Below are 144,179 nucleotides of genomic sequence, written 5' to 3' on the forward strand. Positions count from 1 at the left end.
AGAATTTTCGTTGTTTTAAAATGAGAGGAAATCCCTCTATTTATAGACAACAAATGGTAGTGTGAATAAATGTTTATTCTGCCTTATAGGAAAGGTTACAACTATTTCATAGAAGTTGCAACTCTTCATTAAAGTTACACCTTTTTATAAAAGTCACAACTTTTTATAAAAGTCGCAACTTTTCATAAAAGTCGCAACTCTCCATTAAAGTCGCAGCTTTTCACAAAAGTCACAACCTTTCATAAAAGTCACAATTTTTCATAAAAGTCGTAACTCTTCATTAAAGTTACACCTTTTCATAAAAGTCACAACTTTTCATAAAAGTCGCAACTCTTCACAAAAGTCACAACTTTTCATAAAAGTCGCAACTCTTCACAAAAGTCACAACTTTTCATAAATGTCACAACTTTGCATGAAAGAGGAAAGCTAGCTTTGGAAATAAATAAATTAAAAAGAAATTCTAGTTTGTGGTGGCGCCACGTAGGCGGCTCTAAGGTTCTCTTTTATATATATACTAGGTAAATTACCCATGCTTTGCACGGGATTGAACTATTTTACTAAGCTTACATATGATCATTCAGTAATATTCGTATTTTCAATACATACAATACATAGTCAAGAACATTTTATCTGAAGGCAAAGCGTTCCACTGAAATTTTAAATTGTCATTTTTTTTATTTTCATTTTTGTTATACAAAACTTATGAGTCATAGAGAGATTTTAAGTATAAGAAAGAAGTCTAAGAAAATCTCCATCGAAAGAGTTGGTCAGAAATAATGAATTTTTCTAAATTCCAAGAAGTTATAAAAAAAATCAGACATTAAAAGTGTTACTATCCTCAAAAAAAACATCAGACATTAAGAAGAGACCAAAAAGCCTCAAACAACAACACTCCCAAGTAAAGTGGAACACCATGTCCATATAAGAACATAATTAACTAAATTCAAATGAAGGACCTTCGGCTCCTTTCTTATGAACCTCCATCAATCTCTTTTTTATTATAGTATGTCACATCATGTATATGTTAAAAATGACCATAAAATTGTTAGTATCATAAATGTTTTTCCTCATTGTCTCAGAATAGTCATTAATATTCCCAGGATTGAAGTGAAGAAATAGGGAAAAACTTTTACTTGGAGAGTCTTGGAAGGAACTGATAATAAACCAAGCTTTTTTTATGAGCTTTTTTTCTAGACTTTGTATCTGTGTTTTCTTCGATATCTACTGGAAAATAATTCACTAATATTCTCCAACAAAGACGATAATATGTATACCTCAATCCATACAAAATGTTTGTACCTAACAAAAAAACAATCAAAATAATATACTAATTGTGGCAAGCAAGAGAGCAATATATTTAGTTCTTTTAACAAACATCATCATTGGTTCCATATTAGTTATCACATAGTTATTGTTGTATGCTATCAAATATAGCACAATCCACAAGCAATTTTCCCAAAAAGTATATGGAGAAACTTGTAGAAAGGGACACAAGAGAAGATAAATTTTCAATCACCCTCAATGGATTTCTAATATAGTTCAAAAAAAGTCACCAAAATAGCAAAAAGGAATTGCAAGAGATACATGATTCACTATGACTTACGGTTAAAGATTAAGCTTCGTGAAATAGGAGGAATGAAACACACTTCATAAGAAGCTTAATTAATATATTTTAATTTGATTCTGTATAGCCAAAAAAACCGACAAATAATAGTGGCAGGAATAAAAGTTTTGTTTACTAAAGAACCAAATGTAATGAATTCAACCATTTCAGCAATGTTATGAGTTGTGGTCTGAGAGGTGCAAGAGTAGTAGTGTCGGATTGTAATTAAATTAAATTTTGTTTGTTTATATGAAGAAACATGTTGAAAGGGACAAAAGAGAAGATCAATTTTAAATCATCTCTGCTGAAATTTTTAACAGAGTTAAAAAAAAAAGTCACCAAAATAGCAAAAAGAAATTGTCATAGGTACATGAATCACTATGATTTATAGTAAAGATTAAGCTCAATGAAATAGGAGGAAAAAAACTTTGAGGAATGAAACAAACTTCATAAGAAGCTTAATTAATGAATTTGAATTTGACTACCCTATAGCGGGAAAAAAACCTACAAATAATAGTGGCAGAAAATCCCTCCATTTATAGACAACAAATGGTAGAGTGAACAAATGCTTATTGTGCCTTGTCGAAAAGCTCACAGCTCATTGAAAAATTTACTACCCTTCGAAAAGGTCACAATGTTTCATAAAAGACGCAACTCTTCATGTCTCAACTTTTCATACAAGTTACAACTTTTCAGAAGAGTCATAACTTTTCATAAAAGTTACTACTTTTCATAAGTCACAATTATATTTTTCATGAAAGATGAAGGCTAGTTTTGGAAATAAAAAAATTAAAAGAGAATTCTGATTTGTGGCGGCGCCACATAGGTGGCCTAGGATTCTCTTTTATATATATATATATATATATATATATATATATATATATATATATATATATATATTGTTGAGTCTTTAACTTATGCCTATGTTATTGCTTTTGAGTATTTTTCTTTTGGGAAACTTTCAAAAAACAATAAATATTAGGCCTTAAATAGTACTTCACACTTTCATTAATTACAATTCGCAGCTACACTTTGATTTGTTGCACATTTGTATTCTTGTTTATTTTTTTTGCGAATTTTGGAGAAAAATATAAAAATAAAAATACATATTAGGAGGAGAGCGGCGAACGAGATCGGGAGAGAGAGAGGAGAGAGGATTATATTTTATATTTATTTTACATTGTATTCTGTATTTATTTAATGCATAACTATTTTGTATCAATTGTATTAGAAATACAACGAATATAACTATATTCATCCTCTCTTTGATTGGATACAATTGATACATAATACAATTGACAGAGAGGATTAATGCATATAGTATTCGTATGATTAGAAATACAATTGATACAAAAATATAAATATAGTCTTTCAAATATAATCAATATAAAATACAAAACTCACACCTATATTTGATTGAATACAATTGATACATAATACATTTGAATGGATTTCATTTGATTGAATACAATTAATACATAATACATTTGAATAGATTTCTTCTTATTGGCAGGAAAGAGAGACAAAGAGAGGGGGGGGGCTAGAGAGAGAGGGGGGATGAGAGTGAGAGGGACGGAACGCAATGGTGAGAAGGAGAGTTTGTTTGCTATGCTATAGTTTGCCTCTCATTCTTTTAGGAAGTTGTTATGCAAGAGATTCTCATAAGTTGTTAAAAGGTATGATTTACTTTGTCATGTATCTAGCTACTGGCATATCTCAGAGTGGAAACTCGAAATTTAGTAAATTTCCTCCTCAAATTAAGCATTTTAGTTACAATCCTTATTTAAACATGCTTTGTCAATTCCTGAAATACATGTATTTATGGAGTTAAGATATATATATCCAACCAACGAAATATGGTATAAGAAGTAATATTCGAAACTCTTGTGAGTACTAGTAATTAGGACCTAAACTAGTGAGATTTGTGTTGTTTGCTCTTAAAAATTTACATCAACGCCAAGGTCCACTATACCAATGAAACAAGTGTCTTCACTACTGTTTGCTCAGGCAAAAAATATGTTTTTTTTCGTGGTAGAGGTGAACATCACCCACAAGAACAATCAACTCAGTGCAAGAGATGCCTAAATTTAGAACAGAACATATATTCACTGGAACTTGTGGATTTGCGTTGTTTGCTCTATAAAATTGACGATAACGCGAAGGTACACTGTACCAAAGAAACAAGTGCCTTCACACCTGTTTGCTCAGGCAAAACAATGTTCTTTTTTCGTGGCAGAGGTGCAATAGCACCAACTCCGTGCAAGGGATGCCTAAAGTTAGAACAGAACACATATTCACTGGAACTAAGTATTTGTGACAAAAGGCTACCAGCAGCACTAGTCGTAGTGTAAACAATGATAGTCTTAACAACTCATGCCTCAAGAGAAATCAAAGATGACTGTAGCACTTCCCGTTAATATAAAGCCTCTTTTAACAGAATCAAATTAAACTCCCTATTGCTCTACTGTTACGGGAATCAGTGGACACAGCAAATATGAGGAAATAGAAATTGCTATCAAAGTGATCTCTTTTCTCCGAAAAATCTAGGTGCTCAGTAGAATCTTATTGGCAGCTCTATTACGACCCTCATAAGCCCAAACATCCCAGTCCCTTCACATCTGCCACAATGCTCATCACTTATTACAAACAGAGTTCAGAAAAGTCAAGAACGTAATACCCTTTATTTACAGGTCATATACTCCAATTTCAACTACTAATATCAAGCTCCTTAGCTCCCCATCACAAGTAATAAAACCTAGAACCGATAAGCAGTACAAGTAATCTCTATTAATAGCTAAACAAAATGGATAAGCACTAAAGTAAGACTTCAAGCATTTCAGTGTGCCAGACTTCATAACATTAAACCCAGACATAACAATAGCAAAAGGAGGTTCAAGTCACTTAGTTAGGACAAAGCCAACAGCCCAAAAGCAGAAATAGCGTATTTACTCACACAAGATTGTTCATAAGATCTTATAGTAAATATAATCCAAATTTATCCCCCAACACAGATTCACTCGAATGCCCAAGCATTCTCCCTCCTAACCTCCTCTTCTTCCTCAGGAGTGAAGTCATTCTTGATGTTAAAGGTCTTCCTGATCTCCTCTGGTGTTTTCCCTTTAATCATGTCTGCCACGGTCTGACATGTGAGATCAAGCAGGCTCTTGATGTTCAAGTAGTTGGCAGCCTGGAAAATAACAAAATGACTCAGTTCACAGTAAGTAGAACATCAACATCCTAAAGCTCTAATCAGAAGGAAGAAATACCAAGTTCATCGACAGAATTTAAGAGAAGAAGCAGATATTTGACTCTGTCCTGTACACAAGATGCTGATAGAAGGGAAAACAATAAACACTAAAGATCAACTAGTAACAGAATATATTAGTAAATTCACAGTTAAAACACACAATAGGAAGAACTGGTAGCTATTAAATGGGAATAGAACTGACATGGCAGAACTTGGGTACAAAAAACCATTCTCTATTATTTTTAACAAGTTGCTGCTTCAGTTGATACACTATACATATGGAAGTCCAAAGGTCTCGAAGCAAAATAAAGCCCTAGCAATCATGTATATGGAACTAGTGAACAGAACTCCAACCGGATTCAAGTCCAACAAATACACTTAACCCTTCTCCATTATGTTCTCCAAATGCGACAGAATCAGAATAAAGGAACTGCCAACAACAATTTCCCCTGAGAATCATGTATGTACTATGTAGGATAGACTCTGCTAATTTAACAGGAATTCAATTGTATGTAAGAAATCTTAATGGTTAGACTCAGTTTCTACTTTCTAGATACTGCAAGGGTTTCTGGTTTTAGCAGTTGCCCATGTGGCTCCAAAATCAAAATATTCTTTTTATCAGGAAAATAACAAATATATTCAAATCAAAATATTTCTAAAGCTTCACTCCAATCATATCCCACAATCCCTAAATAAAATATCCTCATTACAATACTTGGGATTGCAAGAAGATACCAAATCTCCTCCTCACATGACTCCTAAGTCCTAAGGATGGTACACTAATCTATTGCAAGAAGATACCACCAATTCCTCACATATGACTAATAATAAAGGAGATCAACTCTAAAGAGACAATACCCAGTACTTGGAGCTTCACTCCCACTCAATAACACAACAAGATTCTTGAGTAGATACAATGACCTATTGCTTTGGGTTGAATGAGGGAAAGAGAGAGGGCTTCACTAAGGGGTTGAATGAGGGAAAAAGAGAGGGCTTCACTAAGGTCATGAGGGTGGAAAACCTAAGCTCCTTAATCAGACTTAGGCTGTTAGGATAGAGACCTCTAATAAAGATGCCCACATATCAAAAAGTATGATCAATCAACAAAACCTTATTTTAGTCATGGAACAGATATAAAATAAAGCAAACAAACTGATAGTTATAGGAATAAAGGAAAGGATTCAGACCAAGATGAGATCGAAGAGGGTGCCCTGATCAACTTTGACAAAATCAGAATCAAAGGTTTTAAGCTCATCTTCAGATGCCTTATCCTCAGTTTTAGAAGCATCAACATGGCGTTTGCAGTACTCGATGACCTTAGCCAAGATCTTGCTGGTAACATTAGGAAGAGGGATGCTGGTGTCGGCGCAATCATCTTCAATCATATGCTTAATCGTCTGAGATTCCAAAGCCACCGCTTCTTCTACCTCGAAAGTCTCGCCGTCGGAGCTCTTCAACACGATCATCTTTGAGGAAGACATGCTAGATCACGAAACCCTAAACCTAAATTTGATATATATCTTCAGAGAGAGAAAAAATTGAGGAATTACGTGTGGACCAGATTTTATATAAGGTTGGGGATTATGGTAAGTTTCTGAAGTTACCGTGAGGTAACAAATTCTTACCTTCACCGTTTCGCATTCATTAAAGCCCGTTTGGATAAAAAAAATTTAAAAAAATAAAATAAAATATATATATATATATTAAAAAAAAAAAAAATCAAATTTTAAATGATTTTTAAGTTAAAATATAAAAAGTAAAGAGTTCTATTTTAAATTTTTAACTTATTTAAAGTTATTTTTAATTTTGTCAAATATTCTCAAAAATTAAAAATGACTTAAAAGTAAATTTAATCAATTTTTAAACTCATCCAAACATGTTTATAGTCATTTCTTAGAGAGTTGGGAGCTAAAATGACAAAAAAAAAATTGAGCCAAAATTTCAAAATGGCCAAAGAGTTGAAGATAAAATCAAAGGGTTAAAAGTGCACCATGCCCTCGTGTCTTATCCCTTATATTATGTGGGCCATTTTCCTCATGTGAATTATCTTCGTACACTACAAACATAAAACGTTATTATGATTATTAAAAATTAAAAATTTTGTGTAGATTATATTATAGGAAAAAGGTTAGATATATTTTTTTAACTTTGTCATTTAGAGTTAATATATATCGTTCGTTATGAAAGTAAAATCATATATATTCCCACTATTATAAAAATAGTTTGTGCATATCCTTATCGCTACAAAAATAGCTCATATACTCTTTTATCCAACGAAAGTGGAAAAAAATAATTTTAAATTTATTTTCTTGATTTTTAATTTTTAGAAAATTGATCTAGGGGTATATGTGATCTTTTTCACACATAAGTTTTTTTTTGGACAAAAAACTTAAGTACCTTAATTACTATTATATAACAATACCTTTTTTCCACTTATATTGCAATAGTTTTTTACAAAATTAGAATTTATATTTTTTTTTAAAACGTTGAAACAGTCAGCCACACTTATCACATATCCCTTAATTTTCTCCAATTATTTTACCTTCCCTGATTTACTCAGATTTGTTATATATTCTCTCTCGTGAAGAGAGATTTCTAACAAAAATAAAACTCCCTGTCTACTCTGATCAACTATTGAAAATGGATACAAATATTTTTTCAATTCTAATACAATACAACATAACGGGTGATGGGACTCATCAGGTATTTAAATAAAAAACGATTGATTTGGTGTTTTTTTCGTGGTTAATATATTTGATTTTTCTCACCATCTGTGTTTAATGTTTTTGATAATTAGTCGTTGTTTTATATTGTACGTTGTTGTGGTGTAATATAAAATTTATATGATTTTGTTAATAATCTAGTGCATCGATTGGATGGATTTTATCGTTGAATAAACATTAAATATTAGTAGTCGTTTTTGGTATAATTTTAGGATTTTGATATATTATTAGGTTTAATTTATTTATTTATTCTGAAAGTGATATTTTTTGGTGGTATAGAAAAGCAATTTGGTGGTTATTAAACAGCCGATTCATTGAATATTTTTGGTATAACATTATGTTTAATTGATTACTGCATAAATTCAATAATTTGTTTTGGTGTGTGATTTAGTGTAATTGGTAATTTTTAGACCTTATACAAAGACCAACTTCAAGTTAAAATTCTGGTACGTGTATTGGTGTATCTAATTTGAAAAATAACCAATTTAGATCATGCAACAAAAATAAGACAATTCACCATTAAAGCTCACAACAGAGAAAAATGGAGAGGACTTACGAGTTAATGCGTGTGAAGAACGCCTAATCCTCTAATCAATTTCCTCAAGAACAAGCAATTCCCACCCAAAAACGACCAAGTCTCAAAAATCAATTACAACATATGCGAAAATAATCCCAAAAACGAGTTTAACTATTTGTAGACATCGCAAAAGCGGTCACTTTGGCCACTTAAGCTGCATCACAAAATTGATGGCCTAACCGCTAAAGCGGCCTAGCCACACAAGCAAACTACCTCTAAAGTAGGCCCTGACCACTTAAGCGGAGCTGGCGCTGCAAATGGGGTTGGCCTTGAGTTGGCAGACCTTGAGTTGGCAGACCTTGCTTAAGTGACACACTGGACGCTAAAGTGGCTTCCTCTTACGCAGTGATAGGGCTGCTTGAGCAGTTGCACTAACACAGTGCACTAGAAAATTTTGCTAAGTCCCAACGGACTCCGCTCGGATGCTCGAGGTTGGTTTGGAACCATGTGTCACAAACAAACTATGCTACTCCATCAAATTCGGTATTTCAGACTCAAATGAGATGTTGAAACTTCCAACTGTGGTCGTTCCTTATTTTATGCTTTGTTCTATTTGAGAAACAAATACATTGAGACTTGTAATTATTTTTTATTTCCGTACTTTATGTATTAGTGGCTTGTTCACGTGACAAACAGGTTTTGGGGTTATAATAGAATGAATAGCCTTTCCGTTTTTATCTTGTCTTTGCTTTACTTTCCGCATTTCTTTCGTTTCGTCGGGTTGAGGCTGACTTGTCTTTGTGGGAATAGACAAGTGTCATCATGTCCATTTTTGTGTCGTGACATTATCATAAGTTATTTTTATTTGTTTTCTCTCCTTTATTAACTTGCTATCCTTGTAATATTTTGATTCTCTTTTTTGAATTATTCATGGGTCAACTCAATTGTGGTTTCTACTTATTCATCCACTCACTATCCCGATCCAACGATATTAGAAGAAGGTACTAAAAGAAGTTTTTCTTCTTCCCAGATTCGTATTTCACCTCTAGAAAATACATTCTCACGTTCATACTCTGAAAATAATTTTTAGGCGTTAATGTTTTGCGATGACAATAAATATCAGTCCAATGTGCTAATCCTTCATTACTCCATACTTATATTTTCCTCCTATGATTTTCATCACATACATAATCCATATTATTTTAAAATATTAATACTAATTAGCATGAAATGGACGTGTTGAGGAACTAGTATAAAAGAAAAATATGATGTGATAAATATAACTTTTTTAAGGGATAATTTCAGAAACCTCCCTCCAGATTTCGCTTTGTAACACTCACCCCCTTGTGATTTACGGTATTACACCTACCTCCCTTATTTTGAATTTTTGTAACCATTCTTTAAATTTATTAAAAATAAATATAAATTAATTACGATTTGACAAATTTTTCCTTCTTCATATTAATTTCTTCATACTAATGCATATTGTTAAAAAATGACTTGTTTACTAATCTTTAGTAGATACTTTTTAAAAATAGACCAAAATACAAATAAATTAATACTACTCCATTATTTATTATGAGGGTGTTTGGATTGACTTAAAAGTTGGTCAAACGTATTTTTGAGTCAATTTTTGACTTCTCGAAGTATTTGGCAATTATAAAAAATAACTTAAAATAAGTAAAAAATGACTTAAAATAAGTTATGAAATGTTTGACAATGTCAAAAATGACTTGGAATAAGTTTAAAATGACTTAAAATAAGTCAAAAACAAAAAATAGGTCTCCACTTATTTTTTATTTTTTAATTTAAAAGTCATTTCAGTTTGACTTTTTATTTTTGACTTAGAAACTACTTTTTTAAAGCGAAAGCAAACGGATTCTATGTATAGACACAAAGTGTTCATTTTTTACCAAATAAAGATCAAAAGTCTATGCAAAGTAAAGTGAACTAATTCACTGCTAAAACCATTTTCACCAAACAATAGCTCTTTATTTTTAGTTTCACCTTAACCAATTCACCGGCAATTTCCCCATACTAATTGCTGCATTTTTTTTTTTTTGTTTTTCGATTCCATCAACTTAGCACATTTTGTCTTCTGGCTAGAAAAAGAATTCAACCAGAAAATTTATATTTAAGTTTGAAGTTAACTTGGAAGCTAAAGGTGCGTATTTCAATTTGATTTTGTCTGTATAATTTTCTTTCAAAAGAGTACCAAATTTGATTAATTTTGTTTCCCGAAAAGATGACTAATGACTCTTGCCAAGAAGAATGAAGACAATTTAAATGCGAACGTGAAGTTCGGAGAGAAGAGGACTTTCGATTCTTAAGAATGAAAATGATATTTATTTGTGTTGGTTTATTTTTATAGTATTTATTAAATAACTCACTTTTTTATGATCATTAGTTTGAAGATTTAATACAAAGAAAGATAAATTTATCAAATTATAATTAGTTTATAATTATTTTAAATAAATCTAAAGAATTATTTAAAAATATCAAATAAAAGATGTAAGCATAATATCCTAAACCACAACTCACAAGAGAGCAGAGCAAAACCCGAAGGGGTCTCTAAAAAGAAAATATGATTATTTCTTTGTTAAATATTTGCCCCAAAAAAAAGAAGGTGTGGGGGATATATTGCAATCATTTGTAAATTGAGACAAGGGAGAAAGAGATAAGGTGAAAGAATGGCTAACAGCATTTTGAGTAGTACATATTCATGTGTGGATTTTAGGAGTTGGAGAAAATTAAGATCAAGAATGTTAGAGTGTGGTGTATCTGGTAAAGGAAGAAGTGCCATTTTTACAAATGATATCGAAATTGGAAAGAAGCTTTATCTTGGTATGGATTTTGGAACATCTGGAGCTCGATATTCTCTTATTGATGGTGAAGGTACTATTCATGCTGAAGGAAAGAGAGAGTACCCCCTTTATATGGTAAGCTTATTCACAATAATTAAGCAAAGTAGTTGTAATTAATGGGTGCAAATTCTTGAGGTTTAAGTTACAACTTTGTACATTAAGTTCTATATGAAAGTAAATGAATGATTCTTTTGGTCTTTCTGGAGGAACTATTTTATACCATAAATCTATACCATGCTGGTAATGTGGTGCATATAAGTATATCTGGTGTGTGTAATGGTTATATCTATATCATGCTAGCCCATTAATTTAGTGAAACATGCCTTCAAAAGAGATGAAATTGTTTTATTTACTAGAAAGAAAGAGGAAAAAATGGACTGGATACAATCATGGAAAGACACACTCTTTTTACTCCTGGATGATGTCCCGATCAGTCTCCGCGAAGTTGTTGCGTCCATTGCCATTGATGGGACCTCTGCAACAACTATCATCATAGATAGGTTGGTAGTTGCTAATTTTTGTACTTCCCTTTTCTTCATCTAATTACCTGAAGAATATATTATTTCTCTCTACAGTAGGAGCGAAGAGCCATTGTCTAGAGCATTCCTGTATAATGAGAGCTGTCCTGATGCCTTGCCTTTGGTGAAGTCTATTGCTCCTGCAAAACATACAGTCTGCTCTGGATCCTCTACACTTTGCAAGCTTGTCTCATGGTGGAACTCTTATCCTTCAAGCAAGGAATCTGCGGTATTGCTACATCAAGCTGATTGGTTACTGTGGCTACTCCATGGAAAGCTGGGCGTGTCTGACTATAATAATGCTCTGAAGGTAACTGTTATAAACACACGCTTTCTGTCTTTTTACCCTATGTGTCTACCAGGGGAGTAGGCACATGTATGCCAGGGTGTCCAATTAAAAAAATGCCGCATATACAAGTATAATGACACACGAAGTGATTAAATAACATATTTTGGACACCCTTGACATAATAGGTTGTTATAGCCTAGTGATTTAAGATTTCTTGAATGTGTGTTTAGACATATTTAATGAGTAAGTGCTTGCGTGTTGAAATCTCACTTGCAACGATTTTTTCCCCTTTTAAAAAGAGCTTTTGTTGTTTAATTCGTGAAATTTTCTGGCTCCGCCACTGGACTGTCTACTAATGTACTGAAGCTTCCTTTTGTTGCAGGTTGGCTATGATCCGGAAATGGATTCGTATCCGCCTTGGCTTCTATCTCAGCCATATTCTCATCTTTTACCTTCTGTGCAAGATCCTGGTACTAAAATTGGGTGTATGAAGGAGGACATAAGAACTCAGTTTGGTATGTTCTTAACTTCTTTTCCTTAAGAAATGGATTAAAGCTAGCTGAATTATCATTGACTAAAACTGCTTCTTGTTTTCTACTTCCAGTTTTTAGCTGTATTATCATTTTCAATAAACAACTATTGGTGAGGTGTGGGAAATTGTATTTCCATTTGGCTTGTCCTCAAATAGATCTTCTCAATTGAAATTTATGAATATTAATGTTCCTAATTGGTGTTACATGGACCAATATTAGGACCATTATTTTTTATTTGGGTTGCTAGATATATACGTAGGCCAGTGAGGGTGGAGGAGATGTGAACATCAATTGATCTTCTTTACATGGGAGAAGAATTTTCCATACTTTTCATATCATAATGAGGGATGATGCATATCTTATTAACTCGAATTATTGTTGATTTTTAGTACTTTTTGCTTTTTTTCTGATGTTGTACCGCATTTTTCTAATTCATAGTCTGTTGAGAGTTACTTTTATTAATTTTGGAAATATTCCAAATTTGTCCTATGATATTTAGTTCTTTGCAGTTGCTGTGGGGATTCTGCATTACCTTTCTAGTTCAAAAACAAAGAAAGAGAGGAACTTTTTGCTAATATTTCCATTCCTGTTTTTTATTCGGATTAGATAACATGGATTTTGAAGCTCCAAGAACATGATGGTGGTTTTGGAAATTAGAGACTTGCTACTAATGTGTTCCTTCACTTTATCAGGTTATCCAAAGGATTGTCTTATTTGTACAGGAACCACAGACAGTATAGCAGCATTTCTAGCAGCACGCGCTACTCAACCTGGAAAAGCCGTATGTTTTGCATGCTTATTTCTTTTGATTTAGAATAGATATAATGAGAAAGGTGCTGTTGCTAGTTCCGGCAGATACTTTTCGGGATATAATCAGACAAAACTTGCAGAGCTGATATATTTAATGGTTTTATCATCTAGTCTACCAAGTACTCTTTTGGTGTGGGTTTCTTATAAGTTATAACTCCTTAGACCATATAGCGCAGGGAATCTCTATCACTTCATTATCTACTATATTTTTTATGCTAACAGCTTTTCACATAAAAAGAAATTCACTAGCTCTGCTCTCCAGTCTAGTAAGTTTTTTTGTTCTAGTTAATCACATGCTTGTTCTCGTACTAAGGTAACATCTTTGGGTTCAACACTTGCTATCAAACTACTAAGCTCCAGAAGAGTAGAAGATGCTCGATTTGGAGTATATAGCCACCGTCTTGACGATAAATGGCTTGTAGGAGGTGCTTCAAACACAGGGGGAGCAGTTCTTAGGCATCTCTTCACTGATGAGCAGTTGGAGAAACTAAGTGAACAGATAAATCCCTTTGAGACTTCCCCTCTTGATTATTACCCCCTTCAAGCAGTTGGTGAAAGATTCCCTGTGGCAGATCCAAAGATGGAGCCAAGGTATTTAACTATGCTTGTGCTTCTTGCTAAAAAGTGAATAACCAGCTAGTTGGAACAAACTTAAATTCTGAGGTAGTGATTTTGGTGAAAATTATAATGTTACACTTTGATTGCTTTGAATATCTTGATTCTACAAGTGTCACATTTACTCCACTATGGAGTTGTCTTACTGTTCATGGTCCAATAAACTTGGAAGTTTTCAGATAAAATCCTGCTTTTCCACAAGCCCATGGTGTCTAGGTGTTCCAAACTATTGATTCTTGTAATACAACAACAATAAAATACCCAAGGAAATCCCACAAGTGGGTTTGTGGAGGGTGATGTGTACGCTTTCTTACCCTTACATTGTGAAGGTCAAGAAAGGTTGTTTCTGCTAGACCCTTAGTTCAAGCAAAGCATATTAACATCAAGTATGGAACTACTGTGGAGAAGAGAACAGTAGCAACAAATAATATGAGAACCAAAGCAAAGAAAATAATAGGTAACAATAAAATCATATAATTAGATAGAAGGAGAGTAACAATAACAATTCAAGTTAAGGAAACAAGACAACGCTCAACTACTTACTAACCTTCTACCCTGAATTTTGACCTCCATATCCTCATATTTAGGGTCATATACTCGGTAAGTTGTAGGCATGTTATGTCATATCTAAGCACATTTCTCCAATACTTCTTTGGCCTACCTCTCTCTTCTCCTACCCACCATAGTCAACCTAATACCTCCTCACTAGGGCATGTATGCATCTCATCTTCACATGCCCAAAACATCTCAACCTCTCCTCCCTCATCTTGTCCACCATGGAGGCCACTCCCTACCTTGTCTCAAATATCTTCGTTCCTAACACATCAATCTTAATATTCTCATTTCCACCTAAGTTGCTCAAACTCCTTTCGGTGCCGCACCCGTGTCAACACGACATAGGTGTGGGTGTGGGATCTGTACCCGATTTGGTCAACCGATTTTTGGTACTTTGACCAAATTCAAGGGAGGAATTCTAGACAGATCCAATGGTTTCTGTAATCTAAACAAAAGCTAAGGTGAAATTGAAGAAAATGGAATTCCTTGTATATATAAATTTCTATTGATACTCCTTTTCTTTTATCTCCTTTCAAAATTTTCCTCTTGATCAATATTTCTTCTCAAGTTTTCCATAATATCTCATAATTTAGGTTTTATAACTCTATTGTTAGATATTTGGATTATTTTTAGCCGAATCCCCACACCCATATCCATATGCATGGATCTGTATTCCCGAATTTTAAATTTAGATCATTGAGGATCCGACCTTTAGATACGCACCCGTATCAGACACCCGCACCTGAGTCCAAGCAACTTAGATTTCCACAACTTTCATCTTTTAGACGTGCGAGCCCAGAGTCCTTGACAGGCCAACAGTTCGCCTCATACAACTTAGCTGGTCTGACAATCGCTTTATAATACTTACCTTTTAAGTCTTGCACATTCTTATCACACAAGACACTTTGCGAGCCTTTATTTCATCGACTTTGCTCCAATACGGTGTGTAACTTCATCATCAATCTCCCAATTTTCTTAGATTATTGATCCAAGATACTTTAAACTTCCTCTCTTGGAGTTGACCTGAGTAACAATCCTCACTTTCACATCTACCTCATGGGTAGCGTCGTTGAACTTTCAGTCTAAGTTCTATGTCTTAGTCCTTCTCACCCTAAACCCTTTAGACTCCAAATTCTGTCTCCAAACCTCCAACTTATCATCAATCCACGACGAGTCTCGTCAATCATGTCAGTCACTTTATCTTTTTCGCTCTTTCATCAACATCCATGGTTGGATTTACAAATGCCAACCAACCCTATTGATTTTTGTTATATGGAATGGTTTCTTCTTTGATTCTTAAGATCAAAGGCGGGAATTCTCTCTGGATTCCTATCGGGCTGCTGTTATGTGAACTGTTAGTGACAGGCTGGTTCATTTCACGTTATCTCAAAACAACAATAATCAGTATAAATTTCAAAGCTGTTTTTTTATCCATTAGTGAGTTATACAAAATTAATTCTGTGAGCCACACTTTTAGCTGATTTTAGAGGATGTAAATAAGTTGCTAACAATCTATAAACCTCACATTAACTTTAAAGGATTCTACTAAATACAAGTAGAATTAAAGTATTTGATGATATCATAGGTGCTATCTGGTGTTCTGTTTTCTGTTAATATAGTATAATCCAACTCTGTGAATAGTGGTCATGAGTCTTAAGAAGGTGCTCAACGTTCATTTACTTGATGACTGAAGTAATAGGGACGTTAATCGTATATGCTGTGACTTTTTAGTCAATACAAGACGGTAAAAAAAAAAAAAAAAAAGTCAATACAAGTTGCAGCAAGATGATTTGACTTTTTACGCAAAGGCCAAAGCATACATATTGTGTATAAACTAGAGATGGTTTATTTCATCATATGAGACCTTTAAAACACTAGTACCCAAAATAATTTATTGCTGTCTTAGAGTTCTGCTCATTCTGTTTTCAAGAACAGATACTGTACAATAGATTCTCCGCATTTCATGGTGTCGTGTTGTGGTAGATTCCACGGATTTTTGAAATTCTCCATATGTATGTTGTTGTGTAGAGTATTGAAATATGCAGCAAGTGAAAGAAGTTTGGAGTTGTTTGTGCAGGGGGGCCTTTAGAGTCATGTCCTTATGGTGAAGATAGACTTATTACCTGCAATGTTTGGAAAATACGAATTCCCAATCTTTGTAGATCATAATGCGCACCCCTTCACTTTTCTGATTATTAGTTGTTGTTAGAAAGTAAAAGTAAACTATTTGCCATAATAACCAATCTATGTGCTTTCTAATGTTCATCTTCGACACAATTCATTACTCACTTACCATTTACATACAGGTTACATCCACGTCCAGAAAGTGATGTTGAATATTTGCATGGTATTCTTGAATCAATCGCTCGCATTGAGGTAGTTTGGTGGCATGTTCCTCCTAATCTAACTAACATCTTGCTTCTATTTAGGACTTGCTAATACTGACATTATGACATTTAGGCAAAGGGATACAAGTTGCTGAAGGATCTAGGGGCTACCCCTGTTGAAGAAGTGATCACTTCTGGAGGAGGTTCTAAAAACCAAAAATGGATAAAGATACGAGAGAGGGTACTCGGTTTGCCTGTGTGCAAGGCAGACCAGACTGAAGCTGCCTATGGAGCTGCATTATTGGCAATGAAGGGTGCTTGTGAAAATGCAACATCTGATTAGAAAAGTATAATGTTACTGGTGTTTGAGCTTATCTAGTAATGATTATGCTATACATTTATGCAATATTCCAATTTAGTAATGTCTGCAAGGAGCTTCTCAACGCAAATTGTCTATTTGAAGGAAATTTCCAAAACAAGCAGTATCAATTTATTTTGTGTTGTTGTTGTGTGTGTGAGGGGGGTAGGGGAGGAATAGTGAATGTGAAATGCTTTCAAACTTCTCTTTTTTCACTCTCCCTAACCAAACAATAGTAGAAACGAAATAGGCTAAAAAATAAATGCACTTAAACTATGTGAAATTGAACAAAAATGTGTTTCATTAATAGTTTGATCTAAAAATATCCCTATTTGCTAATAGTTTGATTAAAAAAAATGACCCTTTCTTAATAAATATATCATTGTTATAAAATGAAGATAATAAATTGAAATTAAGAAGAGTAGAGATAGAGAAAAACAAAATAATAATAGTAGTAACTTTCCTTTATTATTGAATGTTTTTACTTCTTGTTGTTATTTCATATTACAAGAGGAGATATATATATATATATAGAGGTTGTAAAACTTGGGCACAAAGAAACTTGGTGACAAAGTTTGCTTGGGCACAACGTTACTTGGCCACGAAGTTTACTTGGCCACAAAGTTACTTGGCCACGAAGTTTATTTGGACACAAAGTATATTGTGTGAATATCCATTTTACAACACTCCCCCTTGGATGTCCATGTAAAAATAAATTTAGTGAAAGAAAAAGTTTAGTAATACGCATTGTTTGCTGCCTCATTAAAAACCTTTACCAGGAAAACCCAGTGGGATAAAACCTAATTAAGGGAAAAAGAGTGCAGTGCGTATTTACTCCCCCTGATGAAAAATTACCTAATATTTTGAAGATGGCATATTCCGATCTTGTGACTCAGCTTCTCAAAAGTTGAAGTTGGCAGTGTCTTGGTGAATACGAATTGTTGAACATTTGTTTAGATATATTTTGGCTAGTCACCTTTGATGTGTCCTCCTCTTAGTTGAGCACATCCAGCATTGTCTTCATATAATGTTGTTGGAATATCTCTTTTCAAAGAAAGACCACATAATTTCTGGATATGCTTATAGATCTCATCCAAATATATTTTGACAATTACTCAATTTGTGATCTTGTCGGTCTAGACAAATTGCTCATTTGAATTTTTAGTAGCAACAATCAAGCATTGAAAGATACTTTCACTTGTATAACAATCAAATTGGTTTTCGTGTGGAATGATTTTATATGACAGTATTCCGACATGAAAATAAATAACTTTCTTCAGGTCAAACTTCATAATCTCCTGCAATTTCATGGTCAATAAATCTTGACACAATTGATCTAATAATTTATATCGATATTTGATTCACTCTAATATTTCCACCGATAAGAGTGATGTTATATTTTGCATGCATATTAATAAAATTATTTACCATAAATAATAATAGCAGGATACATATGTGCACCAATTGCACTATGACATGGTATTTTCTAACCATTTTAATGAGATCAAAATTGATCTTTATGTTATGCGATCTTACAACCATTGGGGTACTATTCAATGGAATCACTTTACAACCTTTTAAATCCTTCAGGAATTTTCATATAATATTTACATTCTAGCTAGATATGATATTCATTCATCATGCGTATTCAAGTTTTTCATATATTGTCAGAAAAATAGAAACCTCATTGCATCCACCTTAGGAGAATACATCTTCGTACAATAATGTCAGGACATTTGCGAAAAGTCTTTATTTTTCAATGCACAAGCTGTACTTTATATTTTACGATTTTACTTATCGCACAATAATTCATTTGTATCCCATTGACATTATATTTTGGTATATGGACAAAAAGTTCAAAACATCAGTTTTCCAAGGGAAATAAAATATACTTGAATTGTATTTTCTTTGGCCAATCATTTATTTGTCAACTCTCGACAGATTTACCTAATGTTAGAGAATCTGGCATTCACCCAACTTTATTTGGAAACTCATCTTTGTGCATTGTGTATGGTGGAACAATTGAATATTATATTGTGCATTTAAATTTGTAGATGATAATTATTTGGTTCCTGACCCTGAACCAATTATAATAGGGGAACCTTGTTGGCTTGATACGAACAAGTGTTACACTTTAAATAACACATCTCATACCAAATTTCTTTTGAAAGTTTTGTTCTCATAACCAGTGGTTTAGCTATAATTGGAGGCATATAATTTCTGCTTAAACCACTTGGATATAAATCAACATCATCAATATAATTTTATAATTTAAAATGTGCTCTTGATTATCACTTCGAGCAAACAACCTTTGTAAAAATCAAATTGCAAGTTGATAATAAAGCACATGCGACCATAACATACATGCATCTATATAATAGTAAATGGTCCACATGGCAGGTGAACGGGACCATATTCACCTTTTTATACATTTCAAAATTTCAGGAGATATAATCTCAACCTTAGCTGGTGCAATGATAGTTTTATCATGAGAACAAACAACACAATATAATTCTTGAAGAATTTATTATTTTTTCAATATATATAACCACATGAATTCTCATTTATTTTCGTGTCACATTTGAATTGGGATGGTCATCAACCGATCGTGCCAACTTATATTTATTTTCAATAAACTTCTAGTTTATTTTGCATGTGATTACATCATCATGTCCATATTTAGTTACCACAAACAATATGAAAAATAGGTAATCTTGACTATTTCTTTGAAACTTAAAAAGTTTCTTTCGAGACTTACTACAATTTCAATATCATGAGCAATTTTATTCTTTGGGTAGTAGCACAATAGCTCACCAAAGCTCATAATTAACATTGGATACTATCACATATTTCATAACATTGTTTGTGTGGTAAACATCTCTTTCAAGGAGAAACTTGTATCATTATTGTCATGATCAAAATCATTACAAGTAAGACTTTTTTTTCTTGATTTACTTTTGTCATTAGTATCTCTTCCCTTTTGTTTAATATCATGCAAAAAAAATTTTATTTACGCACTTGATACATAACCAATGACAAATTTTTGTGGCAGAAAATTATTTCTTTTTTTTGCCATTTCGGTAGTTTATACTAAAACATATCATAATATTTGTGATGTACTAAAAGTACTTGACCAATGATTATTTATACCAAAATAAATTTCTTTATTTCTCTCTAACCTCCCATTGGGCTGAGTTGTGGTATTTATTAAATCATACATGAGGATGTCCTTATTTATAATTTTCATCATCTCTTGACACATTCACTTTTGAGAATGATCCACTTTTCATGATACTTATCACAAGTCACATTCTCTTCAAGGAATTGACTATAATCATATATTCATGCTTCATAATTATTACTTTCATTAGAAGTTCATTGTCATGCTTTGAAATTTATCATATTCATATGACATACCTTGAAATCACTTTTGAAAGTCAAGTGTATCACCACTTTTTCATCCTTTTCTTTGATGGAGGATTTATAAACTTATCAAATTATTAGGTCTCATAGCAAACATGTTTCTAATGACCTTTCATATCATTTGATGACAAAAATTGCCTTCACTCTTTGAAGGACCATTTCGAGAACTCGTAATGTTCTTTCTTTTATAATTTTCACTATGATGAGTATTATTATTTTGTCCATTCACGTTCATATTCATATGTCCAATCATAAAATAATCTTGTCATCTTTCAGACTTTTATTGTATTGCTATCACTTTCACTTAAATGAACGGAGCATATTCAGTGGGACGGACTTCACAATTTTTAGCAAGAGCATATCGATTTGCTCAATCATCATTATATATCAATATATTGCATTGGGACTTTAGCCCAATGCCTTATCCATACAAAGGTGTGTTAGGCCAAAATATGAAGGGACTTGAACCCAAAATTTTATCATCATGGTGCATCGAGCTAGACTTTAATCGATGTCTTACCCCTTTGATGCGGTGAAATTTGAATCCACCATCTTACCTCAATCAATGGCATCATATATAGTCCAAAATAAAATTCATCCTTGAGCCTTTAAAATATTGTTACTTTGTTATTAATAGCACAAATAAATTTAGTCATAATAACACTTCAAAAGATCATATACAAATTATTATCGAAACAAAGTTGATCCTCATTACTATTTTCAACTTAAAATTTATATGAATAATTCACTTATTGAAAGATCAACAAATTAATTCTCAACATTGACTTCATTTGTTCCTAGTTAAGAAAATTTCTTTCTTCAATTATAATTCATAGATAAAGCAACTAGAGGTAAGCACTAATAATCACAATAAATAAAATGATATCTCAAATTAAATTCAACTTATGAGGATAATTATTTGGCTCATCATATATATATTTTTATCTTATTTCATGATTCAAGCTATATCCAACCTCATTTGGAATTGTAAAGATTATTACTTAAAAATTGACATAATAATTCATAATAACAAAATCCTTCTAACTTTTCAAGATTAGAAATCATTCAAATGCATATTTCTAACGGAAAGAAAACTCAATATGCTAATCCTTTTTTAAACATAGTGACAAATGAAATGAAATCTTTCTAAGGTGTTGAACTATTTTCGAATCAGTGAAATGACGCCTTCATGTTAGAAATGAAATTTTAAACATATGTAGATGAATATTTTATAATGACTATACATATATATTCTCATATTTGCACATAACATGTCAATAATAATCTCACTTTTCTTTTTATAGGTTAATTAAAGTGAAAACCAAAGCTCAAATAACAAAATAATTTTAATATTATTACTATTATTAATTTTGTTTAGTTGAGCCAAAATAAAGCATAGAGAGGAAATATACCTCTAAAGAGAGTGAAAGAAAATCACAAATTTGAAAGTGAATACGTCATAGCTATTGCTAACTAAAAAGCTTATTTCAGTTAATTATATGTAGTAAAATTCACCGAAATCAAAGTTCATACCATACAAATATTTATTTACACTAATATATAACAACGACACCGACGGTAATGCAAACATAAACATCTTTTGCTAGTACTAATAAGTTCTAAACAACTTTCTAAAAACTCTTGTTATCAAATAAATGTTAGATTCAAATAAGAGATACGGGAAGGTGATATTGTGACATAAAATTTGCTCACAATTAAATGCATGGTAAAATACATACCTGATACTTACCATACCGAAAGATCTCTCCAATTTTGCTACTCATCTCATGTATATTTTTGAGATAGGTCAGAGACTCGTGTTGATAACGTGTTATAAAATGAAGATAATAAATTGAAATTAAGAAGAATAGAGATAGAGAGAAACAAAATAATAATAGTAGTAACTTTCCTTTATTATTGAATGTTTTTACTTCTTGTTGTTATTTCATATTACAAGAGGAGATATATATATAGAGGCTGTAAAACTTGGGCACAAAGAAACTTGGTGACAAAGTTTGCTTGGGCACAACGTTACTTGGCCACAAAGTTACTTGGCCACGAAGTTTACTTGGACACAAAATATATTGTGTGGACATCCATTTTACAACAATCATATTTTTTTCAAACACATTCTGTTCTGAATAAATTATTGCTTTTAAAGAATCTTTTTTGATTTTTTCTTTTAAAATGACTTTAACTAATGAATAAGTAAGAAAATAATTATTTTTCTTTTTAATCTCATTTTATCAATTAAAATAGAATAGCCTGTGTACACAATAAAATTCGCGTCGAGAAAACAATAATCAAGAACAGAAAAGTGTCGCAACAATTGTGTTTATTGATTTAAAGTGCGAGTGTTACAATCTCTATGATTCCTCTCGTCTTTTCAAATATAGAATCAAGGGCTCTTGAGCTTGATCTTGGATTCAAAGGCTTTAAAGTTTATTCTTGAATCTTCGATGAACTCGAACTTTATCTTGTTCTTGACTTTTACTTGAATTCAAGGGCTTCGAGCTTGTTCTTGAATCCGATGGTCTTGATCTTGATCGTTCTTGAACTTGAATGCTTGAATTCTTTTGTAGCTTATAGAGAAATTTATGACGTTTGTACCACGAGCTTTTCTCTAGCTTCTTGTTTAGAATTTTCGGTCCTTTTTTCGAATTATGAGAACACATATTTATAGTTTTAGAATAGAGGTGTTGTGATTGGAAAAGGATTCCCTTCGTCCAATAGATTTAAGTGACATGACATATGAACTTTATGGAGCGGGTTTGTTATTTTTAACACATGTCATGATCCTATTGACTTCTTATTTGACTTGGCATGCCACTTCATTTGCCACGTCAAAAATGGGACCCTAGGATTTGATGAAATTGGCTTTGCAAACTGGGCTCATCCATTGTAGCCCAAATCAATTAATTTGGACTTTAATTAAGTTCATAATTATTGGACTTGAATAATTAACTCAATTATATTAATCCATAATATTTATTTGGACTAATATATTCATGAATTTAATATACTTTGAATCATTTTATAAATTTATATTTAATAAATTTTAAATGATTACAAATGCCTCATGCTTCAAGTCTTGTTGAAATATTTTATCTTTTAAAGACTAGGCTTGAAACATTAACTTGATGTTATTATTCTTCTTCGAGACTAATAAGCTAAACACGTATTTCTCATTCCAAAATGGCTAAAGAATGGCAAAATACATTGTTTTGTTTGAAGAAACGGAATAACCCAAAAAGATTTGTTGTAGCAAACTAGTCAAAATCCCTAACATAATTATTAAAAACATCTACATTTAAAAATAATTATTAAAAATGTTAATATGTCAATGTTTTAGCAAATAAAATGTATTCTAATATAATTAATTTCTTTTCCTTTTATTTCTCAAATTAGACCACATTGGACTTATTTTGACTCCACTATCCGGTGAAAAAGAAAAAGAGTCCCATTACCCACTTTCCTCTCTCTAGATTTTTACCCCAAATCTATCCTTTCTCTCTCGTGCATTTTTCTCTATTTTTCTCTCCTTTCCTTGTTTAAGAAATTCATCTCTTCGAAATTCCTCCAAGACGTGGTTTACTAGCATATGAATAGTGGTCAGAATCTCTTCATGGTAATGGGACTAATGGACCTGAGATCAATTTCAATGGCCCCATTAAAGATGCCACAAGTTTCCCCCAAGTTATTCTTACTACAGTTGCTTTCAATAGAACTTTGTGGCATTGGATTGCATCGGCTATTGCAGTTGAGGCAAGGGCTATGTACAATATGAGATTCATTTCAATGTGTATGCCAAATTGTATGCCAAAATGATTTGTAGTTCTGTAAGAACCATAGTTGTATTCAATTATTTCTTTCACAACGTAATTGTATTTTTTTTTCTAGAATCTTGCATCCTTTCTTAAATTGTATTCATTCCAATATGTATGATATGTGTATTTGTATAATGGTATTTGTATTTCTTTATTAGTTTGTATTCATTCTAATAGGTATGCCAAATGAAATACAAGTTATTCAAATTCTGTTGACAAACAACTTTGGAGGAAGAATTCTCAACTGGAACTTCGATATAATCGGCGTTCTCCAAAACCGAAACTTTTTTTAATTATGTTTTCATCATAATTGTATACCCACAACTTTTGTATTTTATGTACTCACTTTACCATTCAAATTGGAATTGGTATTTTACTTTCATAGTGAAAACTAAAAATTATATCCGAGTGATCAAAATTGTATTACATGTTGAGAATATAATTAAATAATAAAAGTGTGCTCTCTCTCTAACAGCTTAAGCTTTTAGATGAGATGATCACACACTTTCCTGAGATTGAATCTCACTACCACCCATATTTAAAAGAATATCCATGTGATTGGCCCATGAAAAAAATCAGGTCCACGCGTGAGGGGGTGTATTGAGAATATGGTCACACACTTCAACATTACATGACTGTCAAATATATTTTTCTTTTATTTATTAGAAAAATGTTACTGATTGTATCCCAATATAATCTAATCATTACATATGAATACGAGTTATGAAAGGATACAAGATTTCGGAAAGATTAGCATACATAGTGAAAATAATATAATTTGTTGAGAAAGGATACAATATTCTTTAAAATAAAATTGACTGTGAAAGAAATGTGATACATTTATGCTTAAGAAATACAAGTTCATTTGGCATACCCATTGAAATGACTACAAACTTTTAAAAAAAATACAATGTTCTTAATAAAAATATAAATACTGAGTAAAAGAAAAACAATTGACAAACAAAAAATAATATGAATACAATTTTTGCAACCTTCTTCTTTGACTCTCTCTTTATTTTTCTTCGTCTGCTATTTTCCTTTTTTTGATTTTTTTGTTCACCAAACTATGTTTTGTATTCTGAATCTGATCAAAGAATTACAACATGCTATCTTTAAGAATTCAACTATACTATGGCCAATTTGTTGGTCATTACAAAAGAGACTTGTTAATCTGAAGATATTTGACAGTGCATGTTATACCAAAACGTCTACCTACTCCTGGAATGACTCTTTATGGTAATAAAATTTCTGCAAAAGAAAAGTTGTACGAATCTGTTCCAAGCCTAAAAAAAAAAATAATTAATTGAATTCACTTCAATAGATATTGAGTATTATCAATGGAAATTTAAAAATAGTTATTGAAAAATTGATGAACAAGGGGGATGGGTGCTCTGTCGTTTATTTTTGAACTTATAACTGATGAGAATTTTAAGTGATATGTTTGTTTTCAAAAATATTCTCTCCTAAATTTCTCTTTTCTGTTATTAAATAATTGTATTTTTTTAAATTAAAATAAATAAAAAAACATAAATCAGATACATAACAAACTAAAATATTGATATTTTAAATAAATATTGAAAGTGTGGCTAAGGGGTCCAATTAAATGCTAAATATTGACATTTAAGTTTTTTTTTCATGCAATAGACAATCATCATTAAGGTAGAATATATGACCCATTTTAATGCAATTTTGCATTTAATTCAACCGGCCCACCATTTGTTATTTAATAATGGGCCTTTTACTGCAATTTTCTCTTTATAGTAGTCGTCATCTTCAGGTATGTCTAATCCAATTTGGATATAAATTGTGTATCGCCAACAATGCCTTTGCATAATTCCAACGTCCTAAATTAAATATTTTCAGTTAGAATTAGGACTTTTATGATTCTTATCCCACTAGGAGTCAAAACCCCTGTATTTCACATCTATAAATAGACATTCTATCTCCATATTGTGAGAACACATTCAGAGATAGTTAGAATCCATCTTCACAACAGAGAGATTCTTGTGCTTAGGTATTTTATTTATTTATTTATTTTATCAATTATTTTATTTTATTCTGTTCTCCCTTTTTTTTCTTTTTTTCTTTTGTGTCTTTCTTTTCACATTCCAACATAGGTAATATTTATATTTTGCAGTGTCTACACCATGGAGAGCTTTATCACACAAGAATTTGATCTTGAGGTGTGAAGGGATGTGTTGAACATCCTTTCCTTGAGATCACTAACTTCAGGCTTTATAAGATCTGGAATACTACACAAGAATTTTGATCTTGAGGTGTGAAAGGATGTGTTGAACATCCCCCCTTGAGATCACTAACTTGAGACTTTATAAGATCTCGAATATTACACAAGAATTTGACCTTGAGGTGTGAAAGGATGTGTTTAACATCCCCTACTTGAGGCTGTAACGACCTGTTCCCGTTGTTATAGAAAAGCCAATGGGGAAAAAAATTTATGTCGGAAAACTTTTTGGTAGTAACTTGAAATTTCCCAACCTAGTCCAGATTTGGACGAAATAGGAGTCAGTAAGGTCTAGGGAAATCTTGTAACAATTGAGAGATCTAATTATGAATTTGATCATATGAGTAGATAGCTAAGACGTTAAGGAACTCGTACGACTTTACGAAATTGAATTTAGGCAAGTAGAACTCCCGAAACTGATCTTAGCGCGAATGAGTTTTTTTCTGAGTATCGTAGGATGAAGGTGTGTTGTGAAATAGGAGTTTGAAACTCTTAAATCGACTTAATGGTTCCTTGCAACCCGTTATGACAGAATTATTCCCGCCAGGGTCGGGCCACTGTAGCGGGGTGAGGAACGCTGTAGCGGGACAGACGCGACTTAAGTCGGAAATAAACCTCAAAAACGTTTTATTCTGCAAGTTTTAACTTTGAGAGCTAAGGAATGACCCCAAATGTTTTCTTGACAGTTTTTCACCATTCTTGAGGCTGAAGGTAAGGTTTTCACTCCCCGAATCCATTTTCCGATTCGTAGAACTTAGTTTCTTGGGTAATTATCGATGGGGGGGGGGGTTTTGATCTGTGATTTATGGTGGAAGAAACCCTAAGCTGGGTATGAGGATCAAGGGTTTGGCCTAGGGTTGATGTTATTGGTTATAATTCGGGTACTTAGGTCTTCTTTATTGATCCTCGCATTATTATGATTGTTTGTAGACCAAGAACAAGCAGAAAGAATTCGGAAAGGGAAGAATCAAGTCTTTTAGGGGATTCAAGCTTAGTTCGAGGTAGGTGATGGTTGTGATTTCATGTTGGTGTGATATATATATGTAATTGCTTCATTATAATGCATGTCTGTACGCAAATGTTATATTATTGAACACACTAATCTTAAATGAGGATAATTGAATAATTGTATGCCATGAATAATGACTTGATTGTATGATTATGAGAATGTACATTATGATTGTGGCTTGTTGAATGGATCGGGTGTTACGTTTCAACATACTAAATTGGATCAGGTGCCACGTTCTGGCGAATATATGGGGTCGGGTATCACGTCCGATATAGTAACTTGGATCGGGTACCACGTACCGGTACACTAACAGTTTGAGTGTAGGTTCCGTGAGAGGACCAGTGACTTGACATATTTGTATATCTTGAGATTGTGCAATTTTACGTTGTTCGTAATTGATACTGATATTGTATATGTTTGGTGTATGCATGTTTATTATGTTGTAATGACTTATATATGTTTCGCCTATTGGGATAGCCGCGTGATCCTACCAGTACACTGTGGTTGTGTACTGATACTGCACTTGCTATTTCTTTGTTGAGTACATGGAATCTTCAGGCGGCTACTGACAGACCTCGTCTAGAAGATCAGTGATCAATCGAATTCAAGGGTGAGCTAGTTCTTTCGGGCTGCCATGAGTTCTCTTTTTGTTTATGTCCACATCTTCAGACTTAGACTAGTACTTTAGATTTTATATGTTCAATTGGGTTGTACCCATTTCCTCTAGACTTATGGTTCCTTGTTAGAGATTTGGTACATTGACCTTCAGGTTCTAGGTATTATTTCCGCATTTGGTTGTTAGATTTTTGTTGGAGTTTATGGGAACCCCCTAATTTTTTTTGTTCTTTAGCATTTAAACATGCTTTCGTATCTTTGAATATGTAGTATTTTTGTTAAGGCTGCTTAGTTGGGTTGTAGTAATGATTCTCCAACCGGAGGGTTAGTGTGAGTGTCAATCACGATGATCTAGGTCGTGACATAGTTCGTATCAAAGCCTTAGGTTTGTTGATCTCATTATACCAAAACTAGTCTAGTAGAGTCTTGCGGAACGGTACAGAGACATTTGTACTTTTCTTCTAGAGGCCATAGGACTTTAGGAAAAACTCAATTTTTTCTACTCCTTTCGTTCTATGAGTTGAATTCAATTGGTATCTATGTAAAACAAATTGGTATATAAATTTTCTTGTTAGTAATTGAGTTGTAAAGGTGGAAACTACAACACACCAGCACTAGAAAATTTGTCCTTGGAAATAAGTATGTATCCCTGACTCTCTGTGGGCATGTAATGACTAGAGATAAACATAAGGTTTGTATTAGGTTCTCAAGGTTGAAACCTTCATTCTTCATGGGTACGAAGATTCTTAGGATTCCCTTGTTGACTGTCATGAGTTGCTTCATAAGATGAATATAGTGGAGAGGTTTGGGTTGAGTTTGTGACATACCAGTTCAAGGGAGACACCAAAATGTGGTGGTGGTCTCATGTTTAGTGTCGACTAGTAAATGCACTACTCATGACTTGGGAAACATTTGATAGCTATATGTATGGAGAAGTATATACCCTGAACTTTGAGGGATATGAGGAGAGATGAGTTCTTGAATATAGAGCAACATAATGTATTTGTTGCAGCCTTTAAGGCAAAGGGTTGTGTTTTATCCAAATATGGTACTCCACTTTGTTTTAGTCTAGAAGGGAAAATTCGTCGTGTTGTGAAGGGATTAAAGTCAGATTTGTAGATTTAAGCTTATAGGTGGCTGCTTTAGCAAAAATCTTTTCAGGAAGTAGTTTATTTGGTGACGGAGGTAGAAGAGGGTGAAGTCAGAAGACTATGTCAAAGTGGCAACATTCAAGAAGTTTTGTAAGGGAGGGCTAGATAATGAACACCATTACTTGGAAAATGCATTTAGTATTGTTGTCATATCATCTATGGGTTGCTTAGTAAATGATGAATCATGTTGCGACAATTGAAGTTAGAATCTCTACTGCGGTTTCCTAGACTGAATGTATATCAACGAGGGTCATGATACGACTACTACAATAGCAACAATGCTTATGTAACACCCCGTATTCGAAACAAACGAAAATGCAGATTTTGAGAAGTTGTAGGTGCAACTTACGGTCACCATCCATGGACCGTAGGTCAGACCACGGCCCGTGCTGGTGGTCCGTGGTTCACCACTGCAACCCCTCCCCAAACCAGCTCAGAAAAATTGGTTAAGTCCCGACTCATGGACAGACCCACGGTCCGTAGATCAGACCATGGTCCGTGGTCTGTGTCCGTGGATCGAGACTTCCCTTACCAGCCTCTGACACAAACTACGGTCGACCAGCACGGACCATCATTCGATCCACAGTCCGTAGGTCTGACCGTAGATGAGGTTAGCAGCTAGTTAGATGAAAAATATTGATGGGTCAACTTCAGATGGTCATAACTTTTATCACAAGACGAATTATGTGTCAAATAACCTATGGTTAGATAGATAATTGAATTATCTTTCCAACGCCACCGAGTTTTCTAAATTCCGACCTCTTAGTAAAAAGTTATGCTTGTTTTAGTGAAGCCCTATCGGGCAGACTCGACCTACGGACCCAATCGACGGACCGTCGATTGATTGACGGACCGTCAGTCACTCCGGCAGTAGTTAATTCAGGGGTCTTTTGGTCTTTTCCTATTTCTTTTAACCCCTAAGATATGTCGTGTAGACCCTAAATCATGAGGTTTTAATCAGTTTAAGCCTAGAAACATAATTAGAACTTACCTTAGTCAAAATCATTAATCAAAACTTAGAAAATTAGAATCAAGAAGGAGAAAAAGGTCAAGAACCCTAGTTCAAGAACGCAGCGAGGTTTCTTCAGTTCCAGCCCTAAAATCGAAAGATTTCTCCGTGGAATTCGTCACCAGGTATGTGGGATTTCACTAGTGGGTTCCTTTCACCCATTAGGTCCCTAGAATTCAGTCAGTTTCTTGATTCCCTTATTATGAATAGACCTAGGGTTTGTAGAATTACAGCAGATCATCACGAATTAGTTATTTAAATGTTCCAAATCAGATTATCATGTTATTGCTCAGTTTATCGCATGAATTTCAGAACCCTAGCTATGTATTTCTTTAGTTCTTGGATTACACATGCTAGGTCAGATATTTCAGTATTCAGTTATACATGCCTCAGTTTATGAATGCATCATTATCAGATTAATTGTTGCATTCTCAGTTTGCATGTTCAGTTTTGAGCTATCTAGTATTTACAGAAATTCAGTCATAACTAGTTAACCACTTAATTTATTGGGAGTAGAATAATATCGAGTTGGACTAGGGTTTCAGCGTACCCATATAATCCCAGAACTACGAGCCACGTAGGTGTAAGTCCCCTTTGTGGGCAACATCAGTTTAGTGATTACGCCAACATGCTTTTATACCTCTGGCAGGGTATATTGGGTCCTCTCGATAGGGCGTATACATCGGACTCCACATTTAGCTCATGTGGTTTTATGTCGGTTATTAGTAGCTCCCACAGTTCAGTCAGACTCTATTGCATTGACCATATTTCAGTACAGTCAGTATTCAGTCTCAACATGTTATAAATTTGGTCATAGCATCAGTTAACTTAGTATTAAGTATTTTCAGTATCTATATCATATCCAGATGATTTCATTGCTTTATTGCTTTGTTCAGTTATATGTTCTTTCAGCTTTACTCTATCTTGCATGCTCAGTACCTTTCAAGTACTGACGCATACGTACGCTACATCTTCTCGTGATGTAGGTTCAGGTTCTCTGCATCCAGATCACGCTTAGATCGATTCCCGATCTTCAGTTCAGCAGCATCAGTGGTGAGTCCTCATTCTTCGAGGACTAGTGACATGTTTATCTTTATCGCTTTTAGTCTTTTAGTTTCAGTTTTACTAGACCTAGTTGGGGCATATCCCAACATTTCTAGTCAGTTTAGAGGCTTATTTCAGACATAGTTAGATTCAGCTTAGTGTGTTGAGTTTGATATTTCTTTTGTATTAAACTCTCAGATTTGATATATTCAGTTATAGTATATGGGTATTCCCCATCTTTTCAGATTTATTTATGAATTAGCTTCCGCATCAGTTTATTATCTTTAGTATGCTCATGATCATGCCAGCAGGGTTAGCTTGGGATCACTTGTGGTCCTAGGTCCCGTGTCCGCGTCTCGGGGGTAGCTCGGGGCGTGACAACTTACTTGGTCAAGTTATTAAGTATGTTAAAATTGTGGAGAACCTGGGCAAATGAGGAGGAAATCAATGTGGCCGTGTAGGCAGAAGAAATGGTAATGCAGGTAGGGGAGCAGTACCACCAGGCAAGGAGGTTGCCCGTCAAGATGATCGGGCTCAGTTTTATTCCTTTCTGGGCAAGATCGAGGTTGAGGTGTCTGATGCATTGTCTTGTTTAATTCGGGTTCTACTTATTCATATGTGTCAGTTCAATTTGCATTGGGAATTTGATATGATTTGTGATATACTTGATGCCTGCATCTATGTTTCTACCCCAGTTGGAGAATTAGTCATAGTCATCTATGTGTATCGTTCTTGCCCTATCCTGTTTATAGGTTTCAAACTTGGGCAAATTTTGTTATTTTGGATATGACTGATTTTGATATAATCTTAGGCATGACTTGGTTGTCCCCCTATTATGATGTGTTAAATTGTAATGTTAAGCATGTGACTCTAGAGATCCCCGGTAGGGAAAGGTTAGAGTGGGAAAAGGAGTACAAGCCTAAGCCAGCTAAGGTCATATCCTCCATTCGGGCTAGGAAACTGGTGGGGCAGGGATGTTTGGCGTATTTGGCTCATATTCGGGATGTTGAGGTTGAGTCTCCCTCTATTGAGACTATTTCTATAGTGTCTGAGTTTAAGGAAATGTTTCCTACCGATTTGCCTTGTATGCCTCTGGATAGAGATATAGATTTCTGCATTGACTTGGAACAGGATACTTTCCCCATTTCCATCCTTCCGTATCGTATGGCTCCGGCAGAATTAAGAGAGCTTAAGGCTCAAATCCAAGAACTTTTTGATAAAGAATTCATTCGTCCTAGTGCTTCACCTTAGGGTGCTCCGGTCTTGTTTGTTAAGAAAAAGGATGGCAGTATGATGATGTGTATAGATTACTGGCAATTGAATAGGGTCACCATTTGAAACAAGTACCTATTGCCTCGAATAAATGATCTTTTTGACCAATTGCAAGGTGCATCAATTTTCTCTAAGATTGATCTAAGGTTTGGTTACCATCAATTAAAGATTAGGCCTGAAGATATGCCCAAGACAACATTTAGAACCCGCTATGGGCACTACGAGTTTCTAGTTATGTTGTTTGGGTTGACAAATGCGCCTACAAATTTTAAGAGTTTGGTGAATGGAGTGTTCAAACCATTTCTTGATTCGTTTGTTATAGTCTTTATTGATGATATTTTGGTTTATTTGAATAGTGAGGAAGAGCATGCCGACCATCTTCGCATTGTTCTGGGTGTTCTTGGGAAGTTGTATGCGAAATTTTCTAAGTGTGAATTTTGATTGACTTCGACTGCCTTGTTGGGGCATATAGTTTCAAAATAAGGGGTAATGGTAGATCCCTAAAAGAGTGAAGCGGTTAAGAATTGGGTTTGGCATAGCTCTGTGACTGAAGTTAGGAATTTTGTGGGGCTCGCTAGCTACTATCGTCGACTTGTGAAGAACTTTGCTTCTATTGCCACACATTTGACAAATTTGACCAAAAAGGAGATACCATTTGAATGGACTGAAAAATGCGAGGAGAGCTTTCAAAAGCTCAAGACTCTCTTGACCACAACACCTATTCTAGCACTACCGGTGGAAGGTAAATATTTGATTATTTATTGTGATGCTTCAGATTCTAGTTTGAGTGCGGTGTTGATGCAGGATAAGAATGTCATAGCTTATGCATCGCGGCAGTTGAAGGGGCATGAGAGGAATTATCCAACACATGATTTGGAGTTGGCAGCTGTGGTGTTTGCTCTTAAGATCTAACGACATTATCTTTATGGTGTTAAGTGCGAGGTGTTTACTGATCATCGCAGTCTACAACATGTATTCACTCAAAAAGATCTGAGTTTGAGACAGATAAGGTGGATTGAGTTACTCAAGGATTATGTGTGACCATCCAATATCATCCGGGTAAGGCTAATGTAGTAGCGGGCACACTAAGTCAGAAAACGGTGAGTATGGGTAGTTTGGCTTGCTTAAGTGTAACTAAGTGACCTTTGGCTAAGGAAAATCCAAACTTTGGAATCTAAGTTTATGCAGTTGGGAATCTCAGAGAAAGGTGGGGTGTTAGCTAGCATTGAGGTAAAGGCCACGTTCATTGAGGAGATCAAGACCAAACAGTTTGAGGATGACAGTTTGAAAGAGCTCAGAAATAAAGTAGTGTTGGGCAAGGCATAAGAGACCACTATTGACGCGGAAGGGTTGCTCAGTTTTAAAGGAACGATTTGTGTTCCTCGAGTAGATGACTTGATCAAAAAATTATTGATAGAATCTCGTGGTTCGCAATGTTTTATCCATCTGGGTGTGACCAAGATGTACCGAGACTTGAAGCGTCTATATTGGTAGTCTGGCATGAAGAAGGATATAGCGGAGTTTGTGGCTAAGTGTCAAAATTGCCAACAAGTAAAATATGAGCATCAAAGGCCGGTAGGGTTGCTTCAGAGAATGCCAATTCCGGAATGGAAGTGGGAAAGGATAGCGATGGATTTTGTGGTTGGTCTTCCCAAGACTTTGGGGAAGTTTGATTCTATTTGGGTAGTGGTTGACAGATTGACTAAGTCAGCCCATTTTATTTCCGTCAGAATAAATTATAATGCTCAATAATTGGCTAAGGTTTATGTGAAAGAGATAGTGAGGTTGCATGGGGTGCCTCTTTCTATCATCTCAGACCGTGGTACACAGTTTACCTCTAAGTTTTGGAGGAAGCTACATGATGAATTGGGCACACAACTCACTTTTAGTATAACTTTTCATCCGTAGACGGACGGGCAATCAGAAAGGACTTTTCAAGTGTTAGAAAATATGTTGCGGGCATGTGTTATTTACTTTGGAGGACATTGGGATAAGTTCTTACCGTTGTGAGTTCTCCTATAATAATAATTATCACTCCAGCATTGATATGGTATCATTTGAGGCACTCTATGGGAGAGGATGTAGATCAACCATATGATGGTTTGAGGCTGGAGATGTGAAGCCATTGAGGGTTGATTTAGTGAAGGATGCTCAAGATAAAGTGATGAGTATTCAAGCTAAGTTGTTAGCAGCCCATAGTAAACAAAAGAAGTATGCAAACCATACGGTAAGAGACATGTCATTTCAGATAGGTGAGAAAGTTCTTCTTAAGGTATCACCCATGAAAGGGGTGATGAGATTTGGCAAGAAGGACAAGCTAAGTCTACGATACATTGAGCCCTTTGATGTTCTTGAATGTGTAGGGCCAGTAGCTTATAGATTGGCTTTACCTCCTAACCTATTGGGATTTCATTTGGTATTTCATGTGTCCATGTTGAAGATATATCATGGTGATGGGTATTACATCATAAAATAAGACTTAGTTGTGTTAGACAAGGACCTTCAGTACGAGGAGGAACCGATTGCAATTCTTGATCGTGATGTACAGAAGTTGAGGACCCAGGAGATTAGGTCCGTGAAAGTTCAATAGAAGCATCGTCCAGTTGATGAAGCTACTTGGGAAACCGAAAAGGACATGCGAGCCAAGTATCCAGTTGTTCATTGATTCAGGTACTACTCCACTCTAACTTTAGTCTGTCTTTCCTAGTTTATCACTCGGGGACGAGTGATAGGTAAATTGGTATCTATTGTAACGACTTGTTCCCGTCATTATTGAAAAGCCAACGGGAATAAAAATTGGGCTGGAAAACTTTTTGGTAGTAACATGGAAATTCCCAACCTAGTCCAGATTTGGATAAATCGGAGTCAGTAAGGTCTAGGGAAATCTGGTAACAATTGGTAGATCTAATTATGAATTTGATCATATGAGTAGCTAGCTAAGATGTTAAGGAACCCGTACGACTTTACAAAATTGAATTCGGGAGAGTAGAACTCCCGAAACTGATCTTAGCGTGAAGGGGTTTTTTTTTCTGAATGTCGTAGGATGAAGGTGTGTTGTGAAATGGGAGTTTGAAACTCTTAAATCGACTCACTGGTTCCGTGCAACCTGCTGTAGCAGAATTATTCCTACTAGGGCGGGGCTAATGTAGCGGGATGATAACCGTTGTGGCGGGACAAACGCGACTTAAGTCAGAAATAAACCCCAAAAATATTTTATTCTATAAGTTTCGACTTTGAGAGCTAAGGAACGACCTCATGTGTTTTCTTGATAGTTTATCACCATTCTTGAGGCTGAAGGTAAGGTTTTCACTCCTCGAATCCATTTTCCGATCTGTAGAACTCAGTTTCTTGGGTAATTATCAATGGGGGAAGGCTTTGATATGTGATTTATGGTGGAAGAAACCCTAACCTGGGTATGGGGATCAAGGGTTTGGCCTAAGGGTGATGTTATTGGTTATAATTTGGGTTCTTAGGTCTTGTTTATTGATCCTTGCATTATTATGATTGTTTGTAGACCAAGAACAAACGGAAAGAATCCGGAAAGGGAAGAATCAAGTTTCTTAGGGGATTCAAGCTTTGTTAGAGGTAGGTGATGGTTGTGATTTCATGTTGGTGTGATATATATTTGTAATTGCTTCATTATAATGAATGTTTGTACGCAAATGTTGTATTATTGATCACACTAATCGTAAATGAGGATAATTGAATAATTGTATGCTATGAATAATGACTTGATTGTATGATTATGAGAATGTACATTGTGATTGTGGCTTGTTGAATGGATCGGGTGTTACGTTCCAACACACAAAATTGGATCGAGTGCCACATTCCGACGCATATATGGAGTCGGGTATCACATCCGATATAGTAACTTGGATCGGGTACCACGTACCGATACACTAACAATTTGGGTGTAGGTTTCGTGAGAGCACCAATGACTTGGCATATTTGTATATCTTGAGATTGTGCAATTGTACGTTGTTCGTAAATGATACTAATATTGTATATGTTCGATGTATGCATGTTTATTATGTTGTAATGACTTATATATGTTTTGCCTTTTGGGATAGCTGTGTGATCCTACCAGTACACTATGGTTGTGTACTGATATTGCACTTGTTCTTTCTTTGTTGAGTACAGGGCATCTTTAGGCGGCAACTGACAGACCTCGTCTAGAAGATCAGTGATCAATCGAATTCAAGGGTGAGCCAGTTCTTTCTGGCAGCCATGATTTCTTTTTTTCTTTATGTCCACATCTTCAGACTTAGACTAGTACTTTAGATTTTCTTATGTTCAACTGGGTTGTACCCATTTCCTCCAGACTTATGGTTCCTTGTTAGAGTTTTGGTACATTAACCTTCAGGTTTTAGGTATTATTTCTGCATTTGGTTGTTAGACTGTTGTTGGAGTTTATGGGAACTCCCTATTTTTTTCTTTTCTTTAGCATTTAAACCTGATTTCGTATCTTTAAATGTGTAGTATTTTGGTCAAGGCTGCTTAGTTGGGTTGTAGCAATGATTCTCCCATCGGAGGGTTAGTGTAATGCCAATCACGATAGTCTGGGTCGTTACAGAGACTTTATAAGGTCTCGAATACTACAAAAGAACTTGATCTTGAGGTGTGAAAAGATGTGTTGAACATCCCCCACCTTGAGATCACTAATTTGAGGCTTTATAAGATCTTGAATACTACACAAGAATTTATCTTGAGGTGTGAAAGGATGTGTTGAACATCCTTGCCTTGAGATCACTAACTTGAGGCTTGATAAGATCCTGAATACTACACAAGAATTTGATCTTGAGGTGTGAAAGTATGTGTTTAACATTCCCGCCTTAAGATCACTAACTTGAGGCTTTATAAGATCCCAAATACTACACAAGAATTTGATCTTGAGGTGTGAAAGGATGTGTTTAATATCCTTGCCTGGAGATCACTACCTTTAGGCTTTATAAGCTCTCGAATACTATACAAGAATTCGATTTTGGGGTGTGAAAGGTTGTGTTGAACATCCCCGCCTTGAGATCACTAATTTGAGGCTTTATAAGATCCCGAATACTAAACAAGAATTTGATCGTAAGGTGTGAAAGGATGTGTTGAACATCCCCGCCTTGAGATCACTAACTTGTGGCTTTATAAGATCCTGAACACTATACTATAATTTAGTCTTGATGTGTGAAAGGATGTGTTTAACGACCCTGCCTTTGAGATCACTAAATTGGGACTTTATGACATCTCGAACGCTCAAATTACTCTCCCCTTCTTAGCTACCATTTTTTTAATTTTATTTTAAATTTTACCTTCTTCAGTGAATCGCTATAAACATAAACTAACACTATTTTTCTTCAAGGATTACACTTGCCCATCTTCTAAACTCAAATATCTCATCATTGGAACGGAGGGTAGCGCAGTGGAGACAAATTTTTTGGTCCAAAATCCTTTAGTTGGTCGTTATATTGATCCATGACCGCAATTGAGGAACACACGTCATATGAAAAATTGGACCTCTGAATATGATCACAAATCTAACAAAGCTTATAAAGTGTGGTATCTTGAGAAACCAAATCCTCAAGGTACAAATATCGCAAGCACTCTTTCAAATTTAGGTCTTCGCATGATTCAAGAGGAGTTGAGTTGCGGAGACAACATTGTGTTTGAAGGTGAATATCATTGCATTTCGGGATACTGGAGTGGAAAAAAAATGTCCTAAGAAAAAATGTGAAAAGTTTAAACAACGCTAATATTTGTGATGGTGTATTTGCTTTTCTTTTTACTTATGATCGGAACTCTAGTATTATACAGGCCTTTTGTGAGGCTTGGTGTCCCCAAACAAATACATTACTTACATTTACTGGAGAAACGTCCATATCACTTAGGGATTTGCATACTCTTGGTGGCTTGCCAATTAGCAGAGTCCTTTATGAAGAAGTGGTACCTAATGCCATAGAACTTATGGTTTTTATGACAAGAGGGAAACATTTCTTCCTCGAACTTGTGAGTGTATGCTTGCTACCTTTCATCATCTTAAGAGGAAAATGATAGTAATTTAGGGGTCTCCTTTAGTGAATGGATACAATTTTGGTGCAAGAAGGGACTTAGATAAGAAATAACTCCCTTAAGAAAAGAGAAGAAGTCTCGATGCTTGTCATCTACACATAAAACAACAGGTGAAATACCAATCGAGATAAATACATGGTCAAGTGCTCAAGAGACGGTATTTTCTAAGCTTGGAGGGCAACACCAAAAATATGAGACTTGTCTTACGAACTCTTTGTTATGTTGGTTATGTGCTTTTGTATTTCCATATGAAGAAGGGAATTTCATTCGGCCTGAAACTTTCAAGATAACAAGCTTGATGGTGAACGGTCAAAAGGTTAGCCTTGCGGTCTTGGTCTTAGCGAGCATCTATCATGGCTTGATTAAACTTTCAAATTCTTCAAAGTTAGACCATATAAAAGTTTGTTTTCCCATTCAGTATGTTTATGATTGGCTTACTTACTATCTCAAGACACACTATCTTCTTACTAATGGGCCTTCTTTCCCATGAATGGTGGTATATTCCGGGGAAGGTGCTGCAAAATATTTTGACCAACACCAGGTAAGGAAGCTCGTTTATCGGGGGGAAAGTTTTGTATGGAATGCAAGCATGCTTAGTAGGCCTCTCCCAACCTATTATGTCTGATGATAACAAAACGCTAGAGTTAGAGTTAGCTTATTTCATGAGCCTTCATTTCAATTACCTTCCATTGAGGGGGGGGGGAGGGAGGTTCCTTCGTCACTGAGTCATATAGTCCGCATCAATTTAGTCACCAATTTGGTTTCCATCAAGATACTCCTGGCTATTTAGAAAATGATATTTGTGTTGAATCGCTCGCTGAGGGCCTAAGATATTGGATCATTTTCAATCACGTGCTACTATGTCTAACGTGACATTTCCCTTTGCGATAACTTCTGCAAAAAAGCTTTACACTATATGATATCCATCTTGATGGGAGAGATCTCATGAAAAGTTTCTTGAGGATAATTTGGAAGTTTTGGTGGAGAAATCTGAGTCAAACCATGTTACCCTTTAAGAAGATAAAAGTCAAGATATCAAGAAAACACTTTCAAAGGTCAAGACACCACTTTCTCCCCAACATCAAAGTAAGAAGGTTAACTCTTCTAAGGCATCTAAGAAGAAAGTGGTTCATACTTCCACTGATAAGAGCAATGTCCCCAAATTCTTTTCTTTAGTAAACGAGCCTTCCAAGAAACAAGCAAAAACAACAATGATCGATGTTGGAAGGACAAAGGGTCGAATCAACCGAGGCTGAAGTTGTTGATTAAGAAGTTGTAGAAGTCCAAAGCATTGGTAGTCCTTCAAGAACGTTAACAATCCGAAGTGAAAAGGTTTTCTCTCCTTTTTTTAATCTCGAATCTCTTATCTTTGAGTTATGAATACATGAATTTGCTAACCCCTTTAATTATAGGTCAATACTATTGCACATCTAATGGGATCGCAATGTGAAAGTCCACAAGTTAGTGGCGAGTCTACTGCATTATCAAGACCTAACACAAAATCAACTTCAAATACCGAGTAAAAACAAAATACATCGTTTACTTCTTGTAACCAAACTTTAAAAGGGTTGACTCCTAATTCAAATTAGTTTTCTCGAGTTCTTCCAAAGCTGAATGGAGCTACAAGATCTGTTCCCTCAAGTCATCAACATTAGGAACACACAAACGACCTTGATATCTAATCACACCATCTCCCTCTTGGGAGAAAGCCTCAACAGATTTCTTAAGCACCGCTTCTTTCAACTCAACCAAAATTGGGCAAGACTTTGCTTGGATTTCACATCCGCCACAAAAGATGATTCGGAACCATTATGAACCATGACACCACCATTGGTAGAGTCAACTAGCGGAACACCCAATCGGGCCAATCTATGAACATCTCAAACCAACTCTTTTCTATCATCTTCAATATGAGCAACACTACCCATAAACAACCGACTAAGAGCATTCACCAACATATTCGCCTTATCAAGGTGATAGAGAACACTCATGTCATAATCCTTCAATAACTCTATCCAACTTCTTTGGCAAAGATTCAAATCTTTCTGGTTAAACACATATTGCAAACTCTTGTGGTTGATAAACACATCTACAGGAACACCATACAAATAGTACCTCCAAATCCTTAAGGCAAAAACCACCGCCGCTAATTCAAGGTCATGGGTACGATAATTCTTCTCATGAATCTTAAGTTGCCTTGAAGCATAGGCAATGACTTTCTTATTTTGCATTAGCACATATCCTAGCCCAATTCTAGAGGCATCATAATAAACAACAAAACCATCCGTACATTTCGGTAAAGTCAACACCGAAGCGAAAGTAAGTCTATCCTTCAACTCTTGAAAACTCTTCTCATATGCTTTGGACCATACAAACTCAGCTTTCTTTTGAGTCAATGTTGTTAATGGAGAGGCAATGAATGAAAACCCCTCAACAAACCTTCTATAGTAATCGACCATACCCAAACTTCTAATATCCGAAGGAGATAGAGGTAAATGCCAACTCTTTACCGCATCCGTCTTCTTGGGATCTACCTCAATACCTTTACTTGAAACAATATGACCTAGAAAAGCCACAGACCTTAGCCAAAATTCACATTTGCTAAATTTCGCAAAGAGTTGTTAGTCCTTAAGAATTTGCAACAGAATCCTCAGATGATCAATGTGCTCATTCTCACTCCTTGAGTAAATCAATATATCATCAATGAGCACAATCACAAACAAATCAAGATATTGTTTAAATACCCTATTCATCAAATCCATAAATGCCGCCGGAGCATTGGTCAACCCAAACGACGTTACCAAAAACTCATAATGACCATACCGAGTTCGGAAAGTCATCTGTGGAATATCATTTTTTTTCACCCTTAATTGGTGATAACCCAACCGAAGATTAGAGAAGTAACTTGCTCTTTGAAGTTGGTCAAACAAATTATCTATCCTTGGAAAATGATACTTATTATTAATGGTCACCTTGTTCAATTGTCGGTAGTCTATACACATTTGAAGAGACCCATCTTTCTTTCTAACGAACAAAACTGGAACACCCTATGGAGAGATACTCGGTCGAATGAAACCCTTATCCAACAAATCCTTTAATTGTTCTTTCAACTCCTTTAGTTTTGTCAGTGCCATTTTGTAAGGAGGAATATATTTAGGTTGCATATCTGGTGAAGGTCAATACCGAAGTCTATTTCCCTTTCGGGAGGAATACTGGTTAAGTTATCGGGGAACATTCTAGAAACTCATTAACAACGGGGACCGACTCAAGAGTAGGGGTTTCAGAATCTATATTCCTCACCCTAACCAGATGGTACAAGCAACCCTTAGAAATCATCCTTCTAGCTTTAAGATAGGAAACAAACTGACCCTTAGGCATAGAATTCCCCCCTTCCACTCTAAGATAGGCTCATTTGGGAACTGAAACTTGACTACACGAGTTCTATAATCAATAGAAGCATAACAAGAGTGCAACCAATCCATACCAAAGATAACATCAAAATCTAGCATATCAAGCTCTACCAAGTCAACAAGAGTAACTCTATGGGACAAGAAAATGGGATACTTTCCATAGACCCTATTAGCCATAGTAGAATTACCATCAGGAGTAGATACAAAAAAAGGTTCTAACAACTCATCTGAAAGAATATCAAACCTTATAGTTGATTTTCTAGAAACATGGTTAATTTTCTAAAGTTTGCTTCTACAATGTCCAACACATGGTGTTACGGACAATTTTCTATTGCAATACTTTTATTGCAACCTTGATTCAGTCAACAAGGACTTGGTTGATTAACTTATTTAAGGTAGGCTGATGCAACAACTGTTCGATATGGCAGTATTGTTGTTAGATGATGTATATGACAAAAGTGAACCGAGGATGACACACTAGAGGGGATCAAGTACCTTTTCAACAATGAGGCACAAGCAAGGAACAAATCAAAAAGTATCATGAGTGCGATGAAAACATGACTAAAATAATGATCCAACTTGATTTGATGTACAAATATGTCATGGGGTGGATAAAAAATAGTAAATGCAATTGGAACAAGCAGTGAGTAGTGCTCGAAAGATGCCAAGTTTGAGGCATTGTGCATCGAAGAGGTGAATTACATGAGAAATCGATTGGTGGTTCTCATCCTGACTACCCAAGATTGGGTGGGAATTAAGGTTGGAACAAGGATCGAGATAATCTTGGAGATATTGACGAGGTCAAGATAGCAATTGGAGAGATAGGAAAATTGAAAAAGATAGGTATGTCCCACCCCATGATCACCAAAAACCAAAAGAACCAGCTGGACCAGAGGGAAATCAAACCAAGGATATGCTAACAAAGATCTTCAACAAGATTGAAGGGTCCAAAAAAGTGTTGAAGGATTTGAAAAATGACTTCTCCACTTTGACTCAAACGATTGCTTCTCATCTCATATCAATCAAGCAACTGGAAACTCAAATGTGTCAGATCTCTACCTATCTAAATGCAATGGAAAAGGGAAAGTTTCCTAGTGACACCATCTCGAATCCCAAAAAGATGTTGATGAGTAAGAAATGTATCATGCCATGACGTCAAATAAAACACTTCTTGGGAGAACTCAACTTTATTTTATTGTTTTCAATAATAAGTTTTGTGAGTGCAAATTGAAATGAAGTCGAATAGTTCAAAAGGATGCAGAAGGCGATTAAAGTACCCCGTTGGTGATGCACCAAAATGACTGGGTAGACATCTTTATGTTGACCCTTTGAGCCAATAATTTTGAAAAATGGTATTGTCATCTTTGGAAATCAATAACCAAATTGGGGATTCGCCCAATCACACTAGGTGAATTGCATCGGGTATGCGGAATTGTCCATCGACTTTAAATATTGTCCTGGCATTATCGGCGAGCTTAAGCTCCTTAGGTGAAATTCCTATGGTTGGAAGCTTGTGAGAAGATTTTCCAAGAGTTGAAGGATACACTCACTTCAACCCTTATTTTGACATTACTGGAAAGATCATATGGTTTTATGGTTTATTGTGATACTTTTTGGATGGTCTAGGTTGTATTTTGATATAACATGGGAAAGTCATTGCTTTACTTCAAGGTAATTGTTGGTGCATGAAAAGAATTATTCGACTCATGATTTGGAGTTAACAATAGTAATGTTTGTTCTAAAGATTTAGAGACATTACTTACATGGTGTTCATGTAGATGTGTTTACTGAACACAAGAGCTTGAAGTATATGTTCACTCAAAGGCATTTGAATCTTTTCCAAAGAATATGGCTTGAGTTATTGAAGGATAAAAACATTAGTGTCCTTTATCATCCCGATAAAGCAAATGTGGTAGCGGATGCTCTTAGTCGATTATTGATAACAAGTGTTGCTCATGTTGAAGATGGTAAGAAGGATTAAGTTTGTGATATTCATAGATTTGCGCGATTGGGTGTTCTCTTGGTTGATTCGAGTGAAGGTGGTGTAACTGTTCAAAATGGTTCAGAATCGTCTTTTGTATCGGATGTGAAGGCTAAGAAAAATCTTGATCTGGTATTAGTTAATTTGAAAATTTTGGTTTTGAAAAAGCCATTGGGGCTTTCTCCCAATAGGAAGATAGTGTCCTTTGATACCAAGGTCGATTGTGTGTTCTGAATATTGATGAGTTGATAAATCATATTTTGACAATAGCTCATAGTTCTCGGTATTCTATTCGTCAGGGGCCACTAAGATGTACTATGATTTGCGGGAGGTCTATTGGTGGAATGGAATGATAAAAAGGATATTGCGGAATTTGTGGTTAAATGTCTGAATGGTTAAAAGTGAAAGTTGAGCATCAAAAGTCGGGTGTTTGGCTCAAGATTTTTTTATTCCTACATGAAAGTGGAAAGATTTGAATATGGACTTCATTATGAGATTACCTCGTACTCGTCGTTAGTTTGATTATATTTGGGTCATTATGGACCGAATGACAAAATTGGCTCACTTTTTTCTTGCTAAAACTTTATTCTCAGCTGAAGAATAGGCCAAGCTTTATATTCGGGGAAATGGTAAGATTGCATGAGGTGCTTTTGTCTGTTATCTCCAATCGTGGTACTTAGTTTACATTCACTTTTGGAGGTTGTTTCAAAAGGGTCTTGGTACTCAATTGAAGCTTAGCATGAATTTTCATCCTTAGACCGATGGACAAGCCGAGCGTACTATTTAGACTTTGAAAGATATGAGAGCTTGTTTGATTGACTTCAAGGGTAATTGGGATGATCATTTGACTTTGATTGAGTTTTCTTATAATAATAATTATCACTCTAGAATCAGAATGACTCTATTTGAGGCTCTCTATGGTAGGAGGTGTAGGTCACCTATTGGTTTGTTTGAAGTTGGAGAGGTCATTTTAATAGGGCATGAGTTAGTGCATGAGTCCATGGAAAAGGTTTGACTTATTCGTGAAAGGTTGAAAATTGCTCAAAATAAAAAAAATGTCTTATGCTGATGTTAGCAGAAGAGAGGTTGAGTTTGATGTTAATGATTGAGTCTATTTGAAAATCTCACCCATAAAGGGTGTGATGAGGTTTGAAAAGAAAGGGAAGCTTAGTCCTGATATGTAGTCCAATATAAAATTTTGAGGCATATTGGCAAGGTTGCTTATGAATTTGAGATACCTAATGATTTAGCATCGGTATATCCAGTATTCCATGTCGCTTTGTTGAAAAAGTGTGTTGGTGATCCGACGACCATTGTGCCTTTGGAAAGTTTGAGAGTTAAAGAAAGTCTTTCTTATGAAAAGGTTCCATTTGAGATTTTAGACCGAAGAGTTCGAAAGTTGAGAAATAAAGAAGTTTCTTCTTTAAAGTACTTTGGAGTAATTAATTAGTTGAGGGTGCTACTTGGGAGGCCAAAGCCGATATGATGTCCAAGTATCCTCATCTCTTTCCCTCTGCTCCTATTCTATCTTGAGGTATTAGTTCCTTATGGTTCATTTTTTTAGATTCCTTCATTTTAGCCATTCTCATGTTTCCATATGCATGCATGTTCATGAAAAACTTGATTTTCATGTTATGATTGAGCTTGGAGTGATTCCCATGTTATGTGTATTATGATGAAATTTGCATTCATGTTGGGTTATTAGTTTTCCTCCTAGTCTTTTCATGATAGCTTGAGTCCCATTTGAGGACGAATATTCCCAAGTGAGAGATATTGTAATACCTAGGAAGTGTAAAATGTCACTTAGAGGTACTAATAAGAAAACACAGTTGAAATTTGTGACAAGTGGACTTGTAAGGAAGGGTTCACGGTCAGTGAACCCAACCTTGAACCTAAACCTTGTGAAATATATACTAAGGCAATGGTCTATAGATGGGTTCAAGGAAGGTGAAAGGGTCCACGGTCAGTGAACCTATCCTTGAACCCAAACCTTGTGAAAAATATAGTTAAGGAATTGATCTAAGAATAGGTTCTAATAAGGTGAAAGGGTCCTTGGTCAGTCAACCCATCCTTGAACTCAAACCTTATGAAAAAGATCCTAAGGCAATAGTCTACAGACAGGTTCAAGGAAGGTAAAAGAGTCCACAGTCAGTGAACCCACCCTTCAACCCGAACCTAGTGAAAAATATCATAAGGCATTGGTATACAAATGGATTTAAGAGAGATGAAAGGGTCCACGTTAGTGAACCCGAATCTTGTAAAAAATATCCTAAGGCAATGGTCTACAGACGGGTTAAAGGAAGGTGAAAGGGTCCCAATCAGTGAACCCATTATTGAACTCGAACTTTGTGAAAAATATCCTTAGGAATTGGTCTAACGACGGGTTCAAGGAAGGTGAAAGGGTCCATGGTAAATGAACCCATCCTTGAACCCGAACCTTGTAAAAAATATCCTAAGGCAATCATCTACAGGCGAGTTCAAGGAAGGTGATAGGTTTCATGGTTAGTGAACCCATCCTTGATCACGAACCTTGTGAAAAATTCTAAGGCAATGGTCTACATACGGGTTCATGGGCGGTGAAAGGGTCCACGGTCAGTAAATCCATTCTTGGACCTAAACCATCTGGAAAAAATAATCTATGTCAAGGGTCTACAGACGGGTTGACGGATGGTGAAACGATTGACGGTCAGTGAAAGGCTTTCGTTTAGGGTGTTTAGACAGTTTTTAAGGCAGGGTTATTTGGGTCTTTTCCCACTCTTTTAACCCAACACTATGTCATATTTACCTATTCTAATTTAGTATAAATGATTTCTAAAGACTATAATCCACCCATTCACTCAAAACCCCAAAATTTCTCCAATCTTTTTCTCCAAGTTTTTTCCCAAGGCTTCAAGATATTCAAGGGATCTTCAAGCTTCATGTCTCCTCTTTTAATTCTAAAGCAAGATTCATCAAGGTATGTGGGATTTCATTCATCCAATGGGTCCCAATGGATTTCTAAGTTTCCAATTCAATTCCTCCTAAATTTCTTAGGGTTTCATGTGATCTTCATGGGTATTAATTGATGTTGGTTTAATTGTTAAATTTCAATCTTCATATGCATGTCTTGACTAAACTACATGTTTTTGCTTTGTTTACTCGGAATTCTTTCCATCTAATATGTTTTTCTTCTTTGTGTTCATTCACGGAGTTCTAATTAGGTAAATTCTTTGCATCTATCAATCAAATGAATGTTAAAATTCTCTCACCAACCAAGTTATCCCAAGATAATTTGGCTAAACAAAGGACTTGGTGATTAGTAGCCGGTTCAACAAGAGCAATTTGATCTTATTGACTTGCTTATTCAAGTTGTTTGAGTAAACCCCATCTTCACTTCATCCCTCTTCCCTTTCATCCATTAACGTCAATGCAATAGGCTACTCAATTTTCCATCTCAGCTCTTCTTGCCCTTTATCCCATGCCTGGGTAAATTCTTTTAACCCTAGTCAGTAGATTGACCTCTCCTTGGCGATTGGGTCCATGTGTTTAATCAAATTGGATGTGGTATCGTATTTAATATAAATGGTAGCTTTTAGGCGTGATCTATCTCTTTGCTTTTCATATTCAGGATGTGCCCGTGGGATGAGACTTTAGGGAGAGACTCACTTTCTTTCTCAGATTCAAATGCAGGACCGGTAGTAGGGGTCAACGTTTTTGCTATTATAGAATCCTATGCTAAGGAATGAATCTATCCACCATCCAATTTAGCTCTTTTAGTATGGACATGTCTTAGAATGACTCAAGTTCAAGTAGTTCGGCTAAGTCGGCAAGAGAGATAGAAAGAGTAGATCGATCTCCTGTTTCCCGAATGCCTTGACTTACTAAAGATTGGAATGAACTTTCGTTCAGCCCTTCAAACTCTAGCTACTGCTCCTGGAGTTAAGACTTATTTCGTTGTAGAAAGAAAAGACAGATCCCCCTAGCCCATATTTGTCCACCCCCTTCATGAAAGACCCAGGATAGGGCCTCACCTTTGAAGGCTACTTTTAAGCAGAAAGCCTTAGCCTCATACAATAACCTAAAACTATGAAGAAATCCATCAGATTTACAACTAAGACCACTCGACCAATTTCATCCACTTGAAAATACGTGTAAAAATGTCTAATTTGACTTTTTAATAGACTTGTTAGTTCCGCAGCTCAAGGAGAAAGTTCCATAATGAAATGGTTGATAGATAAAAGGGAGAATGCCACAGATAACAAAAAACAAACTCCCTTTCCAAAAAAAATTCCTATTGATTTCTTTACGACTCATGCACTATTCGTGGTTTCTTACTATGAATTTATGAAAATATGATTTTATGAAGATATGAATTCATCAAGTAATGCTTATTTTATAAAAAGGCATGTATATAATCTAAGGTTGCTTTTGAGAGAACCATCAAAGAAATTGTGAAATACTTTCTCACATAATTACGAAATCATAATTTGGTGAAAGGTTTTCTCACACATACAAGATTCATGATTCAAGGATCTATTTTATGATTACTTTATGATTTGGATTGGTATGTTGATTATTGCCTATCCTAATGTTTTGCTTTGATAATTGACTCTATCTATTCCGTTGGGAATTAACTTAGCATCGAGAGAAGTTTGAGGTGAAGGCTCAAATAGGCAGTCTCTATTAGATACATGATGTTCCAAACTATATGCCCTCATATGCTTGTCGTAAATGACCTAGCTAGTGAATCCATAAACAACATATGAATGAATGATATGGAGCTCTACCTTGGCAAGTAGACTCTCCCTTCTAGGTGTGGGAGTTACATCGAATTTCATGTTGTAGCTCACATGGTCTAATGTCGGTTAAAACTAGTATCCCACAAAATAAAAAGAAATATGTTTTCCTTCAAAGGTTTTATGAAGCTTTTATTAATGATTTTAAGATGTATTGGCCATGTTCATGATTCACTATTCTTCTTTAAATGTGTTTTTTACTATGCTTTAGTTTGGTCATGCATACCACGTTTCATGTCCCTGTATAATCATGTTTCATGTTATGTTGCGTTTCTTCATACATAGTACATTCCATTTACTAGTGCATATTTGTGAGTGCATTGTCTTATAATGTAGGTTTGACGTTTCTCATTCTTCCGCTCGTGGCTAGATTCGGATTGTTATCTCTTGATTACAGATTGGTGACATACTCCGAGGACATGTCCTATAATGATTTAGCTTATCTTTCAGTTTTATGTCTTTTGTTTGTGACTGTGTATGTGGTGTATGGGTTACATCCCAACCACTCTTCTAATGTATTAAAAAAGTTTGTCAATACAGTTATGTTTCCGCTTTATGATTCAACTCTTTTATGATATGAGTCTGTTTTACCTAAACTCTTCTTTTATATCTTATATAGTGTTGTATGCATCTCAAGTGGCTTGTGTAGGGCCTTGCATGGTCTTATATGTCATGTCACGTCTAGGGTGTACTTTGGTTCATGACAGTAACCTTGTTCAATTAACGATAATCAATGCACACATGAAGTGAAAAATCTTTATTTCAAACAAACAAAACCGGAGAACCCCATGGTGAGATACTTGGTCTAATGAAACCCTTATCCAACAAATCTTTCAGCTAATCCTTCAACTTCGTGGAGCCATATGGTAAACAGGAATAGAGAAAGGTTACGTATCTGGAAGAAGGTTAATTCCAAAGTTAATCTCCTTTTCAGGAGGAACACCAGGAAGACATCGAGAAACACTTGTGGCAACTCATTAACAACATCGACTGATTCAAGAGTAGGGGTTCAGAATTCGTATCCCTAACCCGAAAGATATGATAAATGCAACCTTTGGAGATCATATTCCTAACCTTAGGCACGAGATAAACCAACATATAGACGTTGAATTTCCACCCTTCTATTCTAAGATAAGTTCGTTCAAACGGGTTCTACAATCAAAAGAAGCATAACAAGCATGAGTCCAATCTATACAAAGACTGACATCAAAATCCATCATGTCTAACTCTATAAGATCAACTAGGTGACTATATGGGAAACTAAGACCAGACACTTTCTATAGACCCGTTTAGTAACAGTAGAATTACCGATGGAGTAGAGACTGAGAAAGGTTCTAAAAGGATTTCAGACTTACATCAAACTTCATAGCCACGTAAGGAGTCACAAAAGACAATGTAGGGAGTGTATCAATCCATGCATAAACATCAATTGAAAAACTCATAGTATACCAAGACCATATCTCTAGAATCCTGATGATCCTGACGATTCTGAAGAGCCTGAATCATATTTTAATGCTGACTACTAGAATCATAAGAAGCATCGGGTGGCCAGAAGGAGCAATAGGTTGAGCTTGATGACCATCTCTACCCTTGGTAGCAAACAAAGTCCAGTCTCTCAATCTGTGATCAGTCTTACCACAACCATAGAAACTATCGATACTGGCTAAGCATCTCCCATATGACTCTTGCCACATATTTGGCAAGTGTGGGATGAATATCCACCAGAACCACCTCCTTGAGACTTAAGGTTAGACACTTTATCCTTGTTGAACCTCCAAATAGGTGCAATAGATAAAGTCAGAGCGGAGAACCTTTGTCGAAACTAAGAGTGACCACTTCCAGCATACCTCAAGTGAGAGAAATCTCCACTATCTGTTCTCTCCCTCTTGGTCTCTCTATCCCTCTCCTTAAGATTTTCCTCCTCGATTTGTTTAGAATGAGTCATCAACCTTGGTATGTCCATCTTCTTGATCAATATGGCAATTCTACGCTCTTTGATCACCATTTCGGAAACACCCGAAACAAACTTACTCATACAAACTCTAGAATCGACAACCATAGCAAGAGAATTTTTGGAAAATTGAGTGAACTTCAAAGAGTATTCCTTCACACTCATATTACCTTGCCTCAAGTTGATAAATTCTTGCACTTAAGCCTCCTTCATCTCAAGAAGAAAGAACCATTCAAGAAATACCTCTTTGAACTTGTCCCAATCCAAGGACCCACATCAATATCTTTTACATCCTTCAATTAAGCAAACCACACTTGAGCAACCCTTTTTAATTGATAAGTGGTCAAGTTTGCCTTTTCCACGAGAGTCACTCCCATAATATCCACAATCTTTTGAATCCCCTGAACAAACTCATGTATGGATCCTTATCCATTTTTAACCGTGGAATTTTGGAGGATTCACCCTTTTAAAGTCTCTAATCCTTGTTGTTAACATACCCGCATTTAGGTTCATGAGATGCTACCCCCAGGATGCGGACGCGGGACCTAGGATCACGAGTGACCCCAAGCTAACCCTGCTAGTATATCATAAGCATACTAAATAAACTGAAGTAAGAAAAGACTATGTGGAAGCTAAGTCATAAGATAAACTGAAATGAAATGATGGGGAATACCCATAACTATCTGAATATAAAAAAAATTAAAAGTTTAACAACAACTGAAAGGTCAAACTCAAATGCTAAAGCTGATTCTAACTATGTCTGAAATAAGCCTCTAACTAACTAGAAATGCTGGGACATGCCCCAACTAAATCTAGCAAATCCGAACATAAAGACTAAAAGCAAAAGAAACATGTATGTCGTCCTCGGAGAATGAGGACTCACCACTGGTACTGCTGAGCTGAAGATCGGGAACCGATTTATGCGTGATCTGAAAGCTAAGGACCTGAACCTACATCACGAGAAGATGAAGCGCAGAGTATACATCAATACTTGAAAAGTACTGAGCATGTAGGGTAGAATAAATCTGAATAATATACATAACTGAACAAAGCATATAACTGAGAAATGACATGAGATAAGCATGATACTATACTGAAAATACTGAACATGAACTAACAAATGCAATGACCAAGTTTATAACATGCTGAAACTGAATATTAAATTGTAACTAATAACCTGGTCAATGCAATAGAATCTGACTGTGGAGCTACTAATAACCGACATAAAACCACATGAGCTAAATGTGGAGTTTGATGTATACGCCCTATCGAGAGGACCCAGTATACCCTGTTAGAGATATAGAGGCATGACTGACGTGATCACTAAACTCATGCCACAGATGGGACTTATAACCTATGAGGGCACGTAGTTCTGGGACTTGAGGGTGACTGGCCCTAGTTTAACTCGGTATAAAGCCTTGTCACGACCCAGGAGTTCCCCCTAGATGTCACACGACGTACAAGACTCCGAAAAGCCTCATACAAGCCTCTTAGTATATCATGACATAATATAATAGGAAATGGTGCGGAAATTTAAAACTTTTTCTTTTATAATCAAAGTCTTTTATAAAGACAAGCGGAAGTCTACACTTTGTCTCAAACCATCTATAACCATTGAAACTAACACTTTGGGACGCAACCCATACAAAAGCTCTAAACATAAAATGAAAGACTTAAAGGACATAGTGGTCAAGCCCTCGAACACTATGAGGACTTACCAAACTTCTTCTTCTTGATCTACTATAATCCTAGCCACAAGGATGGAAGCCGGTATCTCCAAACCCTACACTTTAGGAAAAATGTAGAAAATATGGGTTAGTACAAAAATGCACTAAGTATGATAGCCATGCATAAAATCCTTGAAAACGTGCTAAAAAGGACACTTTTAGTGAAAAGCATGCATTTACCAAGTTTGAGATATATCATGCACTTTTAGTGTAAAAGCATAAGTCACATGCATATTCAACATATAAATCATTACAATATTAATATAATCATCTCATAAGTAATCCTAAGTTATAATTGTGCAATGTATAGATGAAGATCCCATAATACCATCTATACTAAGTACCACTTTTAGGATACCATAGTCATACTTACCATTCTATGTTCTCATATTTAGTTAATACTCATAGACAAGAAACATTCACATTTAATAATTCATGTCAATGAAAAAAACTCATAGCAACAATCCAAGTTAAGCATTCATCATTTCATAAGTCATTATACATTGAGGAACACACCATAACTACTTTTAAAGCCTACTTGTGCAATGCATGGATGAAGTCCTATACCCCTACCTACACTTCATATAACTTTTTGAGTAACCATAGTACATAACTCATATTCTTGTTCATAGTGGAAATTAGCCTTAACCGACATAGACCATGTGAGCTTAACATGGAATCCGGTGTCATGCCCCACACCAAAAAGAGGTGTCCTACTTGCCTAAGGTAGAACTAAAATGTATTAGCTTTTAGGTGGATCCAATAGCTAAATAACCTACCGGGGTACATAGTTTATGGGATAAGGAGATTGCTTCTAGAAACCCCAAGCTTACTTAATGGGGGAGCTTCCATCTCATGAGATTACCTTTAGAAACCCGGCCTTAACGAGAGAGCCTCTATCTCATTTTCATTATCCATTCGGTGCTAAGCATAATTCTCATGGAGTATTTATTGAATCCTAATTTGTTTCATTAGGATAGCTCATTAGATCATGCGTGAGAATAAACTTTCACAATCCATATCTTCATGTTAGATTCAATTAGGTGAGAACTGACTTTCAACCTTGAATCTTCATTATGTGAGAAAACCTTTCACATCATGTTCATTATGTGTTTATGAGAATAGCCTTTCAATCAACACAATATATTATCATAATCATGATCATGTACATTTCATGCATAGTCATGTGTAAGGGTGTATATGAGCTTAGCCTTTCAACAACACCATAGTTACATCATAATCATGTTCATGCATGTAGTGTGTGTGTGAGATTTTCCTTTCAATGACACAAACAACAATATCATCATCATCATAGACACCTCACTCTCAAAGTGTTCATAAAACATGTACATAATCTCACAATCATGCATAATTTTCATATCTTGTATTCAAGGATCATAGATCACATTAAATCAATACATCTAGAATTCACTACATTAGACATGGATATAATCATAGTTCAAGTAGTTCAATTACTAGATACATAATTTCATGTACTCATATTATAGGTCATGTGGGTAAAGTCATTCCACAATAATGCCATATACAATTCAACATAAATGATAGCTTCCCTCTTAAAGCCTTAACATCACTAGCTCATTTATATTAGCTTTTACCCTTAAAGCCCTAGAAATCATCTTCATACTACAAGTCTTACTCTCAAGCAATACCTCACATGATAATCATCTAAACCTCATTCTCAAGATAATCTAACCACAAGCTTCATTTTTAACCAATTATATTCATATCAGCATATTAACTCAATCTCAACACTACTAATCATGATTCATCATACATTCCTAGATTTCAAGGTATTTTAATCGCATTCTTCATTATTAGGTGATTCTAGTCATCAATCATTATAAAGGTTCAACTTCAAGATTTACTAGTCATGTTCCATCATTTATACTATAACCTAATTCAATTCATGTCTACAAGCTCCCATTCTTAAACAATTTCTACTCATGACATCAATTCTAGAAGATCATCTCTAAGTCTTCAATTTCCTTCTTTAAGGCACAAACCCACATTAGTTCAATTTCATCAATTAACCTAGGGTTAGCCATGGAAAACATGTAATATCATCATAATAACATAACTCAATACTAAATCAATCATAACATTCAATGATTTTATAACATTCTACTTACATAAATCAATACCCACACTTTAAGATTCAATTTGGAAGAATGGGGGATTTCATGTATTCTCGAGGAATTCATTATAAAAATAGTAGTAAATCTTCAATTTGATCATAACATATAGAAATTAAACCATTAAAATCGTTTTGAAGTGAATCCATGACTTGAAGTAAAATCCTAGCTTTTTGGGTAAACTTACAAGTTTTGATATTGAGTTTGGAGGGACTCCATGGATGAAAACTATCAATGGATCAAAGACTACCATACCTTAGGTGGATAATTGCGATGAATTTGAGGAGAAAATATGGATCCTTCAACCCTAGCTTCACCCTTCTTCTACTTCTTCTTTGGAGTTCTTGACAGAAAACTTTGGGGGAAAGTTGGTTATGAACTTGGGGTTTTGGGATTTATGAGGTGTATAAGTTAGTTAATGACTTAAAAAGTCTTATATAAGTCTATTAAAACAATATCAAATGACCCCATATCAAAATAACTAAAAGGGAAATTACCTAAAAACCCCTACACTTGGCCGAATTGAGGCAGCCTATAGGCATGACCCATGACCAAGCGCCACGGACCATGGGTGGGTCTACGGGGCGTGTTGCAGGTCCGCGGTTCATGGTATGCAGCTCCTCACCTTGGCCCTTGACCCACGACCACCTTCCACGAGGTGTGGATGGACCTACGCCCCGTATGTCCCATTCGTAGGTCACCTTTTTGGGCAGTTTTGGGGTTAGGCTTGAGGGTCCTCCTCAAGGACCCTTGGTTGGTCCTTAGGGAGGCATACCTTGATGTTTAACCCCTAAACCCCTCATCCTAAGTACGGGAAACCATTTTACGATTCTAACCCACATATCAAACTCTCAAACTCTCATGTAAGGCTCTAGTTTCACCTACTAGTTTTCGAGGTGTTACAAGCCTACTCCCAACTGAATATGTGAAATGTATAACGTACTGAAGTAACCTAGATAGCTCAATTACTGACATGTAAACTTTGAGAATGCAACAATTATAACTAATAATGTGACATTCGTAAACTAAAGCATGTATATCTAGTTAGACTGACCTAGCATGTGTAATTCATGAACTAAACAAATCTACACAACTAGGGTTCTGAATATCATGTAATAAAACTAAGCACCAATATGATAATCTGATTTGGATCATTCTAACAGCTAAAACCCAATAATTTCTAACATTCAAGAAACCCTAGGTCTAGATAATATTAAGAGAATCATGATTCTGACTGAAATCTAGGGACCTAATGGGTGAAAGGAACCCACTAGTGAAATCCCACATACCTGGTGATGAATTTCATAGAGAAATCTTTCGATTTCGGGACTGGAACTGACGGAACCTTGTTGCGTTCTTGAACTAGGGCTGCTCGACTTTCTCCTCTATTTTGCTCTAAGTTTCGCTTGATTTTGGTGAATAATTGATTAGGTTAGGTTCTAATTAGTTTACTAGGCTAAGACTGACCAAAACTACGTACTTTATGGGTTAAACGATGTAGTTTAGAGGTCCAACGCACAGGGAAAAGACCAAACGACCCCTGACTTAAAAACTATCGGGGTCACCAACGATCTGCCCTGGTGACCGTTGACGGGGTTTTGGGACTGACATCTGAGGGGTCTGATCCACGGCCCGTGGTCTGACCAACGGTCTGTGGGTCCGGTCATGGGTCGACCCTTAGACAGTTTTCTGGACCTTTTCTGGGAGGGGGTTGCAGGTGGTGACCCACAAACCACCAGGTCCGTGGGTGACAACCGTGGGTTGCACCTGCAACTTCTGGAAAATCTGCTGGTTTGGTCTGTTTAGGATACGGGGTGTTACATCTACCACCTCTCTATTAGCTTATGCGATCATAGTTTGAGCAAGCACTTGGAAAGCAACCCTAAACTCCGCATGAGACACTTGCTCGGCCAAAGGATCAATCGGATCTTAAAGAACTTCGGGTTCCACATTAAAGTTCCTTATCACATAAGCTCTTCTTGGAGGCATATAGCAAGAGTTAGAAGTAATCCTTTTACAGAGTTCAACTTTATCGCACGACTTTAGAGTAATTAAAGAAGTGAAGTTTCTTACATATCTCATAGCCTCCTATTCATAAATATGGTGCGCTTCACACACATGAATAAAATTCTAGCAAATGCGGCTTGTCAGAAACCTATGACTCTTTATAAACCGGGTTCTAATACCAAGTTTGCCATGACCCGATCTACCTCCTAGACGTGACATGACAAAAAGAATCCCGAAAGACTCTAAATAAGTCTCTTGACATAATCATGACACTAAGATAATAACATAATTAAAATAAAGTATAAAAGTGAAATATGAGTCTCAAAGCTACATCTCGTAAGATACCAAAATCAAAGTACAAAGACTGTAAAATGCAGAAATCTACTAAGGCTGACAACAAGCCTCTACTAATTATAGTTGTGACCAGGACAAACCCTAGCTCACGAATAGTCTAAAAACTTAAATGACATAAAGTAATAGAAGACATGTGTGTCAAGGTCCTCGAATCATAAGGACTCACTAAGAGCTAAGAAACATTGATCAATTTGATGCTAGCCATGACCAGATGGAGGAATGTCAGAACCTATATTATGAGACTATATATGCACACGAGATATATGTATCAATACTTGAAATATACTGAGTATGAAGAAAGATGCATGAGTATAAAACATGATAATGTGATAAATATGAAAACATAGTAATATATGACTAAGTAAAACAGATAAGTTGAAGTCATAAGGCATAAACATGATCAATGTAATACGTAGAAATCATAACATAAACTTAAATCATAATTCTGAGAGGAAGTCATAAACTATTGTGAAAGCTATATTTTTTTTTTGTGGGAGATACCGTTAACCGACATAAATCATGTGTGGCATAATATGAAGTCCAATGTACTACTCCCACACCGAAAAGAGAGTGTCCTACTTGCTAAGGTAAGAACCATGTTTTCTTAAGCTTAGGTGGATCATTAGCTAATGTCCAATCGGGACAAGTCCTATGGGTGCACGTAGTTATGGGACAAGGGGATTGCTACTAAAGAACTTTGTCTCTTCTAACTGGTGAGCCTCTATCCCAAAGTCCACTCGGTGCTAAGTAAACTCCAAACGGGAACAAACATAATCATATTATAATCATAGTACTTGAAATAGTAAGAATCCAGTAATACCAATTCAATCATAAACTTCATATCATAAAATAGTTCCTTCCAAAATCATGATTTCATATCATACTCAGAAAACACTTATCTAAAGCATCTAAATCATGGTCATCTTTTCATTAAGAGAATACTTTAACACCGAAAAGAGAGTGTCCTACTTGCCAAGGTAAGGACCACGCTTTCTTAAGCTTAGGTGGATCCATTAGCTAATGTCCAATCGGGACAAGTCCTATAGGTGCACGCAGTTATGGGACAAGGGGATTGCTACTAAAGAACTCTGTCTCTACTAAATGGTGAGCCTCCATCCCAAAGTCCACTCGGTGCTAAGTAAACTCCAAACGGGAACAAACATAATCATATTATAATCATAATACTTGAAATAGTAAGAATCCAGTAATACCAATTCAATCATAAACTTCATATCATAAAATAGTTCCTTCCAAAATCATGATTTCATATCATACTCAGAAGACACTTATCTAAAACATCTAAATCATGATCATCATTTCATAAAGAGAATACTTCAATTGGAAGCAACATTTTCGTAAAACACATTGACACTTTCTAAAAGCATCCTTGATTTATAAATTTCATAATTCATAAGACGTGCATAAATCTCAAAACTCAGTTCATAATCATGAAGTATTCATATAGCACAGGTTTATGACAAAATCATTAAAAACATGTAATTATGATCAACTCATGCATAATAAAATCAATTATGAAGAAGAAACTCAGTTACAATTGAACCTGTAAAGAATCATGCAAACCCTAAAAATTTGGGTAGGAATCATAAAAGAGAAATATGTTTTTTTGTTCTCAGTGGATGGAAAGGGATCCATTGATGAATTTCCCATATACCTTGATGAATCCTAGCTTTGTGATTGGAAGAGGAGACTTGAAGCTTGAAGAACCCTAATTTACCTTGAGAGAATCCTTGGAGAAGAAGACTTGAGAGCTTTCGGGGTGCTGAGAGAATGACAGGGAATGAGATAATTTTGAAGTGTAAAATTAGTTATAGGGATTAGAAATAGTCTAGAAATGATGTAGTTTATGAATTAAATAGGTAGGAAAAGACCAAATAACCATAAGCTAAAATTGTCAGAGTAACTCTATGAACCCATTTATGGTCCGTACAATGGACTACAGAACGTACTGGTCATTCGTAGACAACTTTACACCGGAGACCACACTTTTTGAACTTGAACCACAAACACGCTTCTATGAGCCGTCAATCCTTCCACGCATCGTAATTCCTCTCGTACAACTCAAGTCAATAATTTCACCCAAGTATGATCCATCCTATAGGAGCCACCTTTTTATGACACGTACAAGTGTCTACATGCCATCCTATTGTTCTGTAGAAACATTTCAGAGACTTGATCAATTTTCAATTTCTAGGGCTCATTCCATGATTGGTTCATGCGGCTCGTACAACCTTCCATGGTCCATGCAAGGGCTTGTAGAACTAGTGCACCAACAACGTTTCTGTATTTTTCTATCCAACTCAAATTTCTAATTTTTGAGGTATTATAATTAGGTAAATTGATTTTAAAAGAAAAGAAACACGAATATGGTTATTAAAATTAATATTTTTATCAGAAATATAACATGATCAAAAGAATAATAATAATGATATATTTATCAAGATAGAGACATATTTGACCCATTAGGTAACAATAGAAATATTTTTGAATCGAATTATTAGCAATAAGGATATTTTTAGACCAAACTATTGATAAAAAATCCATTTTAGATCAAATTATTAGCTAAGAATATTATTTTTCAGTTTCACAAAGTTCAAAAGCATCTAATCCTTGTCCATATTTTTTGTAATGTTATTAATTAATTTGTTGAGAGGGCGGAAATTAATTTGTATGTTGCCCTCTAAGTAGAAAATAGGCAGACTAAACTAGCATGTTTGGATTGACTTATTTTAAATATTTCAAGGTATTTTTTAGTGTTTGAATATAATAATAAAATATTTTTAAGCACATATATTAAAGTCAAAAAGAAAAAAACTATATCAGTCAAAAATCATAAGTTAAAATTATAACTTATACTATTTTTTTTGGTTTCCCACGAAAAGTGCCACAAAGTCGAAAGTCCCACAGAATCGACTTTGTACCCAGGGAGATTCGAACCTGAGACCTCTACTTAAGGATGAAGGACTACTTACCATTCCACCATAATCCTTTTTGGTAATAACTTATACTCTCTCTTATTATATAAGAGGAGTTGTTGCACTTAGCAAGCACCAGCTTGTCGACATGTGTGCGCCTAGAATTGTTGTTGAATTAAAGGGATATAAGTGGGAGTTGTTGCACTTGGGAAACACCATCTCGTCGACATGTGTGCTACTTGGAATTGTCATTGAATTAGAGGGATATAAGAGGGAGTTGTTGCACTGCAAGAACTAGCATGTCGATATGTGTGCTACTTGAAATTGTCATTGAATTAGAGAGATATAAGAGAGAGTTGTTGCACTTAGCAAGAACCAACCCGTCGACATGTGTGCTACTTGTAATTTTTATTGAATTCGAGGGATATAGTATGTAGTTATTGCAATTAGCAAGCACCAACCCATCAACATGTTTGCTACTTTGAATTGTCATTGAATTTAAGGGATATAAGAGGGAGTTGTTGTACTTAGCAAGCACCAACAGTCGACATGTATGCTACTTGGAATTGTCATTGAATTAAGGGATATAAGAGAGAGTTGTTGCAATTAGCAAGAACCAATCCATCGATATGTGTTATTTGAAATTGTCATTGAATTAGAGGAATATAAGAGAGAGTTTTTGCACTTAGCAAACATCAGTGTTGACATGTGTGTTACTTGGAATTGTCATTGAATTAGGTAGAAAGATATAAGAGGGAGTTCTTGCACTTAACAAGCACCAACCCGTTGACATGTGTGCTACTTGAAATTGTCATTGAATTTAAATGGATATATGAGAGAGTTGTTGCACTTAGCAAGCACCAGCATGCCAACATGTGTACTTGAAATTGTCATTGAATTAAAGGGATTTAAGATGAGGGTTTTGTCACTTAGCAAGCTCCAGCACGTCGACGTGTGTGCTACTTGAAATTGTCATTGAATTTAGATGGATATGAGAGAGATAGTTGTTGCACTTAACAAGCACTAGCTCGTCAACATGTGTGCTACTTAGAATTTTCATTGAATTAGAGGATATAAGATGGGGTTGTTGCACTTAGAAGAACCAGTCCATCGATGTGTGTGCTACTTGAAATTGTTATTGAATTAAAGGTATTTTTTTTTCATTTCAAGCTCTATACTGTATAGCTAAATGTTGTGATGGCGTTGTACTAATTGTTACATTATTTGTACTTTCTCCCTTATGGACAAAAATATGCAACATATGTGGTTTCCTCCTGCTTATACCTGGCCCCACCTGCATTCATGTCACACGTGATTGACAACAAATGTAGGCATGACATGTAGCCACCTATTTCCACCACGTCAGTTGTAGATAAATTAACCATATCATATCCAACTCTCTATTTGACTTTACCATTTAATTACTTCAATTTCAATTAAGTCAAATTAGTGTTTACCTTGTCCATTTTACATGTTCATTATTTCAGAAGTATATTTTTATGTTTTATTTTAATTTAATTAGTATATAATTTATCCAAACTTATATAACCTATTTTAGCTATAACTTTTTATTTTTAATTTATATCCTTTAATTATAGCTTTATTACTTCAAATGTCCTTAATATTTGTGTAAATTTTATATCTATTTTGACTAAAAAAATCAACGACCGGTGAAGAAAAATACTTTAATTATGAATATTCCAATGAGTCTCTTCACATTAGATTTGTGAGGAAAAAGAATGAGATGATTTTTAAAATAGAATTTTAAAATCATTTAATTATTCAGTTAAAGTTCATCAATATTAATACTTATTATCAAAAATATATATAATTTTATATTTTTCACTAAATAAATGATTTAAAATAATTTAATTAACACCATTTAAACAATAAATTTATCGATAACTATTGGCCCGTGACTGCAGGGTTCTTCATAACTAGTTTTTTTTTATTAATAAGGAGTAATTTATTTTTATTTAATATTTTGGTTTTGATGTATATATAATATATAATAATTAATAAAAGAGAAAAGAGGACTTCTACAGAGAGAGTGAGAAAACAAAAGGCTGTTGTTGGGATCCCATCTTCCTTAACTTCCAATCCCAGCTTCCTTTTCTTCCTCCACCCACCACCACCACCACCGATACCGCCACGCGCCGCCGTTGACGATCCAAATTCCCACCGTATACTTTTCCCACATATATCAATTATGTCGATCAACATGAAAACTCTAACCCAAGCCTTCGCCAAAGCCTCAGCTAAAGCCTCAGCGGTGATCGAGAAAACGGTTCAAACCACCGTACAAGAAGTTTCTGGTTTACCCAGAGCTTTACAAGACTACGATCTCTTAGATCAGATCGGGTCAGCCGGACCGGGCCTAGCGTGGAAGTTGTACTCGGCCAAGGCCCGAGATGGCCATGCCGTGTACCCAAACGTTTGTGTTTGGCTTCTTGATAAGCGAGCTCTTTCCGAGGCACGACAACGAGCAGGGCTATCCAAAACTGCTGAAGACTCCTTTTTTGACATCATTCGGGCTGATGCCGCCCGGCTGGTGAGGTTGAGACATCCTGGTGTTGTTCATGTAGTGCAGGCACTTGATGAGAGTAAAAATGGTATGGCTATGGTTACAGAACCCTTGTTCGCTTCGGCTGCTAATGCTTTGGGGGATTTGGAGAATATTGAGAAAGTTCCTAAGGAGCTTAAAGGAATGGTAATCACGTTATTCTGACTGTCTTTTGGATAATTGTGTAATTAACTGCATATTTCTTTGAATTTTTCATGGCAAGTTTGGATTTTAATAGTGATTGTGATGATTTGAGGTGGTTTAAGTGTGTCATTTTATTTTTGAGGTAATTGTGGTTTTATCACTAGAAAAGAAGGAAAAAAAAGGGAAGAGAGAAATTAGATAGTAATTAGTATATTATCGTGTTGTGGCGGTGTGATCTAATTAACGTTTTGTGTCATTTCCTTAGTTGATACTTCACTTTTACTTATTTAGATAGTTCACTTTGGGTTTATGGGTGCCATTTACTAACTTATGTAGTAGATGTAAGGTTGACTCTGACAGCTACCGCCTACTAGGGATGGTTTGTATTAGACTATCATAAATAGTTAGTTGTAAAATTCACTGCCAAGGCTATTAGGGACTCATTGTATTAGACCAAAAGGTTTTCCTTGCTCTTTTAAGGTCCATAAATTTTTAGTTTTGGCTATCCGATCTTTCTTGGCAAGTTTGAAGTTTTTTTGAGTTTTGTTGATCTTTACATGGGTTTTTGAGTTACATTGTGGTTTTATCACAGAAAGAAAGAAAAAAGTGAAAAGAACAAGTGGGTTAGTAGTATAGATTTTCGAGTTGCAATAATGTGATGATAACAACTATCTCTCAACCACACCCAAGGGCGCGACCTAATGGTCAATGAAGTGGTGAGGTCTCAGGTCTAAATGCGATTTCTTCCCATTTGTCCTAGCTTTGATGGACAGAGTTACCTGGTATCTGTTGCGGGTGAGAAGTAGCAGGTATCCTATGGAATTAGTCAAGGTGCGCATAAGCGGATCCAGACACCACTCTTATAAATAAAAAGAAGAAGCTCTCTCAACTACTTTGGGATTGATGTGTAGTTAATTGAGCGAATAAATATGATGGTAACTCGGTTTCATTTCCTTAGTAACTGATTAAAAAAAGCTGGATTATTTGAGTGCCTAGACTGATACACCAATCAAGACCAGTACTGTCAAAAAAAGTACTCCCTCTGTTCCAATTTATATGATACACTTTCCTGTTTAGTCAGTCCCATCAGGAATGACACATTTAAATATTTAATGACACTATCGGTATTTTACCAATGTTGGGTCCCATTTATTTGACAAAAAGTCCATAAAACTGTACTTCTCTATGGAAAATTCTTTACTTTAAGGGTAGTTTTGGAACATTGCAAGTTCTTCCATAAATTGAGATGGAGGGAGTAGCAAAAATCACAAGAGAAAGCAAATTTCACACAAAGTTGGGAAATAGTTTGCACAGTTCAACAAGTTCTTACTCTACTACTACATGGCCCAATCATACTAAAAAGAAGAGTTTGATCCTAGCTCAGAAGGAACTCTAGCTATGTGTCATTTTCATAGTAGATGTTATACATTCTTTTAGGTTTATGTGTGCAATATACAAACTTTACTTTAGATGTAGATTGACTCCGGCCATACGGGACTATTATCATTGGACAAAATTTTTAGATTTACTAACTCAAGATGTCAGATTGACTCTGAAAGCTAGAGGTGGTTTGTATTAGACCAAAAGGGATGTTTAAGTAGTTGATTGGAAGATCTACTTTCAAAGCTGCTAGAAAAAAAAGTTACGAGGGATGGGTTGTATCAGACAAAAGATTTTCCTTGCTTGTCTGATGTCATTAAAATTTTGATTTTGGCTTTTGCGGCACATATGTTCTGTCTAGCTGGGTAACAACGTTTGCATCACTGCTTCTCTTTTAAAAGAATCTCACTATATAGAGCTAGAATGTGGTCATAGGTTGTAATTGCTTGGAGAGATTTAGTGGAGAGAAGGTTTCAATTTAGCTTTAAGGAATTTATCTTAGTGGTGCTTGTAACAGTGTCCTTGTCATCAGTATCTATAAAGAACACGTATTGTCATGAGCACATGATACACGTCTTCATCCTGTGCATATGGTTATCACAATTGTATGTGATGATTCCAGATGTTGGAGTCAACATTGATGTGGAGATTCCTCTTCACCTATCACCACAGGTCATTGTCATCTCCTATGGACAAAGAAGTTCTTGTTGGTGGCAAAATGGGAAAGACACAATTTGGACAAAGAAGTTCTTGTTGGTTGCAAAATGGGAAAGACACAATTTAAGGAGTATTTGAGTTTTTGGGAGACTTATGTCTCACTGTAGGTATAAGCATGTAATTTTGAGAACACCTAATTTTGCCTCAAAAGACAAATTATTAGTTGTGGAATGAATTGGCCTGAATAGAGCACAAGAATATTGAAGGATTCATATAATTGGCATTGATTAGCTTGGGATTGAGTATATATGATGTGTATATATTGACTTTGTTATATACATTGGATTTGGATCACACTGTAAAATACTAAACAAAGAAAAAATATGTGAGGATGCTATAGTCAGAGGTGGAGCCAAAGGTTTGTGGGTTCTAAATTTTAAGAAAAGGCAGTGAACTCAAGCTAATATGTAATAACCAAAACGAACTAACAAATAAATTACCAATATTTAATATACATGTAAACAAATGATGAACTAAACACTATATAGTATATAAACACTATCATTACAAAATTGAACGAATATCGATCATATAAACTTTTGCTAAAGATCTTGATAATCACCAAAATTACAAATTGCACTTCGAATTGTATGTTTCACTGTGATTATCTTATAATTCGTTATGATTTTTCTAGGTTCAATTTTTTTTTTTTAAAGTCACAAAATTATCACTTGTCTGCAAATTATCACAATGATGAAATCACAACTCACAAAATGAGTCATAAAGCTTGTTGAAAGAAAAGCACAAAGGAAGCTTCTCAAACACCTAATGTGCATTATGCATACTAAATAAATTGATAGAAAAATAATGGAGGAGTGGAGTCTCTCATATAAACATATGCAATAGTAAGTAGTAGAGTTACTTCTTAGTCTAGTCCAATTAATTATTTTTACCCTTAACACAAACACATTAAACAAAAACGAAAATACTTGTAGAACCAAGAATATGTCAGTATTGAAACTTCTTTAATTGTACATAATCTTAAAGTAATTTATTTACAAAATATATCCTTAAGATTGTATATGGTATAGTACATATTTTTGTCGGGGATTTTGGCGATAAAATTTTAGAAGTAAAACAGGAAAAATTGACTATAAATGATCAAAATATGAGACATTCATAGAATCAATGATTAGAAATCAACTTTTCATTAAATTACTACACATTATAGTAGGCAAATAAATTAAAAAATAATAAGAGGAAGAGAGGAGAAAAGAAAATATGTATAGGAAAAAATTGAGGCAGGTGAGGTTCGATCCCATATTTCACAAAGTTGAGGACTTTGATTGCCTGTCAATTACCACCGAACCAATACTTCTGTTTGTTTGTGGGTTTACACCTAAACAACTATGGATATTTACTGATTTTTCTAGTACAAATACCAAGTCTATACAAAAGCTATTGGGTTCGTCCGAACCCCCACGTAAAACTTTAGCTCTTCCCCTAGCTATAGTTGCTCTTTTTTAAAGTAAAAGAGGTATTGTATTGACATTGGGAAACCAATGGGGAAGCCAGCTCTGTTGAAACAAAAAAGTGTATACCTGTTTGGCATCAGCTATGCCTAGAATCTAGAACATCTCGTGTGGAGCTGGAAATGCGGAGCTGGACTGGCTACGGAGCATAGAGCAGGAAAATGTCTCCAGTTGTCATGTGAACCTGATAGAAGGAAAGGAACCTTAGAGCTTTTGAAGGCCCATAAATTTAAAAAGAAGAAGAAGAAAAAGGACACATATCACTCCTGCGTGTATTGATGAGGATAGGGTTTCTTGAGAATTATAGATTTGTAGAACTTTCCTTGTTTATCTTTCGTATTCTGGGATCACCTTTTGCTAGTAAAATTTCATTTGCTTATCAAAAGAAAAAGAGTATAGTTAAGGGATTGTCAACTCTGGAAGATATGAAAAAAATAGTTGTTAGAAGTTCTCTAACATACTGGTAGTATACAAAATAATAAACCATGTTTTAGGTTCTCACAACAAGTGTAATCTCACAAAGTGGATTCAGAGCCTGCATTTTAGGCTCTCACCCCATCAAAAATATTTTTGCGGCTCTCAATAACTCCGCTATATATAAAACCAAATATTTCTTAACTACCTGGAAAGGGTGATAAAACAAGTAATTGGTGATTGAGTAGATGGAGTCTTGCAGCAACTCCCTTATGTTTAGAAGCCTAAGCTTCTGATAGGTGACTGTATTAATCATTTCATGTCCTTCATTCACGCCATCTGTGAGGATTGTGTGAGTGTACATACTTGAGTTTTACTTGCAAATTTAGATTTTTAAGGAACACTGAATTTGGTACGTTTGTGTAATAAAAGATGCAAATATCACCTTGTGTCTCTTGTGAACTGTGATTTAGCACTCGGTCATACTGGGTACTTTCCTGATGCCATCTTGCTTCATGCAGGAAATGGGGTTGCTTGAGGTTAAACATGGTTTGCTCCAAATTGCAGAAACCTTGGATTTCCTCCACAGCAATGCTCGTCTAATTCATCGGTCTATATCACCTGAGGTATTTTTTTCTCATTTTCTAACTATTTATGTCATTACCTTGGTGTGGGTAATGCATTGCTATCATGCATATTATTGATATGAAACCTTCCATTTCTCAACTGAATATACATTTAAAGTACAAATATAGAGATGACCAAGGTCGTGAGATACTGTTGCCAAATATATCCTATATCGGTAGCGAAGTGTTTCTTTTGTTGTTCGGTGCACTAGAAGAGGAGGAAAGAAGCTCTTTCTAGAGCTTGTATACTATTCACAACTCATTTCGTATTGTCCCTACTGTGAAATGTTAATTGTTCATTATTATGTTCTCCTATTTGTCCCTTTTCCTCTTAACACTATGTTATCATATCTAATTGTTAAGGTATTATTCTCAATCATATTTCTAGTGATTAAGTGTGGCCTCTTGGTTTAGGAAAGAAATACAGCAAGGTTATATTATGTTAGTTAAATGCTATGGTAGGTCATGTAGCTAAAGATTACCTGGCAGCAGTGTTGTGAAAGCAGTAAGCGAGGCGAGACTTAGCAGGTAGCGCTTCTAGGGTGTGAGGCGACATGACTTCAATGAAGCGGTCGCTTCTTGGACAGATGCGTGAAGCATAGGGATGGCAATGGTGCGGGTGTGGTGCGGGGCAAACCCGCATAAACCCGCAATGACTTTACTCCGCCCCACATAGCATAATTTTTTATTTTTCCCCGCCCCACCCCGCCCCGCATATACCCGCCCCGCAAAACTTCAACATAACAGTACACGTGCTTAATTTTGACACTTAACTTAAGTAAAACAATGCTGTAATTTATTAAGTTTTTCATACACTTTAGTTTCTCATTTAAGAATCTGCTACATTACTTTCTAACACCATGACTATGAAGGTAAATAATAAAATATATAGCCTAGTCAGCATACAAATTAATTAGAATCAGAATTCATCACAAGTGATGCATCGTTTTACTTGATAAAATATTGTATAAATACTAGAGACAAAAGATAGGCATAATAAACTTAGAAATTCAGTGTCAACTGTCAACTGATTTGCATCTGCTATTCGCCCAATTTAGTTTAACTTCAAAAGAAAAATAAACCCTAACCCGTGCCAGCCCTGCCCCACATGGTTTCCTAAAAAAATATTTTGTACCCGCCCCGCTTTGCCCCACCCCCGCAAAACATTAACCCGCACTGCCCTGCAAACACTATAACCCGCCCCGCTTTGCAACCGCCCCTCCCCGTTGCCATCCCTAGTGAAGCAGATGAAGTGATTGCTTCATATGTGTTTTTAAAAAGAGTCTATTTTCTTGGAAGAAAAAAGAAAGTAGGGGGCCTATTTTTTTTTTTCTCTTAAGAAAAGGAACTTTTAGATTAGTTTGCTGTGAAAGGAAATTTCATCTGCTTCCATTCCATCACTGGTAGGGGTTAGAAATTTGCTCCAGGTAATTTGTTTTCTTTCTCCTTCTTCCTTCTCTTTTCTGCTGGCAGCTGCGTTTCTGGCTCCTCCTCCTTCTCGCTGTCCAATTTCGTTCGCCCTAGCTTCTAGGGTTTCTTGTTCCCATCGTTCTTTGTTCTAAAACTATTTTTGTTTTGTTACTTTCTCTGTTTTTCTTTTTTCAATTCTGTTAGTTTTGTTTTATTTGAAGCCAGCTTATAATTTGAAAGACTTGCTTATATACATATATAGACACACATATATTTGACTTCTTACTTTAAGTTTTTAAATTGAAAGATTTACTTATATATATTTATTTCTGCTGAGTTCTTGTTTATTTGGTTATTCTATTTATTTGTGCAAGATTTATGTTCATATATTTTTAAAATTGCTTCATTTCGATGAAGTGAGTGCTACTAAGCTTCTCATTTCTTGCTTAAAGCGGTAGGGGCCCTTGTCACCTTTTTCCACTTCTCGTTTTAAAAAACACAGTCAGACAGGATCTGGCGGGGGAAGTGGGGGATTGGGTAGAATTAATTGGAAATGTATAAGTTTTTGTGTAAAAAAAGGATCTTCCTGCACTCCAGTACAACCTATGTACTGTTCTGCAGAAATAGAAACAATTACCACTTTCAAAAAAAATAATTCTACAGCTCAGTAATTTTTTTGGTTCTGGGCTTGATCATCTATACAATGTTACCTTAATAAAAAAAACACAGTCAGACAGAGCTTGTGTTGCACCCAAGGTGTGGCCTTAGTGGTCAATGAGTTGGGTATAAATTTTGGAGACGAGGTTCAAATTCTAGTAGACACAAAAAACACTGATATTTTTCCATTTGCCTAAGTAGCCTTGGTAGGCAGTGACCCGATATTTGTGCTAGTGGGAGGTAGTAGGTGCTGATGGAATAGTCAAGGGCGCGCCAGCTAGCACACACACCACTGTTATAACAAAAAGAAAATAGAGGTTGTGTTGTGCATTCAAAAAAGGGAAATTTATGTTTGAAGAAGTAAATTGTTTTACTAGCATAAGGGTTAAGAGTAATGGTAGACTTTGTTTTGCTTTTTTTGAGAAATAAACAATGGTGCTGATGACTGCAAGGTTGGCCATTTAAGATGTTTTGGAGGCTAATGGAGTCTATTAGGGATTTCTTGCAGAGTTATGTGGAGGATTACCATAAATGTTATGCTAGTACCATTCTTGTATTCCGCCAGTTTCCTTTTTTGTGATACACTTTCTTTTTTGGTCTGCTCCAAAAGTGACCTTTTTACATTTAGAAAATAATTGAAACTTTAAACTTTTCATTTTACCCTTAATGAGATGATTTGTGTTACACAAATGTGTATGACTTGTTTTAGACCACAAATCCTTATTTCCTTTTTAAACTCTCTATGCAGTCAAACACCGTCACATAAAATGAGATGAAGGGTCTTCTAGAGCAGTATAATAATCTAATTCCCTTATTTAATCGTCCTTGGGGGGAGAATGGGTTCTTGCATATATAACTGCAAGTTTGTCAAATGAAATGACTTTTTTTCTTCTTGTTGTGATAAGTCTTGCTTTTTGAAACTGGTAACTACTGTACAATAATAAATATATATAGCAAAACAATACATTAGTTGTACTGAAACCATATTGATGCATGTACTCAAGGCACTAAACTTATCTAACTTTATATTGAATCTAGGACATCAATAATAGACTTAGTGTCATTTAAATATATCTGTTTACACCAAAAACACAGGAGCATGGGAGACAATTCAATTTGATTATTTGCATACAATTCTCTGTACCCTCAAAGCATCTTGAATTTCTTTTCTTTGTTCCAAATTGTCCACCAGATGCAAGCAGGGACCTTTTCCCTTCTATTCCTGTTATTTGGCAGTGTTCCACCTTCCTCCCAACTCTGTAAAGCTTCTGTGATCTTCCCAGGCATAATGAAAATTCTCCATAGTTGTTCTGTCACCCTGCAATGTAGGAATAGATGGTTAACTGTCTCTGCTTTAACTCCACACAAAAAGCATCTGGAGCACATTGTGATCTTTCTTCTCATTAAATTGTCCTGAGTGAGGACAATTTCCTTCGCCAAAATCCACACAAAATGAGCTACTTTGTGTGAGATATTAGTCTCCTAATATGCTTCCAAAGCCAAATATCGATCTGCTGATTAGACTGGTTCATCTGCGTTCACTTTGAAAGGACCACTGTTGTTACCTTGCCACCCCAATACATCTTCCCCTGCCTGGAACCCACTGAATTGTTCAAGAATGCTGTAAAATTTTGTACCCTGTCCATCTCTCAGTCATTGAGTTGTCTTCTAAATATAAGATCCCATCCTTGAGGTGTCCACATTTCTGCTAGTTTCCTCTGTTGGTGAATAACCAGATTGAAAATCTTTGGATATTGCTTTTTCTGATTTCTATTTCATGCCAGTTGTCCTCCCAGAAGCTAGTTTTGTTACCGTCATGGACTTTAATCTTTGTATTGCTCTTTAGTTCACTCCAAATGCCCTAATAGATCTCCATAAGCTAACCCCATATGGTGTAGTAACTTCTTTAGTCATCCATTTGTTTTCCTCATATTTTGCATTTATGACTTTACCCCATAAAACCTAACTTACATTTGAAAGTGCCATTTAATTTTCAGTACTTTGTTGTGAATGTTCAGGTTCCTGTATCCTAGTCCCCCATATTTCTTTCCAATAGTAAGAGTTTTCCATGTGACTAAATGGTACCCTCCCTTTTCTTCGTTACCCTACCACAAAAATTTCTCCTATACTGTACAACCTTTTGATGACCCCTAATGGAATTGAGAACAAAGACATCATGTATGTAGGAAGAGCATCTAAAACTAAGTTAATTTGTGTCGATCTACCAATCAAAGATAAGTAATGTGTCTTCATCTGGCCAATTTCTTCTCACATTTTTCAATGACACTATCCCATATTCCTTTGGAAGTAGATTTAGCTCCCAAAGGCAATCATAGGTAAATAGTTGGTGAAACACCAACTTTTCCACCTTAATTTCCCCAAAGTGTTCCATCTTTTGGACTTTGTTAATAGTAAATAGAAGACTTTTCTGCTAATTAAGGCGTAGACTAGATACTCCTTCAAACACGACTAGCATCACCCATAAGTACCTCAATTGGTCTTCTTTTGCATCACAAAAAACAGGGTGTCATCAACATACTGAAGATGTCACTTTCGTACTACCCCTACAACTTTTAGTCATTACGAAACCTTGAATCCACCCATTTTGATAGGAAGTGTCCTTATGCCTCATTTATTTTCATTAAGAGTAAGACATTTGAATGTGAATGAATATCAAAATGATTAAGATGTTGTCTCTAGATATGAACACCAAATGATTAAGATTGTTTGTTTTTCAACATTTGAATGCGCATAATTTTCTTATTTGTAAACATAGTAAATATACAAATCAAATAAAAAAAGTAGTTAAATATTAAAAAATATAAATTTTGATAAAATAATATCATTATTTGATTAAAAAATATGAAACATTTCTGTTTGCTAGTAATGGTGGATATGTTTTGTGGTGGTAGTGGTGGTTGGTGATGTAGTGACTGGTATGATGGTGGCGGTTGGCAGTGGTGGTGGTGCCTATGATGGTGAAGTTGGTTATTGTTAGTAGTTGTTGGTGTTGATGGTGGTGGCTTAAGTATATGTTGTGGTTGACGATGTGTTGGTGGTAGTTGGCGGTAGTGCTGGTTGATGGTGGAGGTGGTTGTAGTAGGAATCGGTTGAAGTGATGGTAGTGGCTGATAGTCATGGTGACGGTGGTGGCGAAGGTGACGGTGGTGGCGATAGTGGATATAATTATAATAATGGAGGTGGAAGAATGAAGGTGGTAGTGATTGACGTTGGTGGTTGGCAGTGGTGGTGATTGTGAAGACAGAGGTGGTTGATGATTGGCGTCGACAATGGTGGTGGTGATTGTGATGACAAAGGTGTTAGTGGTGGTGGGCTGGTAATTGTGGATACAATGGTGGTGAAAATTATCCACACAAATATCTCTTAATGATATTAAGATTTTGTTCAAGATATTAATGATCAAGACCTATTCCGACCAAATAAGTCCTTAAATCTTAATGTAAACAAATGTACTTAATGACTTAAGGTCTGAACCATTCAAATAGTGCAAACAAATGAGTCCTTAATATGCTTTGTAATCTTCCAATAGCAAGAACGGGAAGCTTCTTGGCACAAATTTTAGATTGTTATGGTTTAGATGTCACGGTCATGTCTTTCTACACCTGGAAAATGACAGGTCATTACTCACTTGTGTTATAAAAAAAATGTTTCTTTTAAGGAAAACAAGTTGGAATTTATACCTTGTGTTGGGATGACAAATTGAAAATTGATTTTCCATAGCTAATTACTTTTGCAGACTATTCTCATCACTTCAAATGGAGCTTGGAAACTTGGTGGTTTTGGTTTTACCATATCAGTGGATCAAGCAGCTGATTTATCCAACATGCAGGCTTTCCATTATGCTGTGAGTAAATAATTGCTTGGAATTTTAAATGTTGCCATTCTCAAAAAAATAATTCTAGGATTTGGGAGTTCATGTTTTATTTGACTTGAACTTACTATGCTTCATCAAGTAAAACAAAACTTACTGTTTGACATGGCTTGTATTTTTCCATGGATTCATTATTTCCGTTATTTCCTTTTTAATACTGCTTTTTAATGTTATTTACCTTGAGCCGAGGGTCTATCGGAAACAACCTCTCTACCTCAAAGGTAGAGGTAAGGTCAGCGTGCACTCTATCCTCTCCATACCCCACTTGGTGGGGTTATATTGGGTATGTTGTTGAACTTACTGTGCTTTTGGAGAACCTGCTTTTCTTAGTTCACATGTTAAAATTCCTCTGTATTGCAAAACTTACCATCAATGCAGCTGCGAACACGGTGATGACACTATCTATACTGTTAACTACTCCTAAGAGGTTGTTTATGGAATTCTCTATGAACTGACTATGATGCTCGTGGTGTTCAGAAAAAAAAGCTGGGGATTTTTGAAGTTAAATGTGAACGTGGGGTGGGTTAGTACGTAGTTCATTTTCTTTCCAGTTGTGTTATGTTTGTCAAGTGCTGATGTGTTCTTTTCTATGTACATTGTAAAGCCTAGACCTCAAATATGACAAGAAGATTTTTCAAACATCATGGCATGCTATCATGTCTCTCATCATAGTACATATGGGCCACTATTTTGTTGTGCTTTGATCAAGTTGATATGGAAATTTCTGTTTTTACCTTGTTTTTAAGGAAACAAATATTGTTTGAAATGCAGTAACTTAGAGCTTAGTAGGCATTTGGCCATAGGATTTGGGACCCCAATTTCAAGTTATGGTTTGAAATTAGTGTTTGTTTATGAAATCTGCACAAAAATTGAACTTCAATTTCAAATTAGATTCTCCAAAATGTAGGATTTCAAATTGTGATTTCAAAAATCCGTCTACGCCCTTTGGACCAATCACAACCTACTAAACTCGGTGGATAATGGGTCCTGCCCCTCTACCCTTCTCCACTTAAATACCAGGTTTCGCTTTGCGTGGTGTGGGGCTTGAACCTGCGACCTAAGCCACAAATCCTCCACGTTTTGCCACTCGAGCTAGGCCTTGGGGGCACCCATAAATTTATATTTTGTAAAAAAAAAGCGCATTATTTTAAATTTTGCAAAAGAATAGACTCATGCTCGATGTGAAGATTGTTTGTACCATGTGAATAGTTATATTATAGAATAGGCTTAAGTCATCAGCGGCCCCTTAAAGTTGTCCGCATAATTCACTTAGACACCTCAACTAAGACTAGTACCTATTGAACACTTTTATCAATATAAAAATTGTTCCTATTAGACATTTTTTGATAATCAGCAAAATATATGAAGAGTGTGTGATACACTTGCGGTGACATGGCAAAACGGCTAATTAAAAAATAACATGTGGCACTGGGCCCCGAAATTATAAAAAAAAAAATTTATTTAAAATTATTTCAAACACTTTTTATATCTAATTTTTTTAAAAAGAAAAAGAAAAAAATGAAAATGTCAACCTATTCTACCCAACCCCACCCCTACCCACCCCCCTTTCATCTTCATCTTCTTCCCAAAACACATTCTTTCTCAAATAACAAAACCTAATTCTTTTCAAATAACTTGAAGATGAACTTTTAAAAAATATATATATACATTTTCATACTAAGAGTGAAGAAGAAAGAAAATTTTGCCGACGGTTATTCATTTCTACATCGATGACAAAATGAAATTGATAGCTCAAAAATTAATTCTTTCAATTATTTGAATATCATTTTTGATAAATTTAATGGGTAATTATGTATGAATTTGAGTAAAAATCTTTGTTCGAAAATTTTGATAAACAAATATCAGCTAACTTTTTTTATATATAAAAATCATTTATCTTCTTTCTTCTTCTTCATATTTGTTCCTTATTTTTATGAGATTTGAAATAAATCATACTTCTTTCAAATCTGAAATCTTCATAGTTGATTTTCATTTATCTTCATATTTGAAAGAAATAATATTAATTTTTTATAAAAAAAGAAAGAAAAACAATGTTGGAGCTAAAATAAAGAATGTTTTGCAAACTAAAGTATGAAGAAGATGATAGGTAGGGAGTGGGGTATTTTTCTTTTTTTGAAAAAAGTGTAAATGAAAGAAGAAAAATGTTTTTAATTTAATTATAATGCCAAGTGTCAATAAAAGAAGAAAAAATGTAAAAAAAATTCAAAAAGACACTATTTTGAATCTTTTCACGCGCTTCAGGGAAGTGCAAAACACATTTTTTGCGTACCAGCATTTTGTGTTTAATAGGTACATGTTTTGAACAAATTAGGTGCTCAATAGGTACAAGTCTTAGTTGAGGTGTCTAAGTGAATTATGCGGATAACTTTAAGGGGCGGTCGATGACTTAAGCCTAAAGAATAATTAGTTACTACTATTGTTGACTAGTGGATCTTTGTAAAATTATGTGTATTTGAAAGTTTGTATAACATGTAATCACAAGTATTTAATTATAAAAGTAACATGGAGATGTGCGGTTTATTAGTGTAGCATTTTAGGGTATTATGATACCTTGTTTATGAACTATGGTTTACTCATTTGGTAAAATCGTATAAGAGTTGGGTAAGTTTTATTAATTTTCACAAATTGTGGGGCTTTTATGTTTATGAGAAAAAAATATAACTTAATAAATCCAAATTGCATGTCCAAACAAAATTTCAACTTCAAATCAACATGATTTGAAATCACTGAGTTGAATCATGTCCAAACGGGCCCTTAATGCTGGTGTAGGTCTCTTTAAAAATTATATGTGCTTATTGTGCGACTGTGCTAGAAGGTCCATGTTTTTTATATTTTTGATAATGATAATGTTGTTTCTTAATCTTTGGCTGAAGCTGCAATTCGGTCCCTATTGTTTCCATTTCATGCTTGAGATATAATATTTGTGCTTTAATGGGTCTCAGTGTTGGTGGTAGTCAAATCCATCATATCTCATATGCTCTAATTTGGTCATGGTCATAGTCATGTGTAAACACTGTTTCTTCCGAATATGAAGAAAGCGTTGCTTCAATTAATCAGGCCAAGCCCCATTGCATGTGTGCTTTACAGAAGAGCTCCTTATATGCAGCCGCGTGCTGAATTTTATAGCAGACTCAACTCGTTCTATTGAGAAGGGATAAGGTTACCTGATTGTATGCTGCCACCTCATTATGAAAAGCTCCTTATTTGTAGCAGGTGCTGGATTCTATAGCAGATTCAGCTTGTTCTATTGAAAAAGGAGTAGGTTATGATTAGATCTAGGGTCTAGGGAAGGGTCATACTTCGATTGAGAGGGAGGCAGAGGTGTTGATAGTTGGAAAGGGAAAAGGGGAAGTGTTTGACAACTGGACTGTCTAGGAGGAATCAGTTGGTCGAGGAAGTAAGGCAGTGTAACAAGGATAGTTGAGGTAGAAGGGGGAAGGGTTTACAATAGGCTGGCTTGGGAAGAAAGGTCCAGGGGGGGGACTTATTTCGAAGGTTAGGAAGGAAGAAGTTTTTAAAACTGTGGCTATTGATGAAGAATGTTGCTAGGAGGAGGGGTTGGAAACAAGGAGGTTGTGTTGCGAGAGGCGTGGTAGTTGTCCTGGAAATAAGAGATGCTTGTGGTGGGTGGGACGGAGTAGGTCTGACCTTAGGTGTGCTCACAGTTTGGTGAAAAACCAAACCAAACCGATTAAGAAAACCCGTCATTTAGTTTGGTTTGGTTTTAAATTAAAAATCTGACAATAATTGGTTTGGTTTTGGTTCTAGTAAAAGAATCGAAAAAATAACCATGCCAAAACCGATACCTATATACATAAATTTTATAATTATTTGAATATATGATATTAGTTTTTCAAAAATAATCATTAATAGTTTATACCTTTCAGTCATTAATTTGGTTTTAGTCTACTTATTTCACATGCACTTATCACTTTAAAATCCCATTTCTTAAAAAATATGCCCAAACCCAATAATCTACGTCTAATTGTATATATGTGGTCTGGTATATTGCCAGATATGCCAGTTTTTAATTTTCTTCGTGAAGATATCTCTTCAATGACTTGCCCCTTTGATTTCTGAAGTTGATAATTCTATTTAAAGTTTTATATTACTTTTGTGGATGTTAGACATGTGAAGTGGAGGAACCTTTACAATTATGCAACTTAAACATTTTAAAGCTTTGAAATATTGTTGTAAAATAATTGTAGATATAGATACATTCATCTTGTGATAGTAGAGAAATTTGTCGATTCTTAATGTTCATTTGAAATAATTATCTCATGTCTCTGTTGTTTTACTATTGTCAATTTATCATTAGCTAGTTATAAACCGAAAAACCGAACCGAATCGCCAAGAACCAATCCGATGGTTTTTATTTTATTTTATTTGGTTTTACAAATTTAAAAATTGACTAAATTGGTTTCGTTTTGGTTATAATCAAAGAACGATCCAAACCGAACCATGAACACTCCAATCTGACCCTTGCAAATACTGCGTCACTTTTCTTGCATAGCTTTTATTTTAAAATTCTCTTTGCACTCTTTTCTATTTTTATTGGTAAGTTACATGATACATCTCCTTTTAAGTCCTTTCTTTCGTTGCTTTCTCTCTGACTTTTCATTTCTACTTTTTTACTTTTGTTGTTATTACGTTCTTTTTCCCATTGAGTAAAAAGTTTTTGGCCAAAAACATTTTCACCTATTTTTCCTTCCAAACACATCCTAAATACTTTACTGGCTTAGCATTATTTGCTGTATTAAGCTTCTGTATATCAGTGGTCTTTGTGCTGCTTTATAGAAATAAATTTATCTTATACACAAAAAAGAAGGTTTGATTGGGCCACTGAATGCTCTGAGAACCATTTAATAAGGTCTACGTACATCTTACCCTCCCCAGACTACACTGGGTATGTTGTTGAGGATGAAAGTGGCTCAAACAGAAACAGTGGGAATGAAATTGCATATCGGTCAAATGTAGTGGACCCATAAAGAAAATTCTTGCTATTATTTATGTAGTATGAAAATACTGAAATGGCCAGTTAAGTTAAAAGTTACAAGTCATTATGGCTTCACTCGTTAATTGTGTATGAGACAGAGGGATCCTCTGACGTGGCATCCTGTTATTTGGCTTTTCTTCTAAGTAGGACATGCATTTTTTGGACTCTGCAAATACATGAATGGAGTTTATCAAAATACAATATGAAATGATTTTTTTTCACAAATTCTGGAGTTCTGCAACTGCGGTCTCTCTCTGTCTTTTCTCATGTCACTTGTTTTCACTTCGCTCACTGATGTTCTTTGTTCCTTTTTAACGTTATTGCTTATAAACAGAACATATATGGCTTTGATAAGTCGAGACATTTCATTCAGTTCACACCATAATGGTGTCAAAGCTATTTATTAAATGATTGAGTGTCTCAACTACCATATTCTATCAAATATTCCCATCATGTGTGCACACTGGTATTCCTTATTCGCACCAAAAGAATATTATAAAATATATTTTTTCTGATACATAATGTGCATGACATAAGCTTCTTGTGTTCCAAATAATCCAAAGAATACATAACGGCATGGTGTTCCATGCTGCCTTGTTCTCCTTGCCTGTCCTTTTTATACTCCAACAGGTGATTGTCTTTGCTGCTTTCCTCTCGTCTTAACCCAGGAGAATACAAATCTTTACTTTCTATCTTTCAATGATATACCTATTACTTGGATGCGTTTGAAGGCCTCTATAGCTAAGTTGTAGAATAAATTATCTATTACAACTGGAAGGAACTCAAGATATTCTGAAGACAAGCTAAGCTCCATAGAAAAAATCAAATAAATTGTTTTTTTAACCTATAAAAAAGGATCAAAATGAAATGTTTCTTGTTGTTTTCATTTTTGTGTGGAAGTCTAGAAGAATATGTAAATGACGATGAAATTATGATTTATATTTCATAGGTTCCTTACGGTTCTACGTACTTACGTACCACTTAGTGCTACTTTAATACAAATATTACCTTCTAAAAAAAAAGCTATTACAACTGTGTTGTGAATCTGCAATGTAATAAGATATGATCAATAACCTTCTGCCACCTCCCTTAACACAAGCAACACTGACTCTCACCAACTTTCTCTTCTTTCTCATATTATCTTCTGTTAATAGTTCTGGTACCACACACCATGAAATGAAAGCAACCTTTTTAGGTGCTCTTAGTATGCCAGAATTTCCTTCACGCCTCCCTCCTTTCCCGACTTAAGTCTTACTTTAATGTGATTAAAGAATATGCTTATCAAGCTGGCAATGCCTTGTATTATTCATTACATGTAAAATTTCTGTATTAAACAAGTTTATCTATCAGATATTTTGGTCTGGAGGTGATAGTTACTAAAAATAGCTTTATTATCTGATGGATTGTCAGGAATATGATGTTGAAGATTCTATTATACCACTTCAGCCATCACTAGACTACACTGCACCAGAGCTGGTTCGAAGTAAGACATCTTCTGTTGGGTGCTCCTCTGATATTTTCAGTTTTGGATGCCTTGCCTACCACTTGATAGCTCGGAAGCCTCTGTTGGACTGCCACAACAATGTGAAAATGGTACTTGCAAATGTAGTTGTTTTTTTGTAACTTAATTACTGGCAATTGTGTGTAGCATCCTGATAGTATTGCTAGGTTATTCATATTAGATTTTGCGGGTGTTTGGATTGACTTGTTTAAAGTGTTTTTAAGCTCTTTTTTAATTTTTTGTGGTGTTTGGGCAAGATAAAAAGTGCTTTTAAGCACTTACTTTTAGGCTAAAAATGTACAAAATAAGCTAAAAGTTGGGTATGACTAACTCATGGCTTAAAGCCACCAATCATCTATACAAGTTGGGACCTTTTGGGTTAACCTACTCATTATATCTGTCTTTATAGAACTGTCTGCATGTGCAAGTTTTGAAGGTCTTGATTTAATCCATGCTATGTTTCTGCCCTAAGGTTATGTTGCTCGTATATGGGTGTGGGCACCCCACATGGGTGCAGATCTAGACCTCGGATTTGTTATTACCTAGTACAAGTAAATTCTTTGTAAGCACTTAATATTGTATGATAGAAAAATATTCTAGTGTCTTGTATAATAGCAAATATTCTAGTATGTGAATATATATATACTAGTAAAATTACCCGCACTTCGCGCGGGAATTTAATATCACAGAATTTTTAAAATAATACTTAAAACCTATCAATCATTAAAACTAAAACACTATATTGTCCTACATTCAAGATTACGTAGTAACAAATATTAATAATGTAAAGGAAAATGAAAATTATTACATATTATCATTTATCCTTAATAATATAAGCATAAATTATTGACTATAAAAATATATACCAGGATCTGTAACATAAGCAATGGTGTCAGTGAGCCACTCAACAGGAGCGAAGTACACAAATTGCTCCACAAATATTTAATTGTGAAGAAGAAGAGGAGGTTCAGAATTTTCGTTGTTTTAAAATGAGAGGAAATCCCTCTATTTATAGACAACAAAGGGTAGTGTGAACAAATGTTTATTGTGCCTTATCAGAAAGGTTACAACTATTTGGAAAGGTCACAACCTTTTATAAAAGTCACAACTTTTCATTAAAGTCGCAACATAAAAGTCGCAACTTTTCACAAGTCACAACTGTTCATAAAAGTCGCAACTTTTCATAAATGTCACAACTTTTCACGTAAGGGAAAGACTAATTTTGGAAATAAATAAATTAAAAGAGAATTCTGATTTGTGGTGGCGCCATGTAGGCGGGCCTAAAGTTCTCTTATATGATATATGATAAATGATAATATGTAATAATTTTCATGGCCGTATGTGCAGTCAAACTGTCAAAGCACCCAAGTTAGGTTTCACCAAATCTAGTGTGGAACTGTGGATTCCCACACCTAAACCCAAATGGAAACTACTCAAAAGTTCAAATATTACTCTTATGCATGTCTTAAGCTGCAAATGAACTTATATGTTCTTGTAGGGGAGAAAATGTGGTGCGCTCTTTGGTGTTGAGTTACTCATGAACCTTAGTTTCTGGATCAAATGGAATCCTCTCAACCAAAACTAGCAAACTTGTGACTCCACGACATTTTTCCTGAGTGAGACATCTTTTCTACCAAAATCGAAGATATTTGACAGTTATGAAAGTTAAATATAGTAGTACCTTGTTGCATAACCGATGTATTCACTTTGAGTTTGAGATGTAATCTTGTGTCAGATGAATATTGATGAAATATGACTTTGGAATTATTGTTGCTCCTATTTGAGGGTTTCTTTTGATAATAGTGGTCCTTGTACAACTTTCTTGCAGTATATGAATAATTTGAATTACTTATCCAGCGAGGCTTTCTCTTCAATTCCACAAGAACTAGTTCCGGACTTGCAGAAAATGCTTTCTGCAAATGAGGCTTTGAGACCAACTGCCATGGGTTTTACAAGTAAGCATTGCCATTGCCTTAATGTCTCGTGAGCTTTATGCATTTATATGAACCAATTTTGTTTATCTTTCTGGTAGTTTTATTCTATTTTTAAGGAAGAGGAAGAAAGAGTGAAAAAGATATTTCAGGAACCCCACAGCTAGAGCAGTCAAAACGGGCCAGCCCAGCCCTACCCCGCCCAAGCCTCGCGGGTCAAAGAATTTGATGGGATGGGGCGGGCCGGCCCTTCATTTCAAAGGGCTGTAAAATGGTCAACCCGGCCCAACCCCAGAAGGGTCAAGGGCTGGGGCGGGCCGGCCCTCTTTTTTTAATTTTTTTATTATGTCAAATCAATGTCACAAACAGTAACATTGTTTCAATAATTCTAAATAAAATCTAGCAATAAATATTTAAAGAAAAAAATAATAATCTCTTAAGTAAATAATATCTGAAAAACAAACTAGTAAACTAAAGAACACTTCTGACTAAAACTTTAGTTAGCAATACTTAATTACTTAAAGTATTTTGTTAAATGAAATCAAGAAACTAATTAATTGTTCAAGCCATAAAACATTCTATCACATATAATATAAATAGTGTCTACTATCCAAGTCTTATATTCAACTAAATAATAAAGAAATTCATGAGGTATGCTCCTTAGAAAAACTCCACAAACACTTATTTAGGTTTTCTAGTTTTTTATTCTTATTTTTTAAATATTTATTTTAATTAAAATTAAACAATTTGGCCCATGGGCCGACCCCGGCCCGGCCCCGATCAAGACTCAAGGGCTAAGGGCCTAAAAGGGTTGGGCTTGTAAGCCCCGATTTTAAACGGGCTTGTAAAATACTATCCCAATCCTACCCCAATAACGGGTTGGGTTGGGCCGGCCCCATGGGCTAAGCCCTTTTTGACGGCTCTACCCATAGCATAGAGCCTTGATAATTTAGAAACTAGTTTTATTTGTTACATTAGTGTCGTTTTCTATTATGTTCCGTTTTGACTGCAGAAAACATTTGGAAGCATGTAATGGAGTGCAATATCATCATGATTAGTCTTCATCCATTTCACATCTACATGCTATTCATCATCATCAACAACATATCCGGTATTATCCCACCTTGTGGGATAATACCGTGAAATATTGGAATATTGTAAAAAAGCTTGCATCATCTAAAGGGGGTTGTTTATCTCTAAACTTTTAATGATCAATTTTAATTGTGTGACAATACATACATGAATACCACGGAATTAGAGGGGGCCTTAAGCTAAGTTGCTTGAATACCACGGAATATTGTGAATTCTGCTTCGTCTAATCATAATGAAAAGAATAATTGATCATCCTTTTTTTAATGAATGACAAGAATAATTGATCTCAGGAGGAAAATGTGATTGAGAAGTGCAGTTTACATATTCCTGTTCTTATAGATATTAATTCAACTTATTTGAAATCAAGCTTATGCATCAAGAATTTAAATTTCATCAAAAAATTGTTTCTTTTCCTTACAGGTTCATCTTTTTTCCGTGACGACACTAGGTTGCGTGCTCTTCGCTTCCTGGATCACATGCTTGTATGGTTCCATATTTTAGCTTGAGCATGCTTGCAGGAATATATACTTTATGTTTGGCAACGGTACAGTGTTGCAAAATATCTAAAGCTTAGAGTATTGAGGATATTTTTCATTTTGTAGGAAAGAGATAACATGCAGAAATCTGAGTTTTTAAAGGCATTATCTGACATGTGGAAAGATTTTGACTCCCGTGTACTGCGTTATAAGGTTAGAAGGTTATCTCTGTTTATAAGTCATCTTTGATTTGCTAAGTCAATATTCAATAATGAGGTCATCTGTTGCTCAAATACTGCTATTAGTTGCTTTTGCAATTCTGAATGAGCGGATAATTATTACTTTTGTATTATGATGCAGGTTCTTCCTCCACTTTGCGCAGAGCTCCGGAATGTGGTAATGCAACCCATGATTCTTCCCATGGTTCTGACCATTGCAGAATCTCAGGTATTTTCTGGTTAGCATGTTAATCTGATGCTTGTATAGCTGTTACTCTTGACTAGTTTTTTTAATCCAAAGCAGAACTCCAACAATTGTTGTTACATTTTGAGTGTATGTTTGAATATGTTGCTGCATAGTATCATTCGTTCAATTATGTTATTCGCCAGCTGAATGAGATTTAGTCATTTGATAAGGTGGTGTAGTCTCACTCTTGAAGTAAACATTACTATGGATTCTCACTAGTTAATAACTGGACCTATTTTAGTGACTTAGAATGACTATTTAGGCTGTGAAGCAGAAAATTATAACGATAAACTGTTTCGGAAAGAAGCATGTTATGTATGTTATCAATGACTAGAACAATTTATCATGGAGTGTGTTTGTTCAGGAACATTGTGTATAATTTTAAACAATTGAAGAACACCCAATTATCGAAATGTAGATTAATCCGAGAGGATATCTTGAGAAAATTAAAACAAACTTTTTCTTGAGAAAGGCAACAATATTATATATACTATTTCAAAAAAAAAAAAAAACAATATTATATATAAACTTTAGCACAAAAATTCAAACCAACTTTTCCTGCCTAAATTCAGGAAAATGAAAAAATGCATGAACTGAGCTAACTAACCAACTGATTGAATTAAATATACAAAATAATCTTAACTCACCCACCCACGGAGCTAATCCTTTTTTGATGACCGTGGTATTCGGGCCAACTTTCGCGCACCTCGACTAATTCCACGGGATACCTGCCACCTCTCACCAGCAACAGGTATCCACCAAGGCTATGTCAGATGGGAAGAATCACCTAGTGTTTTTGTCTCCGCTGAGCTAGGATCGAACTCTCCATGAGATTCATAGTTGCATTACTTATAGCTTCATTGTTCGTGTCAATTGGTACATGCAAGAGATAGGCTAATTCAGCAGCCTTTTATTCAATTTCTCGTGAAGTAAAATTTTCATCAGTACAGGGATTCAAACCTGAGACCTCCAGAAGATGTTTCACATTATACATGTTACATTGCATATTCATGTCGGCATAGCTCAATCTTATGTTTACACAACAACAATAACATACCCAGTGTAATCCCACAAGTGGGGTTTGGGAAGGGTGATGTGTACACAGACTTGCCCCTACATTGTGAAGGTAGAGAGGTTGTTTCCAATTGACTCTCGGCTCAAGTAAAGCATAATAAATCAAGTATGAACTATGAAAAGGGAGAAACAACAGTGAAGCAGTCATGCTGGACATAATGTTTGGTTTTGCTTGCACTGTGTTTTCTCCTAGTAATAATGTTGTACTTCAGAAAAATGTTTCACATTGTAAATGTACTCTTGCATACTCATGTCATTTTGTTTGTCTTGTATTGTTCACCTTTCTGTTGTTGAACTTTTAAAATTAATTTGTATATTTGTACAATGAGTAATCCTAATTTTTCTGAGTGAATTACAATGACTCATCTTTATAGGCTGTGCCCTTATGATTAACTGATTCACTTCTTCTGTACATCTATTATCTATTAATTTTGTGCAGTATGACTAATTGAGTGATCCACTGCAGGATAAAAGTGATTTTGGGATATCGACCCTGCCAGCTCTTGTTCCTGTCTTAAACAGCGCGGCAGGTGAAACATTATTACTACTTGTTAAGCATGCAGATCTTATTATCAACAAGGTAAGATAAAGTTGCTGCTGCCTTTTGGTTGTTCGTCTAATTGTTTTTAACCTGTGGTAAAGTTCCTGGTCATTTTTTAACAATTGCAGCACATATATTCAACAATCCAGGTCATCTTTAACGATTGCAGTACATATATATTCAGACTTGTGATAGCAATTCCTCCTAAACACCTTACAAGAGGGAGGGAGAAAATGTCAAAATAGCAAGGAAAAGAAAACCAAGCTAGTCTATGAAGACGGCCAAATACTGTAGGTTTTCACTGCGGACAGTGCCAAAAGCTTTACTTAGGCCTTTTTTGATGCTAGGCAGCAGAAGGCATTTCTAGTTTCTTATTCCTACTCGTGTGTTTCTTGAATCCTTACCTCCTTGGTGCTTGTTTTGTTACTTTTTGATTAAAGAAATGTTTTATTAAATCAAAGAGTACCAAGACAGTGATGATCAATACAAAGATGTCTGATCCTCTACTCTTTCTGAGCCTGTAAGGAATTCAGCAGAATTAAAATCTCTGCAAACTCAGTTGCTACATTTCTATAACTCCAACAGTACAAATTCTGACTGCATCTAAACTTAATATGGGAAATGCGATCTTTCGTCCCCTCGAAAATCCTACTATCCTTGCACCCAAGGGTGTGTCCTAGTGGTTAATGAAGTGGTTGAGAATCCTTAGGTCTCAGTTCAAAACTTAGTGGAGACAAAAAACACTAGGTGATTCTTCCCAACTGTCCTAGCCTACAAAGTTACTTGGTACCTATTGCTAGTGGGAGGTGGCAGGTATCCCATGGAATTAGTCGTGGTGCGAAAGCTGGCCCAGACACCATGGTCATCAAAAAAAAAATCCTACTATCCTTTCCTCCCAGGTAATCCATGATCTATCCAATGTAATAGACCTCCATAGTTGTCTGAATCTCTTATTAGCCTTCTGTCCCAGCCATCAATTGGACAGCTGCTACAAATTTCTTTGCATCACCCAATGAACTCCTCAGAAATTTAGGAACATGTGCCATATCTTCCAATTGCAATAAATGAAAAGGCGACTGACTGATTCTGTCGTCTGTTCACGCATGCTACATTTACCACAGAGATTAATTCCTCTCTTTTGCAAATTATCTTGAGTGAGACGAGAATCATTTGTGGGAATCCATCCAGAACAAGCAATTTTGTTGTTTCCGAATTATACTTCCAGGGCCAGTATCAGTTCCCTGAATTATCTTGTCGAGTAGTTCGTAATAGGAACTGTATATTCTCCATCACTGCTGCTTTCCCAGAACAAGCTATCTTATTTGCCTTCAATTAAAATTGCAGTATTTAACTTTGTAGTAAGCTGCTTACATTCCCAGTCCCAAATCACTGAGTTTTCTTAGCTTGCGACAGTTCATTTTCTATCAATGGCCAAATTATGCCTATCATTTGAATGAGTATTTTCCAGTCAATTATCCACTCATTGATCTGACCTTCTTCCATCTCCAATTTCCAGACTTGTATGAGGAAATTCATCCCAACAATTTGTTGTTTGGCTCCATTTGGATACTCCATAAGGTGTCTTCACAAGCTTAGTACACTAGGAGATTCCAGTCCATATTTAACAGTTACTACCTTTTTCTACAATTTTCTTTTTTCATGTCGAACTTCCAATGCCATCTATGTTCCAAACTCTTTGTTGTGCAATTTCTGATTTCTAACTCCCACACCTCCAACCTTTTTATGATGAATGACTGTCGTCCATTTTACTAAATGGTATTTCCTGTTAACACTCCCATCTTCCCATGAGAAGTCAGATCTGATTTTACTTAGCTGCTTCACAATGTTTGTAGGGATTGGAAGCAAAGACATGAGATATGTCTGTATACAGTCCAACATACTAGTGTGATGAAGCTACGAATTTCGCTTAAGGGTGTTCAAGATTTAATATTTATGTATAAGTGGTAAATTTTGACCTACATACACTAAAATTCTCTATATACATAGTATAATAACTGACCACCCTTCGGTGTATGTGGCTCTTCCACTGCAACACACTATTCGCTAAAGTCAACCATCCCCAATAGATAAGTACTGCATTTTTAAAGGCACCAATTTCTTCTTGCATGTCTCGCCTAACTCTTGCCCCCAATTGTAGACCCATATATACTGTAGGAAGTTTCTCCATCTGGTGCTTGTTTTTATCATTGCTTTGTCACTCATCTCATCTTCTCATTTGTAGGCTAGTCAGGACCACTTAATCTCACATGTCCTGCCCATGCTCGTCCGAGCTTATGATGATACTGATCCACGTTTGCAAGAGGAAGTCCTGAAAAAGACTGTAGCACTTGCTAAGCAACTTGATCTTCAGGTAATTGAAGCCCTTTATTATATTTTTTTGAAGCAAGTAATGACAAAAGCCCTTTATTATTTCTAAGTGTCACATCAGTTGGTTGCCTGAATTGAGATTAATGTCCATTTATATCAAATTCACCGGTTCTACCCGGAAAAGGAAAGGAAAAAAGACGTATAATTGGTTCCTCTAATGGTAGTTTCTTAATGAAGTTTCATCACTGATGAAGATCTTCAGGCACCTGTAACTTGATTAAGAATGAGAGTGCCAAAATGAAGTGAAAATAGGGGATAGGGATGCAGGGTGGTTAGAGACATTTTTACTTAGAGCCCGTTTGGATTGACTTAAAAAAAGTAACTTTTTAAAGTGCTGGAACTTATTTTTAAAATAAGTAGTTATATGTTTGGATAAAAGTGCTGCAGTTGAAAAAAAAGTTGTTGATGTGTTTGGCAAATAAGTGCTGGTAAACACTTTTTTTTATCAAAATGTCTGAAATACCCTTTAAGCTGTTAACATGATAAAAAGTTGATTAATTTAAGGTTTATATACTTAAAAAAAAAATTAAAACAAAATTAATTTATGTTTTACATCCATAAGTAATAATATTTTTCTATCATTCACATATTTCTTACCACCTTATAAAAGGAATATAAATTCATATTTCAGAAATAATAATAATAATAATAATAATAATAATAATAATAATAATAAAATAATAATAATAATAATAATAGTAATAGTAATAGTAATAGTAATAGTAATAGTAATAATAATAAAATAATAAAAATATAGTTATAGTAATAGTAATAGTAATAGTAATAGTAATAATAATAATAATAATAATAAACATAATAATAATAATAATATAATAATAATAATAAAATAATAATAATAATAATAGTAATAGTAATAATAATAATAATAATAATAATTATAATAGTAATAGTAATAATAATTATTATAATAATAATATAATAATAATAAACATAATAATAATAAAAAAAAAATTGTAATAGTAATAATAATAATAATAATAATAATAATAATAATTATAATTATAATTATAATAATTCAATATGGGCAATTTGGAAATTGTATAAAAGAATAAAGGGCAAAAAGGTAATATACTTGGTCAACATAAAAGGGCTTTTAAGTTAAAAAAAAAAAAAGCTCCCCTCCCCTAGCTTTTAGCTTTTGGCTTAAAATAAGTCATTTTTGACTTAAAATAAGTCACTTTGATAAATGCCAAACACTCTAATAAGTCAAAAACTGGCTTTTAAGCCAGTTTGATCAGCTTAAAAGCCCATCCAAACAGGCTAGGGTTGAGAAATTTGTGAAAGGCATTGTACTTGCATAGAGTACCTGCTGTCTTCTATAATTTGGGCATCGTTATAGTCGAGTTACCTGGTACCTATTGCTGGTGGGAGGTGACAAGTATCCTTGGGAGTTGGTTGAGGTGCATGGAAGCTGTACTGGACCACTGTAATAAAAAAAAAGATGTCATTTTTATGGACAAGGAAGAAATAAAGAGATATTGGATCTTGGGCCATGGAATTGGAGCCAACCAGTAACCTACATGTTCTGCATATTAATGATGGGGTAGAATGTGATATGCAGATACAATTCATTTTTAGATTGAACCAGATATTTATTCGCAAATTCTCAAAAAATAATATTGAAGTTATATAGCATAGTCTAAGGAGTCATTTGGTAGAGTGTATAAGAATAATGCTAAATAGAGTGTTGTATTAGCAATGCATGTATTAGTTATGCTTGCATTAATTATACATAGATTTTTTTGTGCATTGTTTGGTTTGATGCATTAAAGATAGCATGCGTTGCATAAAAACATTTATTTACAAAGATACCCTCCACTATTATGGTGGAAAACATGTAAAAAAAGGTTTTGAGGGGCAATTGAGTCTTTAATCATGCTAATGCATGCATTAAACTATTGCATTGCTAATACCTAGAAAATTCATGGTATTAGTAATACACACCTTAATACACAATAGAGTGTATAACTAATGCAAGATTGGAAAAGAATACCAAACAAGGTACTAGTAAAACACAATGTTAATACATGCATTATTTTTCTTAACACACTCTACCAAACGACCCTTAAGTGGTTTTCTCTTATAAGTAGCTATAGAGAGAGTTGTAGCACAATTAGCATAATTAAGAGTTGAGAAGTAATTTTCAGTTTTTTAAACTTCCACGTAAATGAAAAAAGGGAGAATAAAAGGCAAAAATAGGAGAAAAAGATAATTGTATATGTTGGTAAAAGAGAAATGTCACATCATTCATAATTGCAGGCCACAATTATTTTTGTTGATCGGCATATTTTTTCATGTTAGTCATAAAAACATTCATCCTTTTTGGCCTTTTTGATCCTTTTCTTCTTTTCTTTCAATTCACTCGTTCTCTAGATTTTTATTTTCTTATCAAAAACTTGATTTTCACAATTAAAAGCTTCAATCAAGTAATTTATTCTTAAAAAATCATAAATAAATAAATTTGGCATGATGTGAGACTTTTGTTAAGTCATTTAGGTAGGAGATTATTTGTAAAAATGATTTTTTTTGTCAAACATAAATTCAGGTGTTGACCACAATTTTTTTAATTGATTGGCATTTTTTCATGTTAGGTTATGAGATGCCAGATTTATGTATTTTGATACTTAAAGAAAAAATTACCGATTGGAGCGTTTAATTGTGAGAATCAAGTTCATGATAAGAAAATAAAAGGAAAAATCAAGAGAATTGAAATAAAAGAAAAAAATCATGGGTCTTAGTGATATTCCACATCATCCAAATTGGAGTGAATTGAACGAAAAGAGGAGTAGTGAAAAAAACAAAAATGATGAGTTCTTGATCAAAGAACTATGTCAGATTATCATGCTATAGCCCACAATAAGCGCAATTAGTATATATAAATAGATATATTATATATTAAGGGTAAAAATTTATATAATGAAATACTAGCAAGTTTTGTTTTAGTAAAAAAATAATCAGTTGAACACCATTTTTCATTGCCGGTTGATACTTTTAAGTGTAAAACTTGGTAAAAGAGTCTTGTTCTTGGAGGGTACATATTGTCACGACCCAATTTCTCAGGTCATGATGGCACCTACAACACCCTACTAGTAGGTAAGCCTAACCCTTAGCCCGGAGCCATAAGCAACAGTCTACCAAGTGAAAGTCAACAACAGGAAGCATAATGCTTATAACGAATCGAAGAAAGGTAATCAATAGAAATGCAACACAAGGAACCATCCCAAGACTACATTAACCAGTAATTGAACATCTAATCAAAATAAGAGTACAAGACTTTTACAAATACTAGATAGGTTCAGGCTGTCTCTGAATACAATATAAAGACTATGCCTAGCCCAAAATAGACGGAAGCTGGCAACTCTGAGCGCCAGGAGCTTACCCTAGCTTAGAGACTCCAAGATGCTCTGCCCGACTCCAAATCAACGATGATAACTCATACTAGGATCTACAGGGAGTAGTAGAAGTGTAGTATGAGTACCAAAGACGGTATTCAGTAAGCATCAGCCTATTGAGCTCAAAAGATAACACAAGCATAAACAACAAGTAATAAGGAAAGCATAACACAAGTAACTAAACAGGAGATACTAAAGTAGACAGGCAATAAAGAATAGAAACAAGATACAAAGGGTAAGAAGCCGTGTCAAAAATGTACCTGGACCACAAACCAACAACCTACTCGCAAGCAACTAAGATACCAAGTCAACTACCTAAAGTTTGGAGGACCCACAACCATAATTCTGAAGTCAAAACCTATAAGCTAATAAGAAAATGATAACAGAAAACATAATATAATCAAACAATAACCTAATTAGACCCCATAAGCTCGGAAGTACAAACAACAAACATTAAACTGGCCCCCATAAACCGGAGGGTGCAATCAACAAACAAGTATGCTGGTGCTGGTGATAGACAATGCATATGAATGCAGGGTGAGCAGTAGGACCATTAGAGACCATTCGAAACCTCTAAACCCAAGCACCCAATAAAGGGCCCGCCCAGCCAGACAGTAGACTCCTAGGGGCACCAACCAAACTAGCACAAGAAAACCCGGGAGAGTAACTCCCAAGGGCACCAGCCCAATTAGCAAGAGTAACCCGGGGGCATCACCATCCGCCCGGCAAGACAGTAAACTCCCAGGGGCACTATCCCTGCTAGCAAGAGTAAACCTGGGGCAATCAATTAGACCAAAGCATGCAAGAAAGGGCGTCGACGCGCCGTCTAGTCAAGTAAAAGTGAGCACATCTCAAATGCCTCTAATATCTCAAGTAGAAAAAGGAGCACGTCCCTACCGCCTCGTAATCTTAAAAATCAGTAAGTCAAGTGATCCAGGTGGTACAACTCTTGTTAAAACCAATTTAGAATAAAAGCCGAGTAAAATAGTATCTCATCATGAACGATAAATATGCCAATGCATGAGCTAGGATCGAACCACAAAGTCTGTGAGAATGAACAAACAATGCAATGCATGCCATCACCAACATTCAAACAAGGCACTCAAAGTCAAATAAATATATAGCCAACCAACCACACTACTATAGAGGAGAGGATCCAATTGGTACTCGCACACAGTCTCGGGCCCAACAATATAATCATAAGCTAAATAAGGGTACAACAAGCCTACAAGTGACATGATCCCTCCTTCAGAAGCTAAAGTTGAATGATCGAAGTCTCTTTTAGGTTTAGTTGAAGAGATTGAAGCGAAGTCATCAATTCAACCATTCGAATGGTCTCCCCTAAGATTGACCTCTTTTCCAAATAAATCGAACCTCGATACCACATTCATCAAAAAGATATGGCCATCTCTCCACTAAACAAGCGAAGAAATCAAGAAGAGCTTGCAAATCAATAAAGGGGGTGCAAACTCAAGGGATGATGCTGTACCCCAATCATACCAATCCAGTCCTAGACTGAGCACAAATTGTGCTAACTTACGGCTACGACGAGCCACCAGGGTCTCAAGCACCAACACAAGAAGAACAACCCAAAACAAGCTCTTTCGGGAGCAAATCATAACTACAAGGGCAATAAAACACAACCTAAAGTATCTAAGGTCCAACCTAGTCTATAGCTACAATGTATCAATCCTAACAAGGATAAGCAAGATCATCTACACCACAAACGAAGTTACAAGCCTAAACTAAGGATCACAACACCCACAATAAGCCCAAGGCTTCTACGGAGTAAAGAAAAGATGGAATGAACAAAAGGAGTTAATACCCGGTAACTACAATCCAAAATCACATGTAAGCTATACTAAGCATTATCTAAGAAGCCCAATCAAGAAAGTAGATCGAAGCCTACCTCAAGGCTGATCACGACCGCTCTGAATCCACCGCACAAGAGCTATCTGCTTTCGAAACATCTCTGAACACTGCCACACTATCGAATTATCTATCACAACGTCAGTACGGACATTTAGACACTAAAATCGCAATTATTGGAGATGGATAAAAAATCGAGTCAATGGTAATGTGGGACGTGCATCAGGAATCTCAAAATTGACTCTGTCAAAAAGTCCTAATCCACTAACCGAGCTTGTTCCCCGAAATGAGGCTCAATTCCATGCCTGGAACAGCCCAAACACATACATGCAACAAAATCACCATCACAGTAGCATCTGAAATTTCTCTCTCTGGCACACTTCCCGAGGGAGGGAAAGAAACTCTTTTCCGGTGATCGTCTGTCGCCATGGGAGAGAGCAGAATCTATTTCGCAGTAGGGTTCAAGTCATACGACATAACTAAGATCACATCGAGGTCAGATACTTGGTTTGAATGGGTGGAAAGAAGTAGGAAATTGATGGGCAGGACTACTTTCAACAGGAAAACCATGGAATGGATCGTTTTTGCTCTACGTGAAGCTTCAAGGGACAACGGTATGCATACGAGAAGATGGAAGATGAATGAACAGTTTGCAGATTTCTTTTGCTCCAGAAAACATAACAGATTCGGCAGATTCATTAGTATAGTAACGGTACAAGGGGGGAATAGATCTGTTATTATACTACCTGAGTATGCATTAAATACGGGGTGGGGAGACATAGCATTAAAGATAGCAAACTTCATTAAAGATACAAAAGGTCCTTCTTTGACGGACAAGCCCAGAATGGCAGACCCAAAAATCCTATATGCTGATTCGGTCAGAACCAGCAAGTGGCAGTCCAAGGAAGCATCGGAAGCTGTCATAAACCGCAACAAGAAAGCCATCTCTATCACGGATGGAAACACTGGGCAGGAGAAGGGTCTACTTGCTAGATGCATCGTTGGAAGGCTCAATACAGATCTGAAGGAGCTTCCCACACTCTCAGATATCAGGAAATGGGCGGTCAACACCTGGAAGAAGTCTTTTGAGGTCAACATCTACGAGATGGGGGGATGCACCTTTCTATTTGAATTCCCAAACAGGAACATGGCGGAGCACATTATCCATGGAGAATGGGCATGGAGACATTCAAAGCTGCACTTGGAATGGTGGTCTCCTACGGCTGGATGTTGCACAAACCGCGGAACTTCGACATGGATAAGGGCTGTGGGGCTTCCACTTCACTTGTGGACGGAAAAAATATTCAAGGCCATTGGAGATCAGTGTGGAGGTTGGCTGGAAACAGAGGAAGAGACTTCTCTGAAGAATCACCTAAAATGGGCAAGATTGAAGATTAAGGGTGATGGGGGAACAGTTCCAAAAGAAGTAAAGATTGTGGATAAGGATCTAGCTTATTTTATTCCGATCTGGCCGGAAGTCCAGCCGAGAGTGGTCTTGCATGAGACGAAGAAGACAATGGACAAGGACCATTGGACAATAGATGGGAAAGGGGCAAAAATCAGTGATTTAATCACTGATAACGAGCAGGCTGAACATGTGGGATTTAGGTCAAAATTAGCGGCTGGCGTGGGCCATGGGACTTGTGATAAAATAGATAAAAGGGTTTGGACTTTTCCTACAGGCCCAAACTATAATGAGGCCCAATTCCTGGAGTTAAAAAAATCAGAAGACACAGATAAAACAAAGGCAGACCCCATGCTAATCGAGATTGAAGCAAACTCCACAGACTCAACCTTTTTCGACAGCGAGAATGGCGATCTGAATGCAAATGCATCCACGGAATCTCAGGAACTCACAAGAGTGGAAGAGGAAGAGGATTATGTTGATGCAGTAACAGTTATTGAAGAAGAAAAAGATTCGGAGTTTGATATTTTATGCTCCAATATGCAACTGGTGAACTGCAATGAGGAAGATTTCTGCAACTGTGAAGAAGCAGAGCCACTTAACTTTCAATCTGTTGAAGAAGAGAGTGACGGGGAGATGGATGCATCACTGTGGGTTCATCAAAACATAATCAAGTTGAGCAAAGAGTTCGGGGTTGAGTTTGAGGGGTGCAAAAAGGAAGCCTTAGCACTCTTCAAGAAGATAGACAGTAGAAGACATTCAAGGAATATAGAAACAGAGCAGAAAACAGGGGAAAGCACCAAAGTCAAAGGCATACAGGAGCTCAAAGGTTTAATGATTGATATGCAATTCCATAGCAAAGGCACAAGAAATAGGGGGAGGGGAAAGGCTTTAGATATATGATGAATGTTTCCATAATTTCATGGAATGTGAGGGGTTTAAATTGTAGGGATAAAAGGAGGATGATAAATAGTGTGATTCAGGAATGGAGAGCAGATGTGATCTGCTTACAGGAGACAAAGCTTGAAGGAAATAGTGGGGAGGAAATTAAACAAGTGTGGGGAAAAAGAGGGGTCAAATATGGGGAACTGCAGGCTAGTGGCACTAGGGGAGGCATATTAATGATGTGGGACAACAATGTTTGGGAAGGGGAAGTAGTGGAGATAGGTTCATACACCTTGACTTGCAGTTTTAAATCAAGGGTTAATGGTTTCACTTGGCACATGACAGGGGTATATGCCCCAACTTGCAACTTAGAAAGACAGGAGGTGTGGTGGGAGATAGGGGCTGTCAGGAGTTTATTTACAGGGCCTTGGGTTCTTGGGGGTGATTTCAATATTGTTAGATATGCTTCAGAAAAGAGGAACTGCTCCAAAACCTCTGTGTACATGAATGATTTTTCTGATGTTATTGAGGACATGGAGCTAATTGATCCACCACTTGAAGGGGGGAACTACACGTGGGCCAGGGGATCCAACCTGGAAGCTGTTTCGAGGATAGACAGAATTATGTACTCCTCTGAATGGGGGGAGAGTTTCTGCAATGTGAAGCAAGAACTATTACCTAGAGTTTGTTCCGACCATGCACCAATTGCACTTAAAAGTGGTTGTTGGAGTCATACAAAATCATATTTCAAATTTGAAGGATGGTGGTTGGAGACCGAGGGTTTTTATGAAAGAATTAAAGATTGGTGGACATCTTTTGAATTCGAAGGGAGGCCTGATTTCATCCTAGCTTCCAAGCTGAAAGCTATGAAGACTAAATTGAAAGACTGGAGTGTAAGCACCTATGGGAACCTGGAAAAAAGAAAGAAGGAAATGCTCAACAGAGTTCATGAGTTTGACAACATTCAACAGTCCAGGCCTTTAACTGAAGAAGAGACTCTCTTCAAAAAGCAAGTGTGGTAAAAGAGTTTGAAGAGTACGCAAAAAAGGAAGAGATAGCTTGGAGACAGAGATCTAGAACTCTATGGATAAAACAAGGGGACAAAAATACAAAGTTCTTTCAGAGAATGGCAAATGCTCATAAGAGGTTCAACCATATTGATAAACTGGTGGTAGATGATCAAGAACTGGTGGATCCTATAGATATCAAAACAGAAATTATTTCTTTTTATAGGAAATTGTACAAGGAAAATGAGAATTGGAGACCATCCTTTAACATGAACCAGTGCCCTTCCATCAGCTTTAAGGAGCAACAAGAACTACAAAAGCCTTTTGAAGAAGAGGAGGTCCTTCTTGGACTTAAAGCTTGTGCTGTAGACAAAGCACCAGGTCCAGATGGATACACAATGGGTTTTTTTGTTAATTGCTGGGAGATAGTGAAGGGGGATTTGATGTCTACTATGCAGAATTTCCACTCCCAGGAGTTTTTTGAAAAGAGCTTTAATGCAACATACATAGCTCTCATCCCAAAAAAGAGTGGTGCAAAGGAATTGAGAGACTTTAGACCAATCAGTTTAATTGGAAGTGTCTACAAGTTGATTGCCAAGATTCTCACAGAAAGATTAAAGAAAGTGATGCACAAGCTAGTAGATACTCAACAAATGGCCTTCCTGAGAGGAAGGCAAATAACTGATGCAATCTTAATTGCTAATGAGTGTCTAGACTCGAGAGTGAAGGAAAAGTCCCCAGGAGTCATGTGCAAACTGGACATAGAGAAAGCGTACGATCATGTCAGTTGGAGCTTCCTACTTGAAATCATGCAGAGAATGGGCTTTGGATTGAAATGGATCAGATGGATAAAGTTTTGTATAAGCACTGTTAAATTCTCAATACTGATAAATGGATCTCCTGAAGGCTTCTTTTCATCAGACAGAGGACTAAGACAAGGTGATCCTCTCTCACCTTTTCTATTCATTATAGTGATGGAAGGCCTAAACAACATGCTAAAGACTGCTCACACTAAAGGGTGGATAAGGGGCTTTAATGTAGCAAATGAGGGGAATCTAAGATTGGAAGTCACGCATCTCCAATATGCAGATAACACTCTCATCTTCTGTGATGCAGAAGAAAGCCAACTTAAGATCCTGCGAGTGATACTCATTCTTTTTGAAGCAACTTCAGGACTACATATCAACTAGAGGAAAAGTCTGATTTTTCCAATTAATGAGGTGAACAAAATGCAACATCTGACAGAGATCTTGGGAGGAGAGATAGGTAAACTACCAACAGTATATTTGGGGATGCCTTTGGGAGCCAAAAGCAAATCCAATGAAATCTGGAATGGGGTGCTGGAGAGATGTGAAAGAAGACTATCTAGATGGAAAGCACAATATTTGTCTAGAGGTGGAAGATTGACCCTGATCAACTCAGTCTTAGATGCTTTGCCAACATATTTGATGTCAGTTTTTCCTCTCCCCCCTAAGGTGGAGGAAAGAATTGATGCATTAAGGAGGAATTTTTTGTGGAATGGAGAGAAAGAATACAAAGGATTTCATTTGGTTAAATGGAAGACTGTAATTCTTTCAAAGAAACAAGGTGGGTTAGGCATTAGAAACCTGAAGAAACAGAACAAAAGCCTTATGATGAAGTGGTTGTGGAGATTTCCTAAAGAGGAGCAGGCTCTTTGGGTTAGAGTGATTCAGGCCAAGTATGAGAAGATAGATCACTGGAAAACTAAGGAAGTGACTTCTGCCTATGGTATTAGCCTATGGAGATCAATCAGAAATTTGTGGCACTGTTTCTTCCAAAGAACTAGATTCAATATAAACAATGGAAGAAAGATTTTATTTTGGGACGATAATTGGTTAGGAAATGGCAGCCTCAAACAACTCTTTCCAGACATCTACTTGTTGAATCAGCAACAAGAGGCCACTGTGCAAGAAGTTTGGTCCATCCATGGATGGAACTTAACATATAAAAGGATGATACAAGACTGGGAGGTGGATAGACTAGCTGAATTTTATGGCACCCTGGACCATTTTGGAGGATTGAAAGAGGGAGAAGACACTCTTACGTGGATTCATCATAGCAAAGGTATCTTCACAGTTAGCTCTGCCTACAAGAACCTGAATCAAATGGGGACTCAACTCAGATTTTTGCCTTGGAAGCTTATCTGGAAAGTCAAAATTCCATATAAGGTGGCAGTCTTTACTTGGTTGGTAGTTAAAGAGGCGGTACTAACACAGGAGAATCTAATGAAGAGGGGAATACATATGTGTCCTAGATGTTTTTTTTGTGAGCTACAGGCAGAGACAATCAACCATCTGTTTCTTCATTGCAAGGTGGTCAGACAATTGTGGCACTTATTTACCAGCTTCAGGGGCACAAGCTGGACCATGCCACAAAGGGCAAATCAGGCTATAGAAAGCTGGAACACTGAAGGCAGTGGCAGTACAGACCAAAGCAGATGGAGAATTGTCCCAGCAATGATTTGGTGGACCATATGGAAGGAAAGAAATATGAGATGCTTTGAGAGTATTAGTAGTCCCTTACACAGGATCAAATCGAATTGCATAATCACTTTTTGCTATTGGTGCAGTTTGGAGTATGTAGATGATCCTATAGTTGTTATAGATATCCTAGGTTCTTTGTAAGTTGTAGTAGGTTCTAGTTTTGTTTTGTTTTGAGTACTCGCAACTGTATGTAGCTCCATGATGTAAATTTGGGATCCCAGCCTTTAGTCTTGAAGATTAATACACAAAACTGTTACCTTTGTCAAAAAAAAAAAAAAGAGACCAAAGAGAGCTGGGTAGAAATCACTGCAACCGCTGAGTCCCCGACACTTCCCAATCACTCCAATACGTAGCCACTTCAATTACAGACGAAATGCAACTAGAATCACCCAAAACGTAGCTTCCTAGCTCGAGATATCGAAGTTTGAAAATGAGGGTTGAAGCTGATTTTCAGCATTTAAATACTAGAAATCTGGTCGCTAAAATCCATTTCTGGTTGTTAAAAGCCTAAATTTTGGTCTCTAAAGGTTTGCACCAGCAACATCAGATTTTGCTATTTTTCAAGGTCTTCAAACGGACCCTCAGAATTTGTTCGGGGCCTAATAAAAATAAACCAGAAACCCCACTAAATATCGATATTTCTGACTCAACAATCCTGTCGAAACTTCCATCCAAGGTCATCTCGATGAAAAGTGGGACCCACACCCAAGTTCCTGTTTTAGTCAAATTCCACAAGGCTCAAAATGAGACCGGAAACCTCGGGAACCGCATGAAAGGTCGTCTTAGACCAAACTCAACATTCCGAAGCTAATCGCGCTGATGAAATGTCTATCCGAGCATGTTTACCAAGAATGTTGACCGAAGTCAAATCTTGGCTTAAGCTTCAAAGTTAAAACGCCTAACAGCACAAACTCACGCCGTGAGCCTCGGGACCTTAATCAACCATGCCCCTAACCTAAAATGGCCCTTTCAGAGCTGATGGAACCGTCCAAGTTTCAAAGGCTCCAAAACATGGGAACCTGCACAAAACTCAAACGAATGACTTGGCGACCGAACTGTTAGTCCCAGCAAGTCATAAATGACTTGGGGTCACTACAGGAAAGCTCTAAATGCTAAAAGGATCGGAAAACGAAGAAAATGACCTGGAGGGTCATTACACATATCTTGTATTTGGAGTGACTAATTGAAAAATACTAAAATAAGCAACAAAAGTGTATCTATTTATCTTTCTCAAAAAAAGTGTATCTATTTATATTTGTAAGTCATTCCAATTTCTACTTCACCAGACTAATATGACAATGTCTCTTCATGAATCTTTCAAGACCATCAAATCTTCTTTTTCATCTTGATGAACTTGTACCAAACTAATATGACCATCGCTCTTTGATGAATTTTACACCGCCTTCAAAATTCGTTCTTAATTTTAATTTACTTATGTTTGGTATGTCACAAGAAGAAATTATGAAGAATATATCTATGATCTTCATCAAAGTGATGACCATATTATCACATCGTCTTTTTTATGTCCTCTCTTTTGATGATTAAACACATGATCTATGAAAAAACTGAAGGAAAAAAACCCAAAAAGGAGAAAAAGATATACTAATAAAAAAAATGAGAAAACGGAAATAAACATTCAACAACTCCATATATGATTGTTATTTATAGATTGATTAAGCTATAAAAATAAGTTAGAAGGGAGTTGAGGAAACTTGCTATTTAAGTAGAGAATGTAATAGATGGAGGTATTTTTGTAACTCATAACATATAATTAGATGTAGTAAATATGGTAGACTTTCTTTGAATTACATCAAACAAATCGATTAATGAAAAGTATGAAAGAAAAAAAAATTCAAAAAAGGAGATAAAAGATAAATAATTTTCTAGGTCATAGAGAGGAGATACATTACCTTGTCTATATTTAACTTTATTAAATATGTAGATTTTGCTAAACCTGAATTCAAAATAATTTAACTCGCAAGTGCTGGATTAGCAGTAAATTATTATTTTAACAGAAAAGTTCAAAATGTCTTAATGAGTTTGAAGACAATTAAGAGGAAAAAAAGTTATCATTACCAAATAAATGAATAGAATTGAAGATATTTAGGGAATGGTTACTGAGGAGAATTGAAAAATATTATCTTACGAAAATTCTCAAAATTTTTAAGTTTGTGGGGAGTCCAAATCATCTTTCCGGTTAGAGTTATTTCTCAGAATACGACTTATAAGTTGAGTGACTTTATTGATATAAATATAAGATAAATGACTTTACTAGTTAATTTCACTAGTTAAGTGACCATTTGGGAAATTTACTCCATAAAAGGTTCATAAAAATGGTTTTATCTGAGTATTCAAGATTTAAGACAAACATTGACACATCATTTGATAAGTCTTAGCCTTTTATTAGATATTTCATGTGGAGTTACTGAACTTTACTTTGAATTTTGAAGTTTGTTTACAGTTGGTTTTTATGCATGTGGTAAGCTATTGATTGACCACTTGACACTAGTTTTTTGCTACAGGATTACACAATGAGGTTTATTTCTCTTTCGTTAAACATTGATGTAACCTGCATATGTGGTAGGGGAGATATTAATGTTTGGATGTAAATGTAAAACCTTGATGTGTTACTACATATGTCGTAGGGGATAGATTAATGCGGATGCAAGTGAATATGAATCTCAAGTTCTGGAGAACTAGTATCACTGCTATTAACTTGGAATTAGTTTCATATTTATGTTTGTAAATGCTTATTTGTTTATGTATTTATCTGTTTGCAGTTAGTAAAACAGGCAATCATGCCTCGCGTTCATGGGTTGGCATTGAAAACGACTGTTGCTGCGGTACGTAGTCTAATATTTTGTGCAGGAATGTTATTGCATGAGTTACTCTAGAGCCTTATGACTGAAAATGAAAACACCAGAAAATCCTGAATGTTGGGAATTGATATTCTTAGCAATTGTCATCTTCCAGGGAAAAATACTGCTTGCGTTGATAGGATGAGTGCTTTGGCATATCAATTTCCTAAACTTTTTGGGTCACATTAGTTTTTTTACCATGTGAACATACATACATATATTTTGTGGGTCACATTAGCTTTTTACCTTGTGAATATACATAAATCTTTCTTTCCTGATCCATGAGTTCCTTTTCTAGTGTCACTGATTGTTAAGCTAGGCAGTTCTTTTGGTTGGTGACCAAGTTGAAGTCACTGGTTGTTGATAAGCCAGGCCCTTCTTTGGGTTTGTTGACCAAGTTGAAGATTGATAGAGGAACAATTTTTTTCTCGTCAGGTGAGGGTCAATGCACTATTATGTTTGGGAGATATGGTCCACACGCTGGACAAGCCTGCGGTTCTGGAGATCTTACAGACAATCCAATGTTGTACTGCGGTTGATCGATCTGCACCAACTCTCATGTGTACCCTTGGGGTAGCCAACTCCATCTTGAAGAAGGTATATTTTATCTTGGTCAACCTTATTGCTCGTGTTCGAAACAATAGTATCTAATCGCTTGCCTAACTTTTACTTAAATTTACTTTTCCTCAGAATGGGATAGAATTTGTGGCAGAACATGTCCTTCCACTTCTCATGCCTCTTCTCATTGCTCAACAATTAAATGTTCAGCAATTTGCAAAATACATGGCTTTTGTGAAGGAGATTCTCAGGTATATTACCATTTACATCCATCCGCCAATACTCATTTTCTCTCGCCATATGTCATATGTGCATGTACACCTTTGAGAGGGGTGCTAGGAATTCAGATGCTAAAAGAACATTGGTGAGCTGACTGGTAACTGGTATTTTCTTGTTCTGTGATTATTTCCATCATGAATAATTGGATTGGATACCAACTGTAAAACTTGTTCGCTTCAGTCTTTGCTTTTGCTTACTGTTGTTAAATGCACGCTTAAGCCCTGAAATGAGGCTCAAAGCATGTTGAGCGCTTCAGTTCGCTTAAAGTGCGCTTCAATATTGTCATCAAGGTTCTAAGGCATACTTTTCCTTGCTAGTGATCCTCTTCTGAAGAGGCGACACTAAACAATTGATATTTTCTTTATTTTAACTTCTTTCAATTTCTTTGTCATATATTTTGTCATTCATGCTTATAATCATTAGCTTTGAACTAAACATATATAAAAAAAAATCTATCTTTGCACCATTTTTCATTAAAGCCCAGGCTTTATTGGGTTTTATTTGCGCTTAAAGCCCTAACGGACCTAAGAGCATTTTTGCTTTGGATAACACTGCTTTTGCTTAATGGAGACAACCGCCACCCCACTGCCATCACCCCCCCCACACACTCGAAAAAGAAGGTTGAAGAGGAAACCAAAGAAAACCGGTTTTACATGTACAGGAGTGTATGCCCCAAATTGCAGATCAGAAAGAGAATATGAATGGGTGGAATTGGGTTATGTCAGAACTCAGAAGTCTATTTGAATGGCCTTGGGCCATTTGTGGAGATTTCAATGTCTCAAGGTTCCTATCTGAAAAAATAAATTGCAGAAGAACCCCAACAATGGAGGATTTCTCTGATTTCATTGAAGATATGGAGCTGATGGTGGACTTTCAGCTGGTGGTGGTGGTGTGTGATTATACTTGGATTAAAGGAGATAGGACTAATGCTGCTTCCAGAATTGACAGAATTCTTGTATCCAAAGAGTGGGATGACAGCTTCAGGAAAATCAAATAGGTTAGGCGGCAGAGATTTGTTTCTTATCACCATCCAGTGGCATTACAATGTGGTGAATGGGAACAAACCAAATCATATTTCAAATTTGACAACTGGTGGCTAAACACAAATGGTTTTGTGGATAGAGTTAGAGGTTGGTAGGAATCTTTTGATTTTACTGGAATGCCTGATCATATCCTAGCATGCAAACTGAAAGCTTTAATAGACAAGCTAAAATAATGGAGCAGGTCCACCCTAGGTGCAATCTGGGAATTCAAAATACTCAGATTTTGGGACAAATGGCTAACCTAGATGCAGTTCTGGAGACTAGACAGTTAACTGAAGAGAGGAGCCTATGTTGAAGGCAACTCTGCTGATGGATTATGAGGAACACCTTAAAAATGAAGAAAACATCTTGGAGACAAAGATCTAGGGCTCTTTGGCTTAAAGAGGGAGATAGGAATAGCAGCTTCTTCCACAAAATGGCCAATGCACATAAGAGAAGCAATAATATTGACCAGTTAGTGATTTAGTATACCACTATAGTTGAACCAGAGAGAATTAAGGGGTAGATCACTAATTTCTATCAAAAGTTATATTCTGAGACTCTTGACAACAGACATGCAAGCAGCCTGATTAACTGTCTAGTGATTACTGAAGCTGAGAGAAAATCTCTTCAAGGGGAATAAATGGAACAAGAAGTTTTCTCATGTTTGAAGTTGTCTGCCATGGATAAAGCACCTGGTTCAGCTTTCATTCATTAAAAACAGACAAATAATGGATGCCAACTTGATTGCTAATGAAGTGTTGGACTCCAGAATTAATCAAGGAAAGGAAGGAATACTATGTAAATTGGACATTGAATAGGCATATGACCATTTTAATTGGGAATATTTATTGGAAGTTCTTTCATGTATGGGATTTGGGAGGAAATGGATCAAATGGATGAGATTTTTCATCTCCACCGTCAGATTTTCAGTTCTGATCAGTGGGTCACCTGAAGGATTCTTCCCTCCCCAGAGAGGTCTGAGACAAGGTGATCCTCTGGCTCCTTTGCTTTTCATTATTGCTATGGAGGGTTTGAACAACAAGTGCATGTTGCAGATTTATGGATACAACGAGGGTGGAACATCCAATTTAGAAGGAATTTCAATGACTGGGAAATAGATAAAGTGAATGACTTCTTCAGAGTGCTAGAGGAGTTTAAAGGCATAAATGACGAAGCAGATAGATTATGGTGGAATGTGGACTGCAAAGGTATCTTTAAGGTTAGCTCTGCCTATAAATTTTTGAACCAAGAAAATCAACAGCCACAACAGTGGCGATGGAAGCATATTTGGAAGGTATAGATACCTTTCAAAGTTGCTTGTTTCACTTGGTTATTGGCAAGGGAAGCTGTTTTAACTCAAGAAAACCTTAAGAAAAGTAAATATCCCTCTTTTCCAGATGTTACCTCTGTTGATGAAGAGGGTGAGACAGTCAGTCAGTCTTCTATTTGTATAGAGAAGGACTATATCTCAGCTATGGAGGATCTTTTCCAGATCTTTCTCAGCTATTTGTTTGGGTTATGCTCAACGAAATCACATAACTATTATATAGTTGGGAGGAGGGAGCTGCAGACAGATAGATGGAGGTTTGTCCCAGCCTGTATCTGGTGGATAATCTGGAAAGAGAGGAATTCTAGATGTTTTGAGGAAAAAAATTGTGATCCATAGAAGATCAAGTTAAACTGTATTAAGCTTTTTTGTTTTTGGTGTAAACAGATATACTTTGAAGATACTGAGTCAATCTTTGACATCTTAGGCTCTTGTTAGGATTTAGTTCTTTATTTTTGACTTGTTGTAAACATGGTTTTCAGTACAACCCACGTACTGTCCTTATCAATATACACAAATGTTACCTTCTCAAAAAACAAAAAAAAAGTGTATGAAATGGTATGTTGTAATGTATTTTCTTAGATTACAAGATTCTGCCCTTCTGTATGCCTAAGGACTTCCATTAGAGAGAACTTGCTAGATTTATTGGGTTCTTAATTTATATCATTTCCATTTATTTCTTCTTTTTCATTTTCTTTGTCATGCACATTTTACAGGAAGATTGAAGAGAAGCGAGGAGTGACACTGAGTGACTCAGGAAATCCAGCAGTAAACATAAAATCATCTCTTACAGTTGATGCTCAGATGCCTGGACATGTGAACAAAACAAGTGCGAGTTCTCAGTCTACCACAAAACGCAGCCCGTCATGGGATGAAGACTGGATTCCACCAAGGGGATCTTCAACCACCGTGCAGTCTTCTACGACATTGCCTGCCCAGTCTACTACTGCAGGACAGTCGATCCAAGTTACTTCTGGACCTTCACAGTCATACATGACATCTGGTGTATCTAGTCAGCAACTATCATCTTCATGTCCTGCAGTTGATGTGGAGTGGCCTCCTAAACCTTTGTCATTTGGTACTACCATTCTAAGTGATTCTGAGAAACAATTAGAAAACAAGGGGGCATTGGGTTCAAGTCTCGATGATATTGATCCTTTTGCTAACTGGCCTCCCCGACCTAGTGGCTCCTCAGCTGCTTCTCACTCTTTGAACAATGGAACAATGGCCCCGTTCGCAAACAGACCCGTGTCTAACAATAGTGCAACTCTTCTTAATGGCTTGAACTCTCAAACAAATGGCCTTGATTCTTGGGCTTTCAGCACCCCAATTTCTTCTCAGCCCTTGAAACAGAATCAAGGGATTACATCACGCACTGATAGTATCAGTAGTGGTGGGGGTCTTGACTCGCAGAGTTCACTTGGATTTATGAAACATAATCAAGGGTCATCATCAGCTTTGGGTGCTTCTAGTGGTCGAGCAACCGATATTGGATCAATTTTTTCTTCGAACAAGGGTGAGCCGACTGCTCCAAGGTTGGCTCCTCCTCCATCAACTGCTGTCGGTAGAGGAAGGGGAAGAGGTAGGGGAAATCAAGGGCAACTCAGGTCCTCAACATTAGGGTCTGGTAATGCAAAGTCTAATCCAGAGCAGCCCCCTCTACTTGATTTGCTCTAATTGCCAATATGCAGATCCCTTGTGATGCAAGTCCGGTGATCTGATTAAAGATCAATCTGGAGAGCTGTTGATACCTCGTGATTAAAGATTTTTGCTAGCAATGCCATGGAGAAACCTGTTCATACTCTTGCTGCATGGCAGTGTTTGCCTGGGTAGGCAAAGATTGTTGTAGAGTGACTCTTTTTGTAGAATAGTATGGCTGAGTTTTGGTTTTCCTTGTTTAGCATTTTTATTCTTAAAAAAAATCATTTAATTTGTTGAACATGGGTTGCTTTGTAATATTTGTATTTTAAAAAGCAATTGGCTCTCAACGATGTTTAAGAAATAATGAAAGAGATGGGCGATGGGACATTTCAATCTTTTCTCTAGAATACGGGCTGAAGGCTTATGAAATTTGATTTCCTCTTTTATGAAGTGTTCTTCTCATCATCAACATTGGAAATTGATTTGGTAATGCAAGGTCTTTTCAGCGCAGAAGTGTGAGTATTATGAATAATACAGGGGTGGCATTGTAACCCTGTTACTGTGATAGTTGATAACTCTAGCATATATAGTTCAGTTCAATGCAGTTGAAACAACATCAGATTCAGTTGATAGAATTAAGGAAATTCTGCAGTTATGAGAAGAACTGCCCATGCATGGGGTCCAAGAATGTTGTGGGCGGTACGTTTTCATGTGCTATCTGATATTGTCACCTTTTGACTGAGAATAAATAAATGTGTTTCAATGAGTTGATATTGTTACCTTTAGCAGCAAGGACGAATACTTTGTTCAACAAGTGATATAGGGAAAAAAAAACTTAAGTATACAAATAAAGTATATTAATTACCACTATAGGGTAATAGTTTTTTGTTTCACCTATATAACAATAGTTTTTTTTCAAAGTTATTTTTATATTTTTTTTTAAAAAAGGTGAATTTGTGCTCCACGATTTATGGTATTCCCCATTTTTCTCAAATCCCATGATTACTCAAAGTGGTTATAAATATTCTCTCCTACCAATAAAAAGTTTCTTAATAAATATAAAACTTTCTTTCCATTTATTCTGATCGACTGTTCAATCATGGATACCAACAATTATTCAATCCTAATTCAACATAGAGGATGTTGGGACACATCAGGTGTTAATTATACTTATAATATATAATTGGTGTTTTTTTAATTGTGTAATTGAAAAACATGATCATTGTTGTAACTCACCAATTCCGTTATTTGGATTTTATTTTTTTTATTAATTTTTCTGGTTTTTTCTATGGTTTTGAGATTCGGAACATAAATAATATTTAGTGATTGTCTTTTGATAATTGATTTGGTGAAAGTAATCTTTTTTAATAATAAAAATTATGGACTGCATGTTCAGTATACTACTGGTTTTTTTTGGTGTCATTCGGTATAGGTTTTATTGTTCATGATTATGGTGAACGTATAGATTAAATTTTGGTACATAATAATGGTTTAAACATTGTATTTACGTTAAAAATCACTTTTAAAAAAAATAATTTTTGTGTATCATGAGTTGTTTAATTAATGGTGTAATATATGTTGTTGATATTCACCCATTTCAATTTTTTGATTTTTTTTTTTAATTAATTCTTTAGTTTTGGTGAATATTTAGTGATTATCTGGTTTGGTAATTTATTAGGTGAATTTAATCATTTTTAATTATCAAAATGTTGGACTACATTCAGAGTTGGTTTTATTTGGTGAAATTAATCATTTTAATTTATTTGGTGAACTGCTAATTTTTTTTTGTCTCATTCAGCGTTGGTTTTATTGTTGTACATGATAATGGTGAACAGAGTGATCGTTGGTACATGATGATGCTGTAAACACCATATTTAAGTTAAAAATTATCTTGTCAGCAAAAACATGCTTTAAAACATAATATAAAATTTGAAAACGTTGAACTGACCATTCTGTTTGACGAGATTCACAACAAATAATCCCTAATGTTTTGGTGTGAAACAAGTAGATACGTTGATTACGATATTAAAGGTGTGATATATGATGTGTAGTTGCGAACGATTTCAACATGATGAGATTGCTTGCAGTCATGCAGTTGCATCTATCAGATACAAAAACAAACATCGCGAAGATTATTGTTCAGCATATTATAGTAATAAGAATTTTCAAGATACTTATGCAATTTCAATAGAACCATTGCCTTGCGAAAGCACTTGGAATATTCCATCACATATTTTGGAAGAGGAACTGCTGCCACCAATTACAAGAAAACAACCCGGCAGACCATCAAGTAACGACCATAAGAAGGGATTCAACGAAAGAAAAATACAAGAGGAGTAAAGTAACTTGTAGTAAATGTGGTACATCATGACATAACAAAAAAACGTGCCCTAAGTTTGCTTATCAAACTTAACAATGATGTATTATTTTGCAATTTTCTTGGTTGGTTTTTCTTTATTCTTTCTTCCAAAACTTCTGGAATTTTTTAAGAATGATAAATGCAGTTTATTACAACTTTGGTTATTCTTCAATAGTTTATTCGCATTAATGGTGATTTAAGTTATATGTAGTTGGTATTGTCGTGTTTGGTTGAAATGCATTTATTAAATATCAACTTAAAACTTAAAAATAAACAACAACTACTTAGAGTAGTTGAAACCAAAAATAATACAAAAATATCAGTTAAAAATTTATTGTCGTGTTTGGTTGAAATGTTGTTACTCCCTTCGTTTCACAAAGAATGACTTCCTTTCCTTTTTAGTCAGTTTCAAAAAAATGACCTCTTTCCTTTTTTGGTAACATTTTACTTTTTGCTTTCCACGTGACATGTTTAAGACCACAAGATTAAGGGCAATTTTGTACATTTGACCTAACTTTAATTTAGGACCACAAGATTCAAAAGTCTTCTTTAATTTCTTAAACTTTGTGCCAAGTTAAACCAGATCAATCTTTTTGAAACGGAGGGAGTATTAAATACCAACTTAAAAGTTTTTGGTATATTGTTTGGACAATACCAAAAAAAATGTTACCCAACAATAATCATATACATATATATATATATAAAAGAACCCTAGGCCCGCCTACGTGGCACCACCACAAATCAGGATTCTTTTTTAATTTATTTATATCCAAAACTAGCCTTCTCTTTCATGAAAAGTTGTGACTTTTATGAAAAGTTGTCAGTTTTATGAAATGTTGTGAATTTTATGAAAAGTTGCGACTTTTATGAAAAGTTGCAACTTTTATGAAAAAGTTGTGACTTTTATGAAAGGTTGTGACCTTTCCGAAGGGTTGCAACTTTTCCAAATAGTTGTGACATTTCCGATAAGGTACAACAAACATTTGTTCACACTATCCTTTATTTTTTATAAATAGAGGGATTTCCTCTCATTTTAAAACAACGAAAATTCTGAACTTCTTATTCTTTTTCTTCTGCACAATTAAATATTTGTATACTTTGCTCCAGTTTAGTTGCTCACGGACACCATTGCTTATGTTACAGATCCTGATATTATTTTTAATAGTCATAAAATTATGCTCGTGTTATTAAGGATAAATGATAAGATGTTATAATTTTCTTTTTTTCCTTTACATTGTTGATGTTTGTTACTACGTAATCTTGTATGTAAAATAATATAGTGTTTTAGTTTTAATGACCGATAGATTTTAAGTATTATTTTATAAATTCCGTGATATTAAATTCTCGCGCAAAGCGTGGGTAATTTTACTAGTATATAAATAAAACAGAACCTTAGGCCCACCTACGTGGCACCACCGCAAACCAAAATTTGCTTTTAATTTATTTATTTTCAAAACTAGCCTTCTCTTTTCATGAAAAGTTTCGACTTTAATGAAGATTGCGATTTTTATGAAAAGTTGTGACTTTTATGAAAAGTTGCGAATTTAATGAAGAGTTGCGCATTTTATGAAAAGTTGTGACTTTTATGAAAGGTTGTGACCTTTCCGAAGGGTTGCAACTTTTTCAAATAGTTGTAACCTTTCCGATAAGGCACAATAAACATTTGTTCACACTAGCCTTTGTTGTCTATAAATAGAGGGATTTCTTCTCATTTTAAAATAACGAAAATTCTGAACTACTACTTCTTCTTCTTCCTCCTCATCTTCTTCCTCTTCTTCTTCCTCCTCCTCCTCAATTAAATATGTGTGTACTTTGCTCATGTTGAGTAGCTCACTAACACCATTGCTTATGTTACAGATCCTGGTATGTATTTTTACAGTCATTAATTTATGCTTATGTTATTAACGATAAATGAAAAGATGTTATAATTTTTATTTTTCTTTACATTATTAATGTTTGTTACTTCATAGTTTTGTATGTAAGATAATATAGTGTTTTAGTTTTAATGATTGATATGTTTTAAGTATTATTTTATAAATTCTGTGATATATCATATAGTGTTTTAGTTTTAATGACATATAGGTTTTAAGTATTATTTTATAAATTCCGTGATATTAAATTTCTGCGCAAAGCGCGGGTAATTTTACTAGTATATATATAAAAGAGAACCTTAGGCCCGCCTACATGGCGCAACCACAAACTAGAATTCCCTTTTAATTTATTTATTTCGAAAACTAGCCTTCCTCTTTCATGAAAAGTTGTGACTTTTATGAAAAGTTGCGACTTATGAAGAGTTGCGACTTTTATGAAAAGTTGTGACTTTTATGAAAAGTTGTGACATTAATGAAGAGTTGCAACTTTTATGAAAAATTGCGACTTTTATGAAAGATTGTGACCTTTCCGAAGGGTTGCAACTTTTTCAAATAGTTGTAACCTTTCAGATAAGGCACAATAAATATTTGTTCACACTACTCTTTGTTGTCTATAAATTGAGGGATTTCCTCTCATTTTAAAACAACGAAAATTTTGAACCTCTTCTTCTTCAACTTTTCCAAATAGTTGTAACCTTTCCGATGTCTATAAATAGAGGAATTTCCTCTCATTTTAATACAACGAAAATTCTGAACCTCTTCTTCTTCACAATTAAATATTTGTGTACTTTGCTCCTGGTTGAGTGGGTCACTGACACCATTGCTTATGTTTCAGATCTTGGTATGTATATTTATAGTCATTAATTTATGCTTATGTTATTAAGGATAAATGATAAGATGTAATAATTTTCATTTTCCTTTACATTATTAATGTTTCTTACTACATAATCTTGTATGTAAGATAATATAGTGTTTTAGTTTTAATGATTGATAGGCTTTAAGTATTATTTTATAAATTTCGCGATATTAAATTCCTGCACGAAGCGCGGATAATTTTACTAGTGTTTGTTATAATGGCTCATTGGTAAAAACCACTTGTGTTGAAATAAGCACAAATAATGTTCAAATTGGGGGTATATATGCTTATATTTTGGTATTACATACTAACCTGAAACATTTAATACAAAAACATCTGTTACACAATTGGTATACAAAGTAGGCACAAAAATTGGTAAAATTACTTGTAGGTACAAACTTGTGGGCACAAACATTGGTAAAAACCACTTAAACATTACATAATAAACCACTGCTAAACATAAAATATTTAGATTTGAATCCATATTAACACATAATTCAAATGTACGAAATATTGATATACTATTGGAGTAATACAACATAATTCTATCATATTATTAGTTATATCTAGTGACTATAATGTTGGTATTATATACCAACAACATGCGTTGAAATTCAAACGCTTGAATTATATACCAAACTCACACATTGTTCTATTACAAATCAAACTCACACCATTAAGTTAACACAATATATTCACCAAAAATAATGAACCAAAAAACAGTGATTAAACTCAAAAATGAACTAAACATCCAACAATGGTATTCAAAAATACCAAAAAAAACTAAACACACATAATATTATTCATAATTAAAAGAAACTATTTGAACAAAAACATTCATGATATTATCTTAAGATGCAAAAATTTAATCCTTCTTCCCCTTCCGGATTAACTGACCACCTTTCCCAGAATCTTCATTTTAACTTATAGCACCAGTGTTGATTTTCCTCTTTCCATAATTCCACAGTAATGCTCCATATCGCAAACAAAGATTTTCAGAATCAAAAACTGACATTGATATGTCCATATCTCCTCGACAAACATATTCAACAAAAGAACAGGTATACAAACCACAATCGCTAAGAATAATAACATATGTCAGGATTAGAACATTATATGGTACTAAACAATTACAAAAAAAAACACAATATACTTGCACAAAATCATCAACTTGTTGAGGGATGTTTTCACGCTTCATGCAAGTCAAAAGATGGTCTTGAACATATTATGGGCGTGCTATCAACGACAACCACAGATTTGTTAAGCCTAGGGCTTTTACGCGGCGTCTTCTCCATCGAATTGTGGTGAGGCTTTTGGTTAATTGGAATGACAAGCGATTAAGTGAAGATGATGTAAGGTTTAAGAGATATGGATGAAGAAAATTGAAGGGTTAACTCAATATACCGTTGAAAAAAAGATTTCTAATATTTCTTGGAACTATAACTCAGTTATTGATAATTGTACTGACTTTATTGGTACCATAAAAATCTTTATATAAAAGAAATACATCAATATGATCCCAAAAAATGACTACAAAACGTAAAAAAGGAAATAAAAAAAATAATGAAACGTGTGATAAAAGGATTTCTAATATTTCTTAAAACTATAACTCAGTTATTGATAACTGTACCAACTTTATTGGTACCATAAAAATCTTTATATAAAAGGAATACATCAATATGATCCCAATAAATGACTACAAAACGTAAAAAAGAAAAGAAAATAAAAAAATCAAACGTGTGTATGTGGATCTGTTTAAGGAGAGAGAATATATAATAAAATTAAATACCTAATTACACTCCACATAATATGGCACGAACTACTAAGAGTCAGAGAGAGAAAAATCGGGTAAAAAAATTTAAATTAAACACAAAAATTAAATATTTTGTTATGTATGTAATTAAAAAACTTAGTTTGTGATTAAATATAAATATATTGATATTTTGTTAATAGAAGTCTTAAGTAGTATACTTTTGTAATTTTCACTATAAAATATTAGAGACCCAAATAAATTTTTGTTTTACGTCTAAAATCATAAACTCTAAACTTGCTAGCACAAGTATGTATATATCCATTTTTCTTGTTAAATAATGGCGGATGTCTATATGATTTAGGAAGAATTAGTTAACTAGTCAAAATCCCTAACATAATTATTAAAAACATCTACACTTTAAAATAATAATTAGAAATGTCAAAATGTCAATATTTTAACAAATAAAGTGTATCCTAATAAAATTCATTTACTTTCCTTTTATTTCTCAACTTTGGCCCACATTTGACTTAATTTGATTTCATTATTGTGAAAAAGAAAAAAAGATTCCATTACCCACTTTTTTCTCTCTCAAATTTTTACCCACATTCTCTCCTTTCTCTCTCACGATTTTTACCCATATTTCCTCTCTTCAATTAACTTAAACATTTCCTTGTTTAAATCAAAATTCTTCCATTTTTCTAAGAAATCTCAGTAGTTATTCAAAAGATTTTAACCTTTGATACAGGTAAATACATCGTCATAAACAAGTAATAGTATAGTTTCATGACTTTTTTCGCATTTATAACATGTACATAATGATACGATTATTAGTTCCAACAATGTATATAGTTGTATATCAACAACTTCTTATTTTTATATCAAAATCTTCTAATTTTTATAAGTTGTATATCAACTTCTAATGTTGTTGGACAACTGTAACCGTTGAAGGGTCAAGTCTTTCAAACAACTACATTAGTTGTTCAACGATCGATCTAGTCATTTTGTGAATATTAAGTTTAAATTAAATCATTTAATAATAACTGAAGATTGATCTAGTCATTTTGTGAATTATTAAGTATAAATTATGTCGTTTAATAATAACGACAGATCGATCTAGTCATTTTGTGAATTATCAAGTATAAATTATGTCGTTTAATAATAACTGAAGATCGATCTAGTCATTTTGTGAATTATTAAGTATAAACTAAGTCGTTCAATAATAACTGAAGATCGATGTAGTCATTTTGTGAATTATTAAATATAAACTAAGTCGTTTAATAATAACTGAAGATCTATCAAGTCATTTTGTGAATTATTAAGTATAAACTACGTCGTTTAATAATAACTGAAGATCGATCTAGTCATTTTGTAAATTAAGAAGTACAAACTAAGTCGTTTAATAATAACTGAAGATTGATCTAGTCATTTTGTAAATTATTAAGTATAAACTAAGTTGTTTAATAATAAATAAAGATCGATCTAGTTATTTTGTGAATTATTAAGTATAAACTAAGTCGTTTAATAATAACTGAAGATTGATCTAGTCATTTTGTGAATTATTAAGTATAAACTAAGTCGTTTAATAATAAATGAAGATCGATCTAGTCGTTTTGTAAATTATTAAGTATAATCTAAGTCGTTCAATAATTACTGAAGATCTATCTAGTCATTTTTTAAATTATTAAGTATAAACTAAGTCATTTAATAATAAACGAAGATCAATCTAGTCATTTTGTGAATTATTAAGTATAAATTATATCGTTTAATAATAACTGAAGATCGATCTAGTCATTTTGTGAATTATTAAGTATAAATTATGTCGTTTAATAATAACTGAAGATCGATCTAGTCATTTTGTGAATTATTAAGTATAAATTAAGTCATTCAATAATAATAGTAGATCGATCTAGTCATTTTGTGAATTATTAAGTATAAATTAAGTCATTCAATAATAATAGTAGATCGATCTAGTCATTTTGTGAATTATTAAGTATAAACTAAGTCATTTAATAATAACTGAAGATCGATCTAGTCATTTTGTAAATTATTAAGTATAAACTAATTAAGTCGTTTAATAATAACTCAAGATCAATCTAGTCATTTTGTGAGTTATTAAGTATAAACTAAGTTGTTTAATAATAATTGAAGATCGATCTAGCTTTGAATGTTTCCACTTTATCAACTCAGCTTTTGGTACCGGTGTATGGACTGGAGTCTCGGACCCCTCAACCCCTTCATTCTCCGACCTGGAGGAGGTGAGCTGGACTGAATCGATGTCCAAACTATCATCCTAGATTGTGTCTGACATAACCTGCTTTTTGCCCTTACCACTCGCTTGAGGAGGTTTACGACGAGTGGTTTTGAGTGGTTCAACTACTACTGCAATTACAACCCCCTTTGCTTTTTTCGGGGTGGTGGAGCCTGTGGCCTAGGCCTCCTCCGAGGTGGATGAAAATCCTCATTGAATGCATGTTTAGCTGGAACCTTAGGTCTAGCCATACCTGTAAAAGCACACAAACGAGAAAAAATTTGATCGCAGAGGGTTAGTGAAATTAGATTCTCAAGAAAAATGCAAACAAACTCACCAAACAATTCGGTGATTCACCTAGTTCATTTGGCGGGCAAAAGAGGCCTCGTCGAATGTTATAGACAGTCCCAACAAAAAAATTGGTCAAAAAGGTCGATTAAAGACTATTCGACGAGTTGCTGAGCTGACTCAGCGAGTAAGAGATACCTCACCGAATGTTACAAAAATTTTCAGCAAAAATATAGGTAAGAAAGGTGATATCAATGTCATTCGACGACTCGCCAAATCACTTTGGCGAGCTGAAGGGTCATCACTGATAGTAATAGTGACTCCCCTTCATAAACTTGACAGTTAGGCGATGGGGAGGACATTTGGCGACTTGGTGAGCTCGCTAAGATGGCCCAACACATCACTTCCCCAATCTTTTTCTCGAATCACAACCAACAACCTATGACACTCCAATTTAAGCACAATTTGAAACAATTCCAATCTACCCATGATGAATTCACAAACCGGGGTACTCAGACTTCCCCCAATTTCCGCTAATTTAACCAAACAACGATTTTACCCTTAATAATGACATCACCCAATCCATCATTTGGCAAATTTATGTCATTTGCTCGAATTCGGGTTACTCGGACTTCACCCCTACACTACCCAACATGCAACACCCACAATTTAATTATCTAACATGAGAAACTTAAACAAATTAGCCCAACCAATTGATTTAACATGCTCGATTTCAATTTTAAACTATACGAATCAACAAACATACAATCAAAGTACAAAATTTAATTAAGCAGCGATAAGTCCATTACACTACCCATTATTAGAATTTCTAGTATAGCGCAAAAGTAAACAAAATTTGAGAAACCAACCTCCAATGTAGACAATGAGACAGACACGACAAAAAGGGAAAGTAGAGGGATCACAACGACACTTTAGAAGCAAATCACATGACACTTTCATGAAATTTTAGTCTAAAGTTTGAGGGAAGGAGTAGAGGAGTTGAAAACTTTAAATAAAAAGAGAAGATTTGAATTTAAAAGGTTAGAGATTCTTCAGTGCGCGCCCTATTCGGCGACCTTACTAATATTGCCGAATGGGCCTCAACCCGCCGAACTTGACAGAATATGCAACCCTTTAGAAGGTGAAAGGGCGATCTCGATCAGGTTCGCTGATCCAGCTCGGTAACTCGCTGAATGGGTTGTTAGCTCAACCAAACTTCCAGAACCTTCCTCATTTTTTATCTTCATGGGCGATGCATTTGGGAGATTATAGGGGCAATTCAGTGACTCGCCGAGCTTTCCAGCCCCTCGCTCATTTTCCTTTCTTCCAAAATATGAACTCCAACTTGCGAATCCAACAAATGTTATTCAAATAAAAAAAATGTGCTAAGATCCACCGAATACCCAACTTGTTGTATATTGACTTCTAGAAGTTAGATGTGAACTAAGTACCTCAGTTCAAAATGATGAAAATGGACACACCATATAAACACACTATCTCTTGAAAGTAAATACTAGACAATTTCACCACATTATATGAAATCGAAATCAACATAGAGTGTGTTGATTTGAATAGTCTATCCATAATGACACGCGGACAATATTAATTTTTCTCAAAGTCTATGACATTTCTATCACGAAGTTCATGGCAACCCACTCTCACTGTCACTTAGGTATGGACATGTCTTTGATGCTCATACTTTTCATGGTGACAGTTCAAACATCGAAAGACATAATCTACAATGTTCCTCGTCAATTGACATCACCAATAATGCTTTATATCATAATATATTTTCTATCTTCATTAATGAATAAAATATTTAGAGTTATGAGTCGCTTTCATAATCGACTTAGTCAAACAATCAACTTTTAACACACAAATATGACCCTTCATTTTCAAAAGGCCCTTAGAATCCAACATTTCTTTGTTATATTCCCCCTTTAACACCTTGTCTTAAATTATATTAAACTTCTCATCTTCGAACTGTCTAACCTTGATGTGATCGACTAGAAGAGAGTGTACCTCAATATGGGAAAAAATCATATCAAACTTCAAAATATAAAGCCTTGCAAATCTATTAGCCTCCGTGAATATATATTCCACTCGCAACATAATCAAGCTACCTATACTAACTGACTTTCATCTCAACGCATTGCTACTACACTTACCTTGTCCAAGTGATGTAATATAGTGATGTCATAATCCTTAAGAAACTTTAACCATCTCATGTGCCTCAAATTTTGATCTCTCTACCTAGAAATATATTGAATACTGCGATAATTTATGAACATCTCATATTACTCTCCAAATAAATAATTCCTCCAAGTTTTCAAAGCAAAAAAAATATCATTGTCAACTCTAAATAATGAGTCGAGTAGTTATTCTCCTACACCTTCAACCATCTCAAATTATATTTCATTAGGACCTTTATACATCAAAACATTTCCAAGATCAACCTGTGAAGCATCATAATACTCCATAAACTCCTTATATGTCATTGAAAAGGTCAAAATTGAGTCTAAAGTCATCAAAAGCCTTACGTTTTTGAAAGCTAGCCTCACACTCCTTAGGTCTTTAGAAAGTTAAAATATTTTGAGTAAATTTTGTCATTCGAGATATATTAAAAGAGAAGTCATTAAAATTTCATCTGACAGATAAACTCACAAAACTCTGAATCTTTATATGTGAAGTTGCCTAGACCAATCTCTAACTATCTCAATACTCTACAAATCTATCATATTGTCATCCTTAGTAACCACATGCCCAGAAAAGTCACAAAACTGAGATAAAAATCACTCTTAGAAAACTTTACATAAGGTCACTCCTTAAAAGTTTGGAGTATAATTCCTAAATGCTACTCATGATCCACTCTACTATGAGGGTAGATCAAAATATTATTAATGTAGAGTATAACAGAGAAATTCCAAATAAATCATGAACATCCTATTCATCAATTCCATAAAAGTTGAAGGGGAGTTAGCTATCCCAAAAGTTATAATTGAGAGCTCATAATGTCGTAAGAGGTCCTGAAGACTATCTTAAAGATATCCTTCGTCCTAACCCTGAATCGCTAGAAATCAACTCTCAATTCAATCTTAGAGCTTACCAAAATTCCTAGACAAGTCTTCAATACATGAAATATGATACTTGTCCTTAATAATAACTTTGTTCAATATTCTATAGTCAATGTACATCCTTCTTTTTCACAATTCAGACCAGATACATTCAAGGAGAAATATTTGATCGAATAAAAGCACTAAATCAACAAGTCTTATTACTATTCTTTTAATTATGTTGTAGCGTTCTAATTAGAAGTGATAGAAATGGACAAAATTCTCATCTCTAAGTCAATACTAAAATCACGATCAGGTAGAACACCTCCAATAATTGTTTCATCATTGATACTAGTTTTAAAGGAGAAGTATCGATACTCATATCATGATTATAAGTCAAATATGTAAGATATCCCTTCTCAATCATACACCGAGTCATGGAAAATGATATTATATTCCTCAAATAGATACCAAGGGTGACCAACCACTTAAGTTTAAGAATACCCAACATATGTAAGGTTATTTTCTTTGCATAACAGTCTAAAATTGTATAAATGGAAAATGTTAATATATATATATATATATATTAACATTTTCCATTTATACAATTCTAGACTGTTATGCAAATCATGAATAATTAAGTCTATCCACATATTTTATGCTACCAAATCAACAATTTAAGATCGATGTAATTGATCCACCACTATAAACCATCTAAGGGTGTCTAAATACGTACAAACATAGAATGAGAGTCACAAAACATAAATTCGAAACAAGGTATATAAAGGAAAGTAGATCCATAATCAAAATAAAACTACAAAATTGAGAGCACACTGAACTATCCTTGGGACAACTTTGGTTCGTCCAATGGAGTTGTAGGGTGATCCTTTACCACTATACACACGTATCTATGAATGTTCCTACATAGTTTCATACAAGTATCCTTGCCCAAAATCAAATTAAGTTTTCCATTAATTTTAACTAATATTGTTGATCCTCAATTCAACCTCTAAAAGACATATCACAGTTTAAATGTGCCAATATTTACCATTTAATCACCACTTTAAGTGTCCTTGTTGATTGATACTCAACTTGGCTTCATAATCACATGCAATATTATATTTACTCCATATTGTGGCTCCCATCATAAGAAACTTAATCATTGTGATTATTATGTTATCCAACTTGAGCTATTTAAATTCTTTTTAGTATACCTCCACTCCAAAGGTTAGAAAGAAAGTCTTTCATACAAATCTTATAGCAAGTTCTACCATCTTATATTTCACCATAAATGATCACTTCATATATTTTTGTTATTCCTCAAATTTTCATTGTAGCCTGATCATGATTACTATGTTGTTACCTAATCAATTGATCCTCCTAAAATTACACTTGTATTCATAGAATCCATATTATACTCTTCATATATTAAATTGTTGCTATATCAGTGATATTTCAATACCATGTGATTATCGTAATACATATCAACAAAGTTGAAATATTCTTGTCAAAAATACACCTTGAGTAAGTCATTCTTACTATTTCTAACCTTCTCAATTGAATTATTCAAAGTCGCAATGCTTATTACTTAGTCATCTTACTAGCCAAATCACAACATCTCACACTATACCGCATAACATCATTAATATTATTGATATACGAATTCGAAAAAGTCTCATAACTATTACTGAGAGAATGAAATAATGAAGTTTTGATCTTAAAATGAACCACATACGCATGATAAATAATGAAACAATGAAAGTTTTCTAAAGTCTCATAGCCTCTCAAATATAAGTAACTGACGTCTCCAAACGGATCCGTAATACTCTACTATACTCAACTGTTGTACTCGTGAGACAAATGAACCTAGGGCACTAATATCAAATTGTCACTACCCAAAAATATAAGTCCTGATGACACCTATGTTCCCAACTCTTAGGTAAGCCAATTCAATAATTTAACCAATTCAACTTAAAACCTAAAAAGGTAAGTAGCGAACAAATATCTCAATTACTAAGTCTAAAAAAATATGAAAAATTGACATACCACCCCAATTTTTAATATCATAAGTAGATGAACTTCTACAATATGATACAAGTCCAAAACAAATGGCAACCCTAAACCTAAGAAAGACTACATCTGAATACTAAGACAATAGAATAAATTTAGAGATAAATGAAGTTATGGTCTGTAGAATAGACAAGCAGCTCACCACAACTTTAAGGTGATCCAACTCAGACTCAAAAATTCCCATAAGGTGCGCTCGTACTTAGAATCTAATCTGCACCACAAAAGAGTGCATTAAGTGTAGTACGAGTATGAAATCATGTGTACTCAGTATATATCATAGACTGACAATAAAGAGTAGTGACAATATTATATAAAGAAATCATCCTTTTATTTACAAGTTTACGTTACACTTATAAGCCAAGTTCCATCAATTGAGAATAATCAAATGTCACAAAATATCCACACACTAATGAAACACATAATCAAACAAAAATGAAGGATGTATGAGATGCAATGTAATGTAACACCATGAAATGATATGCCTCAAATGAAAAGTACTTTCTCTCAACCGTATATACACGATACTTCTCATAAATACATCGAGAGTTCGTGACTCATGGGGAACTCACGAGGTCCATATACTGACATAGATGATCTCCACGTGTCTTTGTAAACAATCTCAACACACTATCAGAAAATTAAATAATTCCAGCATGGACGATCTCTACATGCCCAACTTATAGTCATAAATTGATCTCAACATGGATGATCTCTGCATGTCAGACCTTTACTCATACTCAATCTCATGTCAATGCATGTGCATAATATAATTTCAATAAAAGGGAATGATGAAGCATCTCAATAATTTAAATGTCGCTATGGCATATAATCATCTCAATTATCACAAATATACAAGTTCAATGAAGAAACACAATAATATAAAAGAAACCAAGTCACTAATACATCAACTAATGCCCATATGTTTTGGCATTTTCATATAACAATCGATCATACTATAGCAATAAACTCTTTAATAACACAAGTACTCGTACTAATGCCCGACATACCATTGGTATGAGACCCCCATTTTTCCCCTTACTCATTGTCTATTCCATTTTTTATTTTTTATTAGAAAACGTCCCTCAACGAAGTGTAGAAAGTCTTAAAATATGCCGAACACGAATCACGATCCTCAAGATTTTGCATTTTCCTTTTGTAAAGCTTCAGAATGTTTCCAATCTATAAAATATGCATTATTCATAAGTAAATAAGTTCGTAGACACTCATATTGCTTTATTTAGTTCCAATTTAAAAATCGGGTTAAAAAGTCATTTCGAGCCACCAAATTCGAATCTAAAATTTTCTTTCAAATTATGTTCACCCATGACAAAACAAATTTGGATGACAAATTTCAACAAAAACAGATTGTTATTCGATCTTCAAATCAAGATTTTTTTTCTAACAACCCTAGGTCTATATTTTTCTTAATTCAGACTATTTTTTCCACGTTTCAAATATATTCATAATCACACAATAATATCTGAGAAAAGATGAGAACAATTACATATGCAGAATGCATATGTAGTTATGTAATTGACATATGGCTTATAACGTTCTTTATTATTATTAAAGATGTTGTTGTTTAAGAGGGTTGTTACATTGGTATCCCATATACATGTGAATCACATTACATATATACAAATACATCTATGTAGTGTTATTCACATGTATCTGAGATAAATGACTATCTCACTCTCCTTCCTCCCCATCTCGCTCATGTCTCTCCCTATTTTAGTGTATCTGTAAGAAAAATTACATGTATCTAGGTGTATGTTCTAGAATATATGGTAGAAAACTCTTAATTAGTGGTAAAATATGTAATTAATTAAAAATATAGGTAGAATTAATATATATGGTATGAATGTAAGTCTAATAAGGTAGTTTTTTTTCAAAAAATAATTATAGAATTATAGTGGGCTTAAAACCCAAATCATTTACTATTTTTAGAAGAATAAATTTTAGGTTTAGCAAACATAAAAATCATATTTGTATGTTATAACTATAGTTTGCATAATTGCGTTCCATAACTAACTTTATGTTTGCTATGACTATTAATATGTATATTTCGGTATACTTATACAAAAGAATTAATTGTATAATTATATATTAGGAATCTGTATACAAATAAGAATTTTATTTTTTTTGTATAATTTGTGTTTGTATAAAAAGAGAAAGAGAGAAAGGCAAAAGAGAACTGGGCAGGGGAAGATTTGTATTGTATAATTATAGGGGTATATATAGGACAAAAAGATATGTATTTGTATTTGTATATGCAGTTTTCTCTCATTAATTTTATACAAACATAATTTATACATTTGTGTTTGTGCAAAGTGAGAGAGGCGAGAGAGAGAGTGATGAGCGAGATCAGGAGAGTGGCGAGCGAGATATCTGGGGAGAGAGACTAACGAAAATATATGTCTATATACAGTTTTTTCTCGCTTTATACAAATACTAACATAATTTATACATTTATGTTTGTATAAAGTGAGAGAGGCGAGAAAGAGACTGGCGAGCGAGATCAGGAGAGTGGCAAGCGAGAAATCTGGGGAGAGAGACGAATGGCAAAGTATTTGCTATGAATTAGAATTAAATGAAACTGTGATTATAATATTTAATTCTAATTAATAGTTTGTTATTTTATACAATTTCTATTTTTAAAATTAGCTACAGAAGGACAAACCAATTGAAAGACATAAAGCCCATATGATTTATTTGAGAAGAAACCTAAATTTCTACTTCTCCTTTGAGTTGTAGCTGTCATGGAAGGAGAACCAGGCTCCCAATTTTCTTTTACCATTTTTTTCTCAAACCAATTCTGATAAAATAAAAAGACTGTTTTATTTTTATTTTACAGATCTGTAACGATTTAGTTTACATATCTGTTTTGATAAAACGAACTTTTTTATTTTTTATTTTTAAATCTAAAATGCTTTTAGATTTAATTGATAATTTCTTTTTATTTTGTTTTCAGACCTGGAACGTTCAAGATATGTTTATTTTTTAAAAAATCTAAAATGTTTTCCAAATTACTTCAACTTTTTATTTATTTTGTTTTTAGATCTCTAAAATGTTTTCCAGATCGTTTTCAACCACAAAAATAAATATATTTCTAAAAATGAATTTTAGATTTTAAAAAAAATTAATTACGAATTAAAAATATTTCTTAATCAGTGTCATAAAACTAATTTATAATACCTAATTGCATCACATATCAAAAAATACATAGTTCAATATTTTCATTGATAACTAGAAAATCAACCTATGACTCTTGATACCAATGTAAGATTACATATCTCATTAATCTAAATCTTATTAGATAATATACATAATTCATAAAAGCGAACATACTTGTTTTTCATGTAGCGAAAGTGGAAGAGTAGGATGAACCACATTTGGAATTTGTCACAATATGTTATAGTAACCCCATATGCCACAGCCTAAACCCTAATTGATTGAGGAGATAATAAAGTGACAGATTATTATATTCTCTATAAATGTTGTATTTTCTTATTTAACAATTATAAAGAAATTATTTTAATTACCCTAAACGTAAAGCATCCATAATGGGTGGGATCAAATTTCCTACGGACTGAAAGTAAAAAAAATATAGAATTTATTAAAGGACATGCAGAATTCATTCAGATATTGAACAAAAAGCATCATCACATGTACCTTGCAGATATATATCCATAATTTAATGACGTGAACAAACAAACAAAGTCTAAATGAACTAGACGTGATAAAATCAAAAGAAGATATTAAAAATAGGAAAAGTTTGATAACTAAAGTAAGATTTTCTGCTAAACGGTTTCACAAAAATGTAGTGTTGTAACATGACAAGTTATATGGTCATCCCTCTTTCATCTTGTATATTTAATCCAAAGTAGATGACACTAATAAGGAAAAATGAATTCCGTCATGAAATCCACATTCATAAACATTAAAATTGAAAAGATGATCATAAGTTTGTTTGTTCTTCTTCCTCTTATGTACTTTTCATCGGTACACGGTGCACCTACAGCTCTATGGATATTTGGAGACTCACTGGTCGATAATGGAAATAACAATTTCCTTAATACTATTGCTAAAGCAAACTACTTTCCTTATGGGATTGATTTCAGCAGAGGCCCTACCGGCAGATTTTCCAATGGAAAAACTTTTGTCGATATTCTTGGTAATTTTTTCTTTGAAATATTTGCACTCATACTTAAAAAAATCAATATAGTTATATCTATGTAATGTAATGGTAAAATTGCAGGAGAATTATTAGGAGTGGCTTCTCCTCCACCATTTGCAAATCCAAGCACAAGAGGGGAAAGAATCCTCGGGGGAGTAAACTATGCATCTGCTGCTGGTGGCATCCTAGATGAAACTGGCAAACACTATGTAATACTATTATTTATATGTAGATGCGCTTCTGTCGTTCCTCTTCACTTGTGAAATATCAATAGAAATGATAAATATGTTCATATATTTATATACAGATGGAAAGGTTCACGTTGAGCCAACAAGTGATAAATTTTGAGAGCACATTAAGTCAATTAAGGACGATGATGAGTCCTGGTGATTTAAACACATATCTCTCAAAATCAATAGCAGTGATGGTGTTTGGAAGCAATGACTACATAAACAACTATCTCTTGCCTTCCCTTTATACGTCCAGTATCAACTATAATCCGCAACAGTTTTCCAACCTCCTTCTCAATCATTATGCTAGACAACTTGTGGTAAGCTGTGATTAATATGATACCTAGATTGTTAAGTTAACTTTGTTGGGTTCGAAAGTGATTAGGACGTCATGCGGAAGCTTATAATTGCAAATCATATGGTGATAAATTGGATGACAAAAACTTATACTAAAAATCAAAATATTATTATATGGTTTGACCTACATAATTAAAAACTAATATTAAGCATAAAAACAACAAAGAGAAGAATCTCCCAATAAACATAAGTCTCTTAACGGCTATATTGTGAATGTTCTTGTGTTTTTGATATCAAAAGAGGGGTATTCAATATATTTGATTCCAAACATTTCCTCTAAGGAAGGAATAACCAAAATATGAAAGAAATTATATTTTCCTTTCAGGAAAAGTAAAAACATTTATGATATTGTTTTGTGTTCTTTTCGAAAAAATAAACTTCAAGTAATATAAGAAAATCAGAGCATAACCTTAACAAATGTCTTTCCAAAAAATACTTGTGACTTGTCTATGCAGGCGTTGTATAGTGTAGGACTGAGGAAGTTCTTGGTAGCTGGAGTAGGACCACTTGGATGCATTCCCAATCAGTTAGCCACAGGACAAGCACCACCAGGAAGATGTGTTGATTATGTAAATCAGATACTTGGTAGTTTCAATGAGGGTCTCAAATCACTCGTCAGCATAATGAACAACGGCACTCACCCTGGAGCAGTTTTTGTTTATGGCAATACATATGCTGCTATTGGTGATATCTTAAACAACCCTGCTAGATATGGTAATATAAACACTCCTTTTACATGATCAAAAATGAAATTATCATTATATTTTAACATTTATACTATGTATATGACAGGATTTAACGTATGGGACAGAGCATGTTGTGGAGTGGGGAGAAACCAGGGACAAATAACATGTCTACCCTATCAATTTCCATGTCTAGACAGGAGTAAGTATATATTCTGGGATGCATTTCATCCGACACAAGCCGTGGATGTAATCTTGGCACAAAGGGCATACTATGGACCCCCTTCTGATTGCTACCCCATCAACGTTCAACAAATGGCTGCTATCAACTATTGATTATAAACTAAAATATAAACATTATGTTCTTATAATTCTCTTTGTATGTGTGTTTAACTTTATCTCTAATAATGTAAACTACTAGTTTGCCTAAATCATGTTCAAGATTGAATAAATCACTATGAGTCGATAATTTATTTGAATTATTTGAGCATTTTTAGTTTAAAATAGTATTTTATTTTAAGAATGAGATGATTTTAGACAACTTTATTTGGAAAAATTAATATTTTAGAAGGCTAAGTAAATATTGAGTAATTATTCAAGTTGATTAGAAAAATAAGTTTGAAAAAAATTAGAGTTATACTTCAAGTTGAATAAAATTGTGTCACGATCCAAATTACATATCATGTAGGAACTTACTATATTCTTAATTAGATAGGAGAATCCTTACCGTCTAACCAAGTATATCCAGAAAATCAACATATAATCTTTTAAAATATTAAGCAGATACATTTTCATACCAAAATTAATGTGACAAAATACATCTTAATGTACTACCTTTCAAAAGGAATCCATCTCTCACGATCTAGACTAGGCATGTACATGATCTTCTAAATAGAGTAAGACAAGAAAATACATAACTTTTGATGAAAAGTCAAGTGCAGAAGTTGATGATGAATACGCGCGTTCCACATATGAGACCTCAAGTCAACCTACAACACATCTATATCCTAGAAAAGATATAGCAATAGTAGTAAAAGTATACCACACTTTCTAGTATTCATCATTGATCGACTAGGGTTAGATCATGCAACATAAAATAGAAATTACAAGAACAACATGAATTATTTGATACCATTACTAACACCCTTATTCACCTTCAATACTCCAATGTCAGGGAAAAAAGCTTTAATCTATCCACATTAACTAATCAACCCACCAAATTTGCTAAGCTTTCTAATTTTGCAATCCACCATCCCCTAGACTATGGACTTAGTGATACAATTTCCGCATTAACCCATCGAGTATATTCAATAAATAGAAATATTAAGATAATCTAACAAACAAATATAACTAATATAATATCACCATGTACACAACTACCATTCTACAATTATTATGATAATTTATAGCATTCCCATAACAGCCAACAAATTTATACAAGTCCCAAATAAATATCACAGCATAATCTCTTACAAAATCTACTACATTCGCCACACAAAATCGATTTAGAATACATCATAAATCAACAGAAGAGATTATACCAGCCTCTACAACTGCAACAACCTCTCTCACAACATAAATGATAATGCATATAAATACTGACAAACATATCACCAGTATACCACATCCACGCAAGAATCACATTTATTTTGCCTGTACACACACGCTAAAGAGTTTTATGTTTGACCAATATCATGACATGCAGGGGGCCAGCTTCTTCCATTTACCGTAGTAGTGTAGTACGCGATCTTTAAAATATATGTTATTGCTCATTGGAACCTCACCTCGGACTTGAGTCACTCGTCAGCATGATAGTTATCATTACCACTATGTATGAACCTCGTGGTCATTTGCATATTTTATGTGCTTTTACTATTTTTTCCCCTTCTCATAGCTTTCTTATAGCTTTTGTGTTGTTCTAGGCAGGGTGGCACACTTTCTGATGTGGTTAGGAGAGTTTGGTGCGAGTTTTACTCTTTTGGAGGTTTTAAAGTAAAAAAATTAACTTTATTCAATATTCATAGAATCTATTGTCAGATGAGATTTCTATCAATTCTATTAGCTGCAGATGGTCTTTTTTGGTCTAGAAGGATTGTTTCTTTGGTTCCCAAGGCCTTCCGCATGAGTTTGAGCCATTAGACGAGATAATTGAGAAAGATTGGCTAAGTTTTTACTTCTATCAACATTCTTGGTAAACATACTCGGATGTGAACTCTTCAGCACGGTTAGCTTCAGAATGTTGAGTTTGGTCGTCTAGGCTGACCTTTGGTTAATATTCCGAGGTGATTGGGGTGATTTTGTACCACTTGTCATTTTGCTGTGTGTTGCTCCTTGTAAGTGTTGACTTGGGTCAACATTCTTACAAGACTACCTCTGTTGGTGGTTTCATCAATTTCATCCAGTCCAAATTATTATTTTTGGTGGGGTAGCATAGTTTATTTTTTGTTAACGGGGTTCCTAACAAATTTTGCACCCCCGTCGGGGCACTTTCTTAACTTGGAATTATGTTGATACAACACTGCCGGTGCAACACCTTTTTGTTCTCCACATTCACGGGCCTTGTGTTGCATTTGCTGAGGTGCTTGATGCTTTTCTCCACGTTGACAGACCTTGTTCGCATTTACAGATGTGTGGATGTTGTGCTTTCCCATTAGCGGGATGAACTCCACATTCGTGGAGTATGCTGACTCTGCTCTCCGCATTTTTGGGTAGGATGTCGTGTTTGCGAAGGGTCAGTTGACTTGACCGTTGCATTCACGGACAAGCTCCGCATTCGGTGAGAGAAAATGTCTCTCATTTATCTCATATCAGCCTATTTTCAGCATGCATTTCTTAAAAGAACTAAGTCTCTAATGCGATTTGGAGAGCTAATTATATTGTGTTTTGTCGGGGGATTGCATGGGCGCGTCTTGGGTCGATAATTCCTCCGCTAAACTTAAAAGTTTTAGTCAACTCCTCTCTTAATTTCTATTTTTGATCATCCTTGAGATTTTAAAATGGTAGAATTGTTTGAGGTTCTTCAGGTGCTCGGATTGTGCCCATTTTCGTGGCACAAGTTCCTTAAACTTGTTGAGACCTTGTGGCTGATTCATTTTTGTGATTCCCGCACGAGTCCCGCATCATATTTTGACCCAATTTTTTTTCACGATCCAAAGTACATCCTAGGTGTGATATGACGTATAAGACTCTGAGAGCCCCTACACAAGTCATTTAGCATACATCAAACAAGATAATAGAACAAAGAGTTTAAAAGTAGCACACTACTAAAAAACTGCTTAAAAACGACGGACAGAAAAGCGACGGACGACGTCGCTCAAAAAGCGACGCCTTTTGCCACACTGTTCGTCGCTTTTTAATAAAAATAATTATTTTTAAAATTATTTTACAAAAAGCAACGGACGGGATCTCTTAGTCCGTCGGTTTTTTCGCGGATTTTTGCGCTAAATATATATAATTAATAATTATTTATTTAATATATATAGAGACGTCGTCCGTCGCTTTTTATTAAAAATAATTATATATAAATAAAAAAATGACCACGTTGTCAGTCGTTTTTAATTTATTTTATTTTATTAATTAGTTTTTAAAAAAGCGAGGGACGACATCTCTTAGTCCGTCACTTTTTGGTCAAAATATCTAGTCAACTATTTTAAAAAGTGACGGACAGTGTCTCTTAGTCCGTCGCTTTTTGGTCAAAATGTTAGTCAACTATATTTAAAAAAAGCGACGGACTTAGAGACGTTGTTCGTCGCTTTTTATTAAATATCTAAAAGACAAATTGCCATATTCTTATTTTCCTCTCTCTCTCTCTCTCTCTCTCTCTCTCTATATATATATATATATATATATATATATATATATGTATATATCGGTCTCCCTAGCTCCCATCGCCGTCGCCGCCCTTCCCCGTCATCGTCGCTGCCCTTGCCCATCGTCGGTCGCCGGTCGCTGCAGCAGGTAGGGTTACATTTTAGTTTTTTTTTTCAATTCTAGTGATTATAATTGATTGTTTGCTAGTATATTATTGTTTTTGTTTGTTGGGTTGTGTTATTCAATTGTTAATTTGATTTGATTATTGTTAGTTAGGTACAGATAATTGAAGATTTTTATTTTAGGATTTTTTTTAAAAAAAAATTGGGCATTTTTAAATTGGGCATTGTTAGTTAGTGAAGAATTAGCATTTATGTATTTTAGGACTAGTTTAAACTTGAGAATATGTAATTTGAGGTTGAATTGGGATTTTTTTGGATTTGGTTTTAGGACTAGTTAGTAAAGTGTTAATAATTTGAAGTTAGAAATTAGTAATTGAAGTGTTATGAGTAGATGATGAATGTTTGAACGTCATGAATTTAGATGATGAATGTTTGAATGTCATGAACTTAGAACTTGAACTTGAACTTAAAATTTGAACTTGAACTTGAACTTAGAACTTGAACTTGAACTTGATATTAGAACTTGAACTTGAATTTAGAACTTGAAGTTGAACTTAGAATTTGAACGTGAACTTAGAACTTGAACTTGAACTTAGAATTTGAAGTTAAACTTAGAACTTGAACTTGAAATTAGAACTTGAACTTAGAATTTGAACTTGAACTTAGAGCTTGAACTTGAAATTAGAACTTGAACTTGAACTTAGAACATGAACTTAGAATTTGAAGTTGAACTTAGAATTTGAACGTGAATTTGAACTTGAACTTGAAGTTAGAACTTGAACTTGAACTTAGAATTTGAACTTAAACTTAGAACTTGAACTTGAAATTAGAACTTGAACCTAGAATTTGAACCTGAACTTAGAACTTGATCTTGAAATTAGAATTTGAACTTGAACTTAGAACTTGATCTTGAAATTAGAATTTGAACTTGAACTTAGAACTTGAACTTGAAATTAGAACTTGAACTTAGAATTTGAACTTGAACTTGAAATTTGAACTTGAACTTGAACTTGAAATTAGAACTTGAAATTAGAACTTGAACTTGAACTTAGAACATGAACTTAGAATTTGAAGTTGAACTTAGACTTGAACTTGAAATTAGAACTTGAACTTAGAATTTGAAGTTGAACTTAGACTTGAACTTGAAATTAGAACTTGAACTTGGAACTAATTAGCTTGAATATGTAACTAATTAAGTTTAGAAATTAGATATGAACTTGAATCGAAAACTTGAACTTATTAAAACTTGAATATATATATATATATAAAACTAATATTCTTGGATTTGAAGTTTATATATAACTAATTTTAGAACTTTTCGTGCTAGGCAACTGAGGAAGCTCAACATCTAAATAAGTTGATACAAGACTATATTGCTTCTTTCATCAAAGTAGGATATAAGGTTGGTGCTTCTAAATTTCTAAAGTTCAAGTACAATTGTTTTCAATAATGTGTTTGTGTCCATCTAGTATTGATACTTAGCTTTAATTCTAGTGATAATTTTTTTGTGTCCATCGATTGTTTGTTAAGCATAAGTACCAACACTAGTTGATCCTATTGATGACAAAATTGATTTTCTTGCAAGATCGATTTGTGTCCATCTAGTGTTGACACTTAGCTTTAAATTTTGAAATAATATATTTGTTAAGCATAAGTACCAACACTAATTGATCCTATTGATGACAAAATTGATTTATAGGAAAAAGAATTGGGACACACTCCCATTGAACCAGAGGTTTTCAAGAAGACTCATGTCAGGAAGAAAGAAAATGAGTCGGATCGGATGTGTGGGTGGAGGAAAGGGCCGAACGAACTTTTGCAAGTTATTTAATATGAATAATATATATTAATAGTGAATATATTTATGATATGTATATATATTGATGTCAATTTTTATATTTAATATGCAGAATGACTTTCATCAGTACGTCGCTGAGAATCTAGATAGTTCGGTCCAATTGACACCTGAACTGTCCACCCAGATTTGGAAAGAAAAAGTGGTAGGGGGGACACACAAGGGTAGATGCTATGGTCTAGGCTCTCGCAACGATGTTAGACGACTTCAGTCAGGCTTAGAAGGTATTGGATCGTCACGTCAAGCCAAGACAACGGTGTTCAGATTGCTGCTATGTTGAATCAAATAGCTAAACTTACAGCGGCACTAGCAGAGTCGGAGCAGAGAAGAGTAGCTGAACAAGAAAGCATGAGTGAGATCGTTCAGCAAATCAAAGAACAAGTGATAAACCTCGCTCGTCGACCTACTACTTCGGCTCCCGATGACACCGATGACGAGAGTGATAAGGATGATTATATAGATCTCACTCCCTAGTTTAGATCTCTGGACATTTATGAACTTTTTCAAATTTTGAAACGAATTTTAAAAGACTTTATAAGTCTTTAATTTATGATTTATATACTTTTGAATGTTATTTTAAGTTTATTGTTTTATGTTTTGTTTAGATTGTTTATAATTGTGTGTGTTTGATTGGGCTGAATAGTGTATGATTGAATTGAATTGCATTTGCAGGTGGGCAGCAGAAACTGCAAGCTGCTACTGTCAAAAATATTGCAGAAAAAGCGACGGACAACGTGGTTTAGTCCGTCGCTTTTTTGGGATTTTTTTAAAAAAAAATTCCACAAAAGCGACTGATTGAGTCGCCTTTTAGAAATAAAAAAACTAAAATTAAAATAAAGCGACGGAGTCCGTCGCTTTTGTTAAAAAATTAAAAATAAAAAAAAGTAAAAAAAGACGCAGTTCGTCGCTCTTAGCGACGCAGTCCGTCGCTTTTTGAAAAGCGTCGGGTTAAAAAGCGACGGAGGTGACTACGTCGCCTTTCCGTCGATTTGACCAAAAAAACGACGCAATCCGTCGCTTTTGACCGTCGTTTTTTGACAATTTTTTAGTAGTGGCATTGTATATCAAGAGTTTGACAAAAGTAGAGGAAGTCTAAATATAAGTCTCAAAGTCTCCTATTATATCAAAGGAGTGATTGAGGCGCAATCCAAACATCTCATACAATATCGAAAGAAAAGACATGAAAGCAATAAAAGAGTCTCGATACTCGAAATATGAGGACTCACCAATCTTCAATGTCCATATGGGATCACTAGCCACGAGTATGGGAGGTAGGAGCGCTGGACCCTACATTAGTGAAACAAAGCAGGAAAAAGTATGTGTTAGTACATGGAATGTACCAAGTATGATAACAATGCATAAGAGTTATGAACTCATGCTAAAAGGACTTTACATGACATACAATAACCAAGCTAAATCATAAAATAACATGTTAGAAAGCATAAGTCATAACCAAGGTCAATGCAAGCTAAATATGTTTAAAACACATTTGAGATACTTTCAGAAAGTAACCTTAGTTAATTATTTTTGAGAGATTTACCTTTAATAGACATAGACCATGTGAGCTATAACATGGAATTCAGTGTCTATCCCACACCCAAAAGAGATGTCCTTACATGCCAAGGTAAGAACCATAAACTTTTAGCCTAGGTGGATCCACTAGCTAATGTCTATCAAGACAATCATTCTATAGTGGCACATAATCAGAGGATAGGGAGATTGCTACTAGAGACCCGACCTCAACTACGGGAGAACTTCCATCTCAATATCCTCTTGGTGCTAAGAATAAATCCCACGGAATAGTCATTAATATTAACTTATCTTATTATCCATAGAAGGGCACATCAAGTAGCCATCCAAGCTAGATTGATTAGAATAGCTCCTTAATCTTAATTCAACTAAGGTGAGAAAATCTTTCAACCTTATGAATCCTTTATGTGAGAAAATCTTTTCACAATCATGTTATGAGTAGTATGTGAGAAATCCTTTCACAATAACAACAATATCGATGTTTTACTCTCAAAGCAACCTTCAATCATATTCATAAACTTCATAAAGAATCATGCATATCCTCATAAATTCATCCATAGTTCAAAAATTTCTTCATATGATCAAAATCTAGAAATCATGTATCATGCATGGGTTCAAGAGAATTCAACTTAAAAACCATGCAATTATCTCAATTCATGCATAAAAACTCATAAAACAATCGATTAAATCATTATTCAAAAGAACACATGAGATTGAATAAAACCCTAATTTCCATTAGAGATTCTAACTTGTAAAATTGGAGAATTTAGGAACCTTATGGAGGAAAGGACTTCATAGGTAAATACTATCACACACGTTGATGCCGAAATCCCACTATCAATGGTGAATTGGAGACTTGATCTTGAAACCCTAGCCTTCTTCTTCAAGTTAGATAGAGAAATATTAAGGAAGAACTTTGGTAAACTTTTGGGATTTTAGGAGAATGAGTTCAATTGGAAAATTTAGGGGCAAAAACGTTTATATAGGGCCATAAAAGGTAAAACGACATAGTATTGGGTTAGAATAATTAAAAAAATACCCAAAAGACCCTAAAGTAAAACTTCCGAGCCTCCACCAATGGTTTAAACCTACGGACAATCCTGGTCGACCGTAGGTAGGGTTCACTGACTTGTGTTTGGATCTTCAAATGACGGGGCCCAAGTACGGTTGGTAGGTCTACTTACAGACCGTAAATGGCCAACGTAGGTCCAAAAAATTTCCCAAACATTTTACTTTATTTCCCTTGTCACCTACATATGCCACCTACGGTCAGTAGATGCTTCTACCAACCGTAGGTAGGAGCCATAGGTCACACCTGCAACTCAAAAATTGCATTTTTTTTCAAATATGAGGTGTTACAATATCTCCCCTTTGGGAACATTCGTCCTCAAATAAGACTCAAGATATCATAAGGAGGGTAGGAAGAAGATCTAACCGCCCAACATGAATGCAATCACAAAAATGCACATATCAAAGTAGGAAAGTCAACTCCAAGTTAAAGCATATTCAAAACATCATTTCAGAAGGCATATATGCAACTCCTACTCAAATGCACATAAATATGGAGAAATCAATCAAATTAACTTATTTTCTCAAAAAATCAAGTTTTCATGAGCATGCATGAGGAAATATGAGAAGGACTATGCCATAAGGATGGACCATGAGGAACTAAATACCTGAAGCTAGACTTGAGTCAGAGGGAAAAAGATGAGGAAAAAGGGACTTCATATCGGCCTAGGCCTCCCAAGTTGCACCCTCAACTGGATGATTTCTCCAAAGTACCTTCACGGAAGTAACTTCCTTATTTCTCAACTTCTTAAGTTGTTGCTCCAAAATCTCAACTAGAACTTCTTCGTAAGAAAGATTCTACTTAACTCCAAACCTTCTAAGGAAACTATGGACGTCGAATATCCAACACATTTCTTCAACAAGGAGACATGAAAAATCGGATGTTCCAATGGCAAATCATTAGGCAAATCAAGTTTATAAGTAACTTCACCAAAATACCTCAAAATATGATATATGTCCACATAACGGGGACTAAGCTTCCCTTTCTTTCCAAACCTCATCACACCCTTCACAGGTGTGATTTTCATGTAGACCCAATCATGAACATCAAACTCAAGATATCTCATTCTAACATTGGCATATGACTTTTGTCGACTTTGAGTTGTTTTCAACCTTTCTCTGTAACACCCCAGAAAACTTTTGAACTAAGACTCAAACCATTCTTCATTGTAAGTAGGATTTTACAGAGGAATTTAAAATTTTTTGAGTGTTAAGTTCACTAGATGTAGCACCTGAGTTCCAAGAAGAACTAAAGAGAGTTCATTCAAGTCATTCTTAAGTTCCTTTAAGTTTTGGGTCTACTTCAAACGACCATAACCTTCCGTACATGATTAGTTAGGAAGGCTACAAGATATCAAATAAAAGGTCTTGGAATCCTCTTTCCAACGCGACCAAGTTTGCTAAATTTTGAGCTCATATTAGGGAGATATACCCGTTTGAAGTCGGGCTGTCCATTTAAGGAAAGTTACCCGGATTTAAGAGGGGTATTTTGGTCTTTTCCGTACCCTATCAGATTTATTTCGTTTTAGTAATTAAATAGGGGTCTAAACTGATTTGGTTCAGTTTACACAAATCCTAATTCACGCTAGGGTTTTAGCAAAGAGTTCAAGAAGAGAAAAAAGGATAAAGGATCAAGGCGTTCGTCGAAGTTCTCAAGTTTTGTTGCTGATTTTTGTCAAGGGTTTGATTTCTAAGAGGTATGTAAGTTCACATATCGTTGGGTGCGTTCACCCATGCGCCAATCATGTTTATTTCAGCGAAAGTTGAAAGTTTGATGATCTTGAAAGTTGAAAGTTTGATGATCTTGAATTGTGTTCTTGAAATTGGCTTTCGTTTTTTAGTTATGATGGGATTGTTGAGTTCTTGATGAAATCATGTCGATTTTAGAGTCGTTTATGAGTAGATTCTTGTGTACATGTGTTGGGTATCTCAATCTAAAGAGAAATCAAGAAAAAGAATCGAATCTAGGCGAATTGGGGTTAGAAAACGAGGAAGAAAAAGTCGGACAGAAAACATGTACCAGGTGCGCTTTCCTCAAAAGTGAAAAAATTTCTTTCCGTGTCACGGAGAGAATGCGGACTCCACTATTTCAAAAATTATTTCGACCATACATTATAATTCATTTCCGCGTCGCGGACTTACTCCCCAGACAGTGTTTTTCAATCGTTTCTCATGATTAACTATCTAAAACTCTTTTAATCATCACAATATCCTTCCTATCACAAATCATAACCTTGAATTCATAATTCAAATTCAAGGATGAGTTAAGAGCCAAGTCTTGAGAGTTCTTTATGTCTTTTGAGGAGTCTTCTACAAATTCTAATAACTTGTTTCAAGATTCGAGCAAGTGAGTATGAGAGTGAGAAGGGTGTATTCATGAGTCTAATTCATCATGACAAGACCCTTCATATCATGAACCATAACTCTTGAATTCATAATTCAAATTCAAGAGAGAGTTAGGAGTAGAGTCGAGTTAGGAGTAGAGTCCAAGAAAGTATTTGAGTTCAATTGTGAATCCTTTGAGATCAACTATCGATTTGAACTAAGTTTTGAGAAAGTAAGTATGAGAGTGAGAAGAGTTGTATACATGAGTTTCATATTGTTATTTAGACCCTCTAGTCGTTCATGCCCATAAATTCTGCATGAACTTCATAAATTAAGCATGTTTGAGAGGAGTAGTATCTTCAAGTTCTAAGTCTTGCGTAATGAGCTCCTAACCCTTTCGAGATTATATCCCTAATCATGGAACTATTACATGTTACCCATGAAGTCCTTAAGTTGAGTTGTTCATGTCCATAATTCCGCATGAACCTATGAGTTGAACATTCTTGAGATGAGAAGTATCTTTGAGTCCTTGAGTTGAGTAGTTCATGCCCATAATTCCGCATGAACCCTCTAAGTCGAGCATTCTTGAAACAAGTATTACCATTGAAGCTCTTGAGTTTTGAGTTGTTGAGTCTCGAGTATTGAGTTCTATGTATTGTTATTGAAAACCTTGAGTTGAGTCGTTCACGTCCATAATTCGGCATGAACTTTATTCTGAGAAGTCTTTTTTCATTTTTTTCTAAACTTGTTTTAAGACTTGAGCACTTGAGTTGATAAAGAGTAGAGTCAAGTTCATGTTCTTTAAAATGATATATGGGAACTAAGTATTCACAAGAGTAAATGTTTTCACAGTTTTAAAAGAGGAGGAAACTGATATTTCCAAAAGAGTTTTGAGCAGATTGAGTAACATCTCTTTTTGGAGAAAGATTTTGAGTAATAATCTCAAACCACAAAAAGAGTTATGTTTTTAAACATATGAGTTGAGTATATTTTTGGGAGTAGTATTGAGCACCGATATGGGGACGAGTTCAGATAACTCAAGTCTCCATAAACCATGTAGCCAACGTGGGTAGAAAGGGTCATACTTTTTAGATGATTCCTTAGTTCTTTTTAGCATAGACTAGTGGATCCACTTAGTTGAGAGGTTTTATACCCCGACAAAGTATATGATAGTTCTGGCGGCATGTGTGAGACGATGTATCATCACATATCTCATAGTGATGGTTGTCGGTTAGAGAAACTCCCACAGAGTTATTTTGTATTTTTATATACAAATAGAGTTTATTTTGTATCCTTGCATACAAACTGAGTATATTGTATTCTTAAATACGTTGAGTTACTATCTATTGTTTTAAAAGCTTTCCATATATCGCATCGTTTATTGTTGCTTTATCTTGAGTTGAGTATCTAATCTTTGAATTGAGCATCTAATATTTGAGTTGAGTATCTTATTCTTGAGTTGAGTTTAGTTGAGTGAGTTGAGAAGAGGTAAGTATGTTTCCTTTTTATCAAGTTCAAGCTTATGTTTATGCTTTAGAATTCCCCTTACATGCTTGTACATTCCACGTACTGAGCCATTTGGCCTGCATCGCTTCATGATGCCAATACATGTATTCAAGATCATAAACAGATGCTTCATTGATATCACATGCAGTTCGAGTTAGCTATGGTGAGCCTCCTTGCTTCCGGAGGGTTCCACTTGTACTTTCAGTTATATTAGTTGTTAGGATGTCGTGGGTCTTGTCCCGACTTCCATCTTTGTCAGTTAGAGACTTCATAGATAGACAATAAAGTTTGAGAAGTTTGTTTCATTTATTTTGTTAAATGTTTTAAAGACTTAAGTTACCTATTTTATGGCGAGTTGAATATATTATTTTTATTCAGAGTTATTCATTTTGTATGCTTGAGTTAGTCTTCTGCTTGTAGTCAACCAAGATGAGGATTCCCTTAGGGACCAACAATGGTCTTCGAGTGCCGGCCACGTCCAGGGTGTAGGCTCGGGTCGTGACATTCTCTAATAAGCAAAACTGTAACACCCCGTATTCAAAATAGACAAAAATGCAGATTTTGAGAAGTTGCAGGTGCAACTTACGGTCACCATCCACGGATCGTAAGTCAGACCACAGCCCGTCCTGGTGGTCCGTGGTTCACCACTGCAACCCCTCCCCAGCCAGCTCAGAAAATTGACCAAGTCCCGACTCACGGATAGACCCACGGTCCGTAGATCAGACCACGGTCCGTGGTCTGTGTCCGTGGATCGAGACTTCCCTTACCCAGGCTCTGACACAAACTACGGTCGACCAGCACGGACCGTCATTCGATCCACGGTCCATAGGTCTGACCGTAGATGAGGGTCAGCAGCCAGTTAGCTGAAAATTTTGATGGGTCAACTTCAGATAGTCATAACTTTTAGCACAAAATGAATTATGTGTCCCATAACCTATGGTTAGATAGATAATTGAATTATCTTTCCAATGCCACTAAGTTTGCTAAATTCCGACCTTCGAGTAAAAAGTTATGCCTGTTTTAGTGAAGCCCTGTCGGGCAGACTCGACCTACGGACCCAATCGACGGACCGTCGATTGATTGACGGACCGTCAGTCAGGTCCGTCAGTCACTCCGACAGCAGCTAATTCAAGGGTCTTTTGGTCTTTTCCTATTTCATTTAACCCCTAAGATACGTCGTTTAAACCCTAAATCATGAGATTTTAATTAGTTTAAGCCTAGAAACATAACTAGAACTTACCTAAGTCAAATCATTAATCAAACTTAGAAGAATTAGAACGCTAAAAGGAGAAAAGAAGTCAAGAACCCTAGTTCAAGAACGCAGCAAGTTTCCTTCAGTTCCATCCCCGAAATCGAAAGATTTCTCCGTGGAATTCGTTACCAGGTATGTGGGATTTCACTAGTGGGTTCCTTTCGTCCATTAGGTCCCTAGAATTCAGTCAGATTCTTGATTCCATGATTATGAACAGACCTAGGGTTTCTAGAATTTCAACAGATCATCATGAATTAGTTATTTAAATGTTCCAAATCAGATTATCATGTTATTGCTCAGTTTATCGCATGAATTTCAGAACCCTAGCTATGTATTTCTTTAGTTCTTGAATTACACATGCTAGGTAAGATATTTCAGTATTCAGTTTTACATGCCTCAGTTTATGAATGCATCATTATCAGATTAATTGTTGCATTCTCAGTTTGCATGTTCAATTTCGAGCTATCCAGTATTTATAGAAATTCAGTCATAACTAGTTAACCACTTAAATCATTAGGAGTAGCATAATACCGAGTTGGACTAGGGTTTCAGCGTACCCATATAGTCCCAGAACTACGAGCCACGTAGGTGTAAGTCCCCTCTGTGGGCAACATCAGTTTAGTGATCACGCCTGCATGCCTCTATACCTCTGGCAGGGTATATTGGGTCCTCTCGATGGGGCGTATACATCGGACTCCACATTTAGCTCATGTGGTTTTATGTCGGTTATTAGTAGCTCCCACAGTTCAGTCAGACTCTATTGCATTGACCACATTTACAGTTTATTCAGTATTCAGTCAGCATGTTATAAATTAGTCATTGCATTCAATTAGCTCAGTATTCAGTATCTATATCATGTTCAGATTATTTCATTGCTTTATTGCTTTGTTCAGTTATATGTTCTTTCAGCTTTACTCTATCTTGCATGCTCAGTACCTTTCAAGTACTGACGCATACGTGCGCTACATCTTCTCGTGATGTAGGTTCAGGTTCTCAGTATCCAGATCACGCTTAGATCGATTCCTGATCTTCAGTTCAGCAGAATCAGTTGGTGAGTCCTCATTCTGCGGGGACAATAGTCATGAGTTTCTTTTCAGTATTTTAGTCCTTTAGTTTCAGTTTTGCTAGACTTAGCTGGGGCCTGTCCCAGCATTTCTAGTAAGTTTAGAGGCTTATTTCAGACATAGTTAGATTCAGCTTAGTGTTTTGAGTTTGATATTTCTTTTGTATTAAACTCTCAGATTTGATATATTCAGTTATAGTATATGGGTATTCCCCATCTTTTCAGACTTATTTATGAATTAGCTTCCGCATCAGTTTATTATCTTTAGTATGCTCATGATCATGCCAGCAGGGTTAGCTTGGGATCACTTGTGGTCCTAGGTCCCGTGTCCGCGTCTCGGGGGTAGCTCGGGGCGTGACAAAAACTTTCTCCATAGCCTCATGTACCAACTCGAGACCTATCAAAGCAACTTTACCAACTTCAAGCTAACTTGTAGGAGATCTACACCTCCTGCCATAAGGATCCTCAAATGGAGCCATACCAATGTTGGAATAATAGCTATTATTGTAAGAAAACTTAATCAAAGGCATATGATAATCCCAATTACCCTTGAAGTCAATCACACACGCTCTCAACATGTCTTTCAAAGTTTGGATAGTATGATTCGCTTGCCTGCCAGTTTGCTGATGAAAGGTTGTACTAAGTTTAACACGAGTACCAGGACCCTTTTGAGAATATTTCCAAACTAAGAGGTAAATTGGGTACCACGATCGGAGATGATGGATAAAGGCACTCCATGAAACCTAACCATTTCTCTCAAGTACAACTTATTATAGTCCTACGCTGAATAAGAAACCTTGATAGAGATGAAATGACCCAGTTTCATCATATGATCCACAATAACCCAAAGCAAGTCATGTTGCCGCCGGGTACGGAGTAAATTAACAATAAAGTCCAAATTAAAATCATCCCGCTTTCACGTAGGAATACTTATCTCTTGTGATAAACCTCCTAGCATTCTATTCTCAACTTTCATTGGTTGGTAATTTGGACATTTAGCCACAAATTTCGCAAAATCTTTCTTCATCCCATTCCACAAATAGACCTCTCACATGTCAGAGTACATCTTGGTGGCTCCTGAGTGAATGGAATATTAATAATGATGGGCTTCTATTAGAATCTGCTCCTTCAAATCATCGAAACACACAAACAACTTTGATATCGAAGCACACCATCTTTCCCTTTGGGAGAAAGCCTCAATGGACTTCTTAAGCACTGCTTCCTTAAATTCAACCAAAGTCGGATCAAGACCTTGCTTGGCTTTCACATATGACACAAACGATGCTTTTGAACCATTATGGACCATAACACTGCCTTGAGTAGAGTCAACTAACCGAACACCCAATCGGTCCAATCTATGAAAATATCTAACTAATTCCTTCTTTCCATACTCAATATGTGCAACACTAGACATTTATAACTGACTAAGAGCATCCACCACTACATTCATTTTACCGGGGTGATAAAGAACACTAATGTCATAATCCTTTAGTAACTCAAGCCACCTTCTTTGGCAAAAATTTAGATCTTTTTTTCTTAAACACATATTGCAAACTTTTATGGTCAATAAAAACATCAACATGAACACCATATAAGTAATGCCTCCAAATTTTTAAGATAAAAACAACAGCCGCCAATTATAAATCGTGGGCAGGATTGTTCTTTTTATGAATCATAAGTTGTCGTGAATCATAAGCAATAACTTTCCTATTTTTCATAAAAACACACCCTAGCCCCACTCTTGAAGCATCACAATAAACCACAAATCCATTGGATCCTTTCGATAAAGTCAACACTGGAGGAGAGGTAAGCCTATCTTTCAATTCTTGAAAACTCTTTTCACACACTTCATACCATACAAACTTAACCTTCTTTGGGGTAATTGTCGTCAATGGAGAGGCAATCAAAGAAAATCCTTCAACAAACCTTCTATAATAACATGCCGAACCAAGAAACTTTAATACTCGAAGGGGATAGAGGTCTAGGTCAACTCTTAACAGCATCCATTTTCATAGGAACTACCTCAACAACCTTACCGGGAACAATATGACCAAGAAAAGCCACAGATCTCAACCAAAATTCACATTTTCTAAATTTTGCAAAGAGTTGTTGGTCCTTGAGAACTTGCAACACAATCCTCAAATGATCGGTATGCTCATTCTCACTCCTTGAGTAAATCAAGATATTATTGATGAACACAATCACAAACATGTCAAGGTATTTTCTAACACCTTATTCATCAAATTCATAAATGCAACCGGGGCATAAGTCAAGCCAAAGGACATTACAAGAAACTCATAATGACAATACCGAGTTTGAAAAGTCATCTTCAGAATGTCATATTCCTTCACCCTCAGTTGGTGGTAACCCGACCAGAGATCGATCTTACGGTTCACTGATAAGGAAGATAGCGTTGGGGTGAGGGTCTACGATGTGATACTAAAGTATGACTAGAGGAGATACATGCTAACTATGGGTAGGAAACAAGAACCATTATGTAAAAAAATTTGGGGAGTTACAGATCTCTTATACTACAATTGATCAACAGAGTGGAACAACCAAAAAAAGAAGTTAAGTTAGAAAACCATATGATAGGTGGTAACTATCTTGTACGGTTCGGGGGGTAATCGGCGTACTCCGATCAGTGCGGGGAATCTTTGGCTCTATCGAACATTCAGAGAATTTGAGGTAGCATTCTATCGATGTCAAGTCATGGACTGGTTTCTTCAACCCTTTTTCTATGTGTTAGTATTCTATATGACCGACATAAGACTTGACTTGTTAGATATTACGGAGGTTTAGTGATCACCATGCCAAATCTCTCTACCATTTTCTTCTCTTCCACTTTGGCCAATATGAGTTTACTTGGTGCTAGCAACTTTATCGGGGGAATTTCTCATCTTAGTAGGACCTTTCCAAAGAAATAGCTTAGTAGCCACATTAGCAGCGCTTGAGATGATTTTAGACACGACATGTTCCCTTTGGCTAAATAACCGTGTGGTTTCTGGGAATTTTAAACCCGATTTCCTCCATAAATTCTCCGATCCAAATGACAGAGAAGTTTCCATATTTATACCTTTCCTTGTTGTAGGGGCGACCGTACGTTAAACTACCAAAGAAACTAGGGTAAACCAATGTGATCATGACGTTGTAGGTGCTTGAGATGGGACAGATGTGACTTCCCTTAGTTGGTTTGGGTGGCATAGCCCGTTGCATAAGTCCCCTCCCCCCTCCCTTTTTAACCATTTCTTTAGTCTTTAGGGATCCAGAGCTTGA

At 35.1% G+C, this 144,179-nt stretch overlaps 4 protein-coding genes and 1 pseudogene across 6 annotated transcripts; 4 read left to right on the forward strand and 1 right to left on the reverse strand.

Annotated features, from left to right (window-relative positions):
- Positions 1-4,449: 4,449 nt before the first annotated feature.
- On the reverse strand, positions 4,450-6,363 carry LOC125840705 (SKP1-like protein 1B). The gene is made up of 2 exons (XM_049519671.1): positions 6,038-6,363; positions 4,450-4,790 (listed from the first exon to the last, which is right to left on the reverse strand). Exons 1-2 carry the CDS (start codon positions 6,329-6,331, stop codon positions 4,617-4,619), a joined length of 468 nt encoding a protein of 155 aa, XP_049375628.1. The 5' UTR covers positions 6,332-6,363; the 3' UTR covers positions 4,450-4,616.
- A 4,372-nt stretch (positions 6,364-10,735) lies between these two features.
- On the forward strand, positions 10,736-17,024 carry LOC125840699 (D-ribulose kinase). 3 transcript variants are annotated; one of them, XM_049519662.1, is made up of 8 exons: positions 10,736-11,029; positions 11,315-11,454; positions 11,530-11,782; positions 12,144-12,276; positions 12,987-13,075; positions 13,418-13,695; positions 16,581-16,650; positions 16,735-17,024. In XM_049519662.1, the coding sequence occupies exons 1-8, from the start codon at positions 10,781-10,783 to the stop codon at positions 16,942-16,944; spliced, it is 1,422 nt and encodes a 473-aa protein (XP_049375619.1). In that variant the 5' UTR covers positions 10,736-10,780; the 3' UTR covers positions 16,945-17,024. The 3 variants fall into 3 exon arrangements, with proteins under 3 accessions (XP_049375619.1, XP_049375621.1, XP_049375620.1); XM_049519663.1 differs by having other exon boundaries at positions 10,757-11,029; positions 11,311-11,454; XM_049519664.1 differs by lacking the exon at positions 11,315-11,454 and having other exon boundaries at positions 10,754-11,029.
- Positions 17,025-39,465: 22,441 nt separating this feature from the next.
- On the forward strand, positions 39,466-44,676 carry LOC125840654 (uncharacterized; annotated as a pseudogene).
- Positions 44,677-61,945: 17,269 nt separating this feature from the next.
- On the forward strand, positions 61,946-106,840 carry LOC125840695 (SCY1-like protein 2 A). Its single transcript, XM_049519657.1, has 14 exons — positions 61,946-62,606; positions 67,108-67,212; positions 73,037-73,144; positions 79,599-79,781; positions 81,518-81,644; positions 83,133-83,194; positions 83,315-83,401; positions 83,549-83,635; positions 85,194-85,307; positions 87,511-87,639; positions 101,520-101,582; positions 102,033-102,194; positions 102,288-102,406; positions 105,503-106,840. The coding sequence occupies exons 1-14, from the start codon at positions 62,106-62,108 to the stop codon at positions 106,461-106,463; spliced, it is 2,808 nt and encodes a 935-aa protein (XP_049375614.1). The 5' UTR covers positions 61,946-62,105; the 3' UTR covers positions 106,464-106,840.
- Positions 106,841-124,879: 18,039 nt separating this feature from the next.
- On the forward strand, positions 124,880-126,731 carry LOC125840700 (GDSL esterase/lipase At1g71250). Its single transcript, XM_049519666.1, has 5 exons — positions 124,880-125,099; positions 125,184-125,311; positions 125,410-125,652; positions 126,145-126,403; positions 126,482-126,731. Exons 1-5 carry the CDS (start codon positions 124,880-124,882, stop codon positions 126,706-126,708), a joined length of 1,077 nt encoding a protein of 358 aa, XP_049375623.1. The 3' UTR covers positions 126,709-126,731.
- The last annotated feature ends 17,448 nt before the right edge of the window (positions 126,732-144,179 follow it).

Source organism: Solanum verrucosum, unplaced genomic scaffold (genome assembly GCF_900185275.1).
Source record: "Solanum verrucosum unplaced genomic scaffold, falcon-dt-bn FXZP01000176.1, whole genome shotgun sequence".
Taxonomy (NCBI): Eukaryota; Viridiplantae; Streptophyta; class Magnoliopsida; order Solanales; family Solanaceae; genus Solanum; species Solanum verrucosum.

Coding starts and splice junctions, on each gene's coding strand:
- LOC125840705 (XM_049519671.1), bottom strand. CDS start 6,331: ATGTCTTCCTCAAAGATGATCGTGTTGAAGAGCTCCGACGGCGAGACT. Junction 4,791..6,037: donor CCCTCTTCGATCTCATCTTG/GTCTGAATCCTT, acceptor GTTATTTTCCAG/GCTGCCAACTACTTGAACAT.
- LOC125840700 (XM_049519666.1), top strand. CDS start 124,880: ATGATCATAAGTTTGTTTGTTCTTCTTCCTCTTATGTACTTTTCATCG. Junction 125,100..125,183: donor AACTTTTGTCGATATTCTTG/GTAATTTTTTCT, acceptor GTAAAATTGCAG/GAGAATTATTAGGAGTGGCT. Junction 125,653..126,144: donor ATTATGCTAGACAACTTGTG/GTAAGCTGTGAT, acceptor TTGTCTATGCAG/GCGTTGTATAGTGTAGGACT.
- LOC125840699 (XM_049519662.1), top strand. CDS start 10,781: ATGGCTAACAGCATTTTGAGTAGTACATATTCATGTGTGGATTTTAGG. Junction 11,030..11,314: donor GAGAGTACCCCCTTTATATG/GTAAGCTTATTC, acceptor TTTACTAGAAAG/AAAGAGGAAAAAATGGACTG. Junction 16,651..16,734: donor AATCAATCGCTCGCATTGAG/GTAGTTTGGTGG, acceptor TATGACATTTAG/GCAAAGGGATACAAGTTGCT.
- LOC125840695 (XM_049519657.1), top strand. CDS start 62,106: ATGTCGATCAACATGAAAACTCTAACCCAAGCCTTCGCCAAAGCCTCA. Junction 62,607..67,107: donor CTAAGGAGCTTAAAGGAATG/GTAATCACGTTA, acceptor TGCTTCATGCAG/GAAATGGGGTTGCTTGAGGT. Junction 79,782..81,517: donor GCCACAACAATGTGAAAATG/GTACTTGCAAAT, acceptor ACTTTCTTGCAG/TATATGAATAATTTGAATTA.